Source organism: Anopheles merus, chromosome 2R (assembly GCF_017562075.2).
Source record: "Anopheles merus strain MAF chromosome 2R, AmerM5.1, whole genome shotgun sequence".
Taxonomy (NCBI): Eukaryota; Metazoa; Arthropoda; class Insecta; order Diptera; family Culicidae; genus Anopheles; species Anopheles merus.
In genome coordinates, this window is record NC_054082.1 from 36158914 (window position 1) to 36276772 (window position 117859).

At 43.1% G+C, this 117859-nt stretch overlaps 2 protein-coding genes across 10 annotated transcripts; one reads left to right on the plus strand and one right to left on the minus strand.

Moving 5' to 3' along the window:
* Window positions 1–14178: 14178 nt before the first annotated feature.
* On the minus strand, window positions 14179–108338 carry LOC121603699. 9 transcript variants are annotated; one of them, XM_041932810.1, is made up of 22 exons: window positions 108144–108338; window positions 97571–97614; window positions 63737–64697; window positions 49946–49981; window positions 41560–41659; window positions 38652–38992; window positions 36772–37440; window positions 30978–31113; window positions 29585–29893; window positions 29369–29509; window positions 29126–29278; window positions 28922–29052; window positions 28676–28759; window positions 27429–27582; window positions 26945–27345; window positions 26545–26859; window positions 26197–26470; window positions 24493–24693; window positions 21309–22561; window positions 20761–21182; window positions 16167–16471; window positions 14179–16096 (listed from the first exon to the last, which is right to left on the minus strand). In XM_041932810.1, the coding sequence occupies exons 3-22, from the start codon at window positions 63847–63849 to the stop codon at window positions 15017–15019; spliced, it is 6618 nt and encodes a 2205-aa protein (XP_041788744.1). In that variant the 5' UTR covers window positions 63850–64697; window positions 97571–97614; window positions 108144–108338; the 3' UTR covers window positions 14179–15016. The 9 variants fall into 9 exon arrangements, with proteins under 9 accessions (XP_041788744.1, XP_041788741.1, XP_041788740.1 ...); XM_041932807.1 differs by lacking the exon at window positions 49946–49981 and having other exon boundaries at window positions 20761–22561; window positions 41560–41656; XM_041932806.1 differs by lacking the exon at window positions 49946–49981 and having other exon boundaries at window positions 20761–22561.
* Window positions 71035–71586, plus strand: LOC121603701. Its single transcript, XM_041932816.1, has 2 exons — window positions 71035–71260; window positions 71342–71586. The coding sequence occupies exons 1-2, from the start codon at window positions 71039–71041 to the stop codon at window positions 71519–71521; spliced, it is 402 nt and encodes a 133-aa protein (XP_041788750.1). The 5' UTR covers window positions 71035–71038; the 3' UTR covers window positions 71522–71586.
* Window positions 108339–117859: the final 9521 nt, after the last annotated feature.

A 117859-nucleotide genomic window follows, 5' to 3' on the forward strand; every position in this document is an offset into this window, starting at 1 on the left:
ATTTATGTTGCCCTATGGAAACACCGGATGCACTGCGATGCATGCTTGCATTATGGAGGCGTATGGGGTACCGTGTAATAGGCGGGCGTGAAGCATAGGCCCATGCAGGCAGGATTTAGGCACTGTTGATCGAGGAGAACATACTTTGGCCGAACAACCTTGTTCTCTGCTGTACTTTTTTGTTCTTTTTTTTAGTTTTTACGTTAGCGTTCCCTTTTAGGCGTTGCATTGGATGACAGTTTTGCGTCCCCAAAATGCATCCCGATGCGGTACCGAGTGTTCGAGCTGGGAGGGTTTCCCTGAGGCCAAAAAAGTCGCTTGCATCGCCAGTTTCCCCCTTGTTATTTTTATGTACTGCTGTTTGAGCTAATTTGACTTTTGGGGTATCTGAAGCGCGAAAGGGAAAGTGCTAACTCAGGCACTGGAGGTTGTTAAATTTAGCAACAATGGTTGAAGAACGCAGCGAACGCCATGTTTTATGCAAGGAGAATTTTAAATACAGAGTTTCATTCATACTGCTTTTAGATACATTTTTTACATTAAACGTTCACTACCCATAGATGTTAATGAAAGCCCAAACTTTGACAAGAGTATACACACCTGCACAAGCACTCCGAATCGATGCCACCCCGAAACGATGCTCCGTCCCCGGGATGAAAGGTCCGAACCACCATACTAACCATATCCAGCGTTTCCGTTAGAACACTTCAAAACGCAAACAACTCAAAAACGCAGCAACTTCACCGCCCTACACTGTGTGCAAATGAGTCAAAATTTTGCCCCAAAGACTGGGCAACACCGGGACACCACGGAAGGGACACTTGGCTGGCGCTAACTGTTCAATACCACTATCGCCATCGGCCACCACTGTTTGCTGCAACGCGTACGTACGCACCACGCGTATCCTTCTCACCGAGCGTGCCTTTTTTGAACGACTGTATCTTAAGCGACGACCTCGGTCCAGTCGTGCCGGGCCTCTGTGCCTGTGGCACGGTGTTTCAGTGGCTTCTACGCGAGGAAGTCGCTGTCTTTCGCTCGACCCCGAACGGAGGCTCCGATTTTTTAAACCTCATCCTAGAAGATCCACCACGAGACTGATCGTAAAAATTGAAAAATCTCTTATGCAATGGATCGCCCAACGTTCTGCGTGCAGCGTTTTGTGCCTCCCCTCTTTTCCTGCTCCCTTAACAGACACACACACACACACGCATACACATTCCGTACGGTGGCGTCCCTTGGATGGCCAGGTTTTGCCTCCAACTCGTTGATTCCCAGTTCCAGGGGACTGTGTTCTGCTAATACGTGTGTATGTGTGTGTGATTTTTTATTCGTTGTGTTACCCCGTTCTACTTCATGTTTTTTCCTCCTTTGTATTCGCAAACTGCTTATTTCTCTTTCCCTTGCCCATTTTGCAAATGTGTTTGCATCTTTGTTTCACCCCCCTTTTTTGTTCAGTGTTTTCTTTCTCTCCACATCATTCCTTTACGTGTGTTCGTACATGTGTTCGTATGTGTGTGTACCTGTGTTTGTGTGTGCGTTTTATGTGCTGTTTTAAACATTTTTTAGCGTTCTTCTTTCATTCGCTTTAACCCTTTTCCCCCTTTCTAGTGTGCTAGCTCTCTCTCTCTTTTCCACGCTCTTTCTTTCTTTCTTTCTTTCTTTCTTTCTCTCCCTTCGTCGATTTTAATGCTTTTTCTCCGTTCCCCAGTTTCGTTGCGAATGCAATTCTGCTGCTGTTTTTTTCATAACCCTCTCCTCCCCCCGCGCACACTGCAACTCTGCTACATCCTGGCATCGTTCGCATCCGATGCTGCGCGTTTCATGCGCGAGAGTTTTTTTTTTGCTGTTGCTTCTACGTGTTGGTGTGCTGGCATGTATGTATGCGACCATTATGCTACCAGCAGACTGCATTATTTCGGCCGAAAACTGGCAAATCGCCCCTCCCTCCCCCTCACCCCTCCCGTTGTCGCTGAGAAGTTTGTCGCGCAAAGTTGGTGGCATCCGACGAAGCTGCCCGCACCAAGCGCATGCTGTTCTAATGGGGGACCCTCTGCCCTTGAACGCTCTTCGCGCCCGTGGATGCAGCACACTGTGGCGCACGAATGAATCAACTGCCTTCCGTCTCTTCTCGTCAAGACGATTCGTCAAACGTGGCATCGGTTTTGGGGGGTAGGAGGCAAGCAAACTGGCAAACAAACGCACGACAAGAGACCCTCTCCTTGCGTACGGCACACCACCTAGCCATCCGTGCAGCCGGGCTCGTGGCGTGGCCGGGAAGCGTTCCTTTCCTCGCCAGCGTTTCCGGTGCGTGATGTAAGGGCGTCCCAACAAAAATCACCTACACACACACGGAGTGGCAGAGACGATCCTGGACCATCCTAACCCCACAGGTTTCAGAGTAAAATCCCTTCTTGCGGCGTGTCTAACACCTTCGCGTTCGGGGGAGCAGCTAGATCCACTGGCAAAGTTCTGCACCACCACCAGCCCCGCTCGAGCTCGAACGCGCGGGGGACGCGGAACCGTTGGGAGCGGAACCGCGACAGCATCGTCGGCGTTCGCCTTTGTGTCTGCAGCATGTGTTTTCTCGTGTTTTTCTTATTGCTTTCCTTTTGTGCCCGTCCTTGTCGCGACGGTACGCGACATTTTGACCAGCGCGATACGAAAAAGACCTTTTCGTAGCCACTGGGCGAAGGGAGGGGGCGGGGGGTTGTGAGGGACTCGTTGGAGAATGCCGATGCCGTGTGTTTGTTTGTGTGTATGTGTTTGTGTCTGTCTATGGAAGAGAGATAAACGGGGAGAACGAGAGTGGAGGGGTGCTGTTTCCCCTCCCCAGCGTTCCCCAGTTGTCCCTCTATTGACTCGGCCCGTGAAATGAAACAAGAATAAAAGTAAAGTAAACGCCTTGCTATCCACTTTTCAATCAGCGAACGGAGCAACAGCAGCAGCAGCGCGCCGATAGAAACTTGAGATCGTACATCTCACGTTCACGAATTAAGGGAGCAACACGGAGGAAGCAACAAACACACCGAGCAAAGAGAAAGCGAGAAAAGTAGAAAACATCTCCGCTGAGAAGTGAGAAATGGTCGTAGATCGCTCACTATGCGCGTGGATCAGTCTAGCGTGGAAGACTGATCGGATGCACTTCTCGACCCGTTTGCGGCCCGTTGGCAACAAGCGTACGAGAGGTTGAACGTTGGATTAAAGTATTTTACGTAAAACAAATAAATATTGAAATTGATTTCATCGTTTCCAAGACCTACGCGTGCTTACCGACGAAACCACAAGGCTTTACCATTAAAAAAAACAAGCAACTTTGATGCAACAAACTTTGTGCAAAACTTCTTCCTTTTTTTCGCAAACATCACTCAACCCTTCCGTTCCCCCACACTCCCGGTTGTCCCACCCATACGAAAACGCCTTAAATGACGAACGAATGACGAAATTGGGAGGAAGAAAAAAAAAACCGAGGGGGGAATATTTCTGTGCCAAGAATTGCATGTGGCATGTGGAATGAAGTGCAACATAAGTGCAGTGTGTCTATACATGTGCTCTTATGACATGCACTCACCGGCGCAAACCTCCACGGCAGCCCACCCTTCCCCCCACAAACTCGGAAATGCGTACATTCCGTGCCAGTTTCGGCCAGTCTGCCGTGCCCTTCCCGAGCAAGGCGATGAATAAGGACGAGCAAATTAAGCATTAATGAAACACGACAAACATACATGGGCGGCACAAAAATGAGGGGGGAAAACAAAAAAAGGAGAACCTGAAATTAAGCCTGATGTATAGTGCAGAGAGTGAAGGTAAAGCGAAAACGTTTGAAAATGGTAACGTATGGGGACGGAAAACGAGAATATGATAAGTATCGCAAGGTAAGAAGACAATAAAGACTAAAAAGGATACGAGAAAGAGAGAGAGAGAGAGAGAAAGAGAGAGAGAGAAAGAGAGAGAGAGAGAGAGAAAGAGAGAGGAGAGGCTGGGGACAAGGTACGTGCGTTGATTTAAAATTCTCACCCTCCCTGCCCAAAAAAAAAAGACGAAAACCAAAGGAGTGTTAATCATAATCCGGTGGGTTTTTAGGGGCAGAAGAAGTTTTTTATGCGTATGGAACAAAAACAGAAAAAAGAAAAGTTATATGAAACATAATGTAAAATGCAACTCAGGTTGCACATGCAGCTCGACAGAGTGAATGGGCGAGGAAAGTTGGCTGACAATTACAAGCCGTGGAAGTAATTTAACGATTTATCTTCTTTTTTAATTATAAATATTGCACTGCAGCGCTTTGTGTAACTGTGTGAGCACAGAAAGCGTCTAACCGGGTCGGATCTCGTGTGTGTGCTTAACGCATTCACTTCAACTGACACTTCCGCCAAGGGGAGTATTTGTATTTTCTGAGGTCTCCGACAATGCTGAAGATTGGGCACGCAATCGTTACCTTCAGACACGGTAATGAGGCTCGTCAGCATCGTAGCTGCTTTGTGTGGTTTAACACACACGCACATACACACACGCACACACTCCGGTGCACCGTGGGTACAGTTATTGACATTACCGTTGGATGTTTGGCATAGTTGCGCGGCTCGTCTAACAGTTTAGCCAGCCCCAACCCGCGCGTGCAAACGTTCTTGTTTTAAACGGCGCGTCAGCGACCTGCGATCAACCGGTACCGGGTGCCAGTTCCCATCGGGATAAAAATCATCAACCTGCACCGCTGGTTCCCCTGCCGTCCTGCCACACGCGGTGAAATGGTGTCGTCAAACCGGAATCCGTTAATGTCCACAGCGCCCAACCCTTGGCATGGGGTTTGCCTCGGGATGGCAATAGTTGCGCCCGCTTAACTACAATGCAGATGGCTCGGTGCAGCCACGGTCAGTGGGTAATTAATTTTTTTTGCAAAGCTCCACCACTACCGTGGAGCATACTTTAATTGATAATTCTAATACAATTATTAGATGGGTGAATGCTGGAGAGGAATTAGACGAAGGAGGAAAAACAATCCCCATTACAGTTTATGATTTAATTTCATTCGAGACTGCGTCATTTGCTTGGATTTGCAGTATAGAAGTAATTTCCCGAATGTGCGACAGCTCCTTCCCACACACACACACAGATTGGTCCTCTATCGGGTGAATGTGCGTTGGAGTTGAAGCCAACGGTTGTTTTATTATCGGTAGATGCAGAAACAGGTTTAAGACATTTTATTCTAGCGCTTACCTCGCTAGCTAGGGTAAGGTTTAAGCTCTTTATCTTGCGCTGTCTTGCAGCTGCAGCTTAAAACCACAGCTCTAGGCATCAAACCCTATTATTGCCTGCCATTTATCAGTGCTTTCCTTGCTGACAAAGCGTTGATCTCTTTCCCCACGTTCGATCTCCTGTGGTTTGCGTTTGCTTTCCTCTCTTTGCATTTGCTGTTTGCATATTGCTGGTGCAACCGATAAATTGTATTTGTTACATCCTAAGAAGAATAGAGTTATTGCGAATAGGCACTAAAATGCGTTTAAACCTAACTCAAATGACATCTCTTTTGCCTCGAGACGGGCTCGAAATTCTTTCAGACTTTGCAGTCGCAGGAACTGGTTTGTCGCCACAAGTGTCGCACCATCGCCAAGGTTGGAGCCACCCGCCGCAAGAAAACAAAAAGAACTAGTCCTTCGCGTTCCCACCGCCATAAGAAGCTGGAGTTGGCTGGCTGGCTGGAACCGGTGAAGGATCACATTGTGGCACGTTTGCCAAACCGACCGGGCCAGTGTTCGAGGTTTCAGAATGTTGTCCACCCGTTGATGTAGTACCCTCCAGAACGTACCGCGGCGGGGAAAGCGTACACGATCGATCCATCGATCGCGTACCCGTCGGTATGTGCGCTCGCAGCGACGGTAATGTTGGCGCAATTGCTGTCCAAAGCAAACGACATGTATTATTTATGGCTCGGGCACGGTGAGGGACTGCCACAACCAGGCGGCGAGTGGCTGCCGGACGCCCCGATAAGGACAGGTTTGCGGGTACGAGATTTCGCGTATGGCACAGTCCACCACCTTGTGCTGGATTTGGTGGGACGGGGGGAGAGAGGAGGTCACGGGCATACTTCTTGGAAGCGGGGACAGCTCGGACGTTCAATGTCTCGGACCGCTGCGGGAGAGCTCCGTTCGCTATCGCGCCCGGCGGTCTAACCCGCGGGATGGATGGCAGCACGATGCCGGGACCGGTGCCGCCTGAAATGGTGATTAATTAAAATGATTCCTTATAAATCATCGTCCCTTGTCGATCGGCTGCTGCTATCCGCTCGATCGAGACCCCGAGGAAGCGCGTCCATCAAGGATACTTTGTTTTTCACCGCGTGCCCGGCTACTGCGTTTGGTTCGTCGCATTAACATTTCCCTTGGTGGGCAGGTTTTGCGGCGGAGTTTGCTATGACGACGTCGCCACCGTACACCCCTGGATGCGTACGTGCCTGTAGGTACGTGCAGAGTGATTTTCCCTCCGTGCGCTGTTGTCGATGTGTCGATTACAAGTGTCCTTCTGCAGTTCTGCATTGACGCACTCGTCCGCCCAGATCTGGGCAGCTCGTCGGAGAATGTCACCATCAATGTCGCGCAAGATGTCCCTTCTCTATCGCAGCATGCCGCGTTTGCGGGTTTTCCGCGATCGGCAACCGTCCCGGAATGGGATCGATCTGCTCAGCCGATAAGCTGGTGAAGGGGAGGGGGGACGGGGGAGGAACCATTGCCTATCCGGGACGATGGTATCAGCATGCTGGCATGCAAAAGGAGCGCTACAGCGCTTGTCACACACTTCCGATGGAATTTGCTGCCGGTTGTTGATGTTGGCTGATAAGGCATGTCTGTACAGTAGCTGAGGTACGAAATAGGCAATGTGAGTGCGTGAGGGATGTTTGATAGGCTAGTGTTAGCCATATTTGCATTAACAGTTTCTGAAGGAAACGCTATCCAGAAGGAATCAATTTCTGGATTTTTTCTTTGTGTCTAACATCAGGAGAGTTGTAGATGTGTATGGCAAGTGTAGATGCTCCATCTTTGGACTATATAGACGAGCGTTTTAAAATGAACAGCAAAAATATTTAGAATTTAGTTTTGTAAGTTAGACATATCGTTTGTACGTGGCACCGATTACGAATGACAGTGATCGAATAGAGCCTAACCTCGTTAAGTGCAGTGAGAATTTTCAATTAGCTTCCCGACGCTCCGCACGGACGTCTGTTGTCCTTTCTCGCTAGGTCGCTACCTCACCAACAGTAGGATAGGTACGACTTACGTCCGGCTGTGACCATCATCCATGCCCGCGGGAAGACTAACAAATGCTTTAAAAACACTCTACCCCAGCGGGGCTGCCAAGTCTCGTACGGCGTAAGCCGGCTAGGTTAAGTCAATCGGCCATAAATAAGTGAGTGTAAATAATGGCCCCGGTCAAACTGAGCGATCCGTCAAGACCGTTTGCATTTACCTTTCCACGGTGCAGCGACACATCCTGATGCTTCATCCCGTCGAAATGATGTCCATCTATGTGCAGCACATTCCTGGCTCATACAACGGGCGAGCAAAATCGTGCTCCAGTTCCGGGGTGGGGAGTTCCGGGGCAGTTCGTCACTAGCCGTCGACGGCACACGGTTTCCAACTGACATGCCAATTGTGTCATGTGAACGAAGCGCTGGTTAATAGTTTTCTTTACCTCTCCTCTGTGCCAGCCTTGACAGGCCGGGACGTGCAACGGCCGTGGTCGTGAGTTCCACCGGGCGTCTTTTGCGTTCATTAAATAAGAATCATAATTCATTTCGGTCGCACATTCTGTGCGGAGAGGAAATTTCTATAATTTAATTTTAATTACACTTAACAAGTGTTTGCATTCGGCGTGCCCGTCGTCCGTCGGTGCGTTCGAGTGCAGTTCTTGCTGTTGTAAGCTGGTTTGCGCTTTGTTTTGCAACGGAAATCATGAGGGCTGTTAGTGTCTGCGGAGCTGGTTCAATATTTATTATTTTACGTGTACGCGATTTGTTCGGTGGGAATAAGCCGATAAAGTTGTTGCTAAATTATATATTAGATTTCATTGACTAGTATAATATAGTTTATTAGGCAATACGATCTATTTGGACCGTTTCTACTGAATTAAAAATTTTAAAAGAGTTATAGAGAGTTAAAGAGAGAGTTCATACTTCCTTATTGAATCCTCCATTGGTTGATTTTATAGACACAAACAATACGTTGAATTTATTTATTTACTTTGATTATAGGCTATTTATTATCAGGCAATTTATTTACTTTGATATTAAAGAAAGACGACTGTGTTGTATAGCTTTGACGATGTTTTTACAAGATGAATGAAATTATATGATGCAACTCATATTTATCGATTAGGTAAACATAGTACTCGGAAATAGTCAATGATTGCGAGATTGGTGCTACTACATATACATCTTACATCTGAATCTACGGCTACTATCGACTGAAATAAGGCATTGCTTATCTTTGATATATTTTACAGTAGTTACAGCCTTCTTATGTGTGTTTTTTTTTATAAAACTCTTGTGTATGTATGTAGGTGTCTATTTAAGTACTCAACTGACGCGGATGATTGGGTTGAGTGAGTTGATATTCAACGCACGCGAAATGCAATTCACGCGAAGAGCCAACCTGATAAACCAAAAGAGAAAATGTATGAAAGTTCTATGAAATGTGTGAACGGTAAAGAGCCGCATGTGACTTGCGAGCCGGGCTTTGCCGATCGCTGTTATAGACCATTAGTTACACTAAAACAACACAGCCTGTCTTTTATTAAAAATAAAAGTTGTTTTATGATATTATTATTATTTTGCACAGCAGTCCGTTTGGGTTTGTCGTGGGATTGTTGGGGGAATGCTCCAGACGGGACATGAACCTATGACATCATGTTGTTAATTCGTGCAAATTGACTAGTATTATAACATTCTCTTGTTTTATTGCGGTTTTGTCCAGTTTAGAAAACAAATTTGTTTATACGATGCTTATAAGATGAGTTTTGTTGCGCTGCGCTTGGCACTAAGCTATGCGTTTCGTTAGTAATGCGCTCTACGGTCGTCCTTGATGAATGAAACAAAAGATAAATCAAGTTTTTTTAAAAAAACAACCTAAAAATATCTAAAGCCCGAGCATGCTTCAAAATGATACGAAGTAAACTAATGAGAAACATTCCTTTTGGCCGAAAGGCGAAAGCCATAAAACAAAAGCAAAAAAAAAAATACAAAAAAGATGCTCAAAAACCCGTTCGCACATCGTCAGGGGCCCCAGAACATGTTTCGTATTCATATGGCGCGCTGTGATGAATTTAATAATGAAGTATAATGATAGTGCGCCGGTAAGCATTAAGGTGTATCGAAATCGGGATACTTTTGCAGGGCAAAAGCAGTGCGTTGTAGCTGCTAGCTGCTGCTGCTGCTGCCGCTTCTGCACAGCGACATTGCATTGCAATCAGTGCATTTATGTTTGCTCGCACCACACCGGGTCCGGCTTGGTTCGTCTGCTGCGGCGATCGGAAACTGGTTTTTGCTGGCCGCTGGAAATTGCACCGGCCGCTGTGCGGTTGTTGTAGATCATTCGCTTACGCGCCAAGCCAGTGCCCGCTGCAGATCGGAAGGATGGACCAATAGCTCATCAACGGTTTGACGAACGAGCAACCGAATGTGTCCAATCGTTAGCCCTTGATGAAGGGAGTAGCGTTGTTTTTATTGCTCCGAAGATGGGAACAGCGCAGCCAGGCATGGTTGGACCTTAGTTAAGTGCCCTGAAACGATCGAATAAATCACTCCAGCTTGTAGTGGGGTGGGGCTTGGGTATTGGCTTTAGTGCCGTTTTTTATGAAAGTGTGAGGTTAGAATTTATTTACTCTGCTTTCGTATTCAGTTTGATTTTGCTGGATTACGGAAGCGTAGGCTTGGAGCCATGATTTAAATGGAGCAACTGGAGTTGCTATGTGATGTGCAAGAAGTGTGACGAGCTGTATTCAATATTCCATCGCACAACATTGTACGGTGCATCCTTGCAGTGGTCATATTTTGCATTAATAATGAAACTTCTGCGCCGCATGGGCCCGTTGCCACTCAAGAAACCATTCATCATCGCTTCCCACTCGGAGAGAGAGGCCAGAACGGACCCGTAGGAGCACGGGAGGGTGTCAACAATTTAAAAGCAACTTTACATAAATGAATGTCATACAGGTGTTCATAGACTTTTGCACGATGCGTAACAGTGCACCATTACGCAGTGCAAGTGCATACGAGGTGCGTGTGTTGATAAACGGGCAATTTAATTATCGCTGCCCTGGCGATTAACAGACCCTGCCACCGGGGACAGAACCAACGGTGTCGCACGTTGGGCTCGCGATTCTTCACTCTCGGCAATGCTCGAGCAGCACGTCGGGCGGCTCAAGGTCCACCATCGACGCATTTAGGCGCGGTGCGCGCCCTGTCCACCGGGGCTAATAGGGCGCCGATCGGTAGAAAGCTGAACACCGGTAGCCAGCCGTCCGTCAGCGTCAATGCTGTCCCAGGCGCTGGATGAAAAACTGGTCCACACTGGGGCTTACTTCCCTTGTCCCGTGCTGCGTTTTCAGGGTCGAAACGCGCAACCGGGCAGCCCTGGAGAGTGGTGTCATTTGGTGACAATTTTTTTTCTTCTCCCCCCCCCCCCCCCTGCATGCCAACATCTTTGGCCTGCCCCGTGGGACGGGAAAATCCTTCATCAGCCATCGGTCGTCTCACCAGCCGGCCATCTTCGCCGGCATGTATTATTAATCAAATCAGTGATGAACGGGGCGGTACACCAGTAGCTGGATGGGGCTGGGCCTCGCGCTTGTGGTGGAGAGCCGGGACTAGATCGAGCAACATGTTCGATTAATTAAAAGTTCAGTGAATTTATTACCTTTCCCGGTTGAATTGTAGTGGTCGCTCTCTCCCCGACTATCCTTCCAGTTTTTTATCTGTCCTTTTCTCTCCGTCTCCGTCAGTCTGCGACAGAGAGCAGCAAGGAGCTGTAAAAGGATTTACCATTCCTTCTATCTTTCATTGGCCCTTTTCCTAGACAGTTTATAGACAAAAAAAGGCCCCATTCCTACCGCTCGGAGGTCAGCCCTCTGGAGGGCAGCAGCAGCAGCAGTACCACCATCAGCTCATAATTAAAGTGTATGTACGCACAGTGCGTTGAATAATTCATAACCGTTCTGAGCTGGGCGAACGCAATCGAACGTTCTTGTAAAAAATGGCCCTGGAGACGAGGAAACTAGCTTGCTGTCCATGCAGCGGCAGGTAGGCAGACTTGCCTCCGCCAACCTTGCCAAGGACGCAGTGCCTGTTCGGGTGGCCGCGCCTGGAGTTTGCTTGCACTACGGCCCACCTTTCGCCCGTCGATGTGGCCGTAAACGATCATTGGTGGTGGGGGGAAATGCAGAGAGCCTCTATTTATGGTGATGATAATGTTTATGCTGATTACGATCAGTACTCTGTCTTGTGCGTGTGTGTGTGTGTGTGTGTGTGGATCCAGGACGTACCGTGCTACCTACCGGAGAGCTAGGCTGGTTCTATCACCAAAGATTGAAAATAGCGTCGTTGTCTCCTAGGCTAGCCGGAAGTCATCGACTGCAATAATGTACCACGAACGCAAAGATTCACAGCTTTCGAGCTCGAATAATTGATTTGATTCGGGCCGGTGGCAATCGGTTACCCGCGGCTTATGAGTTTGGTTGATGATGCATATCGGTTGACCGAATCGGCCCTTTAAACCCGCACAGAGAAAGGTCATGTTAGGGCGGTAGGACCAAACGCCGTCGCTATAAATGAAAAACGTGCAAAGGGCACGCTAAATGCACATGCAGCCAATCGATTGGGTAATAGAGTTGGGTGGTTTTGTAATTAAAACAGCAAAAACGGATTGCAATTACCATTTGTCATACGAAAGCGAAAAAGGATTAATTTGTGTGCGCTTTGTGTGTGTGTGTGTGTCCCAGAGGGGGAGCATTGATTATTTTCTCGCGGTCAATACAAAAGGGCTTAATTTTCGGAGCTTAGAACGTATCGATCAATAACTAATGGGATTTACCAGACTTACCCACCAACCGATGAGCTTTACGGCGAGGCATATTTTAACCATTGAAAGCGTGTGGTATGAGACTATCAACTGTTTGCTGATGCGAAGCGTTTGTAACTATTTCAAATAATAAAAAAACAGTGTCTATCGCGTGTCATATTCCACCTGATGTAATGCATACTCGTTAAATGGAATTTATTGTGGAATGATTGCTGGAATCGCGCACAATACATTTCTTTCTGTTTTAAAGCCACAAAAAATCACAATACAAATGCTTTCAACAATTTCAACATGTTTGACTTTTGTTTCCGGAAATTTATTTGTGGTTTTTCGGTTGGTTGGTTGGTTTGTTGGTTTGTTTGTCTGTTTTGTTTTGGGATGGGATCTTCTTTTTTTTTTACATAGTTTTGTTATCGCTAAATCACTTTGATTTATAAACAGTATTATTATTTTCATTTGTCACGTTCTATGTGCCAAGCTAGGGTAAAAGAGTGGTCTCTTAATCAGTTTTCATCCATTTTGCTTTTCTCGCTATTCTCTATCCCTTTCGTTTTGTTTCTGTTCGCCTTGTAGTACCTCGAGCTAGTAAAAGAAGACTGCCTTTTACATGCATTCACTCACACATGCTCACACACATGCTTTCGGCCCTTATTCCTGTTTTTACTTTAGCCAGCTGATCGGCCAGAGGAAGTGATTTAATTTTATTTAAAAGTACTACGTAATACAAATCCGTTATCTTACTTCTTAAGAGGAATAACATATTTAGCAAAAGATGGCAACTGGTGTTTGCATAACTTAGTAAAAATGATTTGGTTTAATGAAAACAAAATAATAACAAATTAAATATTTCAGTAAGATTGAAGAACTATTCGAATGAACATTTCAATAAAAAACGTTAAATTTTCTTTAAAAAAACAAACAAAACAAAGAACGTAAAAACAATCTCAACACAATGTAGATTCGTGGAAAGTAAATTTAAACCCCGGTGTAACTAACCATTGACCAATGTTTCCATCTATTGCTAAACTAGTTAAACTAAAGCTATTGATGTTTTGGTTGTTTCTATTTCTACTTAACACGCTCCATTACTGTATCTTTCTTCGGTTTACATATATCTAACCCACTTTCGTTCGCTTGTTCGCATCCTTACTAAATATGTTTACATTTGTTCGGTTTTGGGCTGGGCCACCGTGGGCCACCCAATCCATTCGGGTTTTGGTCTTGATGCGATCAGGATCAACTGCTGCTATGCCTGCCATTTGCCGTTTGGTAGTATGCGATTATATCCCTTTCTAGCATCCCATGTGTTTACCCCTGCCCATCCTACTCGTGTGGTTTACTATAATTGGCAAAGTTAAAGTGCTATCATTCATTTGTTTTTGTTTAACATTATAATCCTCTGCTACACTACTGTTTCTAACCTGGTTCTCCTCATCATGTTTCCCTTCATTCGTTCACTCGATCTAGTTGCTGGTACTTTGTGGTGGAATAAAATCGTGTTGTTTTTTCGTGTTCGCGTGAACATGTGGGAAAGGAAATATAATGCTTTAAACTTATCATTAGAAAACGGTTACGTTCACAGCATAATTACAAAACAGCGGTATCGAGCATTTTCACCTAATAACAGAATATACTACAAAAAAAACTCTTTAGTTTTAACGATTTTATAGTTACTCTGTTCTGGTCTTATAAATTAGCCACGGTTTGGCGCTCTAGGTTAAGGTGTACAAAAATCGAAATGGAACGATCAGGAACTCGTACGGCAAAATTCGAATTCAGCTTCAACCCTTTCCCTTGTTTACATTCCTAGACTAATGTGAACGGGTGCTGTTGGTCGATTTGTTTTGGTTTTCGTATAAGTAAAGCATTTGCTACTGCCCTTCTATGCTTGATTATTACGTTAACTTCCTACGGTTTAGGTCCATCGGGTCCATCGGTGTGCACCGTACCGCACACAGGCCTACGTTTATTATCGTACAAACTAGATTTGTAGTCCTTTGCTTTTCAACGAAGCCCTCGCAATGTTGCAATTCTCCTTTCAGAGGAGATCAGCAGCAGTTTGAAGTATTGTATCTGCTGGTTGCCGGGATTGGAGAAAGTTAAGCTTTTTTAAGCCACCATGGATCTGTTTAGAGACACATTCCACTCACTCATTCTGCTTGTAGGTTCCCTGCCCATAGATCATAGCTCATAGATTAGATTATATTAGTTTGTCGCTAGTTACACTATCGATGAAGAGTAATTCCTAACGCTACAGCAAACACTTGAACAGTGACCAAACAAGGCATACCGGAATTTGGAACGTATGATCGATCACGATTACAAAACAAAGGGAGGAGCAGCTTTGAATCGTCTACTGTACTTCGTTGGCGAATCGGTTTGTTTGCTTTGTGCTAGACATATTTCGGTTCCACGCATCGAGATCAGGGAGACTAGGATGCCCCAACGATTGCAGGGTAGCAAGCGTGTCTACTTCCTTAAAGCCAGTATGACTTCTGCCGCTTATTTGATGCCGATTTGTTCGATGTGCAGGAAGAAAGTGGTGCAGTAAACCTAACAACGCATACATAGGTAACAACAATTGCTAAGCATTGCGTTTTTTTTTTGCTTGGACGGGAATGGGTACGAGAGACTGCTAGCAGCTCAAGGATTGCTAAACGAATTGCCAATTGAGTTACACACCTAATCTCACTACTGGGTCGTAACGGAACTGTACTGCGCTGGATTGTATCGGGCGAAAAGGGCACAGGGCGTTGTATTGGCTGGTTGGAGTGTTGCGAGTGTGCAGCGCATCACGCCTCACAGCTGCTAGATACGGAGCGGCTTGTTCGGACCGCTCCGGCGATCGGTGCTGGACGAACCGTCGATTCCCGGTCAGCACGATTCCACTCGATCACGACGACCTTGGTGATGCTGGTAAACATGCACACCTCACAGTGAAGCGTTAATTCTCAGAGACGATCTTTGTCCCGGTCGAAGCTCAAGGCCTTAAAGATGCCGCCCCGCGACCGGGGCGCACTGGGGCCGGCCGACGGTGGGCCCGCAATGGTCGGGGCCCGGCCCGCCCGCCCAAAGGCGGCCCGCCGCTGCAGATTGTGCTGATCGAGGCTGGAGGCTCGCGGCCGCCCGAACGCGTCCCGCTCCGTCCCCTCGCTACCGTCCGTGTCCGTGTCGCTGCGCTTGCGGTGGCTGCGACGGCGCACCAACCCGTCGCCACCCTCCAGCTCGGTCGGGAAGTCGGTGCTGATGCTTTCGCGCTTCTTCAGCTCCGCCGCGAGCATTCGCACCTCCCAGTCGTTGTGATTGAGCTCTTCTTCCTCCTCCTCCTCCTCTTCCTCCTCTGCCTGCTCTTCCTCTTCTTGCTCTTCCTCCTCATTGCCTGCCTCTTCCTCCTCTTCCTCCTCTTCCTGCTCAAGCTCTCCCTCGAGCTCTTCGCCAAACGCTGCCTCATCGTCGCACTCCTCATCCGCACCATCGTTGTCGTCATCGTCGGTTTCGCGGCTCCGGGAGCGCCGATGCCGCATTAGCTGCCTCGCCTCGCCCTGCTCGTCTTCTTCCTCTTCTTCCTCCCCGTAAGGCTGCTCATTTTCGGACTGCGATTCCGACGGCGAGCTGGACGTGGCCTCAATGTTTACAATCACGCTGTCGGAAACGATGTTCCCGGTGAGCTCCGAAATGACCAGATCGCGGTACGGGCTGCGGATACGGTCCGTCGTAGCGGACATGGTAACGGCGGTGGTGGAGGTAGCCGTTGCCGACATTCGTCTCGGCGGTACGGGGGGTGGAGGTCCAGTGGAAGATCCACCGGCCGGTGCACCGTTGCCACCGGGCTGCGGGCGTGGACCGATCGGTGGTGAGTCTTTCCGATCGAAGCTCTCCTGATCGGTCGACTCGTCCCAGTTGGGACGGTTGCGTAGCTGGCGGTGGCGTGGCGATGTGCGCGGCTTTCTGCTGCGTGTTTTCGGTTGCCGCGGGGCGTCCGAGTCGGAGTGCGGGGAGGAGGCGAAGATGGTATCCAGTGAGTCACCGCGCTGTGGAAAGAGAGTGATAGAGTAAGGTCGGTTGGTCTGATACGGCATGAAGCAAGCTACAAGCACCTACCATAAACGGCAGCTCGTTGGACGATCCCGTGCTGCCCGATCCGGACGAACCGGACTTGCGGTAAGGCGTGTCGCCCTGCTCCGGGGGCAACTGTACCTGCAGTCCCACCAGACCGTGGTGCTCCGCCTCCAGCTCCAGGATGCGATTCTGCAGCTTTGATATGATGTCGTCCCGCTTCTTCACCTCCTGCTCTAGATTGAAGAACTCGTCCTGAAACTTCACCTGTATGTCCTTCATGTGCGACTGGATGACCTGTTTGATGCCCAGCAGCACTTCGCCGAAAAACTCCTGCTCCTCCAGCGAACCTGTGCGACCCGCGGACCGGGAAACAGCCAGATTGGAATCGTTCGGTGCGTTCCAGGTCGGGGACGATTCATTCGGACGTGGTCACCGTGTAACCCCGGAAATGGATCCAGCAAATAACGGGTGCAATGAGTAAAACACAGTGCACAAGCGACCGATTGGGAGAGGATGGGGGAGGATAAAGTAGCCACCAGGATCACCGGTTACAGCGGGAGCACGTAATTGCGTTAGAAAAAATGGAGCGTCGGTCGGGTGCCGCGAAACACGTCGTAGTAATAAACGTAGTTAGTATGCGTTTGCCAAAATGGCATGTCGTTAGAAAACGGAAGACGAAAACCAGAGATAGGAGGGGAGGCAAAAGAATAGAAACACTTAATTAGAGTTGGCTCTTCCGATCGACTACATCAGCGCATCACGTCCGCCAGTAGCTTGGGTTAAGTGGTTTGCCACGCCAACACAGTAACCGTGCGGTGCGATGTTTCTAGTAGTAGCAGCGCAGGAGGAAATACACTACGGAGGGAAGAAGGGTGCGTTGGTGTAGAAGAGAGCGTGTGTGTATGCGTGTGCGTGTGTATGTGTAGTATTGCGTTCTTTATCAAGTTTTAGGCGATGAAGTGATCCCAAGCGAGCCTGTTGTCGATTGTCTCCTTGTCGTTGTCTTCGGGCAGGGCGGACCGGAAATCGGAATAATCGAAAGCGCATCGCCGGAGCCGGACATCCCCGTTCACTCCGGTGCTAACGAAGTTAGCCAGGCGGTACTGCTGTACGGCACCGCATCTGGTGGCACTTGGGCCGTTTCTGGTTCACTTACTTACAGAAGTGCCCCGACAGCCCGTGGAGGTGGAGGCCACTTCAGTATGCTGCCCTGGTGCTACGTGGTGTGCATGCGTTTCGTTCGATTCCCTCCCTCGCCAGACAAAGAGTTCAGCCAATCAACAACGAATCTAGCAAGGAGCTGTAGGGCAAGGTAGGGCAGGACAGGCCTGCTAATGCTAAGGGTCGATAGAAGGATAGTTTTATGTGGGAAGGAAATTTGTGTTTGATAGAATTTTGTGTGCGAGAGCGTGAGGGAGGGACCAGGTGGCACAAGAATGAAGTAATTTCCTGCGAAAAAGGACATCGATACTAGAAGCGTTCTGCCAAGCCCTGTGCATGCTGCCAAAGCAAAGGAAGCAGGACGATTTATCCATGCAAGCAAAGATGTAGGACGATAAGTAGTTCTGCCGCTTGAGTGAAGAGTTCTTCAGATGAGCTGGAAGCCAGGAACCTCATGCAAATGGTGAAATGTTGCATTCATGTAGCCTTAGAGCATGTAGAAAGAGCATCGGCAAACATTGTGAGCAGTATGCATCGTCCATTCAGACGGTACTTCATCCGGCATCTAATTTGCCTACGAAGCTTCAATCACAAATCATCGGTATTGTGTGAACGACTCGGAAATTTCAATCACAAGAACCAGCTACCCTGAGGGCAACGAGAGATTGGCCCACTTTGCAAGTGTTGATGATGATGAAAGGAAAAGTTTAGTTAAAGAAAGTCTATTACACGTACTTCCATTGTTCATATAGATAGTCGGACCACGTGGAAATAGAAGTGAACAGATTTTCCCATAGCAGTGAATTAACGATGCATCGAGCACATACGGTTCAGCGATAGATGGCATGAGATGAATATTAAACGGTACCGTTGATTGAAAGCAATTTTACTGATTGGCAATGGTGCAAAGAAACTATCAACATTTTGTAGGATTTTTACTTTATCGTAAAATAAGGGGGAGAATTTTCAATCGCTGAATAATTTTAGATAGTGCCAAAAACTTAAGATAAAATGTGTATTAATTGTAATAAAAATAATGTGAGGTTTAGGAAAGTCACAAACGAATGAAATGTATGCATGATACAAATGATACAGAGGTAACATATTGTCTATATTTAGGCGCACGACGCAAATGAATGAAGTAACGTTTGAAGCGTACGTTACATACGTTACATTCCCAAAAAGGTAGCTACTAGTGATGGGCAAAATGAGTCTACAGTCATTTGGATTGATCCGAATCCGAATCCGGAATTAGTGTGGAGGGGGGGGTGGAGGGATTGAGAGGTAGTTTAGGATGGAATGATGTTCAGCCTTGTTTTAATATATTGGGTAAATTTCACCATCCTTAGCCAATTATTCTAAACAATTAACTCATAACTACACTTCCTAATTTACATTCCTTTATCTACAATATACAGTGACACTATATTCTCTATTTCCAAGTAGCTACAAGCTTTAAGTTTCATGTGAACTTTCCAATTTGCCTATCAGACAATCTAGATTTAGAGCTAACTTCCTGAAATAATTTAAATGCAATTAATTTATTTAAACTATTCAACAAAGTATTGAATGTTGCTCTACATTTTTTGAATTATTTGTTTGAAAAAAAAAAATAGATGATGCCAAATACCAATGCCACCAATGCCAATTTTGTGCCGGTCTGGTGGTACAGTCGTCAACGTCAAGTCGTACGACTTTAAAAACATACCCGTCATGGGTTCAAGCCCCGAATAGACCGTGCCCCCATACGTAGGACTGACTATCCTGCTATGGTAACAATAAGTCAAAGAAAGCCAAGCTCACTTCACCAGTGGGGTTACAGGCAGGCCTTGACCGAGAACGGCTGTTGTGCCAAAGAAGAAGAAGAAGAAGAATTGTGGAAAATGGTAAAAAATATGCGGAAAACTGTTGGTGAATCGTTGAAAGAATCCAAACGTGTACGGGAAGCAAACCATAAATCACGAGATTTATCAAAACAAAAATCTGAAAACAACCAGAAAACCATGGAAACCCCATTCTACGGTTTATTTCCGGTACGCATATAGACGATTGAATGTTTGCTCATATGTGTGGCTATGAATACAGCAATTTTAGCCAGGAGCTAGGGTTGCTTGCATGCTTACTTTTGAAGTGTAAGTATTTTATAAAGTCTACGAATTAAGTACGGCAGTGAAATGGATTCAATAGGAACCATTTAGATTCGATCGAAGTAATCCGTATTCAATTGGAGCCAATTGAATCTGTATTCGGTCGGGACAGTCGGATTCGAAGCCACATTTATTTCGAAGTCGGATCTGGATTAATAATGTCGGAGTCGGAGTGGATTCACGAATCCAATCCAGACCTCCCATTACTAGTAGCTACTTATGCGATGTATATTCTAAATCATGCAGCTTGTGTTGTTATTATTTTTCTAATGAATAAATAAAAAATCACCCAAAGATACTGTTCTATTTCGTTAGAATTACTTCGTTAGAATCAAGCTTCAATAACAGATAGCTAAAGAGCTTTGATTGATTCAGAAAATATTTTCTTATCAAAACGAAACTGGAAATTATCTTCTATTCGTTAAAGGTAAGGTCAGAATGGCCCTCCAAAACGTTATTTCCGAAGTGATGCGAAACAAATTGAAAAGTTTGGTGACCCCTGATCTAAACATTGAAGCGGCGTTGTTTCTTTTCTTGGAGTCAAGATTCTGCGTATAGCATCAAGCGGAGTCCATCTTACCCCACAAGGCTTTTTCCTCAATTTAAAATCCTGAACTATTTCCTGCCGTGTAACAAATTCTTACAAGAATAACTTGTTCGTTCTACAAGCTGCCACAGATATGTGGTGATTCTAATGGTCAAATTAAAGACTCCCGTTCAGTAGAGCGAGTCACGTATCCTTAGCATTCTTAGATTGCAACATGTGATGACAATTTAAGAGTGGCTTAAACTATATGGCCACGATAATTTAAAACTTTTTAAAAATTTAAAATAAGTGAGCTAAATATAGGAAACATGTGTTCAATGTAGAAAAAAGATAAAAAAAACATTTTACTTTTGTAAAGTACACAATTATGCATGTACTGTTTCTAATCTCAGCTGTTAGATATCATATTCGGAGCATTAATGTTCAATTGAATAAAAAATAAGGAAGAATTTTGTTCGAAATATCATTGAATGATTGAAAATTAAACAAGAAATTAGAAACAAAAATTGTATTTCAACAATGGCTTAGACTTGCTCAGTGCTTATTACAAAGAGTACGAAGCTTTAGATGGACAAAACAAGGTAAGCACATCTAAAAGTGAACAGCACTAGAATTGAAACATCCATGGAAACAATAGCCGAATACAGGAGGAGAGAAAGCGGTTGGCAGTTTGAGAAGGTGTGCCGAAAACTCCCTTCTTCGGTTACATTCTGCGAACGACGCTGCGAAAGTGTTGCAGTTGGCAGGTGTGTGTAGCTGGCGCCACGATACAACCACTTACCTTTGATCAACTTGCGCTGGCTGGCCAGGGCGGAGAGGGACGATCTGGTCACCGGATCCGCACCGTCTCCCGGCACTAGATCCATCTCCTGTTCGGCGTGCGGATCGTAGGGGAAGCCCCGGTGCGCGTCACCATTGCTGATGACCGCCAGGGCGTTGCGCGTATCGTCGTCACCGATCGTCCGGGCTGGGAGCCCCGTCGGTGACACCCCGCGGTGAAACTGACGGTGCTCCGCGCGGTGATGGTGCTCCTCGTGGTGGTGGTGGTGCTCCTCGTGCAGCACGTGGTAGTAGCGTTCGTGCTCCTGTTCGATGGACGCGGTGGCCACCGCCGACAGACGCTCGTCGACGTGCGACGTTACCAACGGGGCCGCCGCTACGGAATGTGGCACGCCCGGCACGGTGCCGGTGGCCGTTTGTGCGCTAAGAAGGGGAAAAAGACTACGTTCTTCAATAGGGTCACACTGGGCAGCACTGCTGGGAGGGCTAGAGAGTGTGTTCCTATGGAAGGTGACGCTTTTGGTGAATTTGCTGTGTCTGGCAACGTACCCTTCGACCGTTTGCGCTCGCATCAGCTTCTTGAGGTTCTCGCGGTTCGGGCGCTGTTCTAGCGCGGCCTTATCCTCGGACAGCTTCTTCAGTATGCTCTTCAGCTGGCGCCGCTCGAGCGTTTCGTTCGACTCGGGGCTGAGCGGCAGCAGCCCGTTCGAGTCGGAGCGCTTCGGCGACTCGCTCTTCGAGCGGACCGTGTGCGCCATGCCGGAGCCCTCGCTCTGGCTGCGCGTCAGCTGGTCGAGCAGGTCGTGCGTGCTGGCGGTGCTGGTGTTCGAATCGGTACAGTCCAGGCTAAGGCTGCGCGTCTTGATTGCCGACTCCAGTTCGGCCAGCTTCTGGCGCTCGTTCAGGATCTTCAGCTTCTTGACGAAGGGCAGGCCGCAATATTCGGGCGACAGGTCGTCGATCGACAGGTAGCTCTTGGGCTCGGTGGACTCCAGCTTGATGGGTTTCGGTTTCATGCGCACGCGCGCCGGTACGGCACGGGCACCCCCTTGGTCGCCAGTGGTCCGTTGCGTCCGGCTACCACTGGCTACCTCGCTGTCGCTGACCGAGGCTGCCTCGCCCGCCGCACAGGATAGGATCTTATTCGGCAGAAAGGACGACGGTGGAGCACACGTGGTCGGTGGGGCAGAAGAAATGGGCGGTGGCGTCATCGAGACCAGCGAGTTCAGGTTGAGATCGGCCGGGATGGAAGTTTTGAGCCGACTGCGCTTGGATTGCTTCAGAATGGGTGACTCCTCGGACGCAGCATTGTTGAGACTGGTGTAGCTTCCGCCGAGACTGACCACCGTTGCCAGCTTCAGCTTGGACCACGGTTTCAGCTGATCGTCCGCTTTCAGGTGGCCCAGCGAGCGTATCTTATCCTTCAGGGTCTGCGCGGTGGACGGCTTGCTGGGATGGTGCGATTGTTGTTGATGATGCTGCTGCTGCTGCTGCTGTATCGGCTGGGCTTTACTGCTGGGCGACGGTACAATCGGCAGCAGATGCTGCTTCATGTCGGTGGTCTCGTGTATCGTGACCGGTACGGAGGAGGGCTTTGATTCGCCATGATGCTTGGAGTCTTGATGGTGCAGTTGGCGAAGGCGCTCCTTGAATGACACGCGCATCGTCGGTTTGGCGTGATGGCCTGCCACACCCGTCGTGTTCAAGATCGGACTCGGCGGTGCCTTCACCGTCGGGGACGTCGGACTCATGCTTTGTACGATCGATGGTGAGCTTGATGTTTGGTTCGATGTCACTTGCAGCTGTAGATTGGTGCAGGTCGGTCGATGGTCGGAAGCAGAAAAAAAGCACGCAACAACCACAAAAAAAGGAAGAGAAAACACAATGGCGAACATTACATTACTCATGGGTGGCCACAGGATAACAGGGGCCGGACAGTGAGGCGGGTAAGGCGAGCGACGCGCTCTGGGTTCTCAATGACATGACCGCCGGTCCGCGTGTCGTATTGGGGAGTGGTGGGCGCACGATGGAGCTTTGCTAGGCGGGTGGGTGGTTAGTATCCGGGATACAAGAGCATGGTGTTTTTCTAGTTTTGCTGCACTAATTTGCATTCTTGCATTCGCGTGGCTATGCATTCGGGGTTTAGGTACGGCTTGTGCCAAGTGCCTTTTCATTGAAGGTCCGTGCCGGGTGTTTGGGTTGTAGTTGCGGCAAGGTGCGGGAAGTCTAAATATTATCTATGCGATTCGAGCCAAACTCGACAGGGGAATAAGATTTACATTCGACAACAACACAGATTTACACGGAGAGCCCGCCCCACGCCTGTAGTCACCAGCGTAGGCAAACAGACGAAAAGTCCATTCTGGCTCCGGTGAAAGTATCTATTGGACCGTAAGGACTGTGCAGTCAGTGACAGATTGGAAGGAAAAAGGCTAGAAAATCCATACTAGTGCAAGGTATTTTGAAATAGTTGTGAGAAAAGGAAAGATTCATGTTCATAAGGTGACTGGTGTTTAACAGCTGCTGCTGCACTTGTTATTCACATTGTCCCTCTGTCGTGCTCCAAGCAGATGCTTTGCTTACAATGAGTTTATTAAGATAAGCCGTTTATTATCTGCTGGTAAAACACATTCGTAGAAACAAGAAACAAGTCGTAGCAGAGGCATGTTGTTTGCGTTGCATCTTCTACACGCTAGTAATCCTAGTAAATCCCAAGTATCTACCATGTGGTAGCGGATTGCACGGGGTTAAGGTTTAGCCAACCGAGCGTTGATCCGGCACAATATTTGAACTGAATAACTAATTTGTCTGACGCGACATCGCAGGAATACCATCATCAATCCATACACAGCTTCTAGGAAAGCTTGCGTACGATTGCGTTAGATTGTAAAGCGAACCTCTCGTTACTGCCTTGGGGTGTTCTGGGAACTGTACAACATTCGCTTTCAAGGAAAGGGATCTTTGGAACAATTGAAACATTATAAAATTTAAGATACTTTGAACATTGTTATGTATTTGTGTTCTTATTGAAAATGCAAAGCGGTAGCTGTTTTTCGTGGACAATGTTAATTCCACGTTCAAAGTTAATATTCGTTCTAGGAACTGTTGTGGATCGTTTTGTGTACCGATGTTTTGGGGAATTTCACGTTCTCGATATTCACGTACCGCTATGGAAATATACCAAAACCCTTGAATATTTCACGATGAAGTCGTGTCATCAAAAGTTCTTTGCTTACATATTAAAAAGCTAATTCTTGATTGGTCAATACTGTTAGACAAGATAACAGCTTCCACATCATCTTTTTTACAAATAAGATCACATTTTTGTCATCTTACTTCGAAATGAAAAATCAATATTGGAGGCAAATAAAAACCTAATTTTAAGATTGTTGCTGGGACTGCCGTGGTGTAATGGTAGAGGAACGATACTGTGACTAGAAATTATTCTTAAATTGACGAACCCCATTGGAAAGTGTTTGAGAGAGAGAAAGATGTTATTGTTTTTGCCTTCAACTACAAATTTCGAGCTAAAGTAGAACGTGTACGTAGAAGATCTTTCATAGCAATGTTAGATCCCTTTTAAAAGACCCTTATCTTTCGTATGCGCAAAGCAGCGTTGCTATCACAACAAACCACAACTCACACATATACATATTTGTTGATTATCTGACCATCTTGTAACGCCACCCGCGGCTTGCTCTACGACTTCCCTTGCATTGTGCCACCACATTACCTTCGATTGGCTTTCCTTCGCTAGCCGATCCTCTTTCGCTTTGAGCAATTTCAGTCTTTGCATCAGCGGCAACCCGGCGCCGATCACTTCCGGTTCCGGTTCTTCCTGTATCGATTCCTGTGGTGATATGGCAGAGGTTACGTGAGTATGCGGCGGTGAGATAATTTGTGCAGTCGCCTTCGCGGCTCGTTCTTCGCGATCCTATTTGGTTTTTTTATGGTTTTGGTTTTTTAGTTTTTTGTTGTTTTTGTTGTTGTTGTAAATGTTGTAGTTGCAACCATTCGGTTTCGTTGACCGACACGATCAGTGTTTTTTTTTTGCGGTGCACGAAGTTTCGTTCGAGTGATTAGTGTGCCCGTTTGATGCACGTGGATTTTTCAATTGCAAAGCGATTGCATATTTTTGTGTGGTGTTTATTATTTATTTCAATTTGCAGTGAAGCAAATCGTGACGGTGGATGTGGTAGGTGGTGGTGGTGGTGGTGGTGGTGGTAGTGGTGGTGGTGGTTGTTGTGATGAATAAAACATATTTGTTGGTTTTTGTTTTCGTTTGGCGGGGTACACGTGCATTTTACACAAATACACACACACACACACATTGAAAGACGAACACATACACAAATTTACAAATGTATATAGAAAGAGAGAGATACACACGGGTACGTGGAAATAAAAAAGAGAGAAAAGAAGAGAAAAAACAACGTTCTAAGAATGCGCTAGTAAGGTCGGCAGCTCTAAAGGATATTTTATTTATACAAAAGTGAACGAGTTCGTAAACTCGCATGTACTGATGAGTGTGTCTGTCTGGGTGCGTTGTGTGGTGCCCAATGATGTTCGTTCTAATGATGCTTCTGTAGCGTGTGTGTGGCGCAACTGTCCGTAAGGGGGGAGATGTGTTGGTGTATGAAAACAACTTGGCTTACACTAGGTACAGGGAAGCTTCTCCGGTTGTCGGATTTTCTGCTCTATAACATCGGACGGGGGGCCTAACGAAGCGAACAACGAATGGGTGAAGCCTACAGTGGGTTTTCAGGGGTGCCAAAAACGAGGATAAAACGGAATCACTACTCCAAGGAAGATATTGAACGCATCGCTTGAATACAACACGAGGAACTGTTGTTACCTAAGGATATGAATCTAACATCGAACAGTTCAAATTGGAACTTTCGTTGAAGGGATAATGTTAGTGAATAGAATTACGTCTTTTTAAACGAATGCGGGAGCATTAATATCAATATGGGTCAGCTTTCAAAGCGCTAATACACAGCATTAAAGGAATCTGGCAAAGGTTACACACAAAGACTAAACAAAATAGCGGAAGAAGGTTTGGGGTCGCTGGAACCCTAGATCGGATGCGATTGAATGTGAGCCGGGGAGGAATTGCCTCGCAAAAGCACCGGAACATGTGATGTACTAGGCGAGAGCGAATAAATTCTTGCTTGTGTGGTTGGTGTTTTAGCGTGTGGTGAGGTGATATATGCTTCGTGACTTGTTGGTGAAAGTGTTGGGCCAAGCGAAGACTCTGGCAGTTTGTTAGGCGAATGAGAAGGTTCGACGATGATGTGACGATGATGTGCGGATGAAGATGATGAAGGTGAAGATTAGCGCCACTGTGAGGTATGTAGCCCTGCCGATGAGGATGATCGTGTGTGTTGTATAACGATTGGTGGATGAATATGATGATGAGATAAAACGATCCACTGACTTGTTTCTCCTTGAGCAGCCGGAGACGTTGCAGCAGTGGAAGCCCGGCACCGATCGGGCTCGGCACCTTGTCATTGTCCTTGCCCTCGTCCTCCGTGTGTATGTCGTCCGACTTGACGCGCGGCATACGCTTCAGCATTGTTTTGGACGTTTTGCTGCCTCCGCTTCCGGCACTGCCGCCACTGCCCGCACCGCCCGATCCACCGCCCGAGGTTGCGTTCCCGTGCAGTGGCTGCATCTCGATCGACTCATTGCTGCGTCTAGTTGTTCCCGTCCTAGCGTAGAAAAGGGCAGAAAGGTCAAATTGTTTAAGCCGACCCGCAAGCGAAAGCGTTAGCGCGTTACGTACCTGGACTTGCGCAGCACATTCTTCAGTCCCTTAACATCACTCCTAAGCTTATCTACGATACGTTTTGAGGCACTATTATCACTACTATCACCTTGGTTATTGTGGGTATTTGAGCTACGATCACCGGCGTGTTCCTTAGCGGCGTGCTTGTTGGCGTGCTTCTTGTTGACGCAGCGCACCTCCATCAGTCTTTTCCGACCCAGCGTCTGCAGGATCTCTTGTGCTTCCGGGTAGTCCTTCATCGCAGTCAGGACGTCTTCGCGGGACAGCGAGAACAGCTCCGAATAGCCGACCGAGCGCACATCGGCTGTTCGTCTGCCGGTGGACCGTGGGAGAAACAAAACGATATAAGCCATTTGCTGTGATGTCTCGTTCCGTTCGTTTCCAAGTTCAAACTCACTTGTTCAACCCGTCCAGGTTGAGGATGCCGATCTCGCCGAAAAAGTCACCCGCCTTCATCGTGGTCAGCACCTTGCCAGTTTCGCTCAGCACCTCCAGGATGCCGTCGGCGATGATGAACATCTCCCGGGCGACCTCACCCTTCCGGCAGATCGAGTCGCCCGGCGTGAAGATGTAGGCCTTCATTTTCAGCACAAGGTCGTGCAGAAACTCCGGCTGGCACTCTTGAAATATTGTCACCTTTTTCAGCACGCTCAAATTGACATGTAAGGCCAGTTCGGTTTTAAGCTTGTCCGGCAGCAGCCCGAGTGCGGTGTTGATGTCTCCGCCGCCCTGTATTCGGCCGCGTGACCAGCTGTAATCGTACCACCGGAGTACGCGCCGCTTCATTCCACCCGGTACCTGTGGGAAAGGTGCCAAATTGAAGGACGGTATAAGGAAATGTTGTGATTGAGAGCGAATGATAAAGCACGTTCGGTACCGACCTTGTGGTGCCGCATGTACGTCTTTGCACCATCCAGAAGTCGCTCGAACTCGAGACGGTTGGCATTGCGGTTCGTAATAACATTGCCCACCTGACCGACGATCGTGGCAAAGATGAAGACACCAATCAGATAGCTGACGATGGTGAACACGTACCTAATCGGTGGAATACATTGATCGATCAATATCAGCAATATGATAAGTATTCGTATGCTACTCATACATTAGAAATCGTGTCACTTTTTCTGATAAAATTGGCTTTCTTTGCTATGAAGAGGCATCATTATGCCACGTTATTGTTAAGATTTACAACGATAATTCGACCGCCAACATTGTACTTATTTGATCACAGCATTAATTGTATCAGATAAAGTTGATAAATATAATAAATGTGCTTATGATATGAATATCAAAGTTTTCGAATATAATAACCTATCACCTTATACTAGCACAACTCGCTGAAGCAAAACTTGTTTGGCAAGTTATGTTTTTATTCTAAAGTGTCTGAATAAATCTCTGAAGGCTGTCACCGACATAGAAAGACCGATCACGTGTGATCGGCAAACTCGTTCAATCTGATGTGTGGCCAATTTTCATCCCAAAAAAACAAGCATTTGCGGCTGGATTAGCAAAATGGATGATTCGTTTGTGTGGATAGGATAGATATTCGAAAACTTTGATTAAGGTGTTTTGACCATCGGATTTTTGGATGGAAAAGGTTAATCATGGACGACGGTACCAGTAATCGATTGAATTCTCGTTTCGTTCTAGTTTCAGCGAGGAGAAAGACAAGGATACTATGTATCGTGCGTTACAAAACTGTCCGCCTGTGAGGATGTTATTTAAGGCTTCAACCTCGTAACCAGACGTGTGTGCCGCCTGGAATCTAATCAATCTAAAGTATGCCTATTTTTCCTCGCGCAATTACGGTAGAAAAAGGATATCCGTTGAGAACCAGGCAAACCCCCAATGGATTGAGATGGAAAGCAATAAAGCAAAAAAACAAGAAGAAAATCATGAGAAAGGACGAACCGACGGACAGCCTCCAGAAAACTTCACCAAAATAACCACCGGTGACGGGTAAAGCGTAAACAAACGATCGATATCGGTATGGCATTATATTCGAAAACTTTGAGATGGGTTTCAGTATGAACACACATATTATTTGCACAGTGGAACAAAACAAAAGTGAGTATACACCCGTGGCCACGCAACCATCGGCCGTGGATGGTGGAGCCGTACGTCCTACCCGCGGGATGAGTTGAACTGCAGCAGTCTGGACTTGAGGCCGCGCCTGGGAAGTGATCTAGGGCCGTCCGCCGATTGTGACGGTCTGAGTCGATGCGTTTGTGTATAGAATACGCGAACCCAGGCGAATTAAAAAGAACAAGGGGTAGTAGTAGAAACAGTGTCGTGATTAAAATAATCAAACAACATGATGTGGGGAATGAAAGATAGAACCATGGTTTGCATTAGAAAAGTATCTCCAACTTACTCGGCATTCGTTTCCGGCGTCGGTAGGTCTCCGATGGTGGTTAGCGTCAGCGTCGACCAGTACAGGCTGCCGAGGTACTTGCGAGTGAGCGTGGCATAATCGCCGGGTCGATACGGATACACCCAGTCGCCCTGTGTGAAGAGAACCAGCGTCTTAAATTAGCACCGGGTGCCTTTGTTAACTTGAGCCGCTATGGTCTCCTACCTGAAAGCCCTCGGCCTCGGACAGCAGGAAGTAGAAGCAACCGAACCAGTGGGCCAATATAAGCAGGATGTGTATGAGGTTCACGACGCGCCATAGATTAGGCCACACGGTGCGACTCTCTACGATGTAGTAATACTTGACCGCTCGATAGACCTGCGGGACAACATAGGAGGGAACACAATTTTGGAGCGTGCAAATCGCACCCAACTGCGGGAATTTTCCGCTTTGCTTTCTGTAACTTACTTTGAAAAACCGCGGAAATCGTAACATCGGCTGACTACCGAGCCGGAACTGTAGAATATCTAGCGGTACTAGTGCCGCTAAATCTAGGAGGAAAGCACGGGATCGGAGATAGTGGCCAGCCAGCTTCCGCGAGTCGTACACCTGTGGGAAGGAGATACCATGCAGTTACGGTACCTTTGTGGAACGTTTCTAGTCATCAACGATCGTCGGACTCACCATCAGACCTTGCTCCAGGTAGCCGGTGCGCAGCTGTACCGCCACATCGAAGATGAATACTATATCGGTGAAGCAATCACAGGACAGCCAGAAGCGGCTCGCATTACTCTGCAGCTCCGGGAAGCTCTGGCGCACGATTAGCGTCCAGAGGTTGTACAGTATGCTGATCGTGACGAGCATCAGCCAGTAGAAGTAGAAGTTCTCGTCCGGGTTCACGACCGTGCGCGGGATTTTGGCAAACCGACGCCTCCGTCGGACTGTTTTCTCTGCATCGGTCGCACCCTCGGAACCGGTATCTTCCACCGTCTCCTGCAGAGGATAGGCAGAAGAGATGTATTACAATGAGCACTTTATAGTGGTAAAGTAGACGTCATAGACAAAAGTTAGTACTAGCTGTTAGTATTTGGTAATCGGTAAGTAATCGAAAGTATCTTGGAACCATTAACTAGTTAAACGTAACTGATCGTTGGTACACATTTTCTCTTTGTAATACGTAAATCAAAGATAAAAGTGTTTGACAAGAGCAATAATTTACTGTGACTATTTGTAACGAATAACTGAATATCCCCGAGATACGCGATTAATACGAACGACGAACAAACTGCGTAGGTCGATTTTTTAGGTTTTCAGTCCAAATGCATATAATTTTCGTGTAATTTGGCCTTTTCATGTGGTTTTACAGGGTTTTAGAGGATTATATAGACATGTTCAGCGAGTTGTAGATTCGTTCAGGCATATAATAGACTCTTTCAGCGAGATATAGAATTGTTCGGAAGTATGCGTTGACGTTCAGCTGACGTTGACGTTCAGCGATACTGTAGTGTTGCCATTTGTTTTGTTTACACACTGTGTCGCAGGGTTCATTTTTTCCTTCTTAAAAGTCCTAAAGGTAGCAAATAATCATTCCCCAAGCTGTTTAATACATAAATTAGATGAAAAAAGCATATTTTTTTCGAAAACCGTTTGTTTACCTTCTGATGAGAATGATGCAAGTTGCAGTCCAAGGGGTACGAAAGTGACAGCTCTACAGTATAACCGAACATGTCAACGCCTACTTCCGAACAATTATATATCTCGCTGAAAGAGTCTATTATATGCCTGAAAGAATCTACAACTCGCTGAACATGTCTATATAATCCTCGAAAACCCTGTAACAACTACATTATTTATTTAATTACATTCTAACTAAAGGTAACATTTCAGTTTGGGTTTTTGAACGATTTTTAAATTAAATAGGGATTGAACTCCATCAGATACCGCATGTCTCGGGACTCCCTGTACTAGTTTATGAAAACATGTAAAACTATAAGAATATATTTATGTCAAGGTACATCAGCATGAACAATATCAAACATAAATTGACAGATAAATTGGCAGAGTGTAAGCTACTCACCTGAGCTTCCGGTATCTGGCGCGTGGAAAAGCGCTTTAGAAAGGAATCCTCTCGCTTGAGAGGTGGTTTCTTCTGCATGGCAGATGATATTTGTACCGTCGTGCGCAACTTCATCCATCGCTGGTTTGACTTCGTCCTGCAGTGTGAGCGCGGGTGTAGTTTTGACACATTTTCCCAACCATGCACACCGGGAAAAATCATTCCACATAACCAGACCAAATTGGATACGGCCAAAAGAGAAAACGCGGTGCAGTGAAAGAGTTGGAAGAGAATGGAAAAGAGACAAAGGTTTGCAAAAGGTTAAAACATACTCTGCCAATCACGGTACCGGAGAACTGGTCAGCTACTCAGTCAGTTACGCATTTCGTTAGCACACAAACATTACGACGAAAAAAAGGTGTAGTAACAGAGAGATAGAGAGAGAGAGGCAGAAAAAGTAATAGTTAAAGAGAAAGAGAGAGAGAGCAAGGATCGTAACGGTGGCATTATCTGAGGATCAAATTTCGAGCACAAAAAGTCGTCTTAGTTTTCCAATCGCTTGTTTAGTGGGTATTTCTGTTACTTTTTTTGCTGGTATTTTTAGTTGTGTTACGATACAGGAGCTGATTTGAAAAGCAAAAACACACACACTCACACACACTCGAAACATGAAAATACGCTAAAGAGGGAAACGTAGCAATGCAGGGGAATGAACGAACACCGAAAGGTTTGGTTTGTAGTACGGTTGACAGAGTCAAAACACTAACATAGAGATAACATGTAGACATAGTGAGGGGCTCCCAGCGAGGAGTGGCTAGCTATGGGCGTCTAGGACGGGGAAATTTGGTACACGGTTTCGCTAACCCACCGCACAATTTGAACACACATTCGAAACTAAACGAAAAACGTAAAACAAAACAAACAAAAAACCATCGGTCAAGTGGAATGACCTACCGGCTGTGACTTACTCATCGAAACGCATGAGACAACGCAACAACAACAGATTTGAGCTTGATCTATAACAGTACGTAAACGATGCACAAAACGGTGATAGAGAGTACATTCAGAAAAGAGGCAGAAATTAATAGGTGACAAAAGTGTGTTTTGAACTAAGCAAGAAATATACGGGACTGAGGAAGATAGAGAGTTAGCCCGAAGAAGGACCGAGTGCACCATTCGGCAGGACTTGTGAGTTCGCCGTCTACTATAATCGTATCCCGCAAACTGTGTGCCAGGTGCTGCATTGATGCAAGGTTTGTGTGAGAGGATATCATGTGGCGTGTGGCTGTAATTTCGCTCAACCGGGAAAGGTTCTAATCGTGTGTAAACGGGTCCATTTGGGTGGAGTGTCATTTTGAGTGGGAAATTCCAGTTTTTTCCCCGTTGGTGCTGACGTGGTGGCGGATTGATAGGCTCAGTTGGTTTAGTACGTGCAGAGCTCTTTACTATCGGGACGGTTCGTACAACATTATATACAGAGAGAGAGAGAGAGAGAGAAAGAAACAGACAGACAGACACAGACACACACACAAACAGACCGGACAATTAGAGAGAAAAGTAGGTTAGGGAAAAGTTCAAGTGTTGTTAGTTTAGAGAAAGTAGTCCGGGTGAATGTTACCACGAAAGTACAATTTGCTTGAAAAGACAGGTAAAAGTAGATCATAACAGAGAGAGAGAGAGAGAGAGAGAGAGAGAGAGAAAGAGAGAAAGAGACGAAATAGAGACGAACGAACGAACGCCAACGAAACAGAAACGCACAAAATTCCAATCGCGCACAGTTTTGGGTTGCAACCTGTATGTTTTGTGTTAGAGTTTGCTAGAAAAATGCACAAAAAACAATCGAATTATGCACATGTATACATGTGTTTATCAGTGAAATCTGCAGCAATTGGTCATTTGAATGTCTGGCTATTGCTGCAACTTTCACCACTTCTAGAAACAGGTACTAACAGTACATAGAACTTAGGTTTAAAATGTCTCTTCTCTATCCTAACTCTATTCTATTAAACGAAAGTGTAACGTAACCTTAGGGTAGTTTGTAATTCTTCGCAGAATTCATTCATCCATCAAGGAGAAAGGTACCACTAACAAAAAAAGATGTTTCCACTTTCTAATATTCGCCTCAGGAGATCATCGCATGCTTTTGAACCGTATCTTATTTAATCGCTCGATGAGTTTTTCTCCTCAAAACTGCATAATTACTAAGGTACTGATCCTGCAGACGGTTGTGATTAATGGTCAATTAGTTGTATTCGGCACCAAAGCAAAAGGGACATTTTCGTGGAAAAGGTAGGCAATTCCAGGATGTCCCTCGAGGAAAGCTAAACAGACCGACCTAATGGAAGGTAAACCACCGATACGACCGGGGCGTCTTGTGAGCCTCACTGATGGAGAGCTGGGTGAGTTGGGGGCTGCTTCCTGGTGAAAAATATTTGGAATCCTTCAAATTAGCTAATAAAACGGCTCTCACTTCTGTGCTTGTGTTTGGGCTTTGATTGCGACATCGTTTATACTAATTAAACTGCTTCCCTTGGTCTCTGCGTTGCTGGTGGTGGTGTTAAGTTGACTTTACCAATTACTCGTGACCAGACGGCATCTTAATGGTACGCGAAGTCAATCCAATCAGCGAATGAAAAGGTCAACGCGATTTTTAAACGGATGGGCGAAAGTAACGTTAACTTTGGCCGTTGTTGACAGTGGTTTTGTGTAGCGTTTGTTGTAAACAGTGCTGGAAGGCTCAAACAGCTACTCTCACTTTTGTATCTAAAGTTGTAGCGAGACTGCCTACCTAAAATTCTCAACCAAAAGTCTGCAAATACGCCAGGGGAACGCAGATCATCCATTATATGCAGGATGATTTATTGACGGCTATGAGATCGTGGCTAACCTCAACCAACACCATCAACTGGTGGCCCTTGGGGCTGGTGGTTTGGAAAATTTATGTAAAAAGTAACCGAAGCAGTAAGAGAAGAAAATTAATCTTAAAGTTTGCCGTATGTCCTCTGGCATCAAATGAATGCTTTGCCATTCACCCTCACTGCTTGCTAGGGCTACCGAATTGCGTAGAAACCTAATTGGTGGTCGAAATTCAAATCAACATCTTTGCATTGTTTCCCTTGGCCCTTGTGTTTTGTTTCGAGGGAGCTAGCACGGTCACTTGAGCCCAAATTATCACGCATCTGCACCAAACGTTGATGGTATCGCTTTCATCCATCGCGACATTTGTCGCACCTTAATAAGTGGTCCACAAATTTTAAATACCTTACGCTTGCGGGTCACACCATAGCGTTCAACCGCAGGAGCGCCACATTTGGCGTAGGCAATATTGAAATTTAATTGCTACCTATTTGTGTGATCCATTTTCGTGGTTTACCATTTTGCATGCCAGTGTATGGTTGTGCGCTTTTGCGCTTCCTCCGGGTTTCGGTGGTTTTGCCGAAGACAAATTGGAAAACTTTTCCAATCAGCAGCCGCTCTGACGATCGGCGGGTCCGGCATCGTAACGGACGGATGCTTTGAGGCTTCTTTCCGTTCTTTCTTTTCGGGTAAATGGGTGACATCTATTATTATCGCGTTATTTTCACGTACGCGTTCCGCACACTATCTTGTGTGGGTGTGTTAGCTCTTTATTGCTTGATGGCCGTTTTTTCATTAGAACATGGAAACATCTTTTCATTACAGTGGGGGAAGAGATTAAGGAAGGTGGGGAAGTGGGATGTTTTTTTCCTCACGCCCATGACGCACATACCAGAATCGCAAAAGCGATGGTGAGATATAAATTCGGAGAGCTGAAGCGCTGTGAGGCACCGTGAACCGTTTCAGCCGCACAAAGCTGTCCGTCTGGCGTGGTATGTTTTAATTAACGGGTGTCTGCCCAACGTTTCAACGCCTCTCTGGCTCGGGTGACGCAACTGCAGCTGCAACCGATAGTCTGTTGAATGATATCAACCTGCTCGTAACGACCTTTGACCCGGTAATGGTTAAAAAAGCAGTTGTAGCAGTCGCTACTAGACGGGCTAAAGCCAACCAACGAACCGGCCCGGCTTGCATGAAAAGGATATCAAGTAGAAAGGGAATGGCATCTTCCCTCTAATGTTCGCAGGACTCCAAGCGTGTGTGTGGGGCTGCTTATGTTCCGGATGCCTGTGTGTCTGTGGTGCGATTTCGGCTCATTCTCATTCTCGGTCATCACCGTTAACAGGATCATAAGTTTGAGTTACCACCGGCTAAGCTTATTAGCGTACGGCCGGGTACGCTGGTCCTTAGCGACTGCGGCAGAATGCTTTTGCGTAATCCCTCGGCAACCAAAGCATGGTTGTCGCGAGCGTTGAGTCACTGAGTTTAGTGCCGGATTTTGTTACATGTGTATGCATGAATGGAAGAGGTGCAAGGTTGTGTCCCGCTTGGGAGATTGCTTTGTCCGCACCATTTCTGTTTTAGTAGGTCAACTACGATGTTACTTAAAAATCAAACATTTGGGCCGGTGGCAAACCCCGGTGGCTGAGTGCAACCGAAGCTACAAACGTTTCGATGCGTTCCGCACAGGTAGGCTGGCTATTTTTACGCCAAACGCACGGTACGATGACATGTGAAATGGTGATGAGTGTTCATCATTCTTATGGAAATATGTTTTTTTTTTCTAAAACCCCAAACAAAACGCACGAGCAGTTCTAGCGAAACCGTGTGGTTCGTAAAATGGATGCATCAATGTGCCGGTACATGTTGGATACGCAAACAAACATACACACACACACATATAAAACACACACAAAGTATACAAACACACCCACACGCTCTACGCGTACGCTCATACACACATATGACACTGGTGCAGGTGCGATGGTGCCGTGCGTGGAAGTAACTACTTGGACGGTTGTAAAAAAAGGTCGGTTGGTACGAGCTGGGCGACTAGTAGTAGACTATCGGTGGCGCTACTGCGAGCTACGTTTTCTAGTTCAAATATTGCCGGGCGGTTAGCTAAACTCCGGTCAGTCTCACCGTCACTTGCGATACGCTAAGGTTCGTTACTGAATCATTTTCGAACATATACTGTTATTCTAGAAAAGTAATACTTAGTTTGGCTGTCAAACATATTTGGTTCATTGATATAAAAACGAAAACATTAGAGAAAACAGATCGTGATAACATAAATTTATATCAAATTAAGTTTCAGATATAAGTTAGTTTATGATAGACAAAAAATGGAAAAAGAGATTCCTATGAAGTTACTTCTGCCACTGTATTTAATGCTTTCATTTTGATCTTTTAAGTTGGAATGGTCAACTGAGGAACGAATTGATTATATTTCTACAAATAAAATTTGTGTTGTTTATTTAATAAACACTTAAAATTTGAAATATTTACCATAGCAATCTAACATACTCCCGAAATTTTATGACATTAAAAATAGCAGAAAGTGAAAACTTTATCGTTGTCTTCGAAATATGTCCTTAAAAGGTAAGTTCTTCTAAGAAAGGGTAAAACTCATTCAATATTATACTGACACAGGAACTTGGTGTCCCAAAATTGGACAATAAGGGTGTAATAAAGAAAAAAACAAACGTTTTGTGTTAGAAGTACGAAACATTTAAAATTAATTGTTAGAAAGGAAAAGAAGAAATATTATTATAAAATTGAATACAGTTCGATAATGAAAGCTAACAACAGGTACGAGGAAGTAAATAGACAAGAAACAGTCTAAGTATCACTTGTTAAAGACGTAAGGCATAACCGAAGAGCCAGAGTGAGTAATATCGACAAAAGAAAATGGGTAATACAATAAAAAAGAAGAAGATTTTAGCATTTGGCACCGTTCCTCTTGATTTTCCGCAGCGAACAGTAGTACGCCATCACGGCGCGTAGATTTTTCCAGCTCTGTGCGCCCCGTGTCGTGCCGTTGGAGAGGGATTGGCTGAGTTGCTGCTGCTGCAGCTGCTGCTGTGAGGACGATAGCTCGTCCTGCTGTTCCTGCTGCTGGTGCTGCTTCTGCTGTTGCGAATGGTACGACGATTGATCGAACTGATCAAACGATGAGGACGCAACGGACGGGTGGCTGACACGGTGCCGCGTAAGCAGCCCACTGCACGAGCTCTGGCCGCCAACGCTATCGAACGACACCATACGATTCAGCCCGGTCGGCATGCTGCCGTCGTCGTCGTTGTCCCGCAGCGAGTATCGTCGGCTGCGCGGCACGCTGCCGGTGCGGCTACCGGTGCGGGACAGTGGGTGCCGCTGCTGATGGTACTGGTACCATCGCGACATGGCATCGTGATCATGCTCGTTGAAGCTGTGACTACGGTCAATTGATTGATAGTGGCCCGGCACGGTCGTACGCCGCACGAGCCCGGTGCGGCTGGTGGTGCTGGACTGCTGCGTGGACTGGTAGCCGGCACGCCGGTAGCCGTCGTCCTCACTGTTCGTACGCGACACGAGCGAGGTGTGCACCTTCGGTGGCGACGATCGGTGGTACGCGGCACGACTGAAACTAGTGCGTTTTGTATTTTGTTTCGATTTTGGGCGCGATGTTCGAGTTTTGAGAAGAGCAAAAAAGAGGGTGAAAGAAGGGACTATTTACAAAAGAGCTTACAGAGCAGGGAGGCGGTGCAACATTTGCACCAACCGAACAAGGGAGACAAATGGTACACAGCGCACGTAACACGTAACGACACACGAGTCGTTTGGTTGGACGGACAACAAAATAAGCCGTAAGCGGACAGGGGTGGGAAGATTTCGTCGTAGACGTTGTCACCAGCGAGTGGTGAAAGGACGTGAAGCGCCCTCTGCCGGAGTGGAGCATCGCACACTTAATCTACAATCCGACGGACGGACGTCTTTGTAACGAGCAAGGCGAATGGATTCGGTCGCAGATTCATCATTGCCAAAGCACCAATTAATTACAACCGGATCGGAACAGCAGCTGTAGGTACCACGCTTAATGGATGGGATGGGCCTGTCCAGTCTGTCGCACAATGTAGGGCCATGTATTTGCGCCCGTAAAGTCTGCCTTTCCATTCGGATCCATGGGTAAGGATAATTTTGGTAGCCACTGAAACTTCACGATGAAAATGGGAAGTGGGAAACGGATAGGAAGCTATTGTCGATTGCAGTCCTTAGAGTCCCGGAGTGTGTAATGTAAGCTGTGGTGTAGAAGCCGGTCCATTCGTGCCACAGTGTCTACCAGTGTGTATGTGTGTGTGTGTGCGTAAGTGGGGTCTAGTTAATTAGCAGCAATAATTTGTTTGATCGCGGCCAACGGAATGTACATATCCTAAAAAAAGAACACCGAGGCAACCTCGCCCCCGTCGGGACAATGGAATGATGCACGACTGAATTAGGAAGGTAATCAATTCAAGACTAAACACTGCACGCTTGCTCGCTGGAATATATATATATATACATTGTGTGCGTGTGCGTGCCTCTTCAGCTTAGCGAACGGGACGCACTAAGGAAGGGAGTATGCTTTTAATTGGACAATTTCCGCCCAATTGACCGGCCGGGCTCGTGTGTGCGTATTGATGAACAGCACGACGGAACCACATACACACTGAGCGACACACAAACACACACACCAACTGCTAGAGCATTGCAACAGGAGTGTCACAAAGAGGGGCAGGGGCCGTGGCAGGGTGATGGTAGGTAGAATCAAGAAAAAGGTCGCATCCTGTTCCGTTCGATCCGCACCAGTGCACTACTTACCGCTGGCCGGAACCCTTGCTGCCGGAGGAGGCCTGATTGCTCGAGTCATCCTCCTCGTCACGCGAGGTCGCTATTGAGGCGGTGCCGGTGTTTGTCCCCGGGGACAGCAGCGTCGGGCTCAGCAGGCTGGACGCATGCTCCCCGACGCCGCCTCCGGATCCACTTCCGGTGGCCCCGTGACCGGATGCGGCACCGCCGATCGCACCGAACGGTGTGGCCGCCGGGTTCGGGTGATGATGGTGCTGATGCATCTGCGAGCTGGCGGACGATATGGTCGAACATGTTGGTAGTATTGCCCCTCCGGATGCTGTCCCTGCTGCACTCGGATTCGTCGGGTCCATCTGAAAGCGACGAGCGATCGTAGCGGGTATCGTTGACAGAGAGGGTGGAATAGAAAGAATCAGAAGAAAAGAACAAAACGTTAGTTTGCAACTAGACATACTATCTGTAATGCCCACTCATCAGTGCGGTTAGGGGGCTTTTATTTTTGCTTTCGAGGACAAGCGGCGTCACAGAGTGGCCGACTGTTTCGGGAAAGCTTGCTCACTAGCTATCAACTACGGCTCTGTGGTTTGCAGGCGTTAGAGGCTGGGAATGTTGGGTGTTGAGCGTATTGCATGGATTTATTCGAACAGGCGGGCAGTGCAGCGGTATGAGAAGAGCAAGCGTTGCAAGCGAAGCGTTGCTTAGTATTTATGGGGCACACGGTGTGGCACCAGTCGGTGCAGTTGCATGTACTGTGCAAAGGTTTTGCCACGCAACGCGAAGAGGAAACACTAAAGTAAACAATGCTATCGCTTTCTGGCAGTGCATTCAGGCGGACTACATTGTGGCGAGAGCATAACATTCCATTTGCTTACGTGAAGCGAAACTTTCCACCGAGGAAAAAGAGCAAATGGAATGCACTCCGGTATTTGTACAATTGTTTTAAAAATAAATCGCTAAACTACCAGCCTGTGCGGACGGAAGCATATTGTTTGCGGTTTAGTGTTGGCTGTTAAAAGGTGCATTATGTAAAAAATATCATAAAAATAGGATTGTGCTACAGCGGGATGCTATAAACCTTAATGTGAAAATGTAAAAATGTACAATTGTCAAACAAAAAATACAGCGGGCGTACATTTTTTTTTGCGGTGCAGAGAACTTTCATACCCAAAAAACAAAAATCAATCGGCAGCTAGCAACGGCGTACTTTGAACCACACATTTTCATAATTACGTTCCAGGTAATATTCTATCAAACAGGAATTCCTCTTATCCAGCTCCTATGAAGCTCCTTAGAAGTAGTTATTTAATATTTGAGGTCGGCATGAACAGAAACATTCCCCCATACCAGAGTACTAGAGAGACCGAATGCTATAACGTTTTTTAATAGACGTGCTTTTGTTTTGTTTTAGTTCGCCCAATTCATCGCGAAAGTTCGCAAAGAATGCCAAACTATTCGACAAACACACACACACACACACCGCTCGGTCCGAATGCCTCGACCACGTGGCTCAATGCTTCAGTTTTCCTATATTTGTTGTGTCTTTCTTCACATCACAACTCATTCCTTTCTGACGGGGAACTTTCCACTCGCATCTCTCACTGGCATGGCCACTAGGAGCGCTGGGAGACGCCTTGGGGAGAATGGTACGATTGATTCTATTATTTTCGAATCTTCAAATGCCACTCGAGCCAAATCGATCGATCACCAGGGGGAGTTTGTCCCTGGGTGGACGGAGACAGCCCCGATGCGACGTGGGACGGAATCCCTTCGAACGGGTCAATGGTAAAGGGACCCGACAGGGCTTTGGTGGGATTAAATTCCTCACCGGCGACTTGCGGAGGAGGGATGTAGCATCGATTCTGTTGGCGTTTGCGTTGTGGTTCATTGAATTCAGGCAACGCTGGGATGGTGGGAGCTTTCACTCCCCACTGTATCCCGTGCAACCGTGCGCGGTGAGTGCTTTTTGCGAATGCTTCCCTAAGGATAGGCAACCAGGTTTTTGGATGGAGTGAAAGCAAACGTGATCCCCGCATTCGACGGGCGATGATTTGATGGATAGCAAATCAAATATCTCGCAGCTCAACGGGAGCTGGTCGTTTGATACGTAGCTTAAGCGCAGCTGCTCGCCAACATATGGGCGATGTATGTTCGAGCAGTTAATATATTAGGATGGGATTATTATCAAAGTTCTGCAAATAGCTTCATTGGTTTTAATGCTGATAAGATCATGTACATTTATTTGTCGTGTTTGCTGATAAAAAAGGTATGTACAAAAAAAGTTTTTTAAAATTGTATAAAAAATTCAATCGTTTGTACAACATGTTTGCTAATCTACATTGATTTAGAAACAAAACATACAATTTATTTCAATAGTATAGTAAATAGATTCATAAAGACGGGTAAACAGAAGGTCATGCGTGTAAAGTGCAATAAACGTATGGTTCAGATTATTGAATATGTCTAAAATGAAAAAAAACCTAAAGCAAAAAATGCTATTGAGAATGAATTGCAAAATTGGATAAACGAAATGCAGCAACACTAACGAAACTGTCACTGAAACGTTGACAGCGAAGGTGTTATGCTAAGCTCAGTTTCATTCCACATGACAGTTTGGCAACGCGCAGAAGTAAAAAAAAATGCACAAAAATGTTATTGAAAAGTTAACAAAACAGCGAAAAGCGCAGCAAGAAAAGACCAAACTCTGCGGTACCGCCAGCAGCAAGAAGTAGAAGTTTGCAAGTTTGACACAGGAACATAAAAATACAAACGGCTTTGAACAGTTCAGTGTTGAATCGCAGGCAGGTAAGGCAAAATACTTAAAGAAAAAACACAGTAGAAAATGTGGAACGTGGTAGCGGGCAAGTGGTCGGGCTTGCGGAGGGAACATTTTGCGCCGCTGCTGCTGCCAGCCGTAACGTACCGTCGTACCGTTTGCCCAGGAAATCCCGTTCAAGCTGACCGTCGAGCCTAACACCAGACGGTTATCAACAAATAACACCTCAATGTCAACATTTATCCTGCTGGAAAATAGAGAGAACAGAAAGAAGAAGATGAATGCTGTGGGATGGATGAGAGTAGATGAATGCTGTCAAAGAAAAAGCAAAACAAAACCAAAATAAACCCACGATGAAACGAGCTGCTTAGCAGTGGAAAGGTTTTCTGTAACCGTGGCAGAATGGTGGGCTGAAAATAATGCATAATTTACTGTACTCTTTCGTTCGCAATAATTTGCTTCTATTTTCATACTCTATTTCCAATATCGGACGGCATAAATGTAACGAATACAAATTGATTGCAGCCCGAGCTCAGTGAAAAGAGATTATGAAAGGCTTCGGAGTTTCCTTTCTTGTTTGACGCGATTGAAAGGGGGATGTTGCGATTCAATTTGTTCAAAATTCGTTCCCCGAATGTTCGCTATTGCCCATTGTTGCCCGGGAGCTTTTGGGAAGGTAACCCATCTTGCGAAATGGGTATATGAATAGAGGGAGAGAGACTGAGAGAAGAGAAAAAGGATACTTTACACAAAGCGATACATACAAAAAAGCACATGCGTGAGGGAAGCAGTAGAAAATCAATTCACCTCTTTCAATGACAGGATAAGGGGGAAATGGTACGAAATACGAGTCTGCAATCATGCTCGCGTCGTGTGATTGTCACAGTGCGCAGTGTGAGATCGAGTAGGAGGAAGGCAAATCACATACACACACACATATATGCACACTCAGACACATACATAGAAAATATTAAAAACTGGTTTCTAAGGTTTCGAATATATCCTGAAGAAGTTTCGCCAATTCTTGCTAAACACTCACGATTGCATCGTCATGTGTGAGATCCATTGCTTTCCCGATTCTGCAAAAACTTTGGTTAGAAACTCATTGCAAAAGCTTCCGTGGGGAGTTTTCATTTTTGCAATTAAATATACCTAAACGGTTCATATTTCAACTTTCGCAAGCTTTTGATATCGTCAGCCACGTTTTGAAGTGTTTTTGCTGCTGTTGAAATGTTTCCCCTCTGCCTACCCGAGTGTTATCCAGTGTTTAACGCGCGATTTATTCATGAATTCATTACTGGTTGCTGGGTTCGTTGTAAGCGATCTTTAGCTATGGCCAGAAGAAGAACTTTGTAATCATACTTTGTGAGTTGCTGCATCTGTTATTTTCAGCTTCTTTTCAGGAGTTTTGTAAACGAGTGAAACTCTAAAAAGTGCAAACAAAGCATATACTGTAGACGCCGTAATGTATGCAAACTTGTTCCCTGTTACGAATGTAGCATTTTCATCGCAACAAACATCCCCGCTATTGGAAAGCAATTGAAATTGTGCTTTATAATACTCATTTGTAAGCTGAAGAAACACATCGGCAAGTCTTTGCCGGAGTTTTCGTACACAATGAGCAAGAACAATTCCCAGCCCAGTGCTGTCAGGCATGCATCAGGTGTGTTCGACCAGTTGCGCCACTGGTATTGCATCATTAACCTGATTTCTTTGGGGAATAATTTATGCTCTGTGCATTTTTCACTCGCGGCGACTGTGGGCTTTCGAGTCTAGCTTGCACGCATCGGTGTAGCAGAGACGACATACAATAGTTTTGCAAATGGTTTGATATATCTATAGGACGACGAATAAAGGCTCTTTTTGTTGTTGCAAAAATAATGGCCTGATTGCAATAAAAGCCAGCCCAGCTTCCCAGCAAGCCCGTTAAAGTGCTAGGGTTGGCGAAGCGAACGCAATAAAAGAAAAACAATAAGGAGGAGGAGGAGGAGCGACCCTCGTGGCTCGTGGATCCAATTTCGTTTGGCGTGTTACGGTCCCCACCGGCAAAGTGCAGTGAAGCGAGAAAGTTGGATGCGTGAAGGGTGCAGAAACATACTGTTTTACAGCTACTCGCCCTCCATAGCTATAGAATAGTGGCGACAGCAATAGTCCCCCACAGATTCACAGAGAAACGATTTCAGCAAATTGTTATTTATTGGTTATGTAAATGGGGATTGCTTAAGCCTGGGTAGGATAATGCAAAGGGCTTGCTGCGTTGGGTAGGGTACTGTGCGGCAGTTTCTTGTTGCATTCATGTCAAGGTCAGCTTTAAGGTATCGTGAAGCGGTTACGTGACATAACCTCATCAGCAAGATGTGTTTGTGTCCTTTTAATGAACCATTTAATTAGTAACAGTTTATGATACAGAACTGTTTCTTGCTCGGTTTGGGTTTTTACACCATTTAAGTGTACACAAAAAAAAAAAAACAATATTCGACGCTCATCTACAACCACAATGCTAAACGGCATTGCGTAACACGTTTTGACATTGATCTGTAACATGCTCACTTCCAGCGGGTTGCTGGGGAATGGCTCACTTGTTGGAGTGCAGTGGGAGTGTAATCCACTTACCGAAACTGTCGGAACGAATTCGACACACGGACCGGGACGACATGCTCCCGCAGGACAGCAGACCCGATGCACGATTCGCACTTTGGGCAACAACTTTGTCAACATTCGTCGTCCCTTGGCGACATCCGTTGGCCGCAAGTGGATCGTTAGGATTTGCTCCTTCTTGCCCTTCCCGGCTTCCTCCACTTCCCGCTCTTACACATTATCGTTTCACTTTATTTTTCTTCCCTAGCGAAAAGTCACAGCACCGGTCATTCCTATGCCACTCTGAACTCGTGGAGACAAGGTCCGATAGTAGTAACGTGCAGTGTCACGCCGGTTGCGGTGTGTGTCAATCCCAGCACCGAGGCACGGGAATCATAATAATTCTCCGTGATGATTTGGTATAGTGGTACTTTTTCGACCTCACAAAAAAGGGGAAAAGGCCCTTGGGGGCGGCCAGTGACCGAGAGATGGGTCTGTTTGGATAGGTTGTTCCATCGTTTTTTGTTGTAGGTTCTGCTTGGTTGGTAGAGGTTGCTGTTGGTTTGGGTAACAGATTGGCAATAAGAGAGATGACATGCCGTATGCGTTGTCATATGTGTGGCCCATAAAAAGTTATGACGTTGTATTGAAGGGCCATTTTTTGTCGAGTCCGTTCCCTGGGTTGACTTTTTTGTGACCTTTCATTATGCAGGACCGCGCTAAACCGAACGGATTGGATTTTGTTTACCTAACAGCTTCAAACCACGTTTGTCAGTTATCACGTGGGGCACATTGCTGGTCATCGAGGAAGGTGAAAGGATGGTTGTGGATTATTTTTGGATGGCTTACTTTTTTCAATGGTAAACATGATTTATGAGCTGAACAAAGCGGGGTTTGGGCTGTTGATTTGTCATGGCTATGCTAAAGCTTAAAACATTGTGCCGCTGTTGTCGCTGTTAAACGTCTGTCAGTTTCCGTCCGTACCAATCTGTAGTTAAAACATCGAATTAGTAGTCTAATCATGGTTTTCTTTACATCATTTGCGGTTGATTCCATTTAATTTTTTTGGTTTCAAAACTCTAATTGAATTACGTTAAAATTAAATTGAACCTATGTCTTAACATTAGGTTCTTATTAAAGTTGAATTTAAACATATTTATGATGCTTTATGAGAATTTGTTGAAATAAAATTCACAACTTCACTTTATTTTGCCTCGCGATATAGATGGGAGTTTCAATTTACGACTATATTGTGTGCAAATAATCTTCATTCCCCTGATACATTTGAATATCTCTCAATTCGCATTCTTGGAAAAACATGTATTCGAGTAACATTAAATTTGAGACTATATCGTGTTGCAGAAATCCTCATGAAACCGTAGTCGAATACCTCCACTATGGAATTTAATTATAGTGGAAAGAGCTGTAAATCAGTGAGGTAACGCAAATTATGTTATGAGACTGTTGAATTAAAATCAGCGACTACTGTTCCAAATAGATTTGAACATGAAATAAAGCTCATGAGTTTTATTAGTACATACACACATCTGTAGATAATTGCTAAACTCCTTTCCATAAATAATCAAAGAAGCACTTGATTGTTTGAAAAAATCTCACAATTTACACTCTCTCCATTCATGACTAAACCATGTTTTTTCTACGATAACGACTCCTTTACCATCCATCACTCGTATTAAAGCCCACGCTGCAACTTATGTTTGAAGCGTGTGTACGCGCTTTATCTTCATTCGAAAACCAGCAGAGCCGCCGAGAATCGCGAAGGCCAATGTGGAGTGCTAGAGTGGAAAACAAATTTATTCCATTTTTGCAAACATTTGCTCATGCGATCAGACGGATTTCGAGGGTTTTTGGAACGTGTTATGAAACGTTATACCGCACGTCCGTTGCGTGATGGGTCGATGTAAGACAAAAAGACTATTTGAAAAATATAATTTCGTTACTGAAACCTTGCGGATCGCTTCAATGGTACAATGGTGAAACAGAAAACAGCTAATAACGCTACGAGCTTGGGATAAAAAGGAGTTTTATTTAAATCATGTTTAAATGGTTTGTATTATTATAGCAACTATAGCAGCAGAAAAAAAGTACAACACTTACAATACCTTTTTTGCCAGAACGGTGCTGAAACAAATTCACATGTGAGTATGGCAACATACAGCGCAGCATGACGTTTACCAAGATTTTATGCATCACACTCCGATAATCCTGCTCGTATTGATTGTGATGTGGAAAAGGAAGTTTACTGAACCGTTTTATTTGTGTACAAATTTAAGCCAAGACATCTTGTAGATCTCATCTTGACAACAGAGACAGTTGTGCAAAATGAAATAACTGAGCAAGGTTTGTGAAGCGCAAAGCGAGTGAATAAACACGCGAGCTTTACTTTTCCTACACCGCAATCCGTACGCAAGCCCGATCCGTTCCTCCCAACGCCATCCAACGCAACTGGTGCGCAACGATGGTGACGATAATTTTGTTTGCAAATCTCTGAAAAATCACGAAAATACGCTATTTGATATCGAATCACACGTACACATGCACACAATGCGTGTTCTTCGTTAAGCTTGAATGAACAGCCCCAAATGCGTGGCAAAACTGTCTGCCTTTTGGTTGAAATCGGGGAACATTAAGCTCGTAAAACATATCGAATGACCGTTAAATCGATTTTATTGGATCCTGTTTCTCACTGAACGACAAAATGAGTATCAATTGAATCCCGTTGCTAGCTGTTATAGTAATAGGAGATGTTGGGATGATGGTAAATAGGAGTGGAAATTTGTCTATTTCGATTGGAGAATGGAGACGCCTGGTGGCAAGCTTTGGGCAGGCGTGCTGGTCATTCGATTGAATTGTGGTTAGTTGTCGTGTCCCAAGTTGTAAATACGATTGAAAATAAACACATTTGTTTGCAGACCCAACAGTGTTTGAATATTAAACAATCTGATTGATCTGATCTGATTTGAGCCGGTCTCATGGTACAGTCGTCAACTCGTACGACTTAACAACATGCCCGTCATGGGTTCAAGCCCCAAATAGACCGTGCCGCCATACGTAGGGCTGACTATCCTGCTATGGGGGGAAATCAATAAGTCACTGAAAGCCAACCCCACAAGTGGGTTGGCAGGCCTTGACCGGCATCGGTTGTTGAGCCAAAGAAGAAGAAGATTGATTGATTAAACATATCAAAACTTTAGAAGAAATAATCTTGACTGCAGCTATTCTCAAAACTCCATAGTTCTAATTTAAGTAAATTTTTTAAGTTCACATTTAATAAAGTAAATATTCACATATAACCAATTCAAAATCTATAATAATTCTACATCTTCTTTATGAAACAAACCAATAGTAAATTGTAGCAACTGTAATTTCTTCTTCTACTTTGGCTCAACAACCGCTGTCGGTCAAGGCCTGCCTTTGTACCCACTAGTGAAGTGAGCTTAGCTTTCAGTGACTTATTGTTACCATAGCACGATAGTCAGTCCTACGACCTCGTCCTCGTCCGAGTTGACGACAGTACCACCAGACCGGCCCTATGCCCTAGCAATTGTAACACTTCAATATAATTTCATTAATTGTTAAGACTGAATGGAATGGAATCGAATCGATGGTTTTAAAGTTCTTCAAAACTGAACATGTTAGCATTAATTCCTTTCGAAAATGCTGCTCATGCGAAAGAAGTGCGAATGAACATTGCTTTTCACGTTAGGTTTGTTTATATCGGGTTGATTTGATTTGGCGTCTGGCAAACGGATGAAGTCCTGTTCAAACAATCTGGCTGAAGAAAACATTTGCTTAGCGCTACGAGAGTGTCCTGTCATATGAAACGTATTCAGAAAGTGAAAGTTGATTAATGTTTGCTTTCCACGTTTGGTAAATGTGCGATAACTCAATGCGTTTTTTTTGTATTACAGATTTTCTACATTTTCATGTGACATTCTGTGCATCTTGAAAGCTATGTATAAAAGTGAATCGGAAATATAAGTTTGTAATAATGTATGAAAACTGTAACTGAAATATTCTTCTTCTTTTGGCTCAACAACCGCTGTCGGTCAAGGCCAGCCTGTACCACTTGTGGGGTTGGCTTTCAGTGACTTTTGGATTACCCCCCCATAGCAGGATAGTCTGTCCCACGTATGGCGGCACGATCTAGTTGGGGCTTGAACCCATGACGGGCATGTTGTTAAGTCGTACGAGTTGACGACTGTACAATGAGACCGGCTTGAAATATTACACAACTATTTTTACAGTACGAACAGAAAACTGTATGAAGAACGATAAAACGCATCCCATCCACCGAGATATAGTTTCATTCGCACCTCTAATCCTATTTAAAAACACATGAAAAGGCGAAAAAAGCACCTAGCTCAATGAAGCATCCAATGAATTATTCAAAACTTATCTACCCGGTGGCTTGAGCACCACGATTCCTGGAAAGTGTTATCCCTTTGGAACAGTTGGTGTCCATGTCTAGCGCGCCACCAACCTTACAATGTTGTGGTTGTTCTGCAGTGAAGTTTCGTCGTACGCTGTCGACCAGAACAAAATGTACAACGAAAATAGGTGAGTGAGTGTATGTATCTATGTGTGTGTGTTAGTATATGTTGTTTTAAATTTGGTAGCTGCCAAAAACTGTAACAAATTTTACCATCCACGTGGTTGTTGCTTGCTCAATTCATCAGTGGTCGTTTCCACCCAGTACTCAGTGGTACATCGTGGGCTGACCGATGGTTGAAGTTTGGGCTGGATAGGACGATCCGAAAAATAGCCGCCCGGTTTGTTTTGCCTTAGAGAAGGATGCACATCACTGGCAATGGTATGAAGCGGGCTGTTGGCTAGCTCTGGGAAGCCAAGCATGATAATAATGTGCCCTATTGACAATCTACTCGGCATGCTGCAGGTTGATGTAAGTCCGGTCCTCGTACGAGAGTGTTTGGTCATATTTTGGTGTTGTTCTGAATACTTTTCTGTTATATGGCGGTCGTCCGTACAGTTCATTGTGTTGGCTGTTTCGGCTGGTTGTTTCGAAGAAGATGGTCATCAACGTCAACAAGAGTTTTATGAAATATTTTAATATTATTAGCGTATAATGTAGCTGATTCTGTTTTGGTAGTTTGGAGCCACTCGGAGACATTGGTAGCATTTAATTATCTATTGCAGGAAAATTATGCATGAAACTGTATAGAAATGATGATGTTTCACATTACACGTCACCTTTGACATTGTACACCCATACTATTCTAAGTATCCAAGTATTCAGCTATTTACTAAAACTGGTAACTTTAAACCCTGATTTAAATATCATCTTTCTGAATTAGGTTGTGCTAAATTCCCTCAAATTAACACATCTGCGGTTATCCAGTTTCATTGAAATGATTGCTCTCCATTGCAACCATTTTTTATGGTTCATTACTTGTTCGTGTTCGTTGATTAGTTGCCTAAACTTAAATAGTACGGTGATAAAACGGTGGTCAAACGTGTACATAAAGTTTAAATGTGGCATTTTAATGGAGCAAACGCCTACACTAAGATGCGTGCCCATAATTCACAAACACACGCACTCCTAAAGGACGAAACAAATCAACAATGGAGCCAAAGTAACTCGTGCTTCATCGTGGTACATGTAATTTGGCAAAGTAATTATTAGACAAGTGTTGATCGCCAGATTCCGTCAAGCTTAAGGTTACGCTCTACTGTCAAGCTGAAGGTGAGTGCCAAGAAAGCGAAATGGACTTAAAATACCTTTGCTTCCTACGTCGTTTGCTACAGTAATCCCTACCTATAAGCCACACACACACACACGCACACACTATCTAACTATCACACGTGGGTATTTATTAGCTCGAGAAGGACGCACGGCACCAAGCAATGGTACCGAGCGCCGCGACTGAATTAACAAGCAGCAAACCGAAAATGAAAGTAACCCAACGATACATACCTGCGACTCAGTGTCTGCCAATAAGTGCTCCAGTTCCTGATTGTCTCAAAGAGTGTCATGTTTGTTAATGTATTTCGGGTGGGTAAATTGGTTCGACATTTAGAGGTATTTAAAAATGTCGAAAGAAAAAGACAGACAGACAGAGAGAGAGAGAGAGAGAGAAGGAATCAATCAAAGCGTCAAGATGAAGCATGAAGTGGATTGTATTTTGCGAGATTTGGGAGCACTACACAAGAACTTAAAGCATCTTAGGCCAGGTGCTTTAAGGGAAACAAAACAAAGGGAATGTAATATTTCAAACAGGCACCAAAAGTAGGGAAATAGTGCGAACTTCTCACGCAGAACCGAAGGACGAATACAAACACTATACACGGGTAAGGAGGATAATTTCATGCGCGAAGATTCAAATCCCCCGACCCCCGCAGAACAACAGCCAAACCAGCTGTATCGCCGCCTTGTATGGGAGGAAAGTTGTGAATTACGAAACCTTCTAAGAATTCCGTTATGCCTTTCGGTTCCTATCGAGACCGGTCCGGTGACCGGTGTTGTTGGGTGCCACACAATGAACGACGACGGTACATTTTAAGGAAATGAATCAACATACCGGACAGAAAAACATAAATCACCGTCTCACTTTCACGCGGGGGGCGCATTGGGTCAGGAGCTTGGAAACGGGTCGGTAAGGCCAGAACGAGCGTTCTTGCAACTAAAACATGAATAAAATCAGTGCGCGTCTAGTATCTGTGCGGTAAACTTTCTTCCTGTTACGTGTGCCGTCCCAGAGCGGAGTCACGAAAGCATCAGCATGTTCATTTCTTTTTGGCGGGTTAGGGAGAAGAAACTTTTTTAACTTTCTTGTTTTTTTTTTACATTTTCCCTGTGATAAGCTGCATCACGCTCGACGATAGGGAGTAGCAGAAGGTAGCAGAGTCGAACTCGCACGCGGTTGTGAATTATGCGTATGTTGCGCAATCAAAATGACATGCAGCACAAGGACGGTTCACGCCGGAAGCTTTCACTCAAAGCCAGCCCGTGTGGTGTGCGGTTTAGCAGCTGGCGGCCACCGTGATGGGAGTTGTTTATTTTTCTCGTTTTAATCTGCCGAATGGGCATGGTTTTGCTCCATGCTGTATGCCTCTAATAGCAGACGCTTTGGTGGGTTGAGCTAGACCGCACGGTAAGTGGAAAAAGACGTATAAAGCTCCTGCCATCCATGTATGGCCGGGCTAAACAAAACAACTTTTTGTATGTGACAAGCATAAACGCCCATTTCCGTTCTGGCTGCGTGCGGTGTCGTTCCATACCGGATGCCACGCATGCCGGTGTACGGGTTCAAACGGACATGACAAAAAGCGAAATGACAGATGTAACCAATTTCCGATAAGAAATCGATTGATGTTGTTTTCGTATGAACTGTTCAATAAATCATCCCTCATTTCCTTTCGCTGCGCAGCGCTGTGGTTTACAACGGTGCAACCAATACAGAGAAGGGCTTATGATGTAAAAACAAAAGCGTTTCACAAAGCGTAAATATAACTCGGACAAAGAACGAACAATGGCAACAGAAGGTTGTTGTTTTGAATCTTCAACTAAATCTGTTATGTTTTTGGGGAAAGGGAACACATTAAGCATCACGCATACATCAAGAGGGTAAATTGTATTAACGGAAATCACAATTGAAAACTTTTATATCAGAAAACATTGATAACACTGGAAACACACAACACAATCGTTTTGATACCATCGAAGACGAAACATTTAAGCATTGGAAAAAGGATTACAATCACAGGGGCTTAGTGCATTGGATTTGAATTTATTGAAGAATATCACGGATTTATAATATCTGAACCATTACTGTGTGAAGGTGAACAAAGAGATAAAAAAAGAGTACAAAACGTTGACATTGAGTTGAAGTTTGACTTATGCTAAAAATTGACTGTAGCTTTAAGGCGGATGAAACGAAACAAAATTGGACGGGGAAAGGTATAAATATATGTAGGTTCATTCATACCTTCACCTCGCGTATGGTCGAGGGTATGAGAAATTTGATTTTCCTTCTGACCTCCATGACGTTGGACATGCAGTAAATGGAGTGAAGTTGAACACAGACACAGAAACAAGCAACAGAGAAGTACGCCTCGATGTGTCACGATATGTGAAGGTATGCTGCGCAATCTTCGAATTCGCTGCGGTCCGCTATTCGCTGCTTGTATCGCGGCTAGCCGATGGAACCGTTACGGGTTCGAGGACGTCGAGATGCTGGGATACAAAATGGTTGCCCGCAGTTATAGTTTTTGTAGCAAAGACTTTTTTTGATTGTTTGTCTCTTTTTCCTTTTCCTTCTAGCTAACGGCAGCATTCTTGGCGCTGGTTCCAAGCAGCCGAAGCAATTTTCACCATCGAAATAACACTCTATATACTGCAGATTAGTGAAAAGCTCGTACAATTCAGCGCTAGAGATATGTCATGCACCATATTACATTACAACATCACTACAGTAGAACAATGAGCTTTTGTTTCGTACACGTATGATCTTCCCCGCGCAGCATCGTTGATTACGCATGAGCAAGGAAGTGAACAATCAGTTTTGCTAGATTCTTTTCTGTTTGGTTTGTTCGCTTACTGCCTAAACACAAGAAATTGAAAGATGTATAGCTCTGTTTTAGATGACTTCAAAAAAACTATAACGAAACAATAGAAAAGAGATAGAAATAGAACGAAAATGGCTGTGGAAAGTATAAATGTCGTAGAGTGATACAGCTTAAACAATACACGTCAAGCCGGAAGGAAGAAATGTACGCGTTGAAATGAATAAGAGTATGCGTATGACGAAGAATGGCGCATTTACATACCTATACGAAATATGCAAGAGAAAAAAGAGAAAAAGAAAAACAAGAGATGTAATTAGAGATGAGAAAAATATAAACTCTTGGACACGAAACACCCACGGGACGGGGATGTTCACGCACAGTAACACCCAGTCAAACAAACGGGACGGAACGGAAATGGCAGAAAGTTCCGAACAGAACAGCTAACAATGAACGTGAAAGACGAGAACAGGGGGAAAGATTCACACAAACAGGTCATTTCACTAAAGAAGCCAAACACGTAGAAAGTATGTACAGTTGCGCAACATCGCGCAATAAAGACAAGGTTGTTGCTTTCGTCTGCGCCAACACCACGGCACTGGATGCTGGCACAGCACGGCTGTCGGCTTTGGGGCAGGAAATAGTTGCAAGGCTGAAAAGTTACGCCTCACTTTCGTCTGTCAGTGCTCGAAAGTTTTAGGGGTGGGTGTCGAAACGATTGGTTCACAAGCACACGGACTACATTCATCGTACGGATACAGGAGAAGGATGGAGCAAACACGTAGTGGGCAATAGCGGAAAACACGCGGACGTATACAAGCAACAAGGTAAGGAATGGAAATGTTGGAAAAGAAAACAGTTAACGACAAATTAATTCCATTACGGGGAATGAATACGCTTTGCAAAAGGGTGTGCAAACAGAGGATGGATCGTTCACTTGTACTGATAGGATGGCAGGCAAAGAGGTGTATTAAGGGAAGCTACTACCCCTTAAAGTGGGTTATAACCATTAAATCTGAAAAAATGGCGTCTAGTGTGGTATGTTTTTGTTTGTGGTTGTTCGGTCATAAAATGTTTGCGTGGAGCAGAGCTTGCAGTTGAAAGCATGTTGTGATAATAATACTAATAAAATGGTTGCTCCTAACGTGCGTCTAATGGGATCGGAGCCACCTGGAATCATTTCTTTTGAACTTGCCCTCGATGGAATAAGCAATTAAACCTTGGAGTCGTTTAACATTGTGACCAGAAATCTTGTTTTTGATTAATGAATGCTTTTAGAAGGTAGACATGGCGCTGGCTGTTTAAATGTTTAATGGTATAAATTAGATTTTTTATGCGAAAGTGCTTACTGAAACACGATTTCAAATAGTTGCTGACTAGGCTAAAAATAAACAAATAACAAACTATCGTCACCTTCCTACATCATTGTACTGGCGACTGTTGTGTTTTTGTAGCTCATCTTACAGTAAGACCTTCCACCTTTTTCCACGAGGGACATCCCAAAAGCTCCGGCACCGGTAAGCGTAATGCAAATGTGATGAAAATTTAATCTTCTTTGCCAGATTGGGTAACCATAAATGTGTCCTTGCTGTGCCCCGGGGCCATATGTCCCCCGAAAGCTAGTGTTTCCACACGCAAAGAAGTGTGCAAAACAACGCAATAAACTTGGTCGGTTCATGTGCGGCTTTTCAAAGATTTCGTTCGTATGAGGGACGGAAATAGGATGTTTTTCTCGCGAAATCTTAACCCTTGGGGAATGGGGAGCCTGGCGAGCAGCGTGGGATGCGAGTAAGGGCGGGTAAATGCGAGCGAAAGAATAGTTCTTTTCCAATTCTGTTTTTGCTGTCGTTTTTTGAAAGACGAGGATGAGTTTGTTTACGCTGTAAATATATATAGAAAAAATGTCACCAAAGGTTTTTCTTTGGCGGTGCAAAACGTTCATTTGACGAAACAAAAAGCAAACATATGTACAAACACTATGTTTGAATAACATATATTTACCGTATTTTAGAAAAGAGTTATTATGGTAGATTTAGACCGCAACTGCACTATATTGAATTAAAATTGGACATATTGAATAGCTTATAGTACAATTCATGTTTTACTGTATATTTTATATGCAATAGCAATTAATTGAGAAAACTGTGATAAAAATAATAAAAAGAATGTTATCAGTTTTCAATACCAAATAAAAAATATAGAATCCGTTTCTATGATATAAACAATTTTTATGCGCTGCCAATGTCGTATTATAGCCCGTTAACTTGAAATATTATCCAAAAGCTTATTTAGTAGTCTTTTTTCTTTTGGGAATTGGTTTAGAACATATTGCTTGGAGCCAGCATCTCAAGCTGGAAAGCTTTGAACGATAAAGCTCTATTGATACAAATATATTATTCCGAGTGTCTTGTTCGACCGATCAATTTCAAATGATCAAACAGCAGCATTCGTTATAATCATGAGGTCTGTTTCAGACCGCTTAACTAAACATTTGCAATCTTTCATTTACATCTGATAGTAATGATTCATTGAGATGAAAGAGCAAGACCACCATCACATGTAGATGATAAGCTTTAGCCATAGTGTTGATGCTCAAACACGTTGCTTTAAAGCACAATCTTTCTCTGTCTATCTCCCATCCTCATAACCCTTTCTCGTTTAGATCGCCTCATCTTTTACACCAGTGCCGAAGGGTGGCTTTGTGGCAACAGACACATACCATGTTGCCAGCACCCGGTACAGTGAAACATCTAAAGGATCAAACTAAAGACAACAGTCCACCGACCGACCGACTTGCCCTTATCAGAACATCAGAAGGGGAAGTAAAACCGCAAACTTCAAGCCCGAGACACGTTCTGCTCGTCCAAATTCTATTGTTGCTCGGTGTCCTCGACGACGGCAAGCATGTGGGTCTTCCCGAGTTTGTTTTCATCTCATCAAGATGTAGAGGGCAAACCTAGGCAAAGAAAACCGACGACCAACGGTGCAAGGGTTGCTTGTGAAAAGAGCTCCTTTCTAGTGGGTGTGTATGTCTTTGTTGGCAGGGAAATTAATTATAGTGTTGGTGAGTTTCTTCAAAACCGTGCTGTCATGCTTGCAGTATCCAGTGTTTCTTTTTTTTTGCTTGTGCAGTGTAGATGAAAAACGAAACCAGAGTGAAATTTTCTCAAGAGCTTGAAAGGCAATAAAATGAACAGTAGCAAACTGTGGACTGTGCTCGTTAAAAGCGCCTCAACAAGGATCGAGTTTAATCATAACCACATTAGCGCTGATGTTAAAAACATTAATTGCCCACCAGGTAGAAGGTTCTTGCTGCAACACCATTTCGAGCCATAAAACTGGCAAAAGGTCTTGTTTTCTTTTTTAATTCTACCAGCCATTCAATTTGTACGATTCATTGAGCAAAAGGAGATTGTACTTGCCTTATTTCGCGGCTTGGAATCTTTCTGCGCGATTGAACGAATGAGTAGGAGTTAGTTTGACGTTGATTACGCAAGTTTACAAACTTCTACATCTGACAGCTGATAATAATTGTATGAAAAGTGTATTTCTGAAACACTCAAAAAAGAATGGTTACAAAAAGTTTTTCCATATAAATTCTACCTTGATTTTCATCTACATCTGTTCTTCAACTAACTGCCTAAACTGGGCGCGAAGATGATATTATCATTACGAATGAATCTGAATGTGCAGCTATGGCAACTTATATGCCATTTAGTCTATTTGTTTTTCAATTATGTTATTATTTCTAAGTTAATAAACAAATCGTTAAACAAATATCGGTACTTTACTAGCACATTACTACCCTTGATCGACCTAAAAAACCAACACCATTTTCACCATGCGGGCAAGAATGCTCCAGCTAAAACTGTGTCTCAATCTGCTGCGTTAGTTTTTTCCTTCTGCTTCCCAAATTTTGCAGAAACGTACACACAAAAAAAAACACGCAACTTTCTGTTAAAGGCTCGTAAATGGGATGGAACGGAAGTTTATGTTGGTTTATGCAAATTCGCTCGGAAGCATGATGATGATCCCACACTGCCGTGTGTATATCCTCGATCTGTCGTACCAGAGACGAACCGAAGCGTCACTTTCTCCGAACGGCATCGTTAATGGTTTTATGTATCTTTGACTGTCGTTATCTTTGGTGTGTTTTCCGGTTTTACATGGAGCAACAACCAAAAAACTGAGCAGAACTTTTGTTAGTAAAAAAAGCAACGGCAGGTTGCTGGAAAAGCTGGAGCAGTGTTTGTAGTCACTACAAAGTTTTCGTTTATTTTCTGTCTTATTATTTTCATGAATAACAAATGTTTCCAGCATCAGTACATCAAAGTTGATATTTCTTGCATTTAAAAAAATACATTGCCACTAAGAATGTTTTGCAAAATGGAACAAATCCCTTGCCAAAGAAAGTATACAGCTCTGTAGATATTGTTCCGCTTTGCAGCTTGGAATTGCTGTAAGTTAAAAATTAATGACTGAAAGAGAAGTTTTACATTTCCATCCACAGGCAGTTCCCATCATGGCGAGACAGGAAGTCAACGGTGGCAATGAATTGATAATGGAATCAAGAGAGGATGCGGGGAACCGAACGAGCACTTCTTAAGCGTGTGCAATATTAATCAAAGCCCATGCCATGCCGATTGCCGTAAGCCGACGAGCGCGTTTTAATTTATGAGCTGTAAAGTTCAGCTCACCATAATACCGACAGCGAGACGTACGTCAAACCGTCTAATTGAAACCCTGAACAAAAGGTGGATGTAGGGGTCATACACAAGAAAAAAAAAACAAATGTTTTGAACTTTACAATAATCGCTATTGAAGCACATCTCGGTAAACAATAAAGCAAATGCGGAGAAAGTTCCCAGCAAACGCACTAGCAGGAAAAAGTTTTCGCGCTGCAAGATTACACCAGCATCATTGGTTGGTGGTGTAGAAAGTTTTCTGTTTTCTTATGGGAGCAAGAAAATTACTTCGAAGCACATTATATCCACTTGACCATCGTTTTCTGTTTGCCGAGCGTTATAGCTCAGAAGGGAATGATCGCGCGCACACGATGAAATGTTTGATAAGGACGGTGAAACTTATTACGATTGCATGTGTTCCTGGCGAAATTAACAGGAAAACTGCCAAAGGTAAACCAGCAGCACTCTCGGGTGCGATACAACGATTCCTAACTTTGACTATTACATTCAGCCTAATAGTGCACGAGCCTGCTGACGCTTACCGGGCAGTGTTGGCTCACACAGCCGCTCTGATCTAGGCTTAAGCTGGTTAAGTTCCCTAGGATGTGCGGAAATGTGACAGAAAAGCTTAATTGAGGAAAAGCTAAGGCGATGTACCTTAAGGTTATGATAAGATCTCACCCCCAAAATGGCACACAATTCCAGGCTGTAGCTTATCCTGTTGTTCTGCTGATTGAATAACAACGCACAAAGCATGGGAATAAAAACAGAATTATAAGGTGGGTCACATTAACAGAATAACAAAAACCGGAGCACACATACCAACGTATGCCAACGAGAAAAGTTTTGTGCGAATGTGACCTATTAGTAAAGCGAACGAACGCTAGGTCATTGTCGTCCAGGCGGTGGCGATAAATTCACGTACGGTAGCTAAATTGGATGACACTTGAGGGATAGGGCAAACAAAAACAGTTTACTGTTTAACCTGCGAAGCATCGTTTTTGCGGCACTGACTTCGCCTCCCTTGGCTAGGGTAAGACGTTGACTACGGACACGCATCGTTTGACAGACAGACCGGGACCCGGAACGATAAAACGCTCGCCACGCCATCTTCCCGGGAGGCTGGCTGGCTGGCAGCGTGTTGGGCAGAAAACAAACGGCCCAGGTGATGTCTTTCCGTGACTGCCTTCACCTTGTTGTCGCTTAGCAAATGAGATATATATATGTGTGTGTCTGTGTGAATTCGCTGGAAGCGGAAAACTAAGGAAAGTCGACGCAACTTGAGGCTCACCCGGAAAGAGTGGACCGGAAAGGACTGACAAATCTAATTTGGCGTGAAGATAGCCCGAGCGTCTCTACACTTTAAGACAAGCGAGTCTGGTCGGGAACACGAACATGCTAAGTACATACAAACATACACATTCACTCACTCACACACGTCCAGAGGCACACATACACTCACACGCCCCTGTGCTGTAGCGTGCGGCGTATCTAAGCTTCCACCGCTGAGCGCTTGATGTATGCATGCATACATTCAGGCGCAACGGGACAGCTTCTGCCTGGACGGGGACCGGGAAAAGGCAGTTTATGTTCACCGGTCGCTTCTTCGGTTTCGGTAGTTATTTTTAGTCGACTGAACATGCTTTAGCACTTGCTGATCCTTTCCCCGGCACGGTTTTCCCCAGCCGCTACCCCCTGAGTGGGACGGGAATCAGGGGACATTTATTGGGCTTAAAGTGAATTTCTATGCCACCCGTTTTATTGACTGCGGGCAAAAGCCGACAATGATGTGATAGGTTGGGTGCTGTATGCGCGTTTGGGTAGGGTGTGGTCTTTTGTGGGTCTTGTTACATGCTTCAGCGGTGCCGGCAGTTGCAGGGGTTTCTTTTTTACTGCCGGTTAATTTTGATCGTTATTGTTCGAACAAGTGCTCGTCCGCAGGTATATGGTACTTACGAGCGCGGAAAAGTGTACCACTAAGCGCATCAGCTCTGTGATGGTATCGTGATCGCACTCAAAATACTGTTCCACATACTTGATGGACTGTTGGCTGTTGGTAATGCATCGTTAGGGACGATTGAGGGCAACTGGAACAACACGCTGGTAGGAGAAATGTTCTCAAGAGCAGCAACATATCACATTCTCCCGCGTTCGTGAACGGTACTGTGAAGCAACGAAAGCAATTTGTCATGAAGTCGTTTTTCTCTTCTTCGTCTCCACCGATCGACTCACTCGGACGGAAAAGAATGTCAAATAAATCGTCCCAATGGCAGCTTCACCTACATTGAAAGGGCGTTGTTGTTTTTTTATCTCGTCGAAATCAATCGATCCGGACCCTTCAATGGTCATTACATTCCTTCCCGCTATCCAACCCTGTTTGTCCGTCGAGGTCACATCGGCACGGAACTAGAGAAGCAGTGGCAAAAAGTGGGTGGAAAGGTTTATGAATGCCGCTTCCTAACAGTTTCCGGTTCCCTCTTTTACTCGATCTCGAATCTTAATGTGCGCCAAGGACGAAACTATCCGAAAGAGGACGGAAATGTCTACCGGATGTCGATTTCGTATTCGTTTAGTGCCCGTTTTTGGACCGGTGCTTCAATCTCGTACTATACGGCAGGCGGGCATTTGTATGGGCCAGGCGGAAGCTGCCATAAAATGGGTTCATAGTATAGGAATGTGGAGCAGAAGGTGGGAATTTTCGATCGTTAAATACTCCAAGGGAGGGCTGCTACCGTGGTTCGGAGCTTTTGCAATACTAGGTAAACATTTAATTAATATGTCATAAATATTTGGTTATTGAATGGCAACAGAGCCCTTTTGACAATAATAGCACTATTTAATTATATCTCTTTCATGGGCATCATTGGACCAGCAGCCAAAAAGGCTATTTTGATGTATACAAACACAGTCTGTTCCTGACTATCTACGCTTGTTGAATAATATTATACACGTTTATATATATAAACGAAAGAAATTGGTTTTAAATTTCAGTATTATTTCTGTTTTAGGATTCACTAAGAAGAATGGCTTTGTTTTCTTTAGTGAAAGATATAAACATTTAATGACAATGGTAATTTATTGTATACTGGTAAATTGATGGGTGGAAATTTATTGTATACTGGTAACCGGATGTATCAAATCACTACAATTTGCTCTATATTGGTAGCGATAAAAAAGTACAATCTGTTTCCGAGATACATGGTTTTCGCATTCCTTAAGTAGCCGCGTAACTCGAATCGTCGCGATTAGCGAATATCACGTATTTCAGCCAAAAAACCTATGATTAATCAGTACCATCAAATGTCTTCAAAACATGAAGGCCCCAGGCTTTGATGGAATCTTCAATATTTGCATCAAACATCTGCAAAATCGAGCTATAAGTTTACTTGTTGCGATTTTTAATAGCTGCCTCTCACTCAACATCTTCCCGCAAGCCTGGAAGAGCGCAAAAGTGATCCCAATCCTGAAGCCCGGAAAGGATCCCACCCTTCCATCCAGCTATCGTCCAATAAGCTTGCTAAGCGCCTTCAGCAAACTGTTCGAAAAAATAATATATTGTCGACTAAGAAGTTCGGTTAACGATCTACAAATTATTCCGGTAGAACAGTTTGGATTTCGGTCCGGACACTCAACAACACACCAACTGATTCGACTGCAAAACACCATCCAGCAAAATAAACGAGGAGCAAGATCCACTGCTGTAGTGATGCTTGACGTGGAAAAAGCATTCGACAACGTGTGGCATGATGGGCTTGTCCATAAATTGTACCAGTACAAGCTCCCATTATTCTTGATCAAACTGATCAAGAATTACCTGCAGCACCGCACCTTCCGTGTTGTCATCGGCCCATATAATTCGGATGTGCAGCATGTACCGGCGGGCGTACCGCAGGGCAGCGTTCTGGGCCCACTTCTGTATCTGCTGTTCACGGCGGACCTTCCTGCTCTTCCTAGCGGTGCACAGTTGTTCCTGTTTGCAGACGACACGGCGATCGCAACTAAGGGCAGAACACCAGCAGAACTCAGACGCGGCGCTCAGCGCTGCTTAGACGTACTACAAGGCTATGCTGCTGAATGGAAAATCCGCATCAACAACGCAAAGACACAAGCCATGATTGTCCCACACCGGCTAAGGCACCAGCTACTAAACCCGATTGGCCACCAGCTAACTGCGGGAGGAACAACAATCCCTTGGTTGTCAAGGGTAAAGTATCTGGGACTACTCATGGACAACAAGCTGCTTTATCATCACCATACCCGAGAGCTGGCAACACGGATCAATGTCCTGCTTAAAAAATTTTATCCCTTAGTTAATCGCGGCTCTCGCCTTTGCTACAGGAACAAGATCGCGATCTATAAACAAATAGTTCTTCCCATGGCTACCTATAGTATCTCGGTTTGGAAAAATAGCGCCTCAACCAACATCCGCAGGGTTCAAATAGGGTTGAACCGATTTTTGCGATTAATTGCAAATGCTCCCTACTGGACCAGGTTAGAGGAGCTATATGAAAAAACCAGTACATATCCAATAGATGAAATTGGATATGTGATAACAGAACGCCTTAAAGCAAAATGCGCAACATCAGGTTCACCCCTTCTAAGGGCACTCTTTTGAATTTTTCACTTTTTATATATATATTTTTTTCCTTCTTTCCTTCATATTTTTGAATTTATTTTGTCTTGTTCCTAATCTAATAGTGTTAAGTAGATAAGTTAGTTTAAGTTAAGATAGCGTAACAAAAGGCCCTAGGCCTAACACCATGCTTTCTAAAACCAAAACAAACTGCCTCTTGGCAAAATGCTCTACAGCGGTGAAAAGCGAGCGTTACGCTAAATCTCGCAAAACAAATGTACACATGAACTTAATAGAAAAATATCAATAAACATATATTCGTATTCTGATTCTATGATTAATCTGTTTGTTGTTCAAGATCAGTTGATTTGTTCCGAAAATTTGTCTATTTTTTGGTTTAATAAAAATTTAGCATGATTTATTTTGCATTTGCATTATTTTGCAATTTTAGCATTTGACAATGCTTGTAACAAATTGCACTGATTTGACATATGATCTGTCAAATTTAGAAAAACCGCGCATCTCCGAATCCGCGTAACACGGGAACACACCGCACCTCTGAAACCACGTAAACTCAACTACGAACTGATTGTAGGTGTATGTGTGTATGCCAGTACCTTACATGGTTTGATCTTGAGCTATATCTCGTTAAAAATGTCAACCAAATCCTTAGCTTATACGTGCCGTGATTGTGAGCCATCGTAAATGGAAAAATCCTGTCCTTAATGTTTACCGTAGTGAAAGCATGCAAATTCTTCCCCTTGCAACAAACAGCGTCTTACAACGAATGTAAGTCCCATGTACTACTCCAACAATATAGGGTGGAATGAAAAAATGGGTAGGATTTTTTTCAAGACAGACCATTGTATTGCCGTTTGTCTTTCGCATACTGGTGTGTGCAATTGTGCAAAATCCAAAACTCAAGTGCAGCCATCGAAGCGAAGAGTGTTTCTTTGTTGAAACAACTGAAAACAGTAACGCTCAGCGACGTTTGTTCTTTGTCGTCTTAGAGCATTGAAGCATATTACAGTACAGAGGTACATAGAGTTAGATGGCTCTTAGATGACCTCAGCAACAGAAACAAATGCCACTTGTTGTGGGAAATGTAAGTATGTGTGCTGCTATATCCCAAACAACTGCATACGAGTTTACAACTAGTGTAGGTATAGTTTTGAAGCGATACTGATCATTTAATATGATTTCTTGGACTAGATGTTTACGTAGCGACCTTTTTTTTAGAGTAGACTTAGCCAACGTTACATTATTTGGGATGTACAAAGATACAAAGATGTAAGCTGCTGTAAGGTATGGTATTGGATTTACAAGAACTTCCACGGCAGGGAAACGGACAGACACATTTGGGATACAGTCTACAAGTACGCACACTCGGGTTTTAGGACCGGAGGGAACAAAGGACACTCGTCGTTGAGTGTTTTGGAGGACATTTTGCAATCAAAGATAAGGATTGTGCAACACTGAAGGGTATAGGCTGGAGTGCCGATGGAAAGCTAACCAGCACGTAGTGTTGTAAACCCGGGGGTACATACTAAAAGTGGCCATACAATCAGGATTAATAAATAATTTGCAAACGTCAAACAAAAGCTCAAACGAAAGGTCTGCAACAAAGCTACTTTCTGTGTGTGTATTTTTAAAATCAAGTAAACAAATCACTTTGCTGTGCGAATACACAAACCTGTGAAGATAAAGTAAACGCTTGTCGCCATAAGAATAACAAAAGAACATGGATTACACAAAACAAGGAGAAGAAAACATAAAACAACACATCACAAGCACGCAGAAAAGGTGCTGATTATCGTTTGCAGTGCATGTATGTATAGTGATATAAAATTTTGTTTTTGCTATTGCCTGAGCAAAACAAATCTTTTGTAGCTGCTGTGTGGCTCAGTGCTTTCGCTGCGTCCCTCCTTGCACACCGCTCACTTACTGAAAACAGTGCCGACGAGGTCGGTGCTGAGCTGGAAGCGGCCGCCGTACTTCCGTAGTTGAACTGTGTCTGATAGCTACTGCTGGAGAGGATTTTCTTGTGTGCTGATGCATGGGCTCGATAGGCACTGACACTGAGTTTCATCGTGTATGGTACGGGCTCCCTGGGACGCCCTGGGCTGGCCGCCGGTACTAGGGTATTCACATACACGCGCGCACACAAACACACACACACAACACCACTTGCACGCCCCGCACACTAATACGCGCCCTCCAGGAAACCACTTGAGCGTTTTGCACTCTGGTAACGCAACCCTTCACTCGACTGCACACTCGAAAACGCACGTCTGGCAGGAATCTTCATCCGCCCGGTGACGGTAGCGGGCGAGCAGTAACTTAACACCGCCTGAACTATTGCTCATCCCACTACGTATACGAACAATAAGCACGAAAAAAAAAATCATTAGGCAGAAAGAATTTGTCTCTAAGCTTGCCGCCGTCTTTGACGCTTCCTGGTTTACTTGTTTCGCGCAATCCCTTTGCGCTCTACTGTTTATTGGACGAGAAGGTCACACAGCGCATCAGAAGGTGCCCGACAGGTTGACACTTTTAGCTTTTTCTTGTTTCCCTCGTTTCACGCTTGTCTCACATTCCGATCACACCCTGCATCTTTCCGCGCAGTGACCACCGGCACCTGATGGATGGAACGAAGATGTCGGCAAACAGTGGGGCGCCGTCTTCGCCGCACGCTAGAGGGCGCTTCGGGGCATAAAGTCGTCACCATCACACCACTACTGATTGGGAAGGAAGTCGACGGGGAACCGTCGTTTGTCGCCATCCTTCCCTCAGCCCTGCTCCATGAAGATGGATGTCCTTGCACCAGTGCTGCCACCGGTGAGCACTTTCAGGTCTGCTCTGCTTCCGAAACGAAACGCTGAGTCGTTGACGGGAATGATGAAATTCTACAGAGAGAAAGAGAGAGAGAGAGAGAGAGAGAGAGAGAGAGAGAGAGAGAGAGAGAGAGAGAGAGAGAGAGAGAGAGGGATGAGAAAAAAATCATGATATAGACCAAACGACTAGTAGGTTTGCGCGAAAGCTGTCAGCTGGCTGGAATCTCACGAGTTCTGTTTTTTTTTGCTTCCGGTGGTGAACAAATAAAGGCTCTGCTTGTCACCTGCGAGCGTTTTTTAGGCTTTCAGTTTGTCATGATTAATGAAATTATTAACACCCGGCTAAAGATATGGAGCACATGGCAGTGTGAGCCCCGCTGCGGATGGAGAGGTGAGAACATACAAACAAACACACGGACAAAAAAAGGCACCAACAAATGATTCTTTACACGAAACAGCATAATTACGATGATGGATGGAGTGGCAACCGTTTTTATTCAATTTTCTGCACCAACCAATCACCCAACCGACCGATCGATAGCTTCCGTTATCTGTGTGGGATTAATGTGGTTAATATTATTTTCGCTAACGAAATTTACTTTCCCAGTCAGGTTTACTGCAAAGCCACTGTGCTGAGTTTTCAAGTGCGATGAGCAAACGAAGGGTATACAAAAACGAAGAAGTAAATGTGTAGGTAGATACGTTACGCCTGGGACAAATGTATATCTAATAAAGGCTCTATTTTATTTCCAAAACGTAAATGTTATGATAGGATTACAACCTTTTCATTCGAATCCTTCGAACAAAAATTGACCGTTCGTTTTAATTGCTGATTTCCTTCACTGTGATCATTCCCCACTGTGTGAAATTATTTTCCTGGCGCAATTCGGAAAAATGGACCTACGTAAGAAAGCAAACTGCATAAATCAACCATAAATAATCACAGCGCTCCATCCCTACTCCTCATTCGAACGGAATCGTACCTGAGTTTGGAATGGTTATCGAAGCGCTTGAAGAATATATGAAAAAAACATCAACTAACTAATCGAACGGTTGCGTGCTGTTTCCTTTATCGCGTGTGGGAATACAGTTGGGGCTACGTTTTTGCTCCCTACCAACGATATGAATTATGTGACCGATTCGGGACTATTAAAACATCCACCCTCGGAGAACCTTTCCTCCCATTTAAGGCGTGGAAAAGGTCACAAAAGAAAGAAAGAACCTTGGAAGCTCCGAGTGCCGAACGGAATTCAAATTCCATCGCGACCATCGGCGCGCTAGCCTTTGATGGTGCGCTGGAGCGCCTTTTATTGAAGTCATTACAGCCAGTTCTTGGGCACAGATGTGAAACTTTCGTCAAGATTGATGGTGTGTGAGCGGTTTTGACAGGCCATAGCCGGGCGGGATTATAGGTTCTTTTTTTCCCCCTTACATCTTCGATTTTTGCCCGGGCCCGGTCTGACGCAACAACATGCGCCTCCCCAACACGTTGAATGGTTCGAAAATCATCCAATCATTAAATATCATTCACCATAGGCTGTGGTGCGTTCCATGCCGGGGTGAAAGATGCTGCGACACCCTCGGATCCGATCGCTACCGTGTCCCAGATGGTGGCACCATTTTGATAGCTTATTTTTCATGTCCTTTGGTGTGTTCTTTCTGTGTGCCTTATGTTTGCACCCGCTTGTGTTTTGCTCCATCCCGATTTTCGATCAAAAGAACATCGGGAAGATCTGTTTCGTTTTTCATGCACATCGAATCTATCGACTTAATGTCTTTATTATTCGATGAATGATTCAATAAAAAGTGTCGCTCGATGATGTTATTCAAATATGTGTCATCAAAAACAAGCCCATTATGTGTCCTTCGTTATTGTTGCTTGCTGTCGGTGTCGACCAGTAATGCGCTTGCGGAACTAGATGGTGTGTTTCTGTGTGCTTGTGGTTTTTGAGTGCTAAGCTTTCCCACTCATCAGCATCATCGTTATTTTCACCACGTGGACCGAAGCTCGGTGTGGTTGTAAGACAGCTTAATGATTTACAGTAAGCGCTTAGGGAGTAGAGCTTAGTGCTTTTGGGATGAAAATGATAAATGGATCTTTTTTGAGCCGGATTTGCAAATTAAGAACCATTTTCAGTAGCCATGTCCTTGGCCACAAAAAAAAAACAAAAAAAAAACACATGAATGACTAATCAACAATTAAAGGAAAGAAAAGCTATTGATACTTGACAGGAAAATTGATGGCAATAAATAAATGATTGAGTATTATCGAATACATTACCAGCATATTTTGGGTAATTAATACGCGCCGGTCAGGATAAACTCGTATGAGCATTATCCATAATGATTTATTCCAAAACAAGGTTTTAAATGAGAAAGCTGGAACTTTGCACTCAAAATTTTTAGTTTATTAAGCATTCTTGCCTTGGTATTTCCTCCCTCCCTCGTCCAGTAGCTGCAGGATGAGGGATGGTAAACATACTTCCGTACTCGATCATACCCAATTACATAAAATATGATTTGACGTACGATGTGTTTTTCCGACAGTTTCAAAGTTTGGGACGAGGTCCGAAAGAATTCGTTGGCTCCTGTTTTGCCACCACCTTCAGCGCATACTTTCTTATAACTTTGGCTTTTCACATACATCTCAATGGTACAACTTTCCAAGCATAGATTCTTTGCTCTATCCCTTTTCAACTGTAGCATAATGCTAACCGCTCCCACAATGGCCAATGGCTCGTTGGCCATCCATTCCACGCTTTCTCCAGCACCTTCACGGGTACCTCTGGCCATCCACCCGTTCAATGTTCGATGAACCGTCCGCACTGAACTGCCACTGTCTGTTTGGCTCGGTTTGAAGTTGTTCCCATTTTCCGCCCTGTTTACCGAACATCCGTGCGAAGCAACTTATCGGTCGAAACTGGACGGAAAAAGCTATCCCACACACCCACCAAATAACAAACAACGCGTCCATCCCAATCGATGTCATTTCACGGGGTTGGGAGGGGTAGTGCGTTATCGATGTGCGTCGCCACATGTCTGTATGTATTTTTTATCATCATTCTGCTCGATCATTCCGCGCTACTATGGTTCTCAACCTTTTCTCAACCCCAAAGCTCCAACCCCCCCCCCTCCGCTATACTGAAAAAATCAATGCAGAGTTACAAAAAAAACATACACACACAAACATACTATTTCCAAAGCATACTGCTGGAAGTATTCTACTTTACGTGTAGATTGCTTTTGCTCTTTACGTTTCGAACGGGTCGGCAAGTGGCGAGAAGAAGGGAAGCATTTCATTTATTGTCCGTTTCGATTCACTGCCCGGTCAACAACTTTAACGAAGGAGCTTCCCAATTGAAACCGAAATGAACCCCAATCCAGTGGCTGGAACCAAGAGGTAAGGAGGGGATGTGGCGAGGGACGGTAAAGGGCGTGTTTTTCCTTACCATTATTGTGCATCCGCTAACAAATGAGTTCGTTTTTATGAGATTTTGAGTGCAGGAATGCGATGGAATGCAATATTACTTCGAAAATAAGCGAAATTAAATATGTAAAATTTATAAGAATTCAACTCTATTGGAATTTCACTAAATGATGAATAATATGTATGTTTTTATGTTATTGTATTTCAGTTTTTACAACAGAAATTGGCAGATTAACTTTTACATTAAATTTTTCTTTGTTATTATACTTTATTTTCCTTAGCATTGTTGCGGCTAATGATGTCAAAAGTGAAATATGCAAAAACACACACCCGTTTTGAGTTTGATTTGCTCCTTTCGGGATCGGAGCTAGCTTCCATTTCGTTGCATCATTCCGTATTGTTCCCGGTCGATTGCTCGTTCACTCAAAAATGTGTCCTGTTTAATGGTTACATGCTTGAGTCTGTACGACAAGCGGAGGTCGCCTGCACTGGCACTGATTCCTGCCAAGCAACCATGCGTGTCAAATAAAAGTACAATATTACGATAGAATCCATCCTTCGTGCGGCAATCGCTTCGGACCAGTTCCGCCATGGGAAGGTAGCGCACGTAGCATAACAGGGGAAGGGCCAAGCCGCCATCCCGTCGGTGAAGGAATCGAAAATGGTCATTTTTTACGATTCTTCCTTGTTTCTTTACGCTCCAACGGTGGGAAAGTGGATGGCATCCAACTACAAAGGATCGATCGATTTCATGCTTTACTGGCGGTACCGGAAGAGATGATCCGGTAACATCGGCATTTTTTTTAATCGAATTTCTTCGCGAAAAAGCGGATTTGAACACTGCAAAACATAACTGATGTGTACATGAGCTGTTGCTACAAGTTGAATGTTTGTCAAAATTGCACTACAAGCAAAACAAAATACTTGTTTGTTTTATATGAAAAAGTGTGGTGCGGAAGTGTTGCGGTTAATATTGCGTACCGCGAGATATCATTTATTATTGGGTTTCAGCAGGGCATAAAGCCAATCCTTTATGTTACTTTACATCATTATATGTCACATCAAATAAAAGTACTTGGAGATATTGAAGTCCGTGCTGCGTAAAAGCTCTAGTATGCCACCTACCTCGCAGTATTTATCGCTGAACCTTAGCTGTATTCGTAAAATAATAAGGTAGCTACCTCATTTGCTGTCAAAGTCGTACGGTCGATATTCAGTTGTTTGGCTTCGACTGGTCAGAGCTCCATTGCATGTGCGGAGGCCATGGAGCAACAAAATTTGCCACTAATTGGGAAAACCTGCACAATGTTTAATTAAGAAAGTTTCGCCGCCTGGCACGAGCACATGAATATTGCTTCACTACTTTGCTTAAGTTTTGTGACGATGGTTCAGTACCAGCATTGTGTGCATGAAGTATAAGCATCACTCTGAACAGAGCCAAAAGTTCCTTGACATTGTGTTTCTTTCGTGGCAGGTTTTTTTTGCGAAGGATAGAATAAAATGAATATTTGGAATATTTAGAATATTTGGAGTATGTACGCTTGTGTTTAGAATTTAATTTTATATGTAACCCTAATGTTTGATGCTCTCGTTAAGCCTTAATAGCGTATGAGTATTTTTATAAAATAATAATAATAATAATAATAATAATAATAATAATAATAATAATAATAATAATAATAATAATAATAATAATAGTAATAATTATAATAATAATAATAAAAATAATAATAATAATAATAATAATAATAATAATAATAATAATAATAATAATAATAATAATAATAATAATAATAATAAATAATAATAATAATAATAATACTAATAAAAATAAAAATAAAAATAAAAATAATAATAATAATAATAATAATAATAATAATAATGATAATAATAATAATAATAACAACAACAACAATAATAATAATATATAATAATAATAATAATAATAATAATAATAATAATAATATTAATAATAATAATAATAATAATAATATAATAATAATAATAATAATAATAATAAATAATAATAATAATAATAATAATAATAATAATAATAATAATAATAATAATAATAATAATAATAATACTAATAATAATAATGATGATGATAATAATAATGATAATAATAAAAAAGTATATTATAATAGAATTTCGAAATTCGTCTTAGGTATTTTGAAAAATTTTAAGGAACCATTGTTACACTATTTCACACATGCACCAGACAATGTTCGAGGTAGAACCGATATATGTTAAGGTACTTCAATGCTTGATTATATTGTTGGAAATTATGGCTATAATAATTAGTTTGGAAAACGATGATTTTTTTTTGTGGATTTGTTTCATTGTTTGTGACATTGCTGCAAATTAAAGCCCGGCGTGTTAAATAAACATCACAATGTAACAACAATCATGCCGAATCGAAACGGCACCCAGCGGATGCCCAGCAGTGGAGCAATTAATTTGTCAATTTTAAATTTCGATTCGAAAGCACTTAGCCGTACTTGTGATAAAAACAATGCGGTGGATGAAAGCATCGCAATGCTTTTGTGACTTTCTCCTGCCTGCTGTTCGCAACGTTCGCCAGGCCTGGCAGGGCACACGTCGAATGCAAATTGTTGGCACAACCGGTTCAGTTGCGATGACACAGGCGAATGTAGCGGAGGGCACGTATCTTTTGCTTCATTTGGTGTACGGTTGTCACGTTTGAAAAGTGCACTTCAACAGGAGCAAACAGTTTTGCGTTGCAATTGTTTCTCAGAATGCCTCAAATCCTTTAGTTGACAGTGAGTGTGAGTCATTTTTAATAAGTTATGCAAAAGGAGATTAAATGTAAAACAAAACAGTGCACTGAAAGCCATTCACGTTGCCTGTGTGACGCTACTTTCACCGTAATGCATCGTTCAAAAAGATGTTTGTTTCCTTCTTGCAAGTAAAGCGCGATCCCACACGACCTAGCTGCCAGTCAGTCGTTGTCATCGATACTGCAATGTGGTCGGTACGGGTGCTTCTCTTGACGTTCTTAGCAGTGCTGTGTGTGCAGCGGTGTGCCGCCCATGTGCGCTTGCGAGATGAATTCGTCTGGGGAAACCGTGACGACCGAACGGATCGTGTGTGTTTCTCACAGTCGGTCGTTATCGACCCCACTTGGGAAGCGTTCTTTGCCTTCTTTCGTCCCGTCACGCGGCTCGTGACGTTCATTCCGCCCCGGGTAATGTTGTGTAAAGGCAACGCAATGGTGCTGATCACTAATTGGAAACGATGTTCCCTTTCTTACTGTCACTTTCAACAGCCGGATCAGGTGGTGCGCTATATACGTGTTTGGACCGATGCTCCTTGGTACCGGTTTCGGGCAGAACTGCTACACGGTGGCGTGGGGACAAAGGCTCCAATCATAACCATCATTCAACTAAGTCGCCACTGGCTGCTGTTTGCAAATGTAGTAATTTATTGTTCGACCGTACCGCCGTAAACTTATGTTGATAAGCTATTGCGTGAAAGAAGGATATTCTAAGAATAAAAAACACAACTTTCCATTCCGAATCCAGAACATTTCTCCTTGCTAGGGTGTCTTATTTCACGATGATTGGTTTTGAGCATCGCTTATTTTGATGGAATTTAATCCCTGATCCCAGGTTATTTGGAGGCTTCCATCATTAGTTTATTCTTTTCCTGGAAAAGAATTTGGAATGCCTGCCAGCTGCAGTGTGAAATTACATATCTTTTTTGTAATATGATATAAGCAATCAATTTATTTCCCCTATTTTTCTTTGTGTTTTAGTCAGTGTTTTTAACCAGTAAGCACTTCTTTGTAACAAGCTACATTTAAATTTCAATACCGATCAAAAACATAATAAGTGATGTTTCATGTTGAAAATCCAGTCTATATGATGTAAAAAAACAATGTGAGTCTTGCAGCAATTTCAAAGATTAACATGTACGAAGTCTTCTGAAAGCTCTGAACTGATCAGAAGCAATAAAAATGGTGATGAACGATGTATTTTTACTTGTAAAAAAAAAGAAAAAAAAACAAGGAATGAAACAAGTGCTCTAAATCCTTCGGCTTAAAAATGTCGACGCACATGGTGGCAAAGGAATGTCAATAAAGAAGCGTTTCTGCAAATATTTCCTCCAGGCTGATTAGTGCAATTTTTCATCCCCGTTTGCGGACACACGCCCCTGAGAACGGTCCGACAGCTTGAAGCTCTGTTTTCATGGCAAAAGTTGACATTTGATCCTACGGCTTGAGCTGACATTTATTAAAACTCGCTCTTGGGTGCACGTAGTAACCGGATAGCGTAAGGGTTTCGGTGCAATGTCGTTTTGCAAGTAGATGAAAAACAAAACCCAACTGCTAGGGAAAAGGGCTGGTTTACTGAGAAGGTTTTTGATCAGATCCTTCCATAGAAAAAGTGAAAGTTATTGGAAGATTCGCAATAGCAGTCATACATGCTTGTTCCCAAAACATTTTTGTACTAATTTTATTGATACGTTTTTGATTTAACCCACTTGTGGCTAGCATTCATTTTTACATTTTATGTTGCTATAAAAGACGCTTTTAGAATTCGAAGTGACTCCTTCAAATACAGCATGAGTGAAAGCATGAAACAGTCATTCAACCTTTTTTTTTATAACAAGTCAATCTTAGAGAAGCTAAAATTAGATTAACTGAAAACTACGATTGCGGAGTTGCTGTCAAATTTGGGTCGCTTCACCATGTCCTCTCACCGTCCCTAGGCGCTTTCGGCGTAAACAGTGCGCCCATGGAAATACACATAACGTTTCGAGCCCAATTTACCGAACGCAAAGGGACGGATGTGACAAATGTGTTGTCCATTTAAATTCATGGTCCCAAAACTTTCCCTTCTCCAAACAACCGATGGGCTGTTGGCAAGATGTGCGTTTTTGGCAAAACGTTCGACTTTGATTACGATTCTTGGATCCCAAATCGTTCATGCACGGAAAGAGTTCCCATTCTGCACTGTGGTCTAATAAAATTATCTTTCCTTAGGTAACATCCTGTCCAACCATTTCCCCTGTTCAACCCAAATGCAAAAGATGTTCCCATTTGTGGACAGCAAACAAAACCTTTAGGCTTTAGTTTCGAACATCGGGATGGAATGTTGAATTTAAATTTAACTTAAGGGTTACTACACCTTTCAGACGACTCCGGTAGTACATTTGTGTGTGATTTTTTTCGTGGTATGTTCTTTTTCATTTCTTTACTTAAAGTTTCTGTTTTTTTTTACTCAATCTACTTCATCTGCATGAAGCAGAATCTGAAGATAAATTTATCCTTTTTTGGCAGTGGTTGACTGTTTGCAACACCTTACAAGAACAGTACGAGACACTCCTAAGCTCCAAGCTCAAAGGTTACGGAAGCTTATAACTACGCTGCTTTCTGAGCGCTCCATAAAAATCTTCCGGATTTGTAGGGCTTTACAGTGAGGTTTTGGTTCTGGCCAATCGATTTCAGAAGGAAAGATAAATGAGGTGATTACGCACCATCTCCGGTGGATTTTTTGTGGTTTCTTATGCAAGGTTTCTTCTCGCCAGACGCTAGAGCCAGACATGGCATGCTGCGATTTAGTCGTAGAGCTTTCGGTTGCGATTGACTTTGTAAAAATTATGCGCCAAAATGGCAAAATAAGTGGGACGAAACGTGCCACGACAGAACGAACCATCAAATCTGGCAGTTAATATCAACCAAAAGGGACGCATCATTATCGAGCCATTACGTGGGCATCCTTTCACAGCAAAGAACCTCTGTCAACACAGGTCAACCACCGATGTAGCGTACGGAGCGGGTGGGAAATAAAATGTGATTCATCTCACTTTTGCTCGAGAGCAAACACATTTTTCACATCAAAAACAATGCCCCAGCGCTTCCACGACTCATGGGTAGGGCAAGCAAGTTCAAACAATTCTTCGTTATGCATCAACTAGCACGCTCGTGCCGAAGTTCATAAAGCACCAACGGGACGGGAGCTTCCTTTTTATTCCGAGACGCACAAACTGAGGCGTACAATGAAAGCAGCGAACAAGAATATGGATCTATATATATTACTTCGCACTTTTCGTGTTTGATTTCTTTATGCTCTCTTTTTTTCTCGCCTTGCTCAGCGTTCCATATCGTGCGCACTTACGCACATTGCAACCAGTTTTTAAGGAAGCTGTGCCATCGGCTCTGTCAGAAAGTAGGTCAAAAGGTTGTTTGAACTTTCGCGGAAGCTCACGAACCTTGTGACGGTTAAAAGTGACGCGCACGATGTCGCTATACGTTTTGGTTTCAAAACCGTCGGAACTTTTAAACTGGGGAAGGGAGTGTTTGGTCATATAATGGAATGCTTGGAAGCAACCGCAAACATCAACCATTAAGCGATAGAAACAAGCATCTTTATAAATTTGCGCAGCGTTCATAAAATCAGCTAAAGGACGAAACTTGCTGCGAGGTGCAACGAATTTTCGTCTTGTTTGCTGAAGATGTACAATTTTAATTGTGCAACAAGTAGCACATACTGGGAGTGTTTTCAAATAAGTTATTAGTCGTAGTTATTTAATTATTTGTTTTGTTTTTTTTTTTTGCTGTTTAGACCACAACACTGCAGCTGAATATGTAGTTTCTGAATCATGTGTTCAAAGTATTGTAAAGATCAGCATTGAGAACTGAAGTTGAACAACAAAGTACAGCTGCTCTCTCGAACGATACGTATTTGTGGTTTTCCATGGACACATTGTACCATATTTGTTTTGTCACACACGTGTCCTGATGCGACCTCGGTGACCACGGCTGTTCCACGTAAGAGCTTGTTGATTGTTTGGTATGCAATGGTTTTGGGAACAAATATACTCATCAAAGCATCAAACGACATACTCCCTGCCACATGCAAAGTGTGCGGTTAGTTTATACAACAACCAAACATATTGTTGAGACCTTCTGCTTAAAAATACTTTGCTAGCCATATTGTGTTTACCGAGAAAAGTCGACGGAAACATAATTTTGCTAATGGTAGAAACTTCCACTGTATGTAAACGCCGACTCCCGAGCTGCGGTGCCACGTGCCACGCCAGGATCACTTGAATGGGTAAGAAAAGAATTCCAATGGAGCAGAACAAAATAAATTCTAATCATGAAATATATCAGCCCTGACGCAATTATGCATGAATGCCCTTCATCGCGGCCCGGCGCAGGATGCGAGGCGCGGGGGAAAAATGCCAAAGACAATACGCTGTAAATGTACCGTACCGAACCGTGCTTCTGCTGACAGACATGTTTGCCCACGGTTGCTGCGTGTTTATTGCAAATTCAACCGCAAACACACATGAGCGTGGCATATTAATTTCAATTTATGAGAACAAATCACGCCACTTGTACTGGGGAATGTTTGGAAAATATGGAAAATAATATCGAGCCCGACCGCTGAAATGGCGTGGCGGGGTTGGTCGCGGCTTGCATAACAGGGTTGTGTGAAGAAATATGAACAGTGCGTAATTCATAAAACATTCAAAGCCCCGCGAGAGCCATTTTTTGGGTAGCTGAACGATACAATTCTAGAGCCTCGTTGAAGCTATTTCAACATTTGAAATTGAAGGATATGTTATTGGTTTTTTTTTAAGATTAGATGTAGGCATAGCTTAATTGTACCGATGTAAAGTGATTAGTCGACTGTGTTGAGATATTAAGTCATTCGTAGCTTAATAACTAGTTGTGTAGAAATTAAACTTTTTGTCATAATTTGTTGTAAATACAATATTTACGAATAAATTACATAGCACACCTTAACATTTATTATACAAAATTGACATACTATTTGGCAAAAATGCATTTTCAAACAAGTCTTTTACGCTCACAAAAAAGGTGAAATCGAATGTAGCAGAAAAATATACGAAGATCAGCAGTACATTACACTAACACCGATGACACTGTGAGTGAATATATAATTCCAGAAAGATGCGTGTAGCAGAATTTGTAGCTCCAAACAGCAACCTAGCCAACTTCAAACATTTTTTTTTACTTTAGTTAAGTGAAAAACTGCGCCCACAGTACAGCAGTGAAGAAAATCCCACCTCTTTACTGTGTGTTTGGTGTCCGTTTTTACACGCTCCCAACAGGCAGCCGAAGCATTGGGGAATAGCAAGAGAAAATAAGGAAAAAAAACAATCCCGAAATGCGGGAGAGACTTTTCAGGCGATAGGCGATGAAATTAGCGGAAATAGACTTTGTTGATTTAGGCAGTGGTTCACTTTCCGGAAAGAGATACGGAAAAGTTTCAAATAACTTAAGCAGAGGGTTTTCCGGACCATCGTTGCAACCCCATTTCCCCGGCTGTGAAGATGGGACAGAAAGGATAGTGGTTTTGGTTGTTTCTGACGCACCGCATGGTACTGGATTTTTTATTTGCTTTTATTTGTAAAAAATATAACCCTTTTACCTCGGTAAGGCTTTTTAGCAGATTTTCGATTAACAACATGGTTTCAATTAACAGATTTTTGGAAAAAAAATAATATCCGTTCAATTTAGATGTTGCACACAGAGACATATCGTAGATGTTTTTCATCTTCGTGTAAGCTGAACATTGTTACGTCCTGATCTCATCGTCATCATCCTACAGAAAATGTGATGAAACAGGAAAGAGCTGGCTAACAAAAGCTGACTCAAGACAGGTGTATCAGTACCAAAGATGTTGATGGCTTATTTTTGTCCCGTTGGAATATCCCCCCCAATTGTAAATTATAATCTACTGTGGTGGAAAGTATGAATTATTGTTTAAAAAGTATTTTCAATACGATGAACAGTTAACAAATATTTAATTTACTCTCAAAATTTTAATTTTTTTTATTCACGAACATTTAAAGAGGCTAGCAATACAGCATTGCTGAATTATATTTCTTGAACGCTACATTTTGAACATAAATGGACGAAAATTTAAACAGCCCTCGCTAAAAAGTGTTTTGTAAAGTAACTTAAAGGTATAGTGCAATCTAGTTTTAGTTTACATTTTATGGGGTTTAAATATTTTCGCTTTAAATTAGGAATATATGTCCAAATTATATCTCAATGCTTCCCGAATTCCATTGGATGTACATGATGGTGTAAGAAATAACGAAACAACGCAAATCTACCTGCAAGAACCGACGGATGACAAAAAAATCAAATACCGTGCATGGTAATAAAATCACCCTGTCTTCCAATTACTATCACTCTCGGCCTTGTGGGCTAGTGTTTCTCGTTAGCACAGCGTTGTAATCAGATTCGAAGAGCATTCGTCCACTGCCCGAACTACTCCCTGTACGATAACCAAACGTTACTCGCAGTGTCCTCGGTGCTGTTTCCGAGCCAGAAACCCAGCCCAAACTCAATTCACTAACGTAATGAGCATCCATTGTCGAGATTAGATAAGTAATGACCTCCGACATGGACCATCGGGGTGCCATCGCCCAGTGGCGTCACGGTGTTCAAATTGATTCACAATGCATTTGTGTGTTAGTTGTACCTTCGTAGAGATATCGTAAAAGAGCCCTTTAGTTTAGCTTTGTGGCAACGCTATGAAATTTCTTTCGCACATCCTTTCCATAAGATTACACTAGATGGAGACAGTGGATAGGGCCGGAGAGAAATATTATGATCATTGTGTTCGAAATGGTAAATATTAATTAGTATAAATGGTATGTGACCTTATTGAACGAAGGAATCGTTAAAAGGGGGCACCAACATAAAAGGTCGCTGATTTTGCTAATGTCACGGTGGAGAAATGGGTTTATCAACAGGTAGTACTGGGTATGTTTCAAATATCATTGGCATCATTCTGTATAGCATAGACTAGAACTGTCTCGAGTGAATATTAAATAAAAGAACACAACGAAGGAAGATAAATCGTTTGATGTTATTAAAAATAATCACACAAATCAACCCTATGTTGACACAGTAATCAACGGTTGTTATTATACGAAACATCCTTTTGATTGATTATGATAAGAAAGCATTCCAACCACTCGTATTCCATGTTTTCCCTGGAAATCATTATTTTATACTCCACACACATCAGACTCGGCATAAATTATGCATTTCGATCTGAAGCACGCCGTATCGAATGGGCGTACGGGCGAACCGAAGCTTCGTTTCCTGGGCATCGCAAATACCTTCGCAACACTACCCCATGCGCATACATCCTCTCACTTGCCAACGGCTCGTAAACCAAGCGGCAACAAAAACTACGATGCGGCGCATAAATCGAACCAACTAAATCTATAACGTTGTTTAGCGCTTTTTCGCTTGTCCCCAGGACATCAATCGCATTGGAACGGGACGCCATACCGAGTGGCATTTGCTGAAAGCTTTCGAAACAGTAACACACAACTAGTGTGTATGTATGCGTGTGTGTGTGTGTGTGTGTGTGTGTGTGTGTGTGTGTGTGTGTGTGTGTGTGTGTGTGTGTGTGTGTGTGTGTGTGTGTGTGTGTGTGTGTGTGTGTGTGTGTGTGTGTGTGTGTGTGTGTGTGTGTGTGGTGTGTGTGTGTGTGTGTGTGTGTGTGTATGTGTGTGTGTGTGTGTGTGTGTGTGTGTGTGTGTGTGTGTGTGTGTGTGTGTGTGAGTGTGTGTGTGTGTGTCGGCCAAATCCGTCCCTTCGATTCACTGTCTTCAAGATCTCCGCCTACCACCCTCCCAGAGTGTAATATGATCAACAATGGGCAGCTCCATGTTAGCGATTGTGCCCGCCAGACACAGCACAAACACATCAACCTCATCATCTACCAGCTCATACACAGCGAACGTAACCCACGTGGAGCATTTACTATACGGTACGATGCAGAGGGTCCCACTGTAGCTGACAGTGGGCGCAATAATGGATGGTGAAAAATCATATTCATCCCACGGCTAAATCATATTCCAATCTCGCACCACTTGAGCCGGTAGCGGGCCGAAGGGCTCCGCGGGCCGCACGGAACGGGGAGATGGGTTCTTTTTGTAGGAATCGTTGAGCCCACGGAAGCGCTGGATTTGTCCACGGGCCGTGAGGATTTACCCGGAGCCACCATGGCAGCCGAAAAGTAGACCAAGCCATAATGGTCGTCACTTGAGTGCGATATATAAATGGCACATATTTTATGCTACCACTTTTCCCACCGAGCAAGCGGGATGGAGTGGCAGAAACGATGAAAAATCATAACCATCGTAGGCACGCGTTTCAGTGGCAGGGAGGGAAGTATTCCCGGGGCATATGACTCGGGCCCGTGCCCCTGAACGATGGCATAAATTTATTGAGCCTTAATGGTGGCGACCGACTCAGCTGCTATTTGCTACTCCATTCAACCGTGAATATTAGTCCAGCAGATGGAACGGACTAGGAATGGGGCGGGAGCTTTATCCTTATCGTGGGGAGGATGGGTTCAGGCGTTCGTGATTCGATTCCACTTTGATGGACGCTGCAATCGGAACAATTTTAATGCTAGCAACCGAAATGGATGAAGAGAGGCAGTACAGTGAATGTCATATTGTACTTGGCAAAATGGATTTGGTGTTTAGTGTTTATTTTAACCACGGAAAATGTAATCGGTCGCTTTGCTATGTCAGCGAGTCAATACTTTGTCGAGTGCTTTGGATGCTGCATGATAAGATACACTGTGCATCGAACTATTGTGAAATAGCTTATGAATAAACAAATATTTATATTTTCAACTTTTCACTAAAAGCATAAAATTTAATTTTCACTAAAATTTTAACAAGCTTTTTTATATGAATTATAATTGTCCCGAATCAGGTTAATGCGTACCTTGATCTTGACATACGATCACGATGGATAGTCTGGTGATAAAAAATACATTTTAGATGTTACGTTTTCAACCGCCTTTTTCATGTTTTCGTTTGACGTGTTAATAGAATTATGGAATAGTGTAGTGTAAAAATCATTTACAGATATGCATATTAATCAATACAAGTACCGTCCTAAGAATATTGCGTATAAAATCATAGCTGTAATGTATGTAGGAAATAGAAGACAGCTGACAGTTGGCAAACAAAGAATAGGGGACAACTGTCGTAGAGATAATTTGGGATCACTATGTGCTGGTGTCAGTCGAAGCTGACAGCGCGGTAAGTTTAGCTAGAGCGAGGTTTTTCCCTTTTTATTCTACATTCATTAAAACCATTAGTGCTATTAGTACTAGCACAAGCAATCAGTTTTAACAGAACAATCTTTGTAAATCAATAAACTGACACTTAACCGTCCCATCTCTATCTTCCTGCATAATCGACGATCCGCTGTAATCTTATTATCAGCTTAAATACAGTTCATTTTTTTTATGTTCCAATGCCAAAGAGCACTTCTTTTCCGATTCCAAGTTTTGTAATTTATTTTGTAAGCCGCTTAATCAGCCGGAAAATAAACACTAACCATCAATTAGCCTCTTTCCTTCAATTGCTCTATTTTGCTCCGGTTCATCTCTCTCTATATTTGAAATGCACTTGTACTATTTAGAGCCAAAAGTGTCGGTTAGGAGCATTTTTGCATTTTACGTAAGAGACCATTGCACAGGAAGAGAATTTCTTAGGCTTTATCATAATCTATCTTGTATATTTGTTCAAACACAGTAGAGTGTTGTCAGTGGTCTGATATGGATTAAGGGATATAAATAGAATTAAAGGTAGTTGTGCTTTTTGTTTCAAATCACCTTATTTCAGATACAAGTTCAATATACCAGTGAAATTGGTTCAAAGAGATACACTTAGAGTCTACAGCACACTTCCAAATTCTAAACAAGCCTTGTCCGAATGAAAGCACTGAACATTCTATGAGCATGGTGAACATCACTGTGATCCAGCACTATGTAATTCTGTGCAAATTCATTTCATGGATTTATGCCGTTCGCTCAGACAACGTTCAGCTGGGTCGAAAGTGCAACATTGCACTTTGCAGTCTTGGGATCAATTTTACAGCACTCAAAGTTTTCAATGTCGATGTAATAAAAAGCCATCCGCCGCACCTTTCAATTGCTCAATTCGCTCTGGGCTACGGACGAAAATAGATCGCTCGGTTAAGCTGAAGGATGGTTCGAACGGATGGTGAGGATTGAAATCAAATCCTAGCCCCAAAAGAGATCCGAACGTCATTCACTCTACAATCGATTCAACTGCCAACCGTCGTTCGGTCCACGGCGTCCCCATGCTGGCGACCATTTGGAGGAGTTTCGTTTAGATTGGTCCTATGGTTTTGTTTTTGTGCATAAGTGAATTCTACTGCCGGTATCATTGCGGCCGTCCACTCTTTGCCAGCAGTTCAATGTTGCAATGAAAAGGCTATTCATCATGCGCCCAGGGCGTTGATTTCTCATAAACGCCTAGCATGCCGAAAGGGCGATTCGCTACTATTCCGCAACGGGTTCGGTTTTATCAAGGGGGTGTGCTTAGAAATCCAAGCGAATGGACATAAAAAATGAAGAAAAAAACGAACCACAAGCGACTGGTGCCACACTGCGCGCTGCATTGCCGGTCATAGTCATGCTGGCCTGCTAATGCCCGGCTACTTCGATGCCCTTGATTTCTACTTACTTGCTGCCTTGCTTTTACGGGATGATCCGTGGACCAGCGGAGCCCACGATAGATAAACATGATTGATGACCCATGGCATCAATGGTTTTGGGAGAGAGAGAGAGAGAGAGAGAGAGAGAGAGAGAGAGAGAGAGAGAGAGAGAGGCAGAGAGAGCGAGAGAAAGGGAGGAAAAGACGGAAAGACAGCTTTCCAATGCTCTTTCCAGTGTGTGTGTGAGTGTGTGTGGAGAGGAAACCGTAATGTGGCGTCAGAATGGTTGATGGATTTTGTCCCATTTCATGACTGCTTTTTTGCCATTCCGAGTGCCTGTTTACTGGTAAGATATGAAAGCGATTGGATAGAAACGGAATGATGAGGCTGTGGAACGGAAGCTAACGGATAAACAACAGGAAACTTGAAGAAGGAAGTAAACTTTGGTCAAAAGCTTTTTGGGTGCATCGTTGTTTTCGGGCAGAAGATGCATTTGTTTTGTTGAATTAGTGTATCATATTTTGTCTTTGACTCAAAAAGAAAGGATAATTTGTTGATGGAGAGAAATCATTCTAAATTTTTCAACTATAAAGAGAAAGTTTATCTACTCTATATCTAAGAAATTATCAACATATACTAATTGAAATTAATGACACAATTGCAACATTGGAGCTTTCATTATTTGGTTCCTCGTCGCTGTAACCGCACAGAAGTTGTTTACCGCAATCAAACACATTTCAACTCATTTTTGTGCATTCACCCTGGGTACGCTTGTCTATGTTAGAACTTTTTAATGGATTGCTACCGGAAATGGCGCTCTCATTTGCACATCACATCAAGTGTACGGTAAGGTGTTTGCGAACCTTAGCATGCTTGAGCTCTTATGCTCTGTTCCGTTCCGGCAACATCATCAAACCCAAATGGCACATGTTACCGTAAGCTTGGTAATGCTACCAATTCAATTGCTTGCTTCATTGTCGAGCAAATCGACATTTGTCTTTCGTTGGCAAAAGTGGAACAGCAAAAATAGGAGAAAAAAGAACGCGTGCATTCTATGCACAGTTGCAACTCGTTCACTTGACACACAGGCTCGCAAGCTCGTGCTGCTTCTGACCTGACACCCTGCTGCCATCAGAATTAATTAATTAGTGCTATTGTTACTACCCGTAGGAAAAGATAAGGAAGACAAAAGGACTGCAAAAAAGACGAGCCCAAGGCAGACACATACACATAGAACACTGAACAAACGGAAAACGGATGAAAAGAGCAAACGAACAGAGAAAGCATGAAGAAACGTTTATCTATTCCATCGTAGACCGTGTCGGGCACACACACACACACTCATACACACCCTACTGATTGCAGCTGACACGTAATGACGTGATCCTGCATGTGGTGTAAATTACATGTGAGCAAAATGCTGATGACACAGGGCAGCTCGAGTGGTTTAGTGGAATTAAAGCTAGGCCATCCTCCCTGGAGGGATGTAGAATATGCCGACTATGCCCAACATGTGCAACCATCGACGCAAAGGGTCACATGTGCAGCTCACCTTCAAACGAAAGTAACGAGCGGGGTGGATCCATATGTGCGAGTGTGTGTGTGTGTGTTTTTTTTCTTGCACGTTACAACGGTACAATTCGTACGAAGGCAACTTTCTTTTACCGGCTCGTCTAATATGGTAATTGTGTTGATATTATCTCGCCTTTATGCAGTACAGCTTTGTTCCCACGCTTTATTCTGCTACTTGTGTACAAAAAAAGCCTCATGTCCAGGTGACACTATTCCACTTTCCCACTATTCATGTAGCATTCGCGTGTACACCGTACGCCGCATTCATCTCGCTCGCATTAGTAGGCCAACAGAGTTTACACACACAAACGATCGCCCGGTCGCTTGTACATTAGCATAGAAACTGGTGCTCTTATTACACCCTACAGCGCCACAGGCCGACAAACACCCACTAAGTGCACCGTTAATGAGGTGTTCTGACACTGGTTAGTGAAAGGAGCTCAAAATTGCGCTAGGGTACTTCAGATCAAGAGAGCCTGCCCGACGATAGCGAGTGGTTCAAAATGGTTGACCTTTTAATGATGGACAGTGTGTGTTCTTCCCGCCGAGGGGCGTCTGGAACGATGAAGGGCTGCGAACGGTAGGCTGATCATAGCACCCTTCTCCGCTCTTGAGGCATGACTGAATGAACGACCGTGCGCCTCCTTTTGACGCTTTTGACATTCGCCACACGATTGACAGCCGGAAAAACAGCACACTGTAGTACTTCGGTGGAAAGAACGGTTGTGTGATAATTATGCTGTTTGGGCTTGAAGGCAAAAGGTTTGAAGGTCAGGTGTAGGCTTTCATTGCTACGTGAAAAGCAGCTTTTATTTACAAAACATGGCAATATGGCCCCACAAGACCTCTTAGTTTAATTAATTGATAGTTTGAATCGAGAACTTACTCATGATTCTATAATACTTGCCATTCAAAGAATCGCAAGTGATCGAAACTGAATCACGATCATTTCAACAAGATAGTTATGTTTGAGTTGATCTCGTGTAAATTGTTGTTTGCTCAGCAAGACAATCTTGCTTCCAGTTGAGCAACGCTGTCAGATTGACGGCTAACATCATACATTTGGATCTCTCCAGCACTGAACACGCACGATCCGGCGCCAAGACAAACTAGACAGCCTTAGCTTGTCAACACATCCGGTAGCGCGTCGCTCAACTTCTGACAACTCATGTCGAAGCAAGCGTCGCGCTTGTAGCATCCACATGGTTCCACGATAGCGCAGAACATATCGAACATGGCATGGAGCGAAGGGTTCTTTCTTTTTTATTTCTATCCAGCTCAACTTTGCCACGCGAGCGATGTCTGTGCCAAACCTTCCTGTTTCACTTCAAACCAAAATCGTGTGGAAATTTCCACCATGACACGTGGCAAACGTGGTAAATCGCTACCCACAGCACTCCATCAATCAATTGTGTAATCGTCGTCAAAAAATTGATTGAACATCGTGCATACAATATTTCACTACGCTGGGTGATGGGGAGCCCATAGTAACGGCATGGTGCAAAGATGTACAATATTTGAATCCGTGTCGGTGTATATAAAATCCAGCGTACGTAATCAAACGTACCATAGCCGTGGCAAGTGTATTTGAACGAACGGGCGCGCAGTAGTGATTGATTTCGGACGAGTTTTATCGAATGTTCACGACGCGCAGATTCGCGATCAGCCGGGGACGCGGTCGGAGGCTGCGTTTATCCCCTCTGGTGAATCGATGTTGACATAAACGAATCGAGAGGCGAGTGAATGGGGTAGGGAAAATAAAGTATAAAAAACGCACACCCTCACACACAATATATTTCATACAAAACGGGCTCCCCGCGACGGTCACCATTGTCAGGGCTGAGAGGCAGTGTTTTCGACACCGTCGATAGGCATGAGTGATGGATTCGCCCCGTTCGAGCCTCGGAAAAGCATCATTACCCGGCCGGTTCAATGTCGCGGTGGGTCGGAAGTGTGCTTGTGAGGTTTCTCCAAGAATTGTCGTCACTTTTCAGTCCGTTCTTCTGCACATTTGCCACGAACAATGGCTTCGTCTTCGGCAGTGTCATTGGACGGTGCGGTATGGCTAAATTATGCTAACGAGCTGTTAATCCGGACCTTCCCCGGTTTTCCTATTCCTTCCGATTGTCTTGGAATGGAGGCATTGGGGAAGGTGATGGTGATGGTGCTACTGCTACTGTTTGATGGCCCCTATAGTGGCAAAGCAAGCGCAAAAGTGGGAAACAAGCACTGAGGAAGAAGACGCCAATGAGCTTCGTTCGCTCCCGATTTATCGACCGCGCTGAGGCGACAAAGCTTGTTTTTTCCCGACCCGCCTTTGTCGTTAGTGTTAAAAAGGGGTGTTAATAGATTTAAGCAAATAAAAAAAATCCTTCCTCATTTTCTAGTTCAAAAGCATGGTATGAGAAAAGTGACCTCAACATACTATGGCTCACAATCGATCGTTTTAAATTTGCATGAAAATTGAACTTGAATGTGAGAATAAACGAGTTAGTTAATTAAAAGTTTATCCATTTAATGCAATATTGTGTTGCGAAAAGCAAGGTAGATGTAAAGGCTTGCAATAAAGAAGGTAACCCTCAATTATCTTTACGACAGTTTTGCATTCCAATTATTCGATGTTCCAAATGTATTTATATGCTCAAACCCAGTCAAACAACGGCACAAACATGGTTGCTACTTCCCCAAACAACGTCTTCGATTTCATTACGGCAACATGTGGTTCCATTTGGCATGTGCTGTAACCGTAGAACGACAAGGGTCATTCTCCGGCTGGTTTTAATGACCAGTCAAATGTCGTCGTCCTTTCGGCAACGACAGCAAGGATGGTTTTCGAGGTTATGTCTTGGCCATTCCGTTTACAGTATTTTTATGTCTGTCAAAATCGTTTTTATTGTTCCTCGATTGCTGGAACGAATCAATGTAGAGCGCTTGTTAAACGTCTTCTGCATTCCAAACCGGGGGTTATTACAATCGAGCACTTTTTGATTGGATTTTCCATCATCGGCTAGCTTTTAATGGTTTCAAAAACATTTCATTGAAAACCGGGTTTTAGGTAACGATTTCTTTTCCCTTTCAAAGGAAACTTTAAAGTTCATTTCCATGTTCCCGGACACTTCTTTTGTTACGATCTAGTTACATCATCACAAGCATCGTCGCGCACTCATAAAAACTCTATTTTTTGATTTCAACCTTAAAAGAAACATTTTTTTTTGTTTAAAAAGCTGGAACCCCGCTCAACGCAGCAAAATGAAAAGTGAATTCAATTTCCATCCACATAGCTGCCGGTTTGCGATTTGCTGTGACATTCGGCATACAAATAGTGCGGGTGGCAATCTCCGACAACTCCGGCAAACCAAACAATGTACCGATGATACCCTTTCGGTTCCAAAATCAGGTCAACTGAACCGGTCATGCTGCTCGTTCGGCCAGCTGACTGTTCCATACTGGTGTAAGACGTACCAGGCAGATTGCCAAACTTTGTCCTCCTACTGCTTTTACCAGGGCTGCGGTACACACAGTTTGCGGACGCCTATTGGATGGAAACAAGTGGCAATGATGCTGATGTATACATAATACATTACTGCATCCTTCATGGTACGGCCGAATGGGTTGCATCGTTTCGGGCTTTACGTTCTCTTGCCTGAATGCATGATGGTTTTGGTCAGCAGCAGTAACATCAATTGCATTTCGGCTAGATCGTTCTCCAGCCATAACAAGCAATCAAGCTGCCAAGAAGCTATTCTACATTCGCATACACAGTGTTCCTTTCTTTAGTGCGATAGAGCCGCTGGACATTGCAACATTTCGGAAGGAAATGGATCCGTTATTTTTATTTGGGTTTGCAATAAGTCAAGCCCATCGAAAACTTTGTGCTGTAAACGTTATTCCACACTCTACAATCATGGTAGTTATATTGGTTGTAGGTCGAGTGACATCATCATCATCATGTTTGCCTTTAACAACTGGTGTGATATCTATGGGGGTTTGCTTCACCATGCAACTGAATCCCGTGGAACGATGGAGTCAAATATCAATAACCTCATTTTAATTTGGTGACATTGTGTATAGTTGAATCAGTGTCTTTAAATATGATATCGTAGAAAAATAATGATTGATTTTTTCGCAGCAAGAGTGGTTGTGTTATTTAGTTTACTACTCAATCAAAATGTTATTTATTCACTTTTTTGAAATTGATCTATTTCATTTCATCTGAAATGATCATATAATTCTCTTTATTTTTCTTCATAAAAATATAATTATTTAAATATCTCTTACGGTACAAACAAACGTACATTGAATGGAAGAGATAATCCTCAATTAATATATATTACTAAGTAATAAGTTGTTTATGTTTGAGGTACTAATTTATTGAAATGATCAGAAACCAACATCAAATTATTTCTCTAGAAAATCATAATTTGAACAGATATGGTGGAATTGTTTGTGTTCCTATAAAACATGAGATGAGAAAAATAGATTGATTCTATCCGGACATTAGGATGCATTAGGATTATCCATGGTGCCATGGTACTTGAGGCAGCACGGTGGTTTATTGCATGCATTATGGATTATGTTGTGCAGTGATATGACGCTGATACTTCGTAGTCTGTTTTTCGTGAATTACATTTACTGGTCACGATTCTTTATATGATATCTTATTTCTTTTACAAACCAAGTCGAAAATCATTCCAAATGAGTACGTGTTTTTAATTAAGTTGTATAATTTTATCGAAAAACGTATAGAAAAGCTTTTAATACTAAAAGCTAACTTTCCTCAAACGAATAGGAAAACAAATTTCATTAATAATGCAGTACACGCTTTACATAGACTGACTGTCATTAAAATTTTCTGCGAATATTTTCATGTTCCTATTTTTAATAATTCCTTTGATCGCGTTTTTCCTGTCCCAGCTAGAGTTAAAATGATCACAACAAGGTGCACATTTTAAAATGGTGTCTCCTTTTATTTCCCCGTCACGTAGTTTTCCCAGTGCCAAGGGTGCTCGAAGATATGCATTAATAATGCTACATAGCTGCTGGAGATGCATTTAATTTAACTTTGCTCTATATTAAAATTGTCGCCGAAAGAAGCTTGTTTTACAAGTGATTTATGCTTTTTGTGAGTTTGTTTTTATGTTAGGCTTTATAAAAATTCTTCAACTGTTAAAGAGTGAAAGAAACTGTGAAAAGGACCGGTGGGAACAATTTTTCCACGTTCATCACTCAACTATTTGCCACCCCTTTTCCTTTTGCCGCACATCTGCTTCTTTGTCTGCCAGACGGGCGGATGATGGCACCTTCTTCTAGCACCAGCGCGACGAGCTGTTTCCACCGTTGTGCGGCAGTGAATTAAGTGGATAAAGCAAACGCTCTGCCCGTGTCGGTGGGAAATGGGATGGGCAGAAATACTTTGCATTCTTCCGTTATTTCATTCCGCCAATTTGAGGTTAATGACAGCCGTACTGGCTGCAGAACCGCAGATAATGGATGCTGTGGGCGAAACGAACTTTATGCACTTGTGCTGCTGAGGTGGATTGAGCTTCCGGTGGGAAGGATAGCGAAAAGTGCCTGACAATGACATAAAACAGCGAAGCATTCTTGATTAAACTTATTTATGAACCAGGAAACGAACGTTTTGCAAGCGTTTTTAGTACAAAAAGGCTTGTGACTATTTGTTTTCTTTGGGTGTTGAGTGGTACAAATACATTGGTGCTAATTGCAGATACGATTATGTTTGCATAACACGAACTGACAACAATTATTGTGTATTAGCCACAAAGTTTTATCAGTTTTTAAAATCATTTCCTCTATACCTTAGCGACCCTCATGCTAGCATGCGCAGAATTCCTTGCCTTTAAGCTAGTGAAGAGGACTCGAATAGTTAGTCCTTGCTTCCGTGGAGACTGTACAAATATCCTCGATGTTTTTTTCTATACTGAACTATTTACCACTAATGCCTCATATCGCACCTTCATTTTTTAATGTTCGAAAATACATCGAAAGCTTCTTTCTTAAAGGACAGAAAGAAACTCTCAAAATGCCTTATTCATGATTGATACTCGTTGTATCCTTTAGTTCACTAGACCAGCAGGAAAAAGCTTGCGCACTCAGCCATTAACGTAGTTGAAGAGTAGAAGCAAGAGGCATCTCTTTTAGAAACTTCTTCTTACACAAAGAAAAACCAGCGGTCGAAATCACACCATCAGCAAACGATCCCACGCCACTCAGCACAACCTCGGCGAGCGACGGAGGAAATGGCGGTGGGACACTCAGCTACAATCTGCTCCGATTATCAGAACACGGCTATCGGCTCCTCCATCGATTACCGTGAAGCATTGTGGGGCCTGCTTGCTGCACGATAAAATCTTGTAACCACTGCTAGGAACATAAATTTCACGCACGATGTAAGAGTAGTGCAGTAATGTTGGGCAAAAATGAAATCAGAAAGATTTGCCGTAAGAAGGATTTATTGTTAAGTTTGTTGACATTTGTTAGACCACTTTATGATAGTGGTTTTATTTGCCCAATACCTGATGAAACCAGGAGCTTTAATCGCGATATGGCATAAATGGCCTTTTGAGATGGTGTGATGCATGATAGGTAAAGATTTTTAATGAATATGAAATTGCGTATTTTCTGTGCGACTAAAGTACCTTCTGTAATAGCTTTCACGACTCGTTTGCTCTGCTAATGCTCGGCCATGAGTTGATAAGTATATGCTGCAGGTACCTAATTACTCTTGCCTGTGGTTAAATTGCCCCATTGAAACTTTTACATTGCTGGTAGCAATTGCTGCTCACGTACTCTCCATCGTCAGCCAATTAGAGCCAGGAATGGGAGAAACATGATCAAATGTTTTCCCACCTCTCTCCAGATCTAGTAAGACAGGGAAAATCTAACAAATCCCGCAGCACATTTTCTCCCCTCCTCGTGATGCGTGTTAAAACATTTTCATATTCAAAATTTTCCCTTTTTCCATCGCTTGCTCGCTCACATGTTTTCGGTGGCGGTGAAATTATACGTCAAATTCCAGCTGTCCATCAACTATGTTGTCGCCCCGGCGCTAATTGCAAGTAAACACGGGCCCCGAACACGGGTTGCCGAAATTCCACACCATTTCCCGTTCACCTTCGGAGCGCGATCTGAGCTACGTGTTCACTGTTTGCCATTTACCTAGCTGCAACGGTCGACACGTTTGTCTTTCACCGGTTCGCGGGTTACCGTTTTGGCAAGCCCACCACTGCCAATAGCAAGGAAGTGAGCTAGGAAGAAGAGGAAGAGGAGCAGTATTTGGAAAGCAAATGTAAAATATATGTTCGTCACTAATGGATTCCTGTCGACGGTCCCGGATCGGTTAGTGCAGCTCGCCGAAATCTTCATCTATATTTTTGTCCACAGCGGCATTCAGTCAACGGCGTTCGGTGGCGCAGTTGCATCGATCTAGTCATCAATCTGATCTACCACCACAACCACTCATCTCATCACCTACGACCAATCCAGAAAGAAAACGACAAGCAGTGATCCGGGCAAATTTCAAACCGGAGGAAAATATTGGTAAACTTATCTCATGGTGCATCCGATGATGCCATCATCTGCCTTCGTGAGCGGTGGAGAAATATTTCTTTCCGTATTTCGTTAGGTCGTGATGGATGACGAAGATGGAGAACTCATGGATACAAAGTAAGTGCTTTGGCATTCAAGTAAATCCCACTCAAAGTTTGACCAAGTTGTCGATCGGTATGGTGTATGCGCAGTTTTGAAAGAAAATTGCAATTTGCTCTTCTAGCTCCGTGGGTAGCATTGATGCTACTACAGATGGAAATGAAAATTCAATAGGAAACGCACAAAGTGTGTATGCTTACATCGCGATGAAATGCATACGTTTGGATTGAATTCAATTTATGCTAGCTGGCAAAAAATGCTACCAAACCAATTTAGGTTAGATGTAAAAGGCTTCCCAGGCAATGTAAAATGGTTAAAAATATCCAATAGGAAGATGCATAGCATTGAATGTTTGTTAAGATGTCACAGAGTAAGGAAAAATCAAGAAAAGTTATTTGACCTCACAATGACACAACGACCTTGGAAGTTGATCATGAAACCTTTGGAAGCATTGCATGGTCAAGATGCAATTCGATCTATTCAATTCGAGCAGAACTTGAGCCCCTCAATCTTCAATCCCATCGCATTGGACGTCGCTTCGGACCGGGTGATCTTTGATTCGTTCCTCCACGCTCGGTAGCTATAAATATCAAAAGTTTTTGCGGGGTTCTCCTGTTGGCAAATGCAACGACCAAATACTGTCTGGGCGCGAAAACAAGCTAGATGATTGGCTGCCACTTACGGATGGCAATGATGGTAATTATTTTTAAACTTTTCCGCTCTATTCTTTTCCAAAGTTTATGAGCAATTAAGGTAAAAAAATCAATGTTGATGCATCTCGCAGTTGAAGTAATATGGATGCATGTTTGCTTCTTTGTTAGTGTGAGAGGTTTGGTTAGCGGCACTTTTTGAAGTTCTTTAATTTAAAACAGATTATCGTTTGTTCAATTCATGCAACGTGATACTAAAAACTGCAATAAAAAAGGTTGTCACTATGCAGCGAATCACTCTCACGGAAACAGTATCCATGATAAAGCATTACAAAGCGATGCGCCCATGATGCGTTCCTCTTAATCGATCGCTTTTAACTGAATCCATTTGACTAGATATTGGTAAGCGCAAAGCAGTGAAGCTGATAGTGAACCGGTTTACATGAAAACAAAAGTGCGGCTCGAATGAAAACAGTGAGTAGCGTGGAAATTCTGGGAAAGCAGATTTCCGATGCTAAAATTAGCATCAAACATAATGGCCCTGACCTTCGCTATGCTGTTCGTTGCCGATGTGAATCGTGCATGTGTGTGGGGGGAGAGCAGGGTACTTTTATCGAAACGGAGTGATGTTTATGAGCAGATTGGATGGGATTTGCTATTAGATTTTAAGAATCAATTACTATTGGACTATAAATGTGTATCCCGTTTTTCATATCGAATAGAAACCAGGTGTGCCATTTTGAACTTATTGATTTACTGCCTCAGGCTTTTGAAGAACGGGAAAAGAGTTTATCTATATTTGACATTTGCATTAAGTGATTGCTGATGAGTTGTGATGATGAAATACATTGTCTCCGAAATGGTAGGAACGTGAATATCCCATGAATGAAATGTAGTAAATCATTCTGTTAAAATTAAATATCGATAGAACAGTTAAACATAAGCAATTTCAATTTAGCTAGGTTACTAGCATTTAGCCTTCATTTTATGAAAATTTGACCATCTTTTAATTTTACTAAAGGTTTCGTAAAAAAATCTCAACGGTAAACCAGCCAGATATGAATTAACAACCCGCAATATGTGTTCTCTCGTGCCTTGATATTCAGGTAAAAGGGAAGCGTATCTTCAAAACAAAAAACCCCTTTTCTTTTTATTCTTAAATATAAACTGAAGCCCCGTTCTTATCCGGAGCCAAACATCCATCACGGTAATCATGTCTTATCTTAATCCTTATCCGCTGGCAGCTAAAGCTCAACGAAGACTATGGCAACAAAGCAGCAGTGAAACCTGCCAAAACGTTTTCGCTCCGGTTCGTTTGAATGCCGGAAGTGGCATGTTATTGTTGTGCATTTGTTTGCAAAAAAATGATAGGTGTTGCTATGGAGCTTCAGAGCTATATTTTCGACAACACAATAGATCAAGTTGGCATTGTAGCTAGGGCTTCGGCGTTCAGCCAACGGTCAGGCCAATGGCATGCGATAAGCGCCGCTGGCGCTGAAACGTTGGAAACAATGACCTCAGAACCAACTGTTGTACCGTGTTCCGTATGTTCGTGTAGACGGTGTTGCTTGCGGCTTGAGTCAGCGCAAAAGTCGAACGCACATGTTGGCAGACCGCTTACACTTGACTCGTAACACGGGCAACCCATCATAATCCCATATTCAATTAAAACTTCATCCTTTTGTCTTCGCAGGTCCTCGGGCTAAAAGCAAATCCAGCGCTGGCGGATGTGTCGTTCGCTCGGTTGGCTGTGTGGCTGCCTGGACAGGCTTAGGTATGAGTGAGGCATGCGTGCCGGATATCCACGCAACCCATCGGTAAAATTTCACTACTTGCTCGGATCTCGACTTTAAGGCCGAGTGGTGCTGCCGAAGAGCTGAAAGTCTAGGCCACTTTCGCTAATGGTGCGACTACGAGCTACGGTACTACGAGCAAAGAGGGTAAAGTGTTACCCGCTTGATGGCACTCGTGCGGTTCAAACTTTACCCGGGTCGTACGCTTCATGTGCTGCGGCAGCCCTTGCCGGTACCGTGCGCCTCCATTCGATTGAAACGTACACTTAAGCCAACCCCGGGTCGGTTTGTTCGCAGACAGTTGTGTCTCCAAGCCGCATACACGTTGGTGCTTGTGTCAAAGGGCTCGCATTTGTTTCAATATTTTTCCTTTCTCGTGCACACGCACACACACACATTCTCGCTCTCTCTCCCTCTGCGGGACGCTCCATTGATGCGGTTTGTGATGAGGATGACAACGCTGAAAGCGGCAAAGGAACGAGAGACGAGTGCCTACGACTGTGTGCTTCAGATTTGAATGAAAAATAAGCGCTGGCTTATTATTTAATTAATTCGGGTAAAAAACACACTCCCAACCATCGGTCGGTATCGCATCGGTACTGGGAACGTGGTTGGGTTTAATTATTTTTCAACCTCAAGTCTTAAGCTTCCAAATCCATTTCAAAACGTATGATCGTTGTGGTGATGGAGTTGTTGGTGGTGGGTGTGGCGGCGGTCACTAAAATCCTTGTCCTTTTGTACCAAATTCCAGCTAAATGGTTGGTGTGTCACTTACATGCCGTTCGCTTATGGTTGGTGCATGACTGGACACGTTTGGCGAATAAATCACTGTGCTCGTTCTGCTGGAATTGTACGTTTTGTTTCCATTTTGTGGTACCAGATATTTTGTTTTTAACGTTTGTTATTCCTGTTTCACTTCTAGATCTAAGTCCTTTTTATCATATTTTAACATTGGACTACAATTTCTCAAGCTTACAATTTTTATATTTAATGAAGCAACATGTCAGATATTTTAAATTGTATATAATAATATTAACTGGAAAAACAAATTCCGTCTCAATTTTAGAAAACAAGCACCACACGCCAATCGGAGTGAACGGTCGGTTCGTGCCTGATGAATAATGTTTTGCCACATCCGACCGGCACATGCCACCCAGTTACGATCCACTCGATGTTTAGTGCCGTTTTACGGCTTAACGCGGTGTGCAAGTATGTATCTTGCACGACCGCAACCACTAGCATGTGAAACTTAAAACAAACACATATTTTACTACCATCCAATTCCGATCCGGTCAAAGCCCGAGTCAATCAATTCGTCTGAAACCTTGAAGGAAATTTTCTTCCCGCTTTCAGGCCCAAGCGCTAGAAAAACAAACATGCGACTAGCGCGAATGAAGCAACAGCTTTACTCTGTCAACCGAAATTTTATAGTCGGCAGACATTTGCTACCCGTCAATGTCGGCATGCGCCAGCGCAGTTCGCAGTGGCAGCAACAAAACAAAAATCCGCAGCATAAACATTGGTGCCAATTATGTCGAATAAAAGAAAATTTCGCCCGACGCACCCTACACACTTGCCTCAACGTTTGCCCAGCTTCTCAGTGCTATTTCGCATGGGTGATGAGAAAATGAATAAGGTCGACCAATGTTTCCTTAAGAACTCACCCTTACCCCGCTCCTCAACCGTCCCACATCATGAGGCGTGATGGAATTTCGTTGCCCTTTCCATCGGCAGCTGTTTATCTTTCCCATATGCATACGTTGTCACCCCGGCTTTCCAACGGCATCGAGTAGAAGATTGAGCTTAAAACTATGTTCTCCGCGCATCATCGCGCTTGTTTGTTTATCTGTGTATGCGAGTGTGTAAAAAGGCTAGACAAACATGTTAGGGTGTGCGATGGCTGGCTAGGCAATCTACTACGACACCTCCTACGCGATAGAGGCGCAGTTGTGAAAGCAGTTTGCATTTGATTATGGTTCCCCGTTAAAACGTAGGATTTTGTTAAACGTTCAACGGATCGCACCGTACATGTTTGTTTCATATATTTGGCCAACTCTATCATCCTTTAGCAAGAGCAAACACTTGCGGCCCACTGTGTAGCTCACAGAAACACATTAACGGCTTTAGCCTGTCTACACACTCAAACGCAAGGTGTACAACAGACAATAGATAACAGTCTTGGCTGATGCTTTCGGTGATATATACTGGAACACTAATCGATTTGTGCATAATGAATATACAACTAAGCTCATAAATTAATTTCTCTATACTTTGAGCCATGCTAATTTTTGCTGTGACTTTTCCAACTATATTCTTCCCTTTAAAGCTATCGCTTAAACCGTTCCACCACAGCGGATGATTGGGATTAAAATTTGGTTTTCGTCTGTGCACATCACCATAAACACAAAGCGAAGCGTAACCACTGCTAGTAAACATCCAATCAGTACGGTCTACGTACATGTGTCACTTTTTTTTCTTCACTCCAGTACAGCCGTTCATACGTGAAGTGTTGCAGTAAATTGAAGCTCTAATTAAAATTCAATTAATATCAGTTCACCACCTACCACCATTCAGGCGATCGCATGGATCCTGATTGCAGTTTGAAGTGGACGGCGTCAACTGTACACGCTATCGTTTGATTGCAGACTTGTTGGGAATGAATTATTAACTGTTTTATTTTGTTTTTGTTTGGGTAGTTGTTTCTGCGTTGCGGTTTGGATCATCAATCATAACAACGCACTTGATGCAATTCAAGGATTTTTTCTCTCTTAGTATGCTACAATGGACCGTCGGGAATGGGATCGGCAGATGATCGAAAAATATATGTTTTGTTTTCCAGCTCATTTCAATTTTCCGCTGTTAAGTAAAACTGTGCTGTACTGTATATTACACTGCTTTTTCAATACTTTGAATTATTACTTTAAAGCAAGCAAAAACAATAAAAATATATAGAATGATTCTCGCCATCTTTACTCCATCAATTACGGATGGTACTAGTTAGCAAAAGAAACAAAGTTCTTTAGAATCTCTTGAAGAGGCTTATTTATACGTTTCTCTTTTCATAAGATGCTCCTGCTGCTTTTGAAAGGTTGCTTTTTATTGTCGATTGTTGATCTTGTTGAATTATTTAATTAGTAACCAGATAGTCTTCGTAATCTGAAGAGGTTCTCAGTTCGTTAGTGTTTACCAGACTACTGTTTTATACGAATTTCTATACGATTCATTAAGATTGTGTGTTCCAAGCAGCTTCTATTATTTTAGTCTTTTTTCACATTTTTATGTAACCAAGTAAACAAAGTTATTAAAATTGATAGATAATAATAATGATAATAACAATAATAATAATAGTAATGATAATAATAATGATAATAATAATAATAATAATAATAATAATAATAATAATAATAATAATAATAATAATAATAATAATAATAATAATAATAATAATAATAATAATAATAATAATAATAATAATAATAATAATAATAATAATAATAATAATAATAATAATAATAATAATAATAATAATAATAATAATAATAATAATAATTAATAAATAATAAAAATAAATAATAATAATAATAATAATAACAATAATAAAAATAATAATAATAATAATAATAATGATAAACATAAAAATAATGTTTGAACGAGACCCTACATTTTTAAGCTATCTCATTGTTAATTTCAATCAATCTCAATTGCAGTAAGTAACAAAATTAAGCATGATTTAACAACATTCGCGAAAAAATACTCGTAAACTGTTTTTGTTTAGATTACATTAAAAAAACCAAACGAAATCTCATTCTCCTCCACTTACGGGGTTCGTTCAAAGAAATTAGGCAACATTTAGCCTGAAAAGCAAAAGGATCCTTAGCAACAGGGTGCGCGTTGCCGCAAAAGCTTTCCGCAAACAAACATTTTACATTTCTGCTATGTAAACCAACCGGCTGGTTCCGTTTTTTCCCACTAAGGATTCTTTTGTTTTTTGCCTCAGTATCGTTAAGTATTGTATGTTCTATCATCGGTGGCAAAGATTCTTTTAAAAGTACCGAAATTAATTACCCTCTCAAAAGGGGTTCGGAAAAAGATTTAACAGCTTAACGTAAGCATGGAAACGTGAGCGACGAACGGGACAAAGTGTTTAAAATGAAACACAAACGCACTTTCTGATCAACGCCCGAGCAACTTGTTCCGGTGGTGAGATTAGCTGTTGTTGTAAAATTTATAACCGTCAAGTTTTCCAATTTTCCGCCTATACTGTAAGCTTTCCACTGCGGTTTGATTTTGTGCAACAAGAAGTGTTACGATGTATAAAGCCTTACCTTACTTCCTTACGTCATGAAACGGATGCCATTGGTTTGATTCACTTGAAATGGAAGAAAGGAAAAACAAGAAATAATTATAATTTATGCTTGAAGTTTGCTGATTTATGTAAAACGATTTTGGCTTATCGAAATTTCTAAAATTTATGTACGAACATATTTAACCTTTCATTGGATGATATGAAATAGAAGTTTTATTCAAAGAATTTAATAAGCGCAACGTTAAAACAATGATTCATGAGCTACGAGCAATAACCTCCACCGTTGAAGATAGTTGGTATAGAATATGAAACTTCGTCTAGACATTTTACAGCAGTTTAAATACTAATTTTTGCATTATCCAAACACCGCGTTATTTAACTACCCAAAAGCTTAAAGCAAGCCCCTTTTTGGCGAAGGTACAACATGGGACACCGGCGCGTGGCCGGAAATGGCAATGGGAAATCACCTTACTGACAGCTGTCAAATTCGGACGAACCCTTCGCATGCTCGGCGGAAACACTTCAAAGTTATTTCATTTTGCACCAAATTCCGGCACTTCAAGACTAAACGCTGAAGGTGCTTTCATCCCGTGCCCTGAACGAACCCGTTAATCGCTCTTCGGGAATCTTTGGAATTTTTCTTCACCCCCTCCCCCCCCCCCCACGGTGTTGTTGCCGAGTGAGTCGTAGGGAAGGATGAAAGATTTAGAAGAAGAAAAAAAAATATTTCCACGAACTTCTTCGCCAGACTGTCACAAATCAGGATCAACTTTCCATTGGCCTGATCCAAACCTGTGGTCTGAAGTAGCCGTTTTTTTGTTTTGTGGTGTTATTTTATTTTGTTTATCGCATGGAACATCAACGTCTCGAGCATGGTGGTTGTTATCGGATATTTGTGTTTTATTTTTGTTATTTCGCAACATTTTTCAGTAGCCACGACTTGGAGCACCCTTGCTACTTTGCTGGTGGAACGTGATGCTAGACGGAAATCCTAGAAATTACTTCTCCTGCACGTAATGTACCTTTAATTATGAGCATGTTTTTTTGTGCTGTCTTTTCCATCCACTAAACCTTATTATGCACTCCATTGGCTCGGTAGCGAGAGTTTATGTCCTTCAACATTGTCTCCCTTTACCGAAAGCTCTCGGGTGGCTCGCACTGTCGCAGCTAATGAAGGGACAGCTTCCGTGAAATAAGTACATCTTTGTTTCGCACCTTCTTTGAAGTGCCATTTTCACCTAGTCAAATTTAGTTTTTTCCTGCGTTCCTTTTTTCTACTTTACCGCTATCTTCCTTACAACCAGCCGGATGTTTTGGTTTTTGCAAACTTTTCACTTTTTTCACTTCTAGCAAAAGCAAATTGACCCTCCGTCTATGATGGTGGGCAAACATCGACAACGTTGGATGAATAATTCATCCGGGATGAAAATGCCTCCGAGCTTAATAGGTTTATTGATTAAAAGATAAAAATAATCTCCCCTAAGTGCACGCGCCGACAGTCCGCTTCCTGCAACTATTGCTCTCGCACATTTTGGGCACATGGGATGGGAAAAATGGCGAACAGGTTGTACCAGCTCAGGGAAATGTAATACAAAAAGGTTCAAATATTATGACCGTGTACCGCGTTACCTAACCTAATTATAAAGAGTGGAAGCGACAGCAATGAAAAGGTTATACAAGGGCCTTATTTCTTACCACCCAAAGCCGTCGTATCCGTATCGGCGAAGAGCGGTGCTCGCGTAGGCTATCATAAAAAAATACATGTCCTTTTGCTGACTTTGATTTGACTTTCAATAGTGTGCCCGTGATATCGGCTGCACCAATCGAGGAAAAGGAAAGCGGCCCAGGAAGCCTTAACCTCGACGTGAACGATTCCCGAATTCCAGCACAATGATTAAGCCGTATCAAGTTCAATTTTGGAGCTAAACGTAGCGAACAGCACAGCCAAATAAAAGGACGGACCAAACGAGTGTGTTTTTCTGTTTCTACCAGCCACAGGATAGAAAAAAGTCTCCTTGGACTTTCCTGTTTATTTTTGCCGTTACATGGGCGTTCGTTAACGTTCAGTTTTCTTCATTAACCGATCGATACCAAGAGTGGTCATTGGTAAGCTGGTGACCCTGTCGTATGCGCGAGGGTTGGAAATAACGGGCGTCCCCTATAATTTCCCCGTCCCAGCTTCCCGTCCCATATGTAGGGTGGATAAACTGGCCCCGAGGTCGCATTACTAATCAATCGATCCACAGCAAACGAGCCGGATGGGTGGGAATTTTAATTTAACTTATTATAGCCTTTGTATAGCCTTAGCCTGCGAAAAATCTACCCACGAGTATGGGGGGAATAGAACGGGCCAGTCCCTCATCATACGATCAGCATCAGCGTTTTGCTGCTGAATATTTCATCAACTGATATGATAGAAACTGAATGTGAAAGCGACAGGAAGCAAAGTTAGTTCCGACACTCACACTGGCCTCTGTAACGCTGTGAAGGTGTAAGTTGTGAGTTTTTTTGTGGGCCCGTACATTCCACACCAGGAAACAAAACCGGGAAATCACGACGAACGGAAAGTTTTTAATTAACTACCATAACTTTGCGCGACAAAAGGATGAAGTTGCAGGTATGGAAAAAGTCACTCTTGACATGTGAAAAACGCCTACAGGACTCGTTGAACAGTAGAGCAAAGCTTGTCTACGGCGAGGAAAATGCTGATGCCGCTTAACAATTGACAAACTACCGTTAAAGTGTGAATATGATGTGCTATCCGTCGGCAACCGGCGGGCATTGTGTGGCGTAAAACAATTACAAATTGTTGCAAAGCACAATCAAGATGATTGAAATTTTCCTCTACTACTAAGCAACGTTTTACGGTTTATGTTCATGGAAAATAGAGCATTGAAAAAAAGTTGACAATAAAAAAAAGTCACAGTTACCCCCATAACATAAAAAAGTAGACAAAGAAACGCAGGCTATTTGAGTAAAAGGTGCATTTTATTTTGTTAAATGTCTCTTAATAAATTTGTGCTTATCCTTTTTTATTTGTTAAGTTTGTCAATATGCCTAATAGCTTCAATATTTTGGCAAGATTTTCATACTGCTGAATTGTAAGAAGACTAAGAGATACACAGAGAGATAGAGAGCAAGAGAGAGATTATTTCCATTTTATGTCTATGAAATATTAAACTATAATCTGCCTCACATCACAGTTCAAAGCTCCTCAGCTGCTTGATAGAGCGATAGTCTTTCCACCGAAATCTCCGTTGGGAAAGGGTAAAGTTAATCCGAAACTCATGCATGATCTCGAACGCACTGATACGATTTTTTTCCGCAAAGCATCAGAGCTTTCGAAACTTTTTACCTGTGCAACTGCCCATAACCTTCGGAGAGAATTGTTTACCCAAATTATGCGGTGGTCAAGTTGAAAGGAAAGGCTAAATAACATATTCCCCGTCACCTTCCCACCGATGTTGATGGTACCCGTCAGCTTCTGGGCCCACCTGGCTAAAAAACAAATCCATGAACACGTGAAGTGGACGGTAAGCATCATCAATCAGGATGAAAAACCATTGCCCTTTCGGTCTGCCAGTATCTGCCCATAATATTGAAGCAAAGTGGACTAACGATGGACATACGGGGGTAGCGTTACGCTTCGGGCAGACAGGTGCTAATATCGCTTCGCATAGAACTGTGGCACACAAGGTGACAGAGAAAAATATGATCAAATGAACAATCGTTTTTCACCTCGGCCAGGCTCCCCACCGACGTCAGACCACTGATGATGGTCATGATGTATGACCGGCTGGAGCCAGGGCGAAATGGATTCGATGGCTCGTACAGAGCGCTGCTACAGCAATATACCCGATCAAATGGAGAAGAAGCAATTCGACCACGAGAGAAGTAGCAACAAAAAAAACCGCAAACGTGACAATCCAATGGTAGAAAACAAGGATGTAGCCCGCTTTTTCCATGCTCCCGGCTTGTGTGTATGTGTTTTTTCTGCTTTCATGTTTTCCTAGCAAAGGAAAACCCAGCTCAAGCGGCTCAACGGTAACACATGCGGCAAAACGATTTCGATTGGCTGCGGGCAAAAATTTATCAAACGCACTCAGACGGATAACATGCCGATAATGATCACACCTTGATAGTATGGCACCTAGCCGACACGCAATGGCCCATGAAACCGTGACGAGTGCAATCGACGTTAGTTCGTGGCGATTTAATGAGCATGGAGATGCTGAACATGTGTACGATTATGGCTTAAGGCAACGAGAGATGGGGAGAAAGCGCGAGGAGCATGATAATTATTATTTCAAACTTTTTTATGATCAGCAGCTGGCAGACTTTTAAAGGTAGCTTAGGAAGCTAACATACATATTTTCTGTAAGGTGCTAAACGCCATTTAAGGAATTGATTTTGCCCTGTGTAGCTGTAATAGAATCACGAAGAGAAAACATCTATACAACATTGCGCGCCAATGTACCTTAAAGCATGTTCCACGATAAAAAATTCATTGACGAATATTGAAATTGATTGTTTATATTTAACAAATGATGTTAATAATCCCGTGTTCCCTCAATTCAACGCTCATCAACGCATTTATTAAAGCGATAACCAAGACATTACCAGCCGCATAGTCTCTTCCATTGGTTCGAAAATAATTTTACTTATTGCTTAAGTGTTACCACCATCCAATCACTGCTGGTAAAGGGCCATATACACTCTTCGCTCAAATCCCAAATCAATGTTACCACATATAAACGGCGATGAGCCACCTTTTTCCCCAGGATCGTTTTCCATCGCATGAAAATTGTATGATAGTATTGCTTCCTTACTACAGCTTGATGGCGCCCAGGAACGTTTCGGTCCTAACGATGCCTGACGAGCGAGATAATATTTTGTGCCCCGCTTATACCCGAAGCTTATGCCCTACCCAGGTGAGCGTTTTTTGCCACGACAAAAGAGGTCGGGGACAGGGGCCCGCGGCGCTCACTTTTAACGGCTTTATCGACCTCGGCTCGTTCGCCCACCTCACTGCTTAGGCCGGCTCTGCCGCTAGTCGGCTTTATTACGAGGGCGAAGCAAAATCCCTGCCAAAAGATAGCGTATTAGACTCATATTTTCAAATGTATTACTTTTTATACTTTCCAACTGCCTACAGCGACTGCCTTCTTTCAGCATGATCTGAGTGCGCGTTGGGAGTTGGGAAAATTAAGTAAAAATGCTGCACGAAATTCTAAAATTGACCAGAGGGCACGATTGTATGGGCAGCAAAAATATGACTGGTATAATTAAATTATATAGGACCATACAACAACGAAATATTGGACATTAGACCCTGGTCTAAGATCAGGTGGATGCTGTTTGTAGGACAGTAAGGACACTATTCATTCCTCATTGGCAATGCTATGCTTTTGGCAGGCTTTATGCACCTGAAATCTATACTTCGTGCCAAAACAGAATCTACTGTCATGACTAATTACAGAAGTTAGGGTCCTTGTTATGTTTCTTTAACACTTTTTTTATTATTTTCTTGATTTAGTTCGTCTGATACTTTCATAAAGATGTATGACCTAACAACAGGCGGCCCGTGATGAGTTCAAATGTGGTATAGACTATGTTCTTGCAGGTCCTAATTTTCTATACATGGCATAGAAAGATATAGACAGATTAAAGTTTTGCGTGAAATAGAAAAACACATATTTTTAGAGATGACAGTCATACTCTTGCTCAAAAATTTTATAAGTTACTCAAACATCAACGCCAACGTATGTTACTACGCTAAACTACTTACAAAATGCAATGGACGGTGTTCTAAAACGTTCTTATTTGAGATTTCATCTATTCTGTTCAAAGTCGACGCATTAAATCGTATTCATTTTTACAAACCGTGCTGTACAAATGTGAAAATTACACTTCCACATTGCACACATACGCGTCGAGATGAATACAAAACAGTCACCGTTCCAATCACATCCAGATTAGCTTTTGATAGGATTTGCAAACAATCGAATACCCACGAGCCTCGCGGCATTCTTCCATAGACACGGTTTGCGGTAAACTGCTGATCATATTAACCGCAAGCTGTGTATCCAACGTTCGAGAAAACTCAAGCACAGCCACTCGATAGCATCACTAATAAGATCGCTCCAATCCCGTGAGCTATCGATTGCCGCTCGGTTGCTTAATCTTCCGGAAGCTACAACAGGAAGCCAAGATAATGGTGGGTATCGGAAGGGAAAGGTAACACTATCAATCGGCAGGAACAGGGTTTTCCATAATCATTACGTTATTGATTTTATTACATCCTCCGACGGGCGGCACATTTGCCGGTGATAGCGAGCAATCGAACGTTGCCGAATGTTGCTACAGACACTTACTCCCCGTATGTGCCGCATCTTCAGGCGTGTGCGCCCAAAGCACGTTGCAGCGAGCGTTGCGAAAAGCACGGGAATACCCAAATGCCAAAAGTCGAGTGAGGCAAGTACTAGCAGTGAGTCTGAATTACATATCGCGAACCTAGATTCGGTCTCGCCCCTTCCTGACCCGGCGGCTGACGTGATGTTTCTGCACGAACACGGAACGGAAATATTATAATATAATCAACCGCAGATCGAAGAAAATATCCCACAATCTGGGCCGATGCTTCGTGAGGGGGGGGGGGGGGCGTGGACTGTCTCAAAAAGATAGATACAGCTGAAAGAGGCCGTGCAAACGAAAGGCAGGATATTTGACTAACGGGCGAAGGCCACGTACTGCGCCGCCCTTTTGCCCCTGTAGGCGTAATATTACAGTGGAGTGAAAAAGCGTTCATTATTTATGTGCATTTTGTTTGCTTGTACCGTACCGTTTACTTTCATCCTGCTGCAGCTGCAGTTTGTGGGACCGAACCAGCAATTGCTGAATATTGTGACAGCGTCTACTCGACATTTTGTAAACGATGCGGTCTAGCTAATGCTTTGGCACGGGTTTTGGCTTTACTGATGCCGTACAACCCGGACAGTTGTAAAGTAAACATGCCTGCCAACATCAATTGAAACGCTGGCTGACTGGCTGTAATGCAGATGCACTGTTGCTGTTATGACGTTTAACTCGGCAAGAATTGTTCAGCCTGGAAAAATGCAATTAATTTTGGCTCTTGCAGATAAGCTTTCCTGCGGGGCGAATTATTTATTCAAAGCCCCGCTTCAGCTGGGACAGCTCTCACACCCTGGTGGGAGTCAGCAAGTAGCACGTGGCCACTTGTTTCTTTTTATGTTCGTGAGCTCCTTTTCCATCGTCATTATTACAGCTTACAGCGAATTGGTCCTTCAAGGAAGCAGGTTATCTATAAAACCGACAGCGTACGTTTACTGTTACCAGAAAGCAAAAGCCTACGAAGCCGGAACAAGACTGCGTAATTGAAATGGATGTCTGAGAGTGATTAATGTGATTAACATAATTGCGCAGAGATGGCGGCAACTTAATTGTGAACTCACACCACCACCAATGCATTCGTTCGAGATATTCAAGTGTTTTACATGTTCTTTGTTTTTTTGTTGTTTTGCTTAAATGCGTTTGTTTTAAACGCTTCATCCAGCCTTACAGTACACTCCCACCTCCCTCCCACGTTCGATGAGCCTCAATATTGTGGTCAAATTTCCTGCCGGATCTCCGGCTTAATCAGTGAAGATGTTTAAATACCCTCCAACCCAGGGCGGGCACTTGGGCAGGTCTGCCAATTTCGAAATGAAACACACGCACACAGCACGATCTGGATTATTTCGCACTCCTCGCAACAACACTGAACCGTCGGTACACGAACGGTGGTGGATGGTCCTAAGATCAGGTTGATGATTTACGACGTTGTCTCTCACCTTCCGCACGGCGTTGCTACCGTCGACGGCATGGTTGTGGGTTTTGTGCTCGAAACGCAAAACCAGATACACACTAATCGAGCAGCAAAGCAAACTTGCTAGACAAACAAATACTATCCTAACACACCGTCTCCCCTTCCCTCCCCTTATATGGGAAATTAGCTGCTGCGCTGTGTAAGTTTTGTGTCTGTTTACGTATATCATACATTGGTTTCATATTTTTACTACTGTATACTTTAATGAGTGTAAATTACCGGCTGCAAGATGAAAGGGCATGTACAATTTGTTTGAATCACATACGATGGAAGTTCTTGTTTTAGGCGCGGTTGGTTTAAAAACAAAAGGAAAGCTGTTCAATTAAGGCACGATAAAAGCCTTTTGTATGGAAGCTAAATCTCAACATCTTTAATGGGATTAAGGGTGTATAAATATCGGAATTTTGCACAACATAATAATGAGATTCTGAATTTAGTCCAATGGGATTTTGGAATACTTTCTTCAGCACTCACATTCAGATTTCTTACTGGATAGATTTCAACTGTATCATTTTGCGATCCTTTCACAGCAAGGATACCATGAGGTAAACCACCCTTTGAATCAAGCCAATCGATGGACTGTTGTCTGGAGAGCACAGTTGATACAGTCCATATAAAATTCATACAACAATTGTCCGTTTTCCATCGTTCTCAGAATGCACCCTGTTGGCTTAAGCTGTTGAATATTCTCAAGCCCTTACGATTGGTTACACCAGCAGACCTATACAGTTGAGCAGCAGCATGCAGGAGGTACGTATTTCCCAGACACTGTAGCAAAGAAAGGAATGTGTGTTTGAACGGCGTCTGCTGTTGCTCGGTTCAATTACTTATCGATTTCCGTCTTTTACTGAAGCACCTTAAACTAGCATAGCTGTTGCCCCAGAATGCACATCAATTCATACGATTGACCATAATAAAATGCGAAACTAAGACACTGAGACGAAGCACACTGAAGGTGAACAGAAGAAATGTTCTCACGTAACAATGCTTCATGGGATAACGTGCGCCAGCTGACTCCAGTACGTAACGCGAAGCCGTCCACCGACACCGTGCTCGTCTATTCAATATTCAAATGATATCCCTCACTGCACCGAACCATTTCCCGGCGGGAATCGTAATGGATTATTATTAACCACCCTAGCTGAATTCCCGAAGGCGCGGTTGAACTGTCGGTGGATATGGGCACACACATACAAGCGCTCTTTACCTCTGGGGTGCTATAAGAAAATCGGAAAGTAATTCGTACCACACCCATCATGTACCACGAACCGATGGTCACAAAACTTCCCCCAACTATTCGCTTTATTGAACGCAATCACTAGCACCACTTTCACGCTAATCCAATTTATCTTTCTTCCACGAACAACTAGAAACGGTTCGCAACGGCCACCTGGCAGCACCGTGCACAATCTTATCCAGTTACTGCACATTTCACACAGACGACGACAACGACGACAGTGACGACGAAATCAACTAGGAAGTGACAACGCTCGAGCGGAACCGACGGAATGTCACCAATGTCAACCACGTTTTATGGCAACTGGGGCGCACCGAGCAACCTCGGCTTTTCCACTGACACTGATCACTTCCTGGACTTACATTGCTGATTACAGTCATTATTACCCTGGGCCAAGGAAATGTGCGGAGCGTAAAATTCGGGAAAACTCTATCGTGATAATCGTTCCTGGAAGACGACACTCGGGTCTTACATTTTACGTAACCCTTGTCGACGCTTCAAAGGTGGACAAAGCTACAAGCTACAGCTCAGCTAGTGAGCTAGTACAGTCGTTCCAAAACACATTTTAAAGATCGGTAGATCATAGTCCCAATTAATTGGTTTTAGCTTCATAGAACAACTTTTCTTCAATTTAACATTTTACTTGCACAGTTTTGCACACTTGCGCATTGATCGGATGTATTGTACCAACATTACCACAATGTCAAAGTAACTGCTGCCTAATCGTGCGCAATCGTCCCGAATCACTTTTCTCGTCAATGACGGAACAAACATGTACTATCCCACATTTTTCAAATTAAACTCTTTTCATAAAAAAAATGCACGTCAAAAAAATAAAACTAGACGCTACAGCAAATGTTTTAACATTACTATCCATAAACTGGACCAGGTACATAGAACATGCCAGGGCACAACCGAGTGCAGGGTCGAGCTCTAATAATTGCCGCTAATTTAATTTATGAACGCCATCACGCTCACAACCACACAGGCGGTAGATTTTTGTGAGCTATTTTTATTAGACACTGTGAAAACCGACACCAGCACTAACTCCCTAACGGACACAACACAGGGACGCATAGCAGGAAGCAATAGCATAGTAAAGTTACGGCACTGTTGGATATTCATCAATCTCGATCCGCACCGCACACGATCGTTGCACAGGAAGTACTTGAAATTCGATAGCGATCGGCCGCCATGCTCGTCAGTAGCGAATACACAACCCCACAGCCCAGGCCCTCACTTCTAATGCGTTCATCATCTTGAGCCGATCTTGAGGCGATTAAACGATCCCAATATTACGATAGGTAAATGCACATAACATAATTTTGGGCTTGTTAAATTACCAAATTACTTTTCCTAAAATCACTAAGAAACTTCCGAACCGTTTTGTTTGAGCAAAAAATGACACATTAATGGTAAACGACGATCGAAATTAAATCGAACTGAAGGTATTTTACAACAGATACTCACTTCAAACCACCGTGCGATCACTTCTCGAAAAATTTGCTTTTGTCGCATTCGGAAACTGTAATGGCGTCCTTCACCACTAGCACCATGTTGGTTTCTCGATCGATTTTTTCATGCCTTGTAACGTGTGTTTGTTTGTAGCCGGTCTAATGGTACAGTCGTCAACTCGTACGACTTAACAACATGCCCGTCATGGGTTCAAGCCCCAAATAGACCGTGCCGCCATACGTAGGACTGACTATCCTGCTATGGGGGGAAAGCAATAAGTCACTGAAAGCAGCCAACCCCACAAGTGTGTTGGCAGGCCTTGACCGGCATCGGTTGTTGAGCCAAAGAAGAACGTGTGTTTGAACCAGACACGAGTGCTTTGCTTCATATTTTTTTGTCCTTTGGTTTGGTTAAAACTTTTTTTTCCGTTGCTCACTTTACACATCCCGTGTGATCCTTTGCACGTTTTCGGTCTACAGGAAGCATCAGAATCAGATACGACACTTTTCCGAAGGCTTTTCTCCTTCCTCGATTCGCACGATACGATCTTACAAAGTACTCACTGAAACGTGACTGCACACGCAGCGCACACTCCACACCTTTCCTGAACACATCCACACGCTCCCACTAACACTCTGCCGCCCTCACGGTGTGTGCAAGTGTTCCACAGGCTCATTGATCCCCGGTCCCGGTCGATCGGACACACCAGCCGGGGTATTTTTCAGCGACAGGAGCCGGGTAACTTAACGGCATGGAATTTGGCACAGTACTGAACGGTACGGGAAAATGCGAACACGAAACACGCCAACTCGCCCGTCCGAGAACGTCCCGAAACGTTCCGTGCCCGAGGGTATGCGGCGACTCACCACGGTGCCGTGGTGAGTTTAGCCAAGACACAGTACCATGCTTTCCAGCCGTTGGCCGTTGCTGTGCAATTTCAATCGTGCGGTTTGAAATTTGAATTCTAATACGCTCGTGACAATTGTGAGTGAAGAGGGGAATTACTTCAGAAACGGTAAAATGTAGACGGGGAAAAAACTGTGTTCGATGGTTGAGATAATATTATTCTGACTAACTAATATTATTATTATTATTCAACTGTCGCATTTTAAGTTTATCTCGTTCCAAAAAAAGTCACAAACATAAACTTAAAAAACACACATATACTCTAGCATGGTTCTTTGCTCCATTGCTCAGCTAACGTTTGCTCTTGCCGGTTACCATATCAAACGAATGTTAATTCGCAACCACCCCCAGCAACAGCAAAGTCGCCGAGTGAAACTTTTATGCATCATTATGTGGCGGGTGCGTGGTTGAAACGGTGCAAGTTAGCTGTAAATTTAGTTGCTTACTTCATCGAAACGCGTGTACCTGTGATGTGGGTATCAAGCTTGTGATCATCATCATCGTTTCCGCTCAAGCCCAACCTGGCCCGGGGTGAGTGCGAATGAGTGAGACACAGTTAAGTTTGTGCCAAAAACTTTTCCCAATTGAATCAAAGCTGAAGCTTTGTTCATAGATGGGAGGGGAAAGGAAAAGTTTTCTACCCATTTGCAATTAGGGGCATACTGTAAAGATGATAGATGAAATGTGCTGTGAATTATGTTTTTCAATGCTCATGTGATGCAAATTACAGTGGGACAGCTGAGACACTCTGTCATTGGGAAACTTTTCCCTGCATGCACACACACACACGCTGTCGTAATGGAGTGATCATAGAGAGTGAGGAAAAAACAGATAAACGAATGCATGTTGTGTAAAGTCAGTATCCGTGCGCCGGCCATAAATACTTGTAATTTGGGAAAACTTAATTTACTTCCTCTTCAGTAACTGACCTGTAGCCGCACCGCTGTAGGAACACTGATCTACGTCCGGAGTGTAATTGTTTCCGTCGTAAAATGACACCAGCTCCTAATCTCTTACAAAATGGGGAGAAAAGGGCAACGAAATGCTTTATCAAATTTATACCACCACCCTTGGTATGCGAGTGTATTGAAAATGGTACAGTTTTGCAAGCGTAAGGGAAATTCGGCCAGAAGCTGTTGGCAGAGCCATTTGCTGTGCGTGATATTCCACCCAAAGCAAATCGAAAGAGACGCTCTCGGCACACACACACACACGCGCGATTTGAAAACGAGTGACAGGTTTTATTATTTATTTTTTGTTGCATCTTTCCTTTTTCATTCGTTACCGCTCACTGTGCACTGTTTCGATACTGGTGCGAAGTGTTGGCATTGTTCCAACCTAATTCATCGCCAAAATGGACACAAGTGTACTCTGGACTGATTTACCTAAAGGCACGTTTGCAAAACAGTACGATGGTGGGGGAGGTAAAAAAACACTATCAAAACTTCCGCGCTATCTACAGCCTTCATCAGCGTCACACTACCGTTTCGGGGCTGGTTTGTATCGTTCGGGGCAACGGCAATGTGCCGTGAGTGAGTAGCAATTTGTGGCAAAAACTCTAAACTCACGTGCCATTGTTAGAGTGCCGAAGGAAAATAAACATCCTGCCTGCTTCGCATTCGGGCCCAGGGGTAGCTGTGCAGCGGGATAGGTTTGGCGAATAAGTTGCTCCTGCGAAACAGTGCAAAACTCTCGTTAAACTCAAACAGTTCGTCTGTTGAACTTTGGCACAGATTTTTCACTGCCCTTGAATTGTGGTGGTATGGAAAAAGATGCTTCGACTCTTGAAAATAATAATAATAATAATACAATGTTACTGTCATGTAGCATTACTTCGCAAAAAAGCAATTTTTCTAAATTATAACTATCGAATTAAAATTATGGAACTTATCTTCTTACTAAAGTTTGAAATATTAATTAAAGACGAATTGCATACAACGAATTTCACATAAAATAATAATTATTTTACAATTATTGTAAATTTTGTATTTTGAAGGAAAATAAGGTATTGAAAATCGATATTTAACAAAAAAAAACTATTTTTTATTTATTAGTAATTACTTTAATTTGTCATTTGATAAAGTTTTCATTGATTGTTAAGATCGATTAATATGTATCTTTCTATAAAGACATAAACAAATCAGTATCAATCAATTTTCATTTGCTATTTGCTATTTCATTTGCTGCTCAGCCCTTGTGCTTGAATACAGTTTAAACTCTATTAGCAGGAAAATCTATTATAGACCTTCACCAAAGGCAAGGTAAGCATGAGATATCCGAAAATAAAATCATGTTGTTTTTTTTTTTCCAGTGAAAACCTCCGAAAATGTCAATCATATAAAAGTCAAAAAGTACAAAGCAGACATCAATCTTTTCGGTCACCTACTTCGCTAGCCGCGAATATGTTTTATAATGAAAGCAATCAATCTTAAATTAGTCAACCTTTTTTGCGTCGTAAAATCAGGGATCATGCTGCTTTTGCTACTAGAGAAATAGGGAGTTAATTGACACATTGCAGTGCCGTCCGAACTGGTCAAGATTAATTACGTTATGTTGTCTAAATTAGGACAAAAATAAAGGCACAGTGTATCCTATCCCATCTGATTGTTTTGCTTATAAAATACTTTTGATTATTTCGAGCATATGCTTAAATTAAGTACAATCACACATGTTTCAAATTTAGACCGCATTCGTGGTATGAAACATCGCAAAAATGAAATTGGCATTCTTCTGGGTACATTTTATTGTTGATACAAGAATACAGTTAATACTTCGTACTGCATATCCCTGGCTACAACGATTGGGTGTAGTTGCATCGTCTATCCAGGCGGAAGAAAAACGGTCCTGTCTAGTCCACATCGTTTTGATAAATGCTGCTTAATATTTCGAGAAACTGTATCTTCATAGTGGAGCGGAGTATCGGGAAGAAAAGGGGATATGAAATCCAGGACATATTTATGATTCTATCCGCACCACTTGCTGGCCAACGAATAAAAGCATTGCCTGCACTGCCAGCACAAGAAAGAAAACAAAACTGATACAAACGATCTTCACTTTACAGAACTCAAGGATCGGTAGTTCTTTGCGGTGCATAGCAGAGAGGTTAAAAAAAACTTAAAGATAGATTTATGCAACGCAAGGAAAAATGGGGTAGTATCATAGAGCTGGATCGAAATCAGAAAACAACAAGAAAGTTCTTACTAGACAATAAGACACCGAAGACGGGATAAAAGCAAGTTTCAAAATTCCAACTCACCCACCCAACGAAAATCCGTTACTGCCACCAGCGAGCTTCCTCTTTGGTCCCATAAATAATGACGTAGACTTTTGAGTTTAAAGCCCTTCGGGGTACTATCGAGATTCAAGAGCACCAAGATGGACGTTTGGCCCTGCTTGCGCTACTCTTCTCCTGGCACTTACACCGGTTTCCACCGCGATGCTTGCACTGCACTATTTGTAGTAACAGGACAGCGGGATAAAGTACGTCGATACTGTGAAATTCGATTTTTTTCATGCATGATTTATCCTTAGCTATGCCCAACTTCAATATCATAATTTTTGTGAGTTACTCTCATGCAGCGAACAACAATATTTTCTAAATCACTAAATCAGTTTCGTAAATCCTTCAAAATATTGCCACGCTCTGCTCTTCAACGGCTTTAATCGCTAGTTTTTAAGTTGTATGTCTATGAAATGTATGCTAAAGTAAGGTTATCGTCAAATTTAGTGTGTTTAAACCACACTATCTGTTTTATATTTAAAGCTAGTTCAACAAACTGCGGCCTAACACACTGTTAAATCAGTCAGATACCTGTTAAGCCCCCGAAACCACACACTCGTTCCAATGTTACCCAAAGGGAGAATTTTGTTCCAGACTCTTGCATCAAAGTTGGATAGTTTTAGTGGAATGCAATCTACACTAACTCTCTGCAAAGATTCTCATTCACTTCCAAGTGGGAGTGTATGTGTGTGTATATGTGTCGATTGGCAAGTACATTACTTCTTCCTCTTGTTGGCACTCATCCAACCGAGGATTTTCACTTTTTCGCAAACTTTTACCAAGAATCGGAGCGGTTGCTTCTTATTGGAAATGCAGTAAACTCCCACAGCCAAACCGCGAACCTGTTAAGACGAGGATGACGGCAAGACTTTGCGGTTTGGAGGATTTCTCTTTTGTTTTGTTTTTCTTTCGCATCAATCGTTCATACGGCTGTTTACAGTTGGCATTGTTTCATTAATTTTAAATACTACCCATTTGTGGAATAGCATATTTTCTCCCTCAATCACTTTGAGATTTGTTTTTATACTATTTGTAGGTCCTTTAAATCAATACATTTGCGAGCAACATTCAATCTAATGAAAAGTGGTGGAAGTGGTTCATTAAACTTTCTTCAATGTTTAAGGTAGTTTAAGTACACTTTTTAGATTCGAACCACTACTATGAACCAGTAAAGACAGTATCTATAAAAAATGCAAGTAATGCAAAACGAACTAACATAATCTTTCTGCACATTGCTCGTGAACGATACCGTATTATCCTTAATCACCCCTAAGGCAGTATGATCGTTCAGCGGATGCCCAAGAGAATGGTGGAAAATGTCCAAAACAGCTACAGTGTCAGATGCAACTAACACAACTGAAGCAATATTTTCAACAAGCAAGATTTATCGCGAGTAATTAATAAACTCTTTACTGTTGGTCCTCCTTAGATGAGCTGCTGAAGTAACCGAAAGATGCTACAGAGATAATAGCTTTTGGCGCAGGAGCAATTGAAATCATTGTTGAAGTAATGTTTAATAATAATAATTAAATCATATGATAACTATACAACTACTCACTTATGTCGTTTAAATCTAAATATAAAAATCGAAACCCATTATCACGAATCATCACACATACACCCAAAAGCTTTATCTGGCACAGACCCAAACATGTATTAAATAACCATTATTATTCACATTATTCAGCACAAATTGGTTTCTGGAAAGTTTTGCGAACTAAGTAACCCCAATGGACAGCTTAAAATTTCATTCGGGTTTGTAAGCTTCATCGCATTGGCAGTGACATTTTTCACCACGATCACCTTTTCATGGATATTAACGCTGGGTTTGTTACCTCATGAGTACTGACTTTAAATATACTATCCACAAACGTTTCGTTCCAGTTTGCTATTGCTCTTGATAGCCATTGAACTCACCATGTCAGTTCACGTGCAGTGTCGGGGAAGCAAGTGTGTCGTAACCGGGATGAAATCTATCGAAGATTTCTTCGTGTTCCGGTACTTTCCGAACAGAACGCACTTTATAGTGTTGGATAATTTACAAGTCGACCAGCTTGACATATCGCATCTCAATCCGACAGGAAGTGCCAATCGTAATAACATGATACAAAATTCTAAAACACTTAAAGCAATCAGCATCCCTAAGATGTCCGTGCTAAGAACGCTTGACATCAAACGGACGGGCTTGAGCAGCATCTGTTTCGAGGATAACGTTCATCTGCGTTCCCTAATGATATCGTACAGCTATTTATCGTCCATACCACCTACAATATTCAGAGCACAAGGTTTGACAAGACTTGAGATATCGAGTTCATCCATTCGTACAATCGATTTCGCATCATTTTGTGATCTACCCGAGCTGAAGAAGCTGCTCTTAAGCGACAACAAAATACGTAGCATTGTGAACAGTTGCACGAAGGAATGCAAGCTATACGAGTCGCTTGAGGGGATAGATCTGACGAAAAATAGGCTCAAAATGTTAAGCATGACAACATTCAGTCAATTAACTGCTCTCAGCGAGTTGATTTTGAGCAATAACTTGCTTCGAATGCTGTCAGGTGTTTACGTTTCCGATGAGCTGCAAATATTAGACCTTTCGTGTAACAAGTTGAAATCGTTTTCCGTTTGCCGGTGGAGAATTCCGTTCCTCAAGACGCTTCGGGTTGATGCAAATCAGCTAACAGAGCTGCCTGCATGTTTAGATAATATCAGAAGTCTTAACAGACTATCACTTGAATCCAATAATCTTTCTGCTCTTGAAATGGACGAATTGGCATGGCTCGATAATTTACAGTATTTACATCTTAATGGCAACAACTTACGAACGCTCACGCTGAACAGTTCTGAATTTCCAATGAAGTTAGAATTGCTGGAGGTTGAGCGTAATAACATTACTGAACTGAACCTTTGGTTTGTACCAGTGGCGTCCCTCAGGGTGAATGCAGATCATAATTTAATTACTAGCATTGATGTTAATGCTACTTCAACAAACATCAGCACAGTGTTTTTGCGAGAGAATCCAATTGATTGCTCAAGGCAGCATCCAGCACGGTGGTTCATTAGTGAGTGTAATGATGACAGTGATGAGTGATATGCAGTATATTGGCAGTGCTCTTTAGAATCGTTGATAAGTTAGTTTGGGGTCAACCTGCAGTGAATTATGTATAATTATTTCTTAAATATTTACCAATTTTACCCAACGTCACCAATTGTGAAACTAGCTTTTAAAGGTTTGGAGAAACGAATTCTTATGACAATAAATTACGCGATTAAGTAATTAAGTAAAAAATAAATTAAGTGCTTATACGCAACAAAACTCTTGACTGCATAAATTTGATCGACTAACCTGATTTTTAATGTCAAGCACTTTTATCAGGCGATGTAAAAAAAGCCCATTTCAACATCATTAGTGCATCGATTATAGTATTTTAATTACTATCACAGGTCGTCTTCATTCCTTCTTTTTATATTCTGATAGCTGAGTAAAAAATTTGATCCATACATTTTTGCCCATAAGTGCATCCTAATGGCATCTCTCAGTGCATCCAGATTTCGCTTCATGCATCTGACATCAATAATGAGCAAATCATCATCCTTCAACTGCAGGTCAATAGGCATAAGGGACACCACTTACACATAAGCGAATGATCCTTTCAAATGAAGTACCTACGCGAGGAAATGTCTCACACAAATTGTGAAACATGGAATTTTGTCCTCTCGCCAACAAACCTTGTCCAAAAAAAAAATCAAGCTATCAAGCTGCAGTTTGCAATTTCAATCACCAAACTTCACCAATCATCTGCAACTACTCTTAACCTCGAGTAATGACGGGCACAGCTGCGGCAGGAAGTATCATTAAGGTTTAATGGTTTTCCACGATATATAAGCGCCCCGTCATTTGACGAACCACTAACCCACCACAAACCATCCGCGGGAGATACACCGCCGTCCATACACTAACGAGCATCGCTGTCCTCGAACGGACAGAACAATGCAGCCGATGGTTTGCGTTTTCTTCCTTCCTGTGGATGTTGGTGGATGACCGGCAAATAACCAGAGAGTAAAACAGAAAAAAAAAATAATATACACTCCGCTTCCGCCTTCATTTGTTTCGATCTCTGTCATTTTTTATGAGCGTTTGTTTGTGAGCTGTATGGCTGTGAAATGCAGCGATTTTTAATCTTTGTCACCATACACCTCTACTTCCGCTCCATTTTTTTATCGATTATGGCCAGCTTGGACGCGCTGCCGTGGACGTGCATGAGCACGGTTGCAATTTATCGATCGAGCGTTCCGATCACTTCGCGTACGTGGTGTGACATGCCATGGCACAAAAAAGAGCTAGATCCACATATCATGCAATTGCTGGAAAACACAAACGACGGAAAAGGCTTTCGGACCACACACACACACTCCGCTAGTGGGAAGCTGTACTTCAAGTGGAACCGAAACTAATCAATCAGACCATGTTTCGTGCCTGCATGGAATGTATGGAACAGTATCCTAGCAATGTTTAGCTCTCTCCTTTCAGAACGAGTAATAGTTGGAAAGTACCTCCATAGCAGTAAATGAAATTTGATTTCATCTAAAGCTAGAAAATTATTGTATACAAAAAAAAGCAGACTGTCTTCAATTGGGTGCAAAATTGATTCCATCATCTGAACAATTTTATTCATGACTTTTCCTATAAACGGTGACCGAATTCTCTTATCACGCAAGCTCCATTTCCTTTTGCTATCATCTGTTCAAGCTATAAACGTTTGTGGTATTGTTTTCAAAACGACAAGCATGATGAAATATCGTCGTCTAGCATCTCCTATTTTTTTATCAAGCACCGGCCCTTTCATTGATTGCATCTACAATTGCTGTTTGTGATAAACGTAGTCCCAAGCACACACCCACTCGGCAGCATTATCATTACCGCGTCATCGCGCCTACAAAAATAAACACTCACCAAACAACGCGAATGCAATTGATACAAATGATACAGCCGAGGGTGCTTTATAAATGCTGGCCGGAAAACATTTTACCACCGCAAAGATAAGCTGCCACACGAAAGGGGATCCTAACCAATCGAACAGATTGCATTTATCTGTCTCTTTACGCTTCGCTCATGGGCAACCATAAGTAAAACGAGCTGATTACACTTGCCCTAGGCGATTGCTTTGTTTTGGGATCTCCACCGGTGGTAAAGTGTGGCTTTATGGGCCCGGCATGAACATTGTAAAATGGCCAAGTGGTTAGGATCAAAGTGTTATTTTTGGACTTTGAGTTAGGCGTAGTTTGGCTTGCATGAGTTACCACATACGCCCCGTAGCCTTGACACAAGCCTGCGATCAATGAACAGTTAGTTCGCACGTTATCGTACATTAAGTAAAAAAAGAAAATAGCAAATGAAGTACGCAAATAAAAGCATTATCACTGGCGGGCTAAGACAGTGTGTAAATTTTTTTGAAACAATTTTTTTTTTCGTTATTTTTCCACAAATTGGCCGAACCATCCATGAACGTCATGGTCACGCATTAGTCGATAATGTGTGCCAAAC

Excerpts from the sequence above, each read along its gene's own strand:
- LOC121603699 (XM_041932806.1), bottom strand. The coding sequence starts at position 63,849 with ATGCATCAGCACACAAGAAAATCCTCTCCAGCAGTAGCTATCAGACAC. Across the intron at positions 29,510-29,584 it reads ACCTGGAGCAAGGTCTGATG|GTGTACGACTCGCGGAAGCT; the intron begins GTGAGTCCGACG and ends TCCTTCCCACAG. Across the intron at positions 27,346-27,428 it reads CGTACATGCGGCACCACAAG|GTACCGGGTGGAATGAAGCG; the intron begins GTCGGTACCGAA and ends CCTTTCCCACAG.
- LOC121603701 (XM_041932816.1), top strand. The coding sequence starts at position 71,039 with ATGTGGTCGGTACGGGTGCTTCTCTTGACGTTCTTAGCAGTGCTGTGT. Across the intron at positions 71,261-71,341 it reads TGACGTTCATTCCGCCCCGG|CCGGATCAGGTGGTGCGCTA; the intron begins GTAATGTTGTGT and ends CACTTTCAACAG.